This window comes from Oenanthe melanoleuca, chromosome 27 (assembly GCF_029582105.1).
Source record: "Oenanthe melanoleuca isolate GR-GAL-2019-014 chromosome 27, OMel1.0, whole genome shotgun sequence".
NCBI lineage: Eukaryota > Metazoa > Chordata > Aves > Passeriformes > Muscicapidae > Oenanthe > Oenanthe melanoleuca.
The window spans coordinates 2825616-2940051 of NC_079360.1; the positions used below are offsets into that span (position 1 = coordinate 2825616).

The 114436-nt window shown below is 45.2% G+C and overlaps 5 protein-coding genes across 12 annotated transcripts; 2 read left to right on the top strand and 3 right to left on the bottom strand.

The window, feature by feature from the left end:
• Nucleotides 1-7261: 7261 nt before the first annotated feature.
• Nucleotides 7262-19893, top strand: ETV4 (ETS variant transcription factor 4). 3 transcript variants are annotated; one of them, XM_056512193.1, is made up of 12 exons: nucleotides 7262-7677; nucleotides 7880-7964; nucleotides 8102-8149; nucleotides 10764-10817; nucleotides 11663-11783; nucleotides 12319-12465; nucleotides 13489-13730; nucleotides 15613-15687; nucleotides 15791-15859; nucleotides 16229-16401; nucleotides 17393-17494; nucleotides 18092-19893. In XM_056512193.1, the coding sequence occupies exons 1-12, from the start codon at nucleotides 7633-7635 to the stop codon at nucleotides 18308-18310; spliced, it is 1380 nt and encodes a 459-aa protein (XP_056368168.1). In that variant the 5' UTR covers nucleotides 7262-7632; the 3' UTR covers nucleotides 18311-19893. The 3 variants fall into 3 exon arrangements, with proteins under 3 accessions (XP_056368168.1, XP_056368169.1, XP_056368170.1); XM_056512194.1 differs by having other exon boundaries at nucleotides 16232-16401; XM_056512195.1 differs by lacking the exon at nucleotides 15613-15687 and having other exon boundaries at nucleotides 16232-16401.
• Nucleotides 19894-22717: 2824 nt separating this feature from the next.
• Nucleotides 22718-36869, bottom strand: DHX8 (DEAH-box helicase 8). Its single transcript, XM_056512196.1, has 23 exons — nucleotides 36716-36869; nucleotides 36273-36358; nucleotides 35624-35696; nucleotides 35213-35298; nucleotides 34515-34624; nucleotides 34112-34423; nucleotides 33694-33838; nucleotides 33003-33206; nucleotides 32599-32686; nucleotides 32191-32288; nucleotides 31534-31681; nucleotides 31036-31217; nucleotides 30447-30641; nucleotides 30067-30252; nucleotides 29380-29590; nucleotides 28878-29059; nucleotides 28047-28187; nucleotides 27628-27783; nucleotides 26675-26812; nucleotides 26129-26257; nucleotides 25116-25312; nucleotides 24831-25010; nucleotides 22718-23749 (listed from the first exon to the last, which is right to left on the bottom strand). Exons 1-23 carry the CDS (start codon nucleotides 36825-36827, stop codon nucleotides 23530-23532), a joined length of 3579 nt encoding a protein of 1192 aa, XP_056368171.1. The 5' UTR covers nucleotides 36828-36869; the 3' UTR covers nucleotides 22718-23529.
• Nucleotides 36870-38257: 1388 nt separating this feature from the next.
• Nucleotides 38258-56876, bottom strand: NBR1 (NBR1 autophagy cargo receptor). 6 transcript variants are annotated; one of them, XM_056512077.1, is made up of 21 exons: nucleotides 56533-56876; nucleotides 54299-54361; nucleotides 52986-53004; nucleotides 52594-52616; nucleotides 51617-51814; nucleotides 51030-51104; nucleotides 49735-49958; nucleotides 48580-48744; nucleotides 47924-48130; nucleotides 47119-47278; nucleotides 46327-46614; nucleotides 45758-45910; nucleotides 45228-45303; nucleotides 44802-44912; nucleotides 43834-44025; nucleotides 43582-43716; nucleotides 42624-42984; nucleotides 42275-42372; nucleotides 41654-41723; nucleotides 40846-40951; nucleotides 38258-40487 (listed from the first exon to the last, which is right to left on the bottom strand). In XM_056512077.1, the coding sequence occupies exons 1-21, from the start codon at nucleotides 56689-56691 to the stop codon at nucleotides 40314-40316; spliced, it is 3057 nt and encodes a 1018-aa protein (XP_056368052.1). In that variant the 5' UTR covers nucleotides 56692-56876; the 3' UTR covers nucleotides 38258-40313. The 6 variants fall into 6 exon arrangements, with proteins under 6 accessions (XP_056368052.1, XP_056368053.1, XP_056368056.1 ...); XM_056512078.1 differs by having other exon boundaries at nucleotides 38258-40484; nucleotides 56533-56719; XM_056512081.1 differs by lacking the exon at nucleotides 56533-56876 and adding an exon at nucleotides 54503-54575.
• A 183-nt stretch (nucleotides 56877-57059) lies between these two features.
• On the top strand, nucleotides 57060-77564 carry BRCA1 (BRCA1 DNA repair associated). Its single transcript, XM_056512213.1, is given in 23 exon segments — nucleotides 57060-58304; nucleotides 58467-58566; nucleotides 58993-59046; nucleotides 59381-59461; nucleotides 59949-60037; nucleotides 60895-61040; nucleotides 61718-61820; nucleotides 62734-62779; nucleotides 63229-63371; nucleotides 63857-67183; nucleotides 67854-67942; nucleotides 69472-69650; nucleotides 69829-69995; nucleotides 70460-70522; nucleotides 70525-70784; nucleotides 71424-71511; nucleotides 72084-72161; nucleotides 72653-72693; nucleotides 73317-73400; nucleotides 73791-73845; nucleotides 75049-75122; nucleotides 75533-75593; nucleotides 76597-77564. Coding segments are annotated over 22 exon segments (5412 nt in total). The 5' UTR covers nucleotides 57060-58304; nucleotides 58467-58486; the 3' UTR covers nucleotides 76701-77564.
• A 13752-nt stretch (nucleotides 77565-91316) lies between these two features.
• RND2 (Rho family GTPase 2) lies at nucleotides 91317-107461 on the bottom strand. Its single transcript, XM_056512294.1, has 5 exons — nucleotides 107297-107461; nucleotides 107122-107209; nucleotides 96619-96728; nucleotides 93475-93609; nucleotides 91317-92722 (listed from the first exon to the last, which is right to left on the bottom strand). Exons 1-5 carry the CDS (start codon nucleotides 107396-107398, stop codon nucleotides 92474-92476), a joined length of 684 nt encoding a protein of 227 aa, XP_056368269.1. The 5' UTR covers nucleotides 107399-107461; the 3' UTR covers nucleotides 91317-92473.
• Nucleotides 107462-114436: the final 6975 nt, after the last annotated feature.

Here is a 114436-nt window from a genome sequence, read left to right on the forward strand (position 1 = left end):
GACAGAATTTAAGGAGAAATTGCTGTGATTTCTGCCATTAGAGCACTGAAGGTACCAAACTATCATAAAGTAATTACTGCAATTTTAATCACTACAACCTCCATTGCAACAGAATTTAACACAATCCTTTCCCGTTTGTGGGGCACTCTGCAGGCCCTAATTCATTGTGTGTCTCCAGTGTCTATGATGTCCACAAACCACCTTGCTCCTCTGCAGGTGAGGAACTGAGGCACAGAAGTTTCCAGCTCACCCAGATCCAGCCAGGATTCCTGCCCCATCTCCTCTGTCAGCCTCACACACTGCAGAGCTGCACATGTCCTCATCTGCTCTCAGGGATGCTCTCTGGGACACCAGACTAGTGAAGTTTTTGGATTTGTTTCTGAGTTTCATGATGGTGCAGGGAAGTACCCCAGTGAAACTACAAGCCAGGCTAAAAAATTCAGCAGAAGAGGTGATACTACCTAGTGTAAAATCTATGAGTACCAGGAAGTGAAGACTTCTCTTCACAGATTTTAAGAAAAGAACTTTTCAGAGCAATAATGCAAGAATTTTGCATTATTATTAAGATTATTGCATTATGGGTACCAAGAAGGCTTATCTTCATAGATTTTAAGGAAATTATTCTTCAGAGCAATAATGCAAGTGATTTGTAACTTGCTACTTGTAGGTTCATTTCCTTTGCTCTAACATAGGTGCTGTCCTGGCTAGAAGCTTCTCTTTGTGTTAAACAAAGTGCAATGGTCTTATGAGAAAGGATATAATTTTCTTCCAGCTTCTTTAGAAAACCATCTGACCAACAGCCCAGAAGAGTGTACAGAATGTTGAGAACTTTCAGAAAGGAACAGGAGCAGTGGCCAGGCTGGTACAAAACTGCCTGGCTCCATTGCCAGTGCCAACCTCTCTGCTTCTCTTATTTCTGGAATCCAATCCTGAAGCCTTTCTGCTTCCTGCAGCCATGGGGAGCACTAAATGTGATCTTGCAGCTGTGGAAACTGAGGAACAGAGAAACTCCCTGTCATTCTCTTCTGTCCTTTCACAGCACACAGGGAGAAGGAGCTGAGGGTGACAGCCCACTCCCTTTTCCCTACAAGTCATGGCCCTTCCTCTGCTCTTCCTCTCCTGAGCAGAGATCTCTCTCTGCTCTCCCAGCTGTCCTGGTACATTATAGCCATGTGACAATCAATTAACTGCACACTCTATCAGAATAAAGAAGCCACCCAACCTTATATAACTCTTTTTAATTGTTTTCTTACATTATAGCATTTTGCTAAACTTATTCTGCCATAATTCACATAATTTAATTTCTCAAAGTGCTAATAAAATAATTGCTTCCTTCCTGTAGACAGAGTGCCTGAATTGTCTTCTCTCATTCAGAACATTATAAAAAGTGGCTGTCATGAATGCTTAAAAGGACTGTTTTATTCACAAGACTTGATACCAAATTGTTCTCTCAAACCCTGTGTTGTGCCTCAGCCACAAAGGTGCAAGAAACCTCCCCAGACACTTCCTTGAATACTGGGACTAAGTGCATTGGAGAAAGTCACCTGGAATCTCATGATTAAAGTTTTGTGGGCCTGTGGAAATCTCCTGTCCTCTTGCTCTTACACAACAACTTGAAAAGTAAACACACAATTCAAATCACAAGTAAATAACTCATACCATAAATAACTCATCAACACAGATCCTCTTGCAGAAAGAGGCTGAACAAAAGTAACCTTTGTGATTTACATATTTAGGCTTGAGAAAGAGAACTTCCTATCAGGAGGACATTCTGTGCATTTCAAACCCATGTCTGCAATTTAAACTTCCCTACATTTCTGCCAATCACATCCACCCTGTTTCTGGACTGAGTATGCCAGATCCAGTTCTGGGTCTCATTGGGCACAATCTTTCTTTTCTATGATTTTTGTCTGAAAATGAATTAGGATGGGGAAATCTCCAAATTGTGTGAAGGTTCCTGGGGGATGAGCAGCAAAATGAGTGACCAGAGTGCTGCTGCAGCAGAGAAATCACAGAATCCTGGGCTGCATCAGCCAGGGCATCACCAGCACTGCCAGAGCTGTGTTCCTCTCAACACTTCACAGGCCAGGCCTGGAACACAGTTTTGATCCCTGCTATACCACAAAAAAAAAAAAAAAAAAAAAAAAAAAAAAAAAAAAGTGGATAAGTTGGAAAGGGTCCAGAGAAGAGCCACAGAGATCAGAGATGATCCAAAGCCTGGAAAGCTGTTTGTCTTAGGTTGCAACACAGGATGTGGCCAGAAATGTGAATTCTGTCCCCAGCTGTTGCAGTGGGGTGGGGCAGTGACCCTGATCTCCTGGCACACATTATCTGCTCATGGGCCATCTTTAAACCAGCTGGGCAATCATCTTTATCTTCCCCACAGCCCATCCTCCCTCCAGGAGATATCTCCTGTTCATGGCCATTAGTCCCACTGTATGACTGATAAAATTCCATCATCCCACTGGGAGATGCTCCAGCCAGGGGAGGAGCCAAGCCTTTCCTACCCAGATAAAAACTGAGATTTTGGAACACCAGAGCAGCCTTTTCCCCCTGCATTCCAGAGGAAAACCAGACCCTTCCACATCATCTCTGGAGCTTCAGAGGAAACTGCACCTTCTCCAGGAGCACTGCTCCAGCTGAACCACATCTGCCACTGCAGGAGGATGCAGCCACCATTGAATGGGACTGTGCCAACACCCTGACTGACTGACGGGTGTCAGCTTGGATTCTGACTCTGGCAGGGTTTGGGATTGTTCTTTGTAATACTGCATTTCTATTTTAATTTTCCTAGTAAAGAACTGTTATTCCTAATTCCCATATCTTTGCCTGAGAGCCCCTTAATTTCAAAATTATAATAATTTGGAGGGAGGGGGTTTACATTCCCCATTTCAAAGAAAGTCTTCTGCCTTTCTTAGCAGACATCTGTCCTCCAAACCAGGACACTGCTGCATGAGGAAAGGCTGAGAACTGGATGTTTTAATTCTTGAGGGGGAAGAAAAGGGGAGAGCTTCTGACCACGTTCCATTGTTGTGGAAACAGCTCCAGCAGGCAGAATGCTCATGGATGGAGACCTGAGGAAGGGGATTGCAGAGCAGCCTGCATGTTACCCACTTAAAACTCACATTTCCTGCTTCTGCCCAGCACCCCTCTGCAGTCTGGTGGTTAATTACCAAGCTTCACACTCTTTCAGCCTTGATCACACTTTTTAGTCTTGATCAGGTTGATTTGGAAAATCCTCATTAGGATTCTGGCTGAAGTCAGACTGGATGGAAGATCACACAAACTTCAAAGGCAGAGCCTTTACTGACAACCTCATCAGCTGCTCAGGCTCAAAATTCCATAGCCTGAACAAGATTAACAAGAGGCTGCTGCATTGATGGGTCACAGTGTCACCAACACACATCCAATAAAAAACCAAATTCTGGGAACTGCCTGACTCAGGACCAATGAACATGGAACCAGTGAATTTCCCTGGGTTTTTACTGTGTAAGCATCTGAAAAATCTAATAAAATTCATGCCATGGAATGATTTTCTCTGCACAACCCAGGCTATCTGTGGATGAAATTATTTCTGTTGCACATCCTGGCCAGAATAAAGTAATGCCTTGATTCTCTAACACTAAAAATGTTATTGAAGAGTTTTTTTGTTTTTCCCACAAGGGCTTGACCCTCCCTCAGACTTTCCCTGTCAAAGTGCAGGCTGCTGTGGTGTGTGCTACTGGAAAGCAGCAGGAACACAGACAAGGTGATTTCCCCCAGTGAGAGCAGAGAGAGGATCTGCACACAACTCCAGCCCCTCCTTTGCACACAGCTGGGCTGAGCTGGAGCTGCTCCCCAGAGCCTGGCTGGTGTTTACAGTGTCAGGATTTCTGTCTTTCCTCAGGCACTGCTCCTCTCCCAGGAAAGATGCCTGGTAACAAAGGGCAATTCTAGAGCCAGCACCTTGCTCCTGAATTCCTGTTCAGGAGCAGCAGGGAACTGAGGAGCAGCTGGGCTGATTTCATGCCTGATATTAAGAAACCTGAGCTCTTAATCCAGCTGTTTATTATTATTTTTATAAAGCTGCAGGTCTGCTCATGCTCCATTCTGCAGTACAGAGAGGGTTTTTTCAACTTTGAGTGTGTCACTAAGACATTTGTAATTTGATCCTGTCTGTGTCAGCATCTCTGTCTGAGAGTTTTGCATTACACCAACCACAGCTGCTGTGGATGCAGGGGATGCATCTGAAATTTAGGGTTGGGTTTTCTGAAACCAGTCCAGTAAATGGAAACAGTTAAATCTTAGGGATGGCCACAGGAGTGGGAGAGGGATTAGGCACAAAATTCAGTTGGTGACTAAGAAAAATAAACTGTAAGTCCAGGGAAGGAACACCTCAGGCAATGTGTGTTACAATGATGGAATAAATCTGTTGTTAATACTTTATAAGCAAGAATCAGCTCCCTGGTTTATGTATCACATCTGAATTATTCACACACTAAACACCTCAAGAAAAAAATAATAGAAGGCAATTAATCATCCTGAACATTAATTGCTCATATTTGATTAGCCAGACTTTGAAAACAAACATGACATAGAAAGAGAAAAAGCCATTGATAGTATTGACAGGACATCTCTGTCAGAGGAAAAAAAAAAAATTTAAATGGCATTACTGCCTGGCTAGTACAAACAGCAACAAGGTGCAGAAAGGATCATCTGGCTTTTTAAACTCCTCCTCAGAGAGGACTCTGGGTGCTGCTGGGCAAGTAGTCCAAGACTTTGTCAGCAGTTTGTGTCTAAAGGACTGTAGAGGTGTAATTAAAACTTTATACAGCTTTGTCCCACAGGATTAAGGATGGCAAATCAAGTATATTAATATAAAAATAAATGATTTATTATGATAATGATTAGACTAAAAGATCTTAATCAGAATTTTTTGCTACATAGTATGGATAGCTGTAACTACTGGTACAGGGTATGCACTATTTTTGAAACAATATTGATTACATTAAAGCTAGCCAAAACAATTATAAAGTAGAGATTGATGTTACTCACCCAGACCAACAACTCTCACAGCCTCTGAGGAGAGAGCTTGGGAGCCAGCCCCCCTCCAGGGAGGAATTTCCACACACATTCTAAGGTGTTAGAGGAGCTGCTGTCTCTGGGGTTTTACAGTGTAAAGTGCCCAGGCCACCTGTCAGCTCAGCAGGTAAATAAATATCTGTGATGTCACCTGCTGGTTCCTTCAGCAGGTTCCTCACCAGCTCTGCCACATTTCCATCTCACTGTCAGGATGTTTGAGTTTGAACAGCCAGGCAGGTTTCAGCATTACCCAGCACCAAAAGCAGTGTGAATCCCTCCCTTCTCCATTCCACACTGGCAGTTTGAAATAGGGTGAAATTTGAGTTGTTTTACCCCCACTCCAGGCAGAGGCTCCACCACTGTCCTGGGCAGCCTGTTCCAATTCCTGACAACCCTTTCAGTGAAGAAAATTTCCCTAATATCCAATGGAAATCTCCCCTGCACAGATTGAGGCCATTTTCTTCTTTGTTCTATCACTTCTACCTGGGAGGGGAATGACCCCACCCCTCACTACAACCTCCCTTCAGGCACTTCAGGAGAGGGTGAGGAGGTTCCCTTGACCTTCATTTTCTCCAGGATGAGCCCACCCAACTCCCTCAGCTGCTCCTTATCAGATTTGAGTCTCAGTCCCTCTGCAGAGTGACAGAGGAGTGAAAACACAACTGCAATGAGACTCCTTCTGAGGCTCCTCAGAAATCAGCATTCCTGTTCCTGTTGTTGGGTGGGAAATTGGAACATCACAGAGTGAACAAATCTTACAGCAGAAAATCCCATCCTGTTTGGAGTTCAGAGCACAGCCAGGGACTGAAGTCAGATCTCTTCTATTCTATTATCTCTTAACTTGGAAATGTAGCACTAATAACTGAGTGTCAAACCCACCATTTCTGCTGAGATGTAGGCAAAGTGCAAAGCATGAGAGTGTGTTGACACTTGGGCTTTGTAAGGCATTTAAAGTAAAAATATTATAACAACAATCTAACCAGGAGAAATATTCTCTCACAGTTGTCAGATAAAACTGGATTAAGATTAAAAGCCTGAACAGACTGCTCCAAATCATATGGAGCAGAAAGAAATTGGGTAAAACTGAAAATTCAGATTAACAGATGCTTTGGTGATCTTCTCAAAGCAGAGTCAGTTGGAATTCCTGCATTTGACCACGTCTGCAATGTCTGGGGATGTGGGAGCAGGTGTTGGATGGAAACCTCCTGACAGTTCTGTGTGGTTCTGCTCCCACTGCTGTGGCAGCCAGCTTCCCTCACACACTGGGCAGTTGTAGCCTGTTAGCAGAAAGATCAAAATACACATTGACTAAATACTTAAACTTCACAAACACCCTCTCACAACAAGCAGAGCAGTACAGCAAACTAGCAGGGGTGAGATAGAGAGAAAACATGAAAATTGTTAAGTTCCATTTGGCCTTATGGATAACTTTCCCCTTTTCTTTATCTCCTGAGTACCTATTTCACTTGCAGGAGATAACATTCCATGAATGATTAACTTATTATCATCAGGTCCTGCCTGCCACTAATATTTTTTTGGAGCATAAAGAGGATTAATAAATATTAAATAGCATCTTGGAATTTTAAAGGAGAAATTTGGGAAAAAAAAAACAAGCACGATGCATGCACATGGCCCAGCATCTGACAGATGGAAAAGCAAATCCACTTTTTTTAGTGTGCAAATCCCAAGACTAGATTTTTTTTGTGTGTGTGTGTTCTTGTCCCTCAACATTTGCATGAGTAAAACTGATTTTGATAGCCAGGGCTTTAGTTATTTTTGCTCCAGTTGGATGTGTGAGATTTCTTCCAACTCCTGTTGAAACTTCCTCGGAATAGAACTGAATGTACTTGAAGAATGTTTGGGAATGACCCCAAGGAGTGTTTGGGATGGGTGCGATGTCCGGGCTGGGCAGGGCCGTCCCCGCCGGGCACACGGACACGGCGGGGCCCGGCGGCAGCAGCGCAGCCGCTCGTGAATGAACTCGGGCAGGATTTCGTTTCTTTTTTTATGAATGGGAGCTCGGGCTGAATGAACAGCGCAGCTCCGCGATGTGATTGGTCCGCCAGGGCTGAGGCCGCGCCCACTCCGCAATGGGCGAGCGCGGATTGGCGGGCGCGCCCCGGCACGGAGCTCCATTCACAAATTCCGTGAAACAAAGGAGTGGGCGAGCCGGGCCCGTGAGCCAGGGGCCAATGGGCGACCGGCCCCGGGCCCACGGCGGCCTCGGAGCGCGCACGGGGCGGCTCCGCCGCGGGCTCCGCGTGGGCCGGGGCCGCCGGCGCTGAGAGACCGGAGCGGACCGGACCGGAGCTGGGCTTTTGTCCCGGAGGTTCGGCTCGGCCGGGGCTGGCTGGCTCCGTCCCGCCGGGCTCGGTCCCGCCTCTCATCCCAAGTTTTGGCAGCTGCGACGCGATCGCCGCCTCCCCGGAAAGATCAGCGATCGCGGTCCTGCCGCTGCTGCGAATCTCCCGGCCCGGTACCCTCGATATTCCCGGTACCCTCGATATTCCCGGTACCCCCGGTATCCCCGGTACCCCCGATGCCCGAGGACAGCGGGTGCCCCCGAGCAGGATGACGCGGTACCTGGACCAGCAGGTGCCGTTCACTGTCCCGCAGGTGAGTGGCGGCTGCGGGCGGGCTCGGTGCTCGGGGCTCGGGGCTCGGGGCTCGGGGCTCGGGGCTCGGTGCTCGGTGCTCGGTGCTCGGTGCTCGGGGCTCGGGGCTCGGTGCTCGGTGCTCGGGGCTCGGGGCTCGGTGCTCGGGGCTCGGGGCTCGGGGCTCGGGCCGGGCTCTCGGCTCTGACCCGCTCCTCCCGCAGCATTCCCCGGGCCGGGCGCTGCCCGCTGCCGGAGCCGTGCTGGGAGCAGGGAGCATCCCCGGGGAGCCGCCGCAGGACTCGGAAGGTGAGAGGGGCTGGGCTGGAGTGGCCGGGGGTGGCGGGGCAGGGTCCGGCTCCGGCTCCCGATCCTCCCCCGGCGCCTCCTCCCGTCCCCGCTGCCGCATCCCCGGGCCCCGCTCACCCCCGGCGCTGTCCCCGCAGGGCTCTTCCGAGACCTCAGGCAGCTGCAGGAGACCTGGCTCACTGAAGGTAAGCTCCTTCCCTTCCCTTCCCTTCCCTTCCCTTCCCTTCCCTTCCCTTCCCTTCCCTTCCCTTCCCTTCCCTTCCCTTCCCTTCCCTTCCCTTCCCTTCCCTTCCCTTCCCTTCCCTTCCCTTTCTTTTGCTCCTCTGAGTTATTTTTGAGGTTTGTCCCGTTCCTTTGCTGTGTTTGCCTGGCTCCGAACAAAAGTGGTTTTTTCAGACTTGCCAGCCTCTGGCTTGTGTAAATGAAGAGGCTGAATGCCACCATTGTGCCGGGCATTTGCTTATGAATGGAGCTTGGCTGCTCGCCCGCTTTCCTGGGTACAATTCTCGCTTCAGGCTATTTGGAACTGCTTCGATTTTATGCTAATTTGTCACTTATCTTTGTGGGTTGCCAGAACCTTGGTATTTTCTTAAGCAATAAAGTAGTGTTTTAATTTGGGGAACAAAATGTTTCTATTCTTTTTTTTTTTTTTCCTTTATTTCTTTCTTTTTCCTCTTAATATAATACTTTGTGGGGACCTTCGTGGAATTTACATACTTTTCAGTTTGGTGTCTTAATTGTTTTGACTTTGAACTTCAAGGAAAACTTCGAATGCCAGGGAGTCACATTAATTCCAAGTGAAACTTGTTCTAAACATGCTGATTTTACTCTAATTCCAGTACTACAGATGATCCTTTTTACAGACTCAGGATAAATAGAGAAGCACTTATTGTGATCTGGGTACTTAAAAATATTTAACAATAATTATATAAAAAAAATGTGTGGCATTTTGAGTGGGATTATTTCCTTGAATATTACCACAAGTGAGGGACAATCTTGTCAAACAATTCCTTTTTTAAGCCTTCAAAAAGGTATTTGCCAACTAAGTTGGATTATTAAGGAAAATAATCAAAAGTTTTATGTTTATTTCAAACTGAACTGAGGTGATGTTGATCAGTGTTTCAGGAGTGTGAGGATTGTAAGGATGCAGCAGGAATTACCTGCAGGTGTTTCAATATTGAATCATCCATGTAACTTTTATCAGAGCAGGAAAATAAGAATTATTTGCTGGTCATGTAACTGACCTGCTGAATGTGCACAAGATTGATTTCTTTTAAATCTCAGAAGAAATGGAGCTGCCAATAAATTTGTCTCAGGACTGATTTTTGGTAGACTGTCAATTTAAGATTCTCCCAATTTTACCTCACCTATCTGAAGAATTTCCATGCAATTTCTTACAATATATTTGCCATAGCAGAGGGTTTGTATGATGAGTTTGTCAGTCCCCTGTGGTCACATTTGGCCTCATGAAAAGGAGATGCTCTGCTTCTAGCCAGGATCAGTAAATAATAATAATGCAAACCTTACTGCATCTTTCTGGAATATAGGCAGAGAATTTTTACTATTACTATTACTATTACTATTACTATTACTATTACTATTACTATTACTATTACTATTACTATTACTATTACTATTACTATTATTTTGCATAGCTCATAGCATCTATTCAGAGTCCAAGTGAAATCCCTGAGAAATTCAAGCTGAGTTTTAATATTCTAGTTTATTTTAGTCTGTATACTGGGGAACTGGTTTCTCCCATTGTTGTTCCCATTTCCAGGCTTGTAAACAGAAAAATGATCCTCTGAAGCAAACTACTGGTTTTTTTTCTATCCACCAATATGTCAAAATATTTTCCTGAATGGTGAAAATACTTTTTACTAATGTCCTATGTGTCTCCATGTCAATATTTGTTCATTAAATTAAGGCATCAGAACACTGAAGTGCACCTTCCTAAACAGTGCAAAGAAAAAGTGAAAACATTAAATATTTTACTTATTATTTTCCTTTATCACATTTAATTTTTGAAAAAGTTATTTATTTATTTACCATTTTTGGTGTTACTTTTTAAATAAAAGAGAAACAAACCCAGGAAGGCAGCAAAGTAAAAACAAGGCATCAGCCAAAAATGTAAATTTAAATTAAATTTAATCCACAGCTGTATGTATGTGTTTATGTGTCACATTTCAGTCATAAGTATATCTTTTTGTTATCTTCTGAAAATATTTTTAGTAGTGTCAATTTACACTTGGTTTCTCATTTTGAGAGTCAAAGAATTATTTTGCACATAGATGGCTCTTAAAAGAAACACATGCTGAAAAATCCTAGGCCTGCTTACTAAAAATCCAATTTTCCTCTGCACTGTTTTTACCAGGATCTGTTCACACTTGGGTGTGAACCTGGTATTGGTCCATTAATTTTGATGACATCACCTCTGTTTTAGAGCTGAGAAAGTGCAATCTGTTGTCCACTCTGCAATAACAAGAATTTGTCTGTTAGCAGCAGCAGCAACAGATTTTATGAAATAACAACAATCTGCTGAAGCTCTCCCTTCCCTGCAGTAAAAAGAATGTAAAAGTAATTGTTGGAAGTTATAAAATATGGGTAAGATTCTCCCCAAGGTTTCTCACATGTATTCATTAATCCCAAAGGAAACTATCCTCAGTCACTAAAACCATCCCAGCAGGAAGCTCAGATCTTTCCTGCAAGGATTTATTTCTGCTTTAGTGTTAATTATACTCTACAAAGTGCCAAAACTAACTCCTCCCTCCCTCTTTTTCTCCCTCTCTCTCCTGACAGCTCAGGTTCCAGACAATGATGAGCAATTTGTGCCTGACTTCCATTCAGAAAACTGTAAGTACCCTGGGGATGCTCCTGTCCCTTGGGGGAAGGACAAACCCAAATTCTGGTGCCTTTTCCCCCCACCTCAGGCTGTTCCCCCATGTAAATTGAATTGAAACACTTTTTCTGGTTGCTCTTGTTTCCCTCCTTTCCCCAGACCTGGCCCTGCAGCACAGCTTGAGCCATATATCTTATTTCTTATTTATTTCTGTTTTTGACCTAGAACTGAGCAGAGGGATGGTTCCACATTTCACTCTGAGTGAATGTCCTGGTTTGAAGGACAGGTGTCTGCTAATAAAGGCAGAAGCTTCTCTTTGAAATGGAGAATGTAAACCCCCTCCCTCCAAATTATTATAATTTTGAAATTAAGGGGCTCTCAGGCAAAGATATGGGAATTAGGAATAACAGTTCTTTACTAGGAAAATTAAAATAGAAATAACAGTATTACAAAGAACAAACCCAAAACACTGCCAGAGCCAGAATCCAGTTTTGTCCCCTGCTGGACTGAATAGAGCATGAGAAGTAAACACCCACATCCTCCTTCCTGCTGCTGTAAACTGAAACCCACATTTGTTATTCATGAGATTCTGACAGGCCCAGAAATATCCCTCCTTGTCTGCATCAGGCTCTTGCCACCACCAGTGAGCTGAAAATGGAAATAAACTTTTGTACTTTTATTCCCCTGGGCTGTCACTGGTGTTTTGGATGAGCAGAGAGGTTTTGAGATCCCCCAGTCCCCCACTCAGGGCTATTGGACTGTCAGCATAGCAGAGATTCAGCATTTGGAAATGCCTGATAACCATAGCTCCCCATAAAGAAGAAAAGTGTCAATTTGATCTTTCCTTTCTCTCCTGCAGTAGCTTTTCACAGCCCTCCTGCTAAGATTAAAAAGGAGCCCCAAAGCCCCTCGGAGCCCAGGCTGTCCTGCAGCCATGAGCAGCCCTTCCAGCACAAGAGTGAGCAGTGCCTTTATGCCAGGTAAGGTCACAGAGGGGCAGGACTGTGCTGGATTCAAGGGCTCTCTATTATCTGGGGCAGGAGCTGTGCTGGGATCAAGTGCTCTGCATTGTCTGGGGATGGAGTGTTGACAGCAGCCCTGTCTGTCTGCTGGGTACAGCCCAGCAGTGGGCAGCAGCTCTGGGCTGCCTCCTTTTATTCTCCCTTTTTATTCTCCCTGTCCCTCAGCCATCCTCATACTGATAATCTTGACATCTACCACGTGCCTCTCCCCACTGCTTTCCAAAATCTGATCACAGATTTTGATCTGTGCATCACATTTCTGACCCCACTGCCCACTCAGGCCCTTGCCTGAGCTGTGGCTTCTCCAGCACAGACACCTCCCCCAGTTTTCTGCTTGCAGGGTTGGTGCTGCCAGTGAAGAATGGAGCAGCAGGGATTTTGTGCTGGGGATTTCCTGGCCCAGGTGGCTGCACAGAGGGACAGCACATTTCATGTTCCAGATGAGTCCTGCTTGGAGAACTGAAGTGCTGCAATATCTGTTTGGCTCTTGCAGTGCCTATGACCAGCCCAGACAGTCTCCCAGCCCAGCAGTCCTGATTCAGCCACCACTGCAGCAGTTCCCCAGGCAGGACAGCAGCTTCCTGAGCCCTGCAGGGCCCCCCTGCCCCACATCCAGCTGTGGATTCCTCAGTGACAGCAGGTGAGCACTGCCAGGAGGAGGCAGCAAGGATTGCCCTCCTTGGTGGTTAAAGGAGGGAGGGCTGCAGCATCCAGGTGGGATTGCCCTGTTTACAGCACAGGATCCCTCCTGTGGGCCCCCCACTGCTGCCTGGGGTTTGGAGTCCATAACCTTAACCCTGCCAGCTCTGTGGGTGATGGGCTGGGTGGCTGCTGCCCTTGGGAACATCCTTCTCTGCTCTTGTCCCAGCATGAGTGAGCTCCCACAGCTCCAGCAAAGGCCTGAGGAAATTGCTGCCCTGTTACTAACCTCTGGTGCTCAGGGCACCAACTTCATCAGGCTATCTTCTAAAATGAGCAAAGCAGCTAATAGTTGCTTAAAAGGTTATTTATTACAAAGCACATCAGTCTCAAAAGCAGAAAGAAAAGCAGAAAAGGCAATGGCAAAAAACAATGGCAAAAGGCACTGACTCTCCCCAATATATACTCTTATATAAAAGCTCCTCAACAAGCTAAAACTCAAACTCAGACCACCACTCCTTAACCTATTGTAATTTTAATTTCTGAACACACCAGGTTATGTACAGATTATGCATACAGCCTGTCTTGTTCTATCTGAAAAATGTCAGCAATATTCTTACAATAGCTCTATTATGTCTATGCACTGTCTAAAAAAACTATGGTCCTGGAGCCTCTACTGAAAACATCAGGATGTTTTTAAACCTTCACTAGAACTCCCACTGCTACTCTGGCATCTAAACCTTTTACTTACTAAAAGCATTAGAGCTCAGACTGAAACTTACTGACTCACCCTAAAATTTACACTTACCCTAAAACTTAAACTTCTACTTTATGTGTGAGTGACTTAATATACTTCAATCCATCCCCAAGCTTTAATTCAAGCCCTACGCTCTGATTTCTTTCTGAAGAATTCAGAGACCTTTGACTCACTGACTCCAGCAGTGCCCCTCAAGCAGCCCTGTCTGTGCCAGGGCTGAAAGCAGAGGGCCAGGAAAGCAGCTTCTCACATGCTCTCCCTCCTCAGCCCTGTGTACCAGCCAGCTGTGGAGATGTGCCACTCCTTCCCACCCTCCCAGGGCATGGCCCAGGAAGACCCCACTGCCTTCCAGTGCCAGCTGCCCAAGCCCTGCCTCCAGTTCCCTCCCCAGGGCTTCAAGCAGGAGCATCAGGACCCCCAGTACGAGCAGCCCAGCCAGGCAGGCAGCAGGCAGCAGCAGCCAGCTGTGCTGGTGAAGCAGGAGCAGCTGGATTTCCTGTATGACTCAGGTAGGCAGAACTGGCTCTTCTGCATCAGCCAGGGGGGTGAGCAGCTCCTGTCCAGCATCCTGCTCTCTGAGCTTTGCAGCAGCACTGGCAGCAGCATGTGGTGCCTGGGAAGGATTCCTGGCTGTGTAGCAGGGAGCTAAAGCAGCTCTGTCTGCTCACTGCATCCCAGATGAGGCTGGGACACTCACCTTGTTCTGAGAAAAACTTTCTGGTAGAGGGTTGAAAGCTTTGGCAGGATAGGAGGTAGGAGGTGATGTTAAATCCACTAAAGTATGGGAGTTTCCCCCCATTTTGTATAAAAGTGATGTAGAGGTGATTGGCTGGTTATCCTGGCTACACTGAGGATGTGTGATAGTGCCACAAAAACTTACTGCTCTAACTCATGATTGGAATAATGCAAGTAAGTAAGTAGCCAATAAGGAGACTCAAAACTCATGATTAGCCCACTCACACTACCAGAAATGAAGAAAAGGCTGTTTCCAGTTTCACTGGGAGTTTTTTTGCTTCAGTGGTATTTCTGAGCTGCAGGGTTGCAGAAAATGAGAGGTCAGCTTTGAAGAAATCATTCTGAAAACAGGCTGGGAAAGGCAGCAGAAAGGGAGGAATCAGATATGCTGGAGCTGGTACAGAAAAACTCTCTTGGATCCTTGCAGCAGAAGCCCCTCTGAGCTCTGGCAGAGGAAAGGGGCTCTGGGTGGGCTCAGCTCAGTGCCAGGAGGAGCTGCTTGGAGTCCCTTGGAGGATCAGCTTCCAGCTGCTACTCCCCATGGAAACAAGGCTCAGAGAACAGAGATTTCAGGGGATGACAAGAGAAAATATCTATAATGCCAAAAATAGCTTTAGATGGCAGATCCACCAGGATCCTCTTATTTTTCCACAAGGGATAAATCTTATTTTTCTGGCAGATCTGTCCAAAGACTCACTACCCTGAGATCATAATACCCTCTTTCAGAGGGAATGATACTTCTGGTATTTTAATGGACATCTTTAATTGTTTCCTTTAGCAGAAATAAACACAAAAATAAAAAGCTCCTGTGAGGGTATCACTGTGGTGATATTGGTATTACAATTTCACTGAGTCCTTCTGTTCAGAAAATGTGCAACCCCAGAAGATGGGAATGTGCTTTTAGTGAGAGTAGTTTATGATTGTAATAACACCCAGGCTGTCAGCTCAGAGTTCTCTTCCCTTAGCATCAGCAAAATATCTGCTGGAAGCAATGACCAGACAATGTGTGAGAGGGAAGTGTAAGTTAAACCTTTCCAAAGCTCCCAGTTACAGCTTCTGTTTCAGCTGTGTTCAGTAAATAAATCTGTCAGAAAACACAAGATACACACAGTGCTGTACACTGCACACGGAGTCAGGAAAAGACTTCCTAGTTGTTTTTAATAAAGGCTGTTTTTCTTTTCTGTTTGTGGGAATGCCTCACCATGATGTGAAAAGGCCAGGGAGGCTGGAGACATCTGAAATGATATTTGTGAGACTCTGTCTGCAGAAACATTCAGATGCTACTGCTCTCCATTTACATCATAGTACCCTGGGAAAATGTAATGCCTTCTTACCTGGGAAAACAGCAGAAAATTGTGTAATTCAGCCAAGATGAGAGAGAGGTTCAAATTTAGAATATTGTCCATAATTTTGTATAAAAGTGATGTAGAGGTGATTGGCTGGTTATCCTGGCTACACTGAGGATGTGTGATAGTGCCACAAAACTTTACTGCTCTAACTCATGATTGGAATAATGCAAATGAAGTTGTAATTGCCTTGTGACACTGTCTAACCCTTTAGGAGGGCCTTGGTTAGACAGCTGCACTCAGCTTGCAGGGCAAGATAATTCTGCCACCTCTGTTTTTTAAAGAAATGAGTTTGTTAATTGTTCTGTAGATGTTCCTGACTGTCCTTCCATGTACATCAATGCTGAGAGTTACCCAATCCATTCAAATACAGAAGACACATTAGGTAAGAAAAGCAGGGACTGTCTTCTCTTCCCTGCACAGAACCACCCTCTGGTCCTACCCTGGCTGTCTGTGACTGCTGATGTTGCTTTCTCTTTCTCTTTTAGGCTGCAGCTATGACAAGCAGATGAGGTCCTTTCCTGATGATGTCTGTGTTGTTCCAGAAAAATTTGAAGGTTGGAGAAAGAATGGCTTGGAGATTTGGTGTAAGATAGGGTTATTCATAATCTTAGCCAGCCACTTGGCTAGTGCCTACACAGCTCATGACACTGTTCTTGCAGCTGTGCTCATACCCAGCTTTTGGTATCCCATTTTTTGAGCTTTCCTAGCAGCAGCCAGGCCTTCTAGTATAAGTAGCTTAATTGTGATTTATATCAGAGCTGCTCTTGGAAGAGTGGCTTGTGAATTGGCCACTGTTTTATGTGAACTGAAATACTCCAGGTAAACATTTGTGAAACTGTGACATGTGCTGGGCTTTTTCCTTTTTTTTCCCCTGGTGGTTTTTGCACTGTTCTTTTTGGAAATGTCTGGTTTGTTCTGCTCAGCAGGAGACATCAAGCAGGAAGGAGGAGGGTACAGGGAAGGACCCCCCTACCAGAGACGGGGATCACTCCAGCTCTGGCAGTTCCTGGTGGCTCTCTTGGACAATCCCACCAATTCCCACTTCATTGCCTGGACTGGCAGAGGGATGGAGTTCAAGCTCATCGAGCCAGAGGAGGTGAAGCCATTGAGGTTCTCTACAGGCTCAGGGGAATCACTCTCTGTTTCTGGGGCTCCAAATTCTCAAGTGGTTTTTCCTCTGCCCTGCCAGTGGTGCTCACCAGACCCTGCAGCAAGGCAAGGTTTTAGAGGAGGTCAAATCACTTGAGTGACTCAAGTGTCAGGTTTAAGAAAGGCTGCTTGTATGTAAGTTTAGAACCTCAGCTATGCAGTGAGTCTAATCATCCACTGCCTTCATTTCCCTGGATATTTCACTCAAGCTTGCAGTGACCTGTGCTCCATACTGGAGGCTGACATTGAGGTTTGGAGGTTTGAACCCTACTGGTTGCAGAAGTTTTCATAAGAATCTGGAATCTGATATGTCCTAGTCTATCTTTATTTTGAAATTACTTTCACTGAAGTATAATTTCAAATGCTGCCAAAACAAACAGTGATAGTTGACAGTATCTGGGAGAAGTGTCCATAATATCTGTTCATATCTTGTTCCAATTAGAGCTGCATTTAGCACTGTTCTTGCTACATATCAAAATTTATGGGCACTTTCAGTGCAGATGAAAGTCTTGGCAGGCTGACATTGGCTTACAACAGATTTCTGAGTCTCATGGATAAAGCTGAAGATCATGGAGGAGTAGGAAGGCACAGATCTCTTCCAGTGTGTTCACTCATGCTTGGTCTCCTAGTAAACCTGGGACTCTTGGAGATTAACTGTAACAGAGGATGAAGCAGCCCTATGGCATCCTCACACTTCCAGAGTACTGGAGAGTGGGGTGACAGCAAATGAACTCTGTAGTGGCCAGAATTTCTCTGTGGTACAGAGTGCTTGAGTTCTACTCATGTTTAAAAGCTGCTGAATTTTTGATGAAACAATTATTGAAATATTTGTGTGTGTCATGCATGTACCATCCATGAAAAGAGAACCATCTGGATCAGATTCTTTTCCCTTGGGCTGGGCTCACAGACTTCCCCACAGTTTGGTGCTCTGTTTGCAGGTGGCCAGGCTGTGGGGGATCCAGAAGAACCGTCCAGCCATGAACTACGACAAGCTGAGCCGATCCCTGCGCTACTATTACGAGAAAGGCATCATGCAGAAGGTCAGTTTGCAAAGCAGGACAAGACTTCATGCTTTTAGTGATTCCTCTCTTGGTTGAGGCAAGAATTCCTACAGACAGAATGTCCTTGAGGCAGCCAGCCATCCCAGGCTTGCTCTCCCCAAAACTTCTCTTTGCTGTAGTGAAATGGAGAAGCTGTGAAGGATAGCAGTGTAGGTAAAGCATGAGAAATAAGACAAAGGGGGAATTATGGGGGTTTTTTCTATATATTTCTGCAGTGAAGAGAGTTGGAATTTATGCGGCTTCAAGGAGATATAATCAGTCCTGCCCCTGGTGAGAGAAAGGCTGCCTGGAACTTGGTGCTGTGTGGTCTGTGGCACACCCAGGGCCCTGGGGAGATAACTGGGAGTGTGGCTGTCTCAGTACAGACTGTTCAGGGACTGCTGCTGTTACCTGGACAGAGAGTGTCAGCTGGCAGCAGCCCAGGAGCTGTTCCAGGGAAGCTCAGAGCAGCGAGAGGACAGCACAAGGAGAGATGCACAACTGACACATCCCAGGGCAGGCAGATGTTTGTGCAAGGCTTCCCTGGTGCTGCCCCTGGGCCTGCAGCTCTCACCTGCCCCTCTCTCATCCCTGCAGGTGGCTGGGGAGCGCTATGTGTACAAGTTTGTGTGTGAGCCCCAGGCTCTGTTCTCCATGGCCGTCCCCGAGCAGCGGCCGGCGCTGAGCGCGGAGCTGGAGCGGCAGCTCAGCGAGGAGGACACGCTGCCCCTGTCCCACCTGGAGGACCATGGCTGCTGCCTGCCAGACCTGGGGAGCTTCCCTCCACAGCTCTACAGCAAGGGCTACACCTACTAGCACTGCTGGCAGCCCTGCTGTGTGCAGAAGATGGCTGGGATCAGCTTTTGTTCAGGCCAGCACTAAACTCTGCACTCCTGCTTTGGTCAGGACAAGGGTTCAGGCACACGAGTGGATCATCACCTCACAGCAGACAGGGCTCTTGTGTGCCTGTGCTAGAACTCTCACTGTGTCAGGATGGGGCTGTGCAGACATCTCAGCACAGCTGCAGCTTCAGCAGCAGATCAGGTGATTGGTGCCTCCAGATGTATCAAACAGCTGTCACACTCCCCCCATTGCAGAGGGAGGGGATGCTGTCCCACCAGGGCTTTTTTCATGTATGAGAATGCTACAATGCTGCTGCTGACTCCATTCCTCCAGTACATGTCCTGAACCTCTGTGTGACCTGCTTTCACTCTGAAAGGCCAGCTAAGCCTTCTTCCCAGGATGGCTGCAGGAAAAGGTCACAGATTTGTGCCTTCCTTGAGGAACACTCACTGTCTGGTACATGCATGCTCCTGCCTTATCAGCTCCTTGCTCATGCCAGGAGCTCCTGGGTTCAGGCACTCTGAGCCTTGGCCAGGCTTAGACAGCCCTGGAGTCCCTGGCCCAAAGGAATTTAGGGGAACCACAGAGGAGCTCCATGGCAGTGGTCTGGGGCACAGGTCAAAGCCAAGGCCTCATTCAGGCACAGGGATTGTGGGAAGCAGCAAGGCCTGAGACACAGCTCAGTGTCCTGGTGGGGCTTCTGTAAACTGAAAAACTTCAACAAACATTCTCAGGATATTTAAAGAGCTGCCAGGCTCTTGAGTGTGCCCATCCTGGGCTTGGCTAGAGAATCCTCTGAGGCCAGAGAAGGACCTGGTGGAGGTGTGATTAAAAAATACTATACAAAGTTATCTAAACCATACATAGATCTTCATATAAGAATTCAGACTTAAACTCCACAAATATTTGCATGTTTGAGGGGAATTCAGATGTGGAAGAGGCAGCTCTCTCTGCAGTCCAGTGCACCACATGGAACTTAACTGAACTGGCAGGTTTTCCACAACAGTAAATGTTTACAATGGGTACCACATCCTGATTAACAGGTGTTTAATTTTTTAATTAGAGCTTCACCACACTCCCAGTTAGACAAGGAGCAGTACAGTGTACCCATACAGAAAAAGTCTGTTTCCACTGCTTCAGATTGACATTTCAGCTGCTGAATCCAGAGCATTGCCAATCCTGTCAGCATGGTAGCCAGTAGAGAAAATTCTGTGTATTGACTGAAAGCCTGATTCCCTCTGATGACTCAACCCTGCATGGCTCATGCCAACCCTCCCAGCCTCATCCCTGAGTGCAAGAGCCTTGAAAGGCAGCATTCCCTGCCTGAGGAGAGGCCAGAACTCAGAGCAGTCTGCTCTGCTGCTGCCTTTGCAGGCCTGTGCAGAGACTTGCTGTTCTGACAGTTCCTGACCCTCCTGCCTGGCCAGCACAGCTCCTGTGGTGTCCCAGAAATGAGGGTGAAGGGGAACCCTTCCATTGGTATAAGCTGCCTTTAACTATTTATGAGTGTAAAAATACTATCATTAATAAATTGGTCTTTGGCCAGTGCAATTTCACTGATTGGTCTCTTTTACCTTCTGAGCTTGTTTTGTACCTCCCTTGGCACCAGCTCACAGCTCTGGTGCCTCCATCTGCAGGATTCCCAAGGACTTTACATTTATCCAGCATCCTTTGGGCTATGCCTCTGCCCTTCCTTCCAGAGCAGGAATTCAGGGAGTAAGTTCACCCATTTCAATGCAATTTTAGCTGCACATTTCAGTCAGGTATCTCAAGTCAGGGCAATAGATCAACAGCCACAGAGCAGTTCCAGGAACAGCAAGGAGAGCTCCCCTCATTGAGGGGTGGTGACCTCCAAAGCTCAGAGATTCATAATAACCAGATCAGAGAGCTGGGAATCAATAAATGCACTCAGCATTTCCAGTTCAGCTAGACTGAGAGGCAGCTGGTATGGGAGTAATGAAGAGTCCTTAAGTTCTCCTGCTGGTCCTGAAAATGTCCAGAAGCTTCCAGGAGGGAGATAAACACTCCCACAGAAGCTTCCCTAAGTCAGAGACTAAAAAAGAACTATTCCTGAACACCACACCTACCTGCCTTTTCAATCCCCTGGGCTGCCCGAGCCAATGCCTGACAACCCTTTCAATGAAGAATTTTTCCTAATATCCAGTCAAAACCTCCTCTGGCACAGCTTGAGGCCATTTCCTTTTGGCCTATCACAGTTGCCTGGGAGAAGAGACTAACACTCACCTAGCTCAAACCTCTTGTCAGGGAGCTGTAGAGAGTGAGAAGGTCCCTCCTGACCCTCCAGCTGCTGCTCATCACACTTGTGCTCCTTCTGAGAGAGATTAAAATAGTTAATGGCTCAAACTTCCTTACAATCATCCCACGGCTTTGCCCATTGTAGCAAAGAAGTAACTGCACCAAAGCTCACCCCACTCCCCACAACAGGACTCCTGCTGGGAACTTGAGGTATGAAAAACATGATAAACTACTGTTCCATTATCTCAGGTCTAAGCAGAAGTTAACAAGGCTGGGGGAGAAGAATGCATGCACAAGGAAAGGCCAACCCAGCAGCTGTGCTGAAAATGAGCTGTGACTGGGATCAGCACAGCCCAGACTCATTTGCTGTGGCCAGGTTTGCACATCCTTCCCCCCAGGCAAAGGGCAGGAGGGTTTTTGAGAGTGATTTCCCACTGTCTGGTACAGAGAGGTGAACACCCCTCCCCTGGCTACAAGCCAGGTAAGAAGCAGACCCTGCAGAGTTCTCCCTTACACAAACTGGCTCTGTGTAAAACACACTGCCTGACCCAGGTCACATTCATGTGAGAGGCAGTTTGGAAAGGATCAAAAGCCATCAAACAACACCCTCTAAGCGTTTGATGCCCTGGACTCACTTCTGAAGACTCAGGATCAAAAAGTGTTTCAACAGCACCAGTCTGTTGCACCAGACAGTGCAGAGCTGCCCCAGCAGGAAGGTGCAGGGCATTCCCATCTGTGCCTGCATGTTTATTGATCCACTGAACCCCATGTTTCCTGGAACTCCCACCACCAAGACCAATGGGACACCACTGGATCCACAGGGTGAATAGCTTTCTACTTCATATGTCTCTGTCACTCTCATTCTCTCAGTCCCACTTCTCCTTTCCCTACAGTGGTGGCTAGCAGCAGGCTCACACTGAACTCTGACTTGATCTGACATAAGCTGTGAGAATGCTACAGCTCCTCATGAGAACAGAGTCCTGCCACAGTGCAAAACAACTTGTTCCCCTGCAAAAGAATACCAGACTGCTTCTTGCACCTGGTTTCAACAATCCCAACCATCTCCATAGAAGAATGAAAACAGGATTTCACAAACAACTCTTTCTTACATGTAGACACCTTCTCTGGACTGACCAATCATTACAGTGATAGTTTGTTACTGACCAACAGAGAACAGTTTATAAAACTCTATAAAAAGGGATCACAAAATAAACCTTTAGCCTTTTTCACTCCTTAGAAGTGTGTCATCTGTCTGAAACGAGGTCAACAGCACCACCTATTTATTTCTCCCTCTCTCATATTTGCAGTTAAATAAAAGCTGTACTGTTGACTTCAGCATGTGGTCTTGTTTGCATCTTAATTTGGGTAGAAGCACCTCTCTAACAATTAGATCCCCTCCCCAGCTCCACTGGCCAGCTCATGACACCTTCAGCACCTCCACATCCTTTTTGCAGGGAAGGAGCTGAACTGGATGCAGGATTTGAGCCGTGGCCTCACCAGTGCCCAGCATAGAGCCACACTGTTTCTGGTGGAGCTAGAAACAGCTGAAGGCTTTGCTGTGCCTGCCTCCTTCAGAAAGAGCAGCTGCACAAATTCCTGTGCATGCTAGGCTCTGCTCAGGATGTTAATAACCATTCCCCTGGTCCCTAGGAACTATGGAAAGTATCAGGTGAGAAAGCAAAGCAGGAGACAGGAAGGTGCCTCAGGGGAGTGTAAACCTGAGTTTGTGGCACCTCAGCTCTTGCTGAGCTTTGCCTTTATGGCACCTGTTTCCATTTCCTTAAATCAGCTTTAAGCATGTTTTGGAGTAGTCCATTTTTGTCCTTTTTGCTTTGACTCTGAGTTCAAACTTACAAACTTTGTAATTTCCTTTAATTTTATGATGATAAAACATGAGGGAAAGCTCAGGACATTTAACAACATCCCTGCTCACCCCTGTACAGATAGGTATTTCCAATATAGCTACTTTTTAGTGTGAAAAATTTTTCTAATTCACTTTGTAAAACAACCAGTCAATCTAATTTTCTTCATTTCAACAATAATTTTAGTAAATGTCCCAGCTTTGGAAAAAAAAATATTTTACAGATAGTTTGGGCATGACATAACACACACTGGGCAGTCAACTTCTTTTTAAAACAAGAAACTTTATACAATTTTTACATTTTAGCTGTATGAGCTCATGCTATTACAAAAACCCAACAGCTGTGATGTCACCAACCATTCTCAGTGAAAATAAAGAACATGGCACATTGTATAAAAGGTCTCAACACTTGTAACCACTTACATTTCCAGATGGAAGAGTGCTGCAGAGGAGATGTCACAATTACTGGTTGATAAACTCTCCAGCAACCAGGAGATGGGCATGAAGGGTAAGGCTTGCAGTCTCACCTGTGCCATTGTCTAAATATATTCTAGCTGGGTTGGAAGAATTTTTCCTGCCTTGTCCCAAAGCCAGAGATACTAAATATCACCACAGATGGCTTAAATAAAAGCCAAATAGTTACACTGAATGGGAAAATGCATAAACTTGGTAAAACAGAGAACAGGCTGCTCCCAAAAAGCAGTCACTGACCAAGAACGTTCAGTGGAAATAAATCCCTTTAAGCAGGGTAAAGACAAACTATTCCAGCTTCAATCTGTCAGGTCACTCAGAACCCAGTCAGTTGGTGAACAACCAGTTTTAAATCACCATTCTTTTGGTGTTGTTCAGCTGCTCAGTACCCAGACTTCTGACTCTTGGATTTTGCCTCTAAAAAGGGAGGCACTAAAGTGCTCCAAGACCCGCTTGTGAGAGGCTGCAGTGGCCTGTGCAGCTGCAGCACATCTGGAGTGTCCCCTGAGCTGCTGCTCTGCCAAGGCTGACTAGCAGAGCACTGCACAGGGAGCCTCAGGCAGTGTGTGTGTCCCAGGAGAGGGGCAGAGCCCCGGGGCCGAGCTCAGCGGCGGCGGAAGGCGCGCGAGATGCGCCAGGCGTTGGGCTCCTCGTAGCGGTTGTACAGCGGCTCCAGCCTCTGCTGCTTCTTCTGCTTGCTCAGCTTGGTCGGGTCAGACACCTTGAAGAAAGCTGGGGCAAACTCCACCAGCCAGCGGGGATCGATGGTGGTCACCTCCCGCATGTACTCCTTGGTGGTCAGCACCAGCTCGTGGTACACCACCCTGGGAAAAGGACAAGTCTCCAAATCAGATTTTATAACAAGAAGCAACAAAACAAGAGCTGCAGTAGCTAAGCTTGCTCCTTTTAAGCTGCAGTGCAGGCTCCAGAAGAACCATCCACAAGAGCAATCCCTATATTCCCCCTCCTACCTCACAACTGTTGGAACCCTGAAGCCTGGGAGTTTTGAACTTTCTGTGTTTTATGATACTAACCCCCCAAAAGAGCACTGCTTTTGACTTGAGGCCTTGGAGAAGGATTCCAAGTTTGAATGATGGAGTTGGAATCACTGGTGTGTAGTTTGGATAGAAGTGTGTAATATCACATGGTGAAGGGGTTTGGAATTTAGGGTTTTAGAATATAGTAATAGGTATAGAACAAGATGGAGGTTCTTGGGCATTGGCTCTTCCTCCTTGTTCCTTCTTCTTAGTTTTAGGTAGTAGTTTTTGGTTAGATAAAAAATTTCACTGTGCAGGTCACAGGTGTTTGGTCATTAGGTCAAAAGTATAAATAATATAAATGTTAGCTTTTAATTGGATAGTTTGGTCTTAAAAAATCTTGTAACTAGCTAGATCCATGGATATTTTCTCACTTTTAGCTTGTTAGTTAGAACTGAAGAATTTACTGAAATATAAATAAAAATCAATAAACAACTAAGTCCAAACACAAAAATCCTGTCTCTCTTGCTTTCAATCCTGACTCTAACTGAAGAAAAAAAAGATAAGCCACTAATATGTAGAGCCACTAATACACAACTACTCTTCAGCACAGAATTCCTTCAAGCTATTTTAAACAATGCTCTCTCCCTCTACAACACTCAATGTTTTAAACTCAGTTCCACAATAAACAAACACACAACTACTTCAGGCCTGGCCTTGGTTCCAAAACTCAGTCTTAACTCTGCACAGGCACTAAGTTTAGCAGCAGAAAGAGACAAAAGTAGACTTGAAACTTTTCTCAGTCTGCTCATTGCTAAGGAATCAGCAGCCTCTGCTCAGATCTGTAATCCACAAACAGCACACACCACAACTTTCTCTTATAAAGTCTGAAGAGAAACAGGAAATTCCATGCTACTGCCTTCCTTACCATTCAGGCTGCCTGTTGAAGAGAGCACTGGATGGGTGGATATAGACAACCTGCTGGTCTATGAGTGTCCTATACCCTTCCTGGGGATCCTTCTTCGCTGCGTTTCGGAAGAAGCCACTGCAAATGGCCTTCTGCACCCGGACTGTTGCCTTCCCACAGGACACCACATCCAGCTTGTGCCTGCCAGACAAGAGTTAGAAAAAGATTAGAGCTCTCAGGATTTGGATGCAGTTACTAAGAACAGTAAGTCACAGTGTCAGTACCTGTTCTCATTGACGTGCTCACCTGTCCATGATCCCCAACATCTGCTTGCGAATGTCCTGTGCCCGCCGTAAGGATCTGGCCTGGATAAAATTTTCATAGCACCAGGGATTTGAAAATTTATTATTCTTCCATGAATTGTACACAGCCAGCAGGGTGAGGTGGTCACCTTCTGTTTGATGGAACTTGGCTTTCTTTTGATCAGCAAGTGCTTGTTTATCCTAACACAAAAAACATACATCAATATATGGTATATTCATCATAGAGAAAATCCCTGGACAAAACAAATGACAGAAGCTCCTTGTTATTCATATTATGATGTCAAAGCTATCATGGAACAGGTGATACAAGATTAAGACAACACAATTTTTCAATTGCAGCCCCTATTTTTGAAAGGAGACATCAAAGTAAATGGCTCATTTATACTGCAAGAACCATATGCACACACTGCACTAACTGGTTTTCTTACTACTCTAGAAGTTTCTTCAGTTATTCATCAAGAAATGTGCTGAATCAGTAGGTTTGAGCCTGGTGGTCCACACACATAAAACATGAATCAAATACAGCAGTTACATAGATTAAAACTGAAGTTAACAGGCTACCCTGCAGAAGTAGTAATGGATCCAAGACAAAGCTGATCTCACCACAGCAGAGCCTGCTGCTTACTGACTTAAAAGAAAGCAGCACAGGATAGAGGTGCCATGAAGAAATTCTTTCTGTGTATCTGAAAATGCAAAGGCAGTCTGAACTCCAGAGCTGGGACTGACTTGGTTTAGGCTATATTAGGCTGTTTGTTGGGAACTGCAAGAGCAAATTTAAGACTTTTCACTTCTACCTTCCCATCTGCAAAGAAACTACCAACAGCACAGCTACAGGCCCTTAAATGAAATGGAACACCAGAGAGGTAATGCACAAACAAATGTTCTGACCAAATTACATTATTTCTTTTGGGCAATATGCTCACTCTTAACCCTTGAGGCTTTCCTACCAAACCCACCCAGACTGTAGCACTGCTGCCTCTTGGCTCAGCTCCTCACCTTTGGCCTGTAGAACACATTCTGCACAGACAGCATGGACACAATTGTCAACATCTCCTCACTGCATCCCAGATGCACAGACATGATCAACATCTTACACAGCATAGGCTCCAAGGGGAATTCTGCCATCTGCAGGAAACATGATTCAAGGCATTCACTGAAAAATCTTGAGTCTTCTCAGTGCAAAACAAAGCAATGCCCTTTCTGATATATTTACTTTGCAAAGAGGTGTGCTTGACCCAGAATAATTTTACTCAACATGAAGCAGATCATTTGTCTGTATTCACTATCACAAGAATATCCCAATACTTACAGGAAATTTTCAGACATTAATAAACGTAAATTTATGAATAAGGAAAAACACTAGCTGCTCCCTAAAAAGCAGAAGGTATGTAACTGTGGGAAATAAAAAGCTACCAAAAAATCACAAGAGAGTGACAGCAAAAGGAAACCAACAATGTTAAGAAGCCTGCCATGACTGCTCTCATGCCATTCCCTGAGTCATGGCAGCCCAGGGAGTGGGAAGAGGAATTGTGTTCTGCTTACCCTGCGTCCAAGTCGAGTGAGCAGCCCCTCATCATCCAGAGCTCCCAGGGTGTAGAGCTGCTCCATGGCAGTGATCAGAGTTTCCATGGGGGGAGCATCCATAAAGTCAAAGGACAGCAAATCATTGATGCCCATAGCCTGGGAGGGATTGGGGAAAAGCCAAGTTAGAACACTAAGAAGGAAAACAACAAACTCCAGCCAGAGATATGATGCCAAACAGTGAGGCACTACAAATCTTTATGCAACCCAAGCCTCATGTTCTTTTCCTGACTGCAGGGACAGCCATGAATACACAGCTGCCTTCCTGCCCTTGAAACAATGAGCACTGGCCCATGGCACTCCTGCACTACTCAGCTCTCTGGTCTGTTCCTCTGGTACTGCTCCACATCCCTCAAGCAAGATGATTCAGCTGAGGAGAAATATAAGGTAAATACTGCTTTTGGGACTTCTGTCTTGTAAAGCAGTGTTACCTGACAGCTCCACAGGACGTTAAGTATGCTCCCAATAAGGGGAATAGCAGCAGTTTTCTCAGCTGTGACTGGGTTCAGTCTTCCAGAGGGATGGTACACACTTTGATATGCCCAAGTTTGTAGCTCTAAACAAACTCTAAAACAATGGGTCTCATCTGTTACCAATATACATAACAATAAAAATATATAACAATATAAATGTACCTTACATATGAAATATTACTGCTCTTGAGATTTCTGTTTCTCCTAGCTCCTGCAACTAACTGTTCTGTGCAGCTGAAAGTCACAATTTAGCTGGATACCCAACAGAATAACAGAGGAGTAAGCCCAGTGCCTGACAACTGCTTTTGTTGAAGTCTCCCTTCCAAAATACCTCTGTTCACTAGAAGGATCTGAAATTACAGCACTACTTCCCAAGACTCAAAGGCAGAGACTCATTGAAAGACCTACCATAAGCTGGTTACAAGCTGGTGAAATACTCACCTTCAGGGAGAGCACTGTACTGGCCAGATTTGTTCTCTGGATTTCAGGCACATTGGTGGTTAGCATCTCATCCCTGTATGCACGTTCTGTGTATAACCTGTAGCATTTTCCTGGGCCTGTTCTCCCAGCCCTTCCTGCACGTTGCTTGGCCTGAGCCTAAAGATAATAAGGCAACTCAGGGAACAGGTACAAACTGGAACAGGTGAAGACAAGTAAAATAAAATATTCACAATTTTACTTGTATTGCTAAAAAGGCTTTTAATACAACACAAGGAAGAATGTATGCTGTAGGCACAAGGAGCCTCATGGAGCTATGAAAAATGGGATTTATCATTGCCTCATTTTGCTCTCATGTGCTTGGATGCCACATTGGCAAGATACACAACACCCATGGGGAGAGCAAAACACAGAATATTTACCTGAGAGATTGGTGTCACCACCAGTTGGTCAATTCCAGTCTTGGAATTATAAACTTTCTGCTTCACAAAGCCAGGATCAACCACGTAATATATGCCATCAATAGTCAAAGATGTCTCTGCAATGTTGGTGGCAATAACAACCTGCAAATCACAGTTTGAGTCAGCACCAGTTCTGTGTCAGGCTGCTAAGACAATCCCACCACTCAACTTCATCCTTTGCTGTAATATGAGCAGTTTGTTACAAACACAACCAGTGTCACTTAATGTTGAAAGGAGAAATGTGTTCACAGGGAACAGAAGATGTTATCTACAAAGATGGATAGATTTTAGAGTATCTATCTTTGTTTAAAGTTTGGGCAAAAAGGGAAAAGACTGTGATAAAATCCACAATTAAAAGCAAGAACGAGGTTGTAAGCAGACTGCACTGATTTCAGGGAGATTTTTTACCTATCACTCAGATACAGCCTGTATTTAGAGAAAAATCTTCCTGAGAATGTATTCCCTAGATATTCACTAGCTGCTGGGCAGGAAATTTACCTCCATCCTACAGCAACTGCATTTAGATTTTAGATTTTTAGATTAACTGAAGTTAATACCCTTTAAAGACAGCATTAAATAACACACCAAGAACATTCCACACAGAGGTTTGCTACACCAGATGTTTTTACACATGTGTGCAAAGGCTTATGTAACTTGGTATGTGTACAACCAAAAATATGCTCTAAGCTGTAAATTATCTTTTCTCCAAAACCTGTATCCTTTCAGCAGTGTAATACACCCCACTATTAAAATGTATCAGCAGAAGATGAAAGGGCACAAAGATGAAATTACCTTTCTGCTCCCTGGTGGGGCAGGGTCAAAGATCCTGGTCTGCATTTCACTGGGCAAAGCTGAATATACTGGCAGGATAATTAACTCTGGAACATCAGGTCCTAGAGATTTCATCCTCTCATAGAGGATTTCACAGGCAGTGTCAATCTCTTCCTGGCCAGTCAGAAAGACCAAAATGTCACCTACACAGGAAATAAATTAAAACATCCACAGGATCAATTATGTTTAGTACAACTCCTAAATTACCATATTTTCATTCCTCATGTTTTCCACTGATGAAGATCCCCAACTTTTACTAGCCCCTGAGCAGTAACTCTTAGCTAAAGGCAACAGACTTGTCTTTCACCCAACTTTTTCAGCATTTTAGTTACTGTGTTTGCAAACAAGAGAGAATAGTCCTGACAGCATTTTGCTCACATTACTGACATGGTCCATGACTTGTAGAAAAACCTTGCTCAGAGGTCTTTAAATCAACAATAACCCAAGACCATTCTCTACTCACCTGGTGGCTCTGTTAAATGGATTTGCATTACTGTAATCAGACTGGCATCCAAATAATCTGTCTCTGGCTCTTTTGTGTACAGAATTTCTACTGGGTATGTTCTGCCAGGAATTGTGAAGATTGGTGCTTCATAGAAATACTGAGAGAATTTCACAGCATCCAGCGTTGCTGATGTCACTATCAGCTTCATGTCCTGCCGTTTCTGCACTGTCTGCAGGAGGACAAAGTTCTCAGGTCATTCACTGCCTTTGGAACTGTTAAAATATGGCACTTGACTAAAGTCAGACAAATACAATCAGTAACATAAGGTGTTTAACATCTGAGTAGAGGGGCAGCTCGTCCCAGTACCCAGAATTCCAGAAAATTGACCACTGAGGTCCCATTTGAAGCCTCTCTTAGCAACATTATCAGAAGAAAGCTTTTGGCAGAGAAACATAAGCAAAGTAAGAAAACCCCCCTGTTCATCCACCATTATGAATATCCAGCAAATTCTCATTGTTTCTGCTGCATTTGCTTGCTCTGCCTTCACAATGAGGTTAATTTCACCAAGACTCAGACCACAAACCCTTAAGAGAATTTGCTCTTGAAGCACACATATGAGCCTGACTTGTGTGACTTCCCCTTTGCCTGTGCTCTCCCACCCACACAGAGCACACTGAAAGCTGTAAAAATCCAGTGCTACATCACCTTCTTCAGGAGCCCAAAGAGCACATCTGTGTGTATGGTCCTCTCATGGGCCTCATCCAGCATGATAATGGCATACTGGGTGAGATCTGGGTCTATCAGGCACTCTCTCAGTAACATCCCATCTGTCATGTATTTGATGACAGTCTCAGGGCTGGTGCAGTCCTCAAACCGAATGGTGTAGCCAACCTGGAAGAGTTGCACAGAAACAGAAGTTACACAATTATCAGCCTCATTAACTCCCAGTTTGATTACTCCACAAACTCACTTTACAGCCCACAAGGGAATAGACACATGGACACACAAGAAAACTAGCTCCAGTACTGATTTTTCCTACTTTTTCTCATGCTTATTTCGGCATGTTCTTCAACATGGAAATTCACCTCTTGCCCCAAGCAGCAACCAAATTCCTCTGACACCCTCTTTGCAACAGACATAGCAGCCACTCTGCGAGGCTGAGTACATCCAATCTTTCCTCTGGAGGTGTATCCTGCCTCAGCCAGGTACTGGGTAATCTGGGTTGTTTTCCCAGATCCTGTCTCTCCAATAACAATCAGAATCTGGTTGTCATGCACAGCCTAGAAAAGATCAGAAAACATACACTTGTCAAAATTTTTAGAAAATCAAAACAAACCAAACAAAACCAGCATGGGCTATCTGGGACTAGAGTGAGCAGCTCTTGCTTTTGCTTCAATTGACCCAGACCAAAAACCATGTAAGTATTCCTACTGATCAAGTCAGCAACCTGTTTAACTGCTCAGCTGACTTATCCTCTGCTCACATGATCTTAGTATCAACTTTGATTTACATCAATAAATATCTGGAACTTCATATGATACTTTAAAATAAATAACATGAACTAAAGTTCTGCACTTAAAATTATCAGCTGGCTATTCACCTGTCAAAAAACTAAACCAAAGACTACTTCAATTACTGCTTGCTCAAACCAGAATGCCTTTTCATGAGTCTTACTTGTATCAGCTGCTCCTTCAGTCTGAAGATTGGAAGACTCTCCCTCTGTTCAATGATGGAAAGCTGTGTCTTCTTACCATAAGAAGCTTTGTTGCCACCAAATGCATGTTTCTTCCACTCTGGGATATCATTTGGCATCATCCCAATACCTCGCATGTTTGCAGCTATTTGTCTTCCATCCACTACAAAAGAAACAATTCTATCATTACATCCAGGTTCACACAGCACAGACCATGATGATCCTGCTCCAACTGCTCCACCATCCAGGCCTTTTATTCTGTGTGTTTAAAAGTTTTTTAAGTTCCTATATATAGTATATCCCCACTACATGGCTATACATGTACACTTCCCTTGACATTCCTATTTCCATTTCAGTAGAAAAGCATTTCTTCTTTGACTCACTTCTAAAGTGTGGCAGACAAACACAGTATCAAGACATTTCTCCTGGGTTACTCAAGTAGCACACAAAAGGCACAGTTCACCTGTGCTCAGACATACCATCAGGGAGAGGATCCACCCAGTGTGTGTTGAGGCCCATGGGGATGGAATCCATCTCTGCTTCTCTCTGGGCTTGTTTAAGCTCTCTCCTCTCTTTGGCTAAAGCACTTTGCATCATTGCAGCCTGGGATAAGGAACCATCTGGATTCTGGAGAGCAAGAGGAAAAGACTTCAAGCACTACCATTCCTTTACCTTCAATTATCTTTCTGTTGTCACTGTCTTTCAGAAGAAATTTTAAAAATGCTTTTAAAATGTTAAATTTTATTAGATTTCCAGGATATTTCCATCAGGCTAGCCTCATGAACTTTCACATTCACAACTAATCTGGAGCATCCTTACTCTGCCCAGCCAGAAGGATTATGGGAACAACCAATAGAAAGTATTTCTTTACTACCTTCTACTTTCAAAAGACAAGAAAAAGCAGAACAGAGAAATTTTATTCTAACACACCTATGTAAAATAGCATTTCAGTTTCATTATTCCACTTCACATCACCAGTTAAGTTAGAACCCAGCTTTATTTGGAAGGAGCTTCAGTTCAGTGGTTATGTTTTTCAGGGCTCTCAGTAATGTGCAGCTGGGAAATTTCTTGTTAAATTCCCAAATATTTATTTCATTTAATCGAGTGCATTGCTTTTAGCCCTGGAAATCTCTTACCTTTACTATTTTAATGGGACTCATATCCATGCTCTGTTTAGTGTGACCTCGAAGAAATGGTGGCTCCTCTTCAACCAGCTCAATCTCAAGATCCTCATCTAAAATTCACAAGTGACAGAAAAGTTAAACATCTTTTCAGGTACATAAAAGTGCCTCTTCAAATAATGCTTTATGTGTATACTTCACTATGAGGTACTTAAGAGTTTTAAAACTGAAAACACTGCAAATAAAATGCACAGACAGGGCACATCTAAATGCCACTAATAATAAACTCTAGCTCCAATTGTACAAGATGACAGCAAATTGCGAGATTATTTATAGTTACTTTTATCATACTTTTATTATCTTTTCAAATTACATCCAGAAAGACAAGGAATTTACAACAATAAGACTACTGGGAAATACTACCTTCTTCATCATCAACTTTAGGAAGAATCCCAGTCTCCTCATCAAAATCAGGAAACTCTTCCTTGGAAAGAACATTAGCTGCAATCATCTGGGAACAGAATGAATACCACATGAGTATGTCCCCATGAACAAACACAACTCATGCCTGTGACTCAGTTCTAACCCCGTTCCTGTAAAACAGGAACAAAGGAATGTTCCTGTATCCTGGCACACCTCTCCCCAGCTCATCCAGCCTCTGACCAAACAGCACAAATAGCGCCAAAACAGTCCCAAATCAGCAGACAGCAATTCAGAGTTAAGGAGTAAGTTACACAATCAATTAATTCAGGAGTTGTATTCTAGTTCATGAAACTCCCTGGTAACTCCATAGCCTGACATGCAGTTTCCCTGAAGGCAGCACACACCTGTTTGATCTCCCACTTCTCTGGGTCTGAGATGCGGGTGAGGCGTTTCCGCTCCAGGCTGTCATCCTCCACCTCGGGGGCGTTCACCAGGGACAAGTGACTGGGCCTGTCTGGGTTCCTCATGGAGCTTTCCTCATTGGTTTCTCCAACCAGGTTCCTTCTACGGTTTGGGTTCAAGTCTTCCCCAGTGTCTTGATCAACATCCTACATTATATAGATCAATTAATCAATCAGCTCTACACTTCTCCTCATCTATGAACTGTGGTGCTTTCTAATGCCAGTAACAGCCCATCCACAGAAAATGCTTTGCAGGCTTTTTGTTTTTTTTCAGCTGGTACTGCTGGGTAAGAATATCCTCAGGTGTGGAACACTCTACTCTGTCTTGGCAATAGTAGTGATTTAGTTTAAAATGAAAAGTTTCTCCCCTACTCAAAAAGGAAGACAAACAGCAACAAATTGAGGTTTGCCTTGTCTTGCCTCTTTGATATCATGTCAAGCCAAGAAATTGTTAGGAACACTACAACAAAACTAAGAATCTAGAGAAAGTAAGTTAAAAATAATAGGCAACCTAAATACAGAACAGTAACTCAGTTTTTAACTCCCAATTGAATAGTTAGGTATTAGTTTCCACCAAAAAGAGTGAAAAATAGCCAAAAGAGGCAATATTTGAAGAAATTTAGCACCTCTGTACCTTCATGCTCAGGCTGGTTTTGGATCCAGTAAAAGATAACACTTTGACTTTCACTCTTTGTCCTTTGCTCACAACATCAGCAACATTAGCAACCCGTCCTTCCCTTCGCAGCTCTGAGATGTGCACCAAGCCTTCCCAACGTTTCCTGGGAGTGAAACAAGAGGAGCACACTATTACTCTGACAGCCCTTCATATCACTCAGAATCGATACTAAAATATTTTGCTGTCAACAGACTGTGTATGTTCACAAACTGTTTTTTGTAATGAGAACTTTATAATTCTCCGCTGTCAAATTTATTTTTCTGAAACAGTCCTTCAAAGTCCAGAATACCTGCTGGTAGCCTCATCACACCTTTAAGGTACTAGCAGAAAAAAGAGCTGAAATAATACCAGATCTATTATAAACATGAAAGGGTACCTCAGTCCTTCCAGCTGCACAAAGCATCCAAACTGCATTATGCTGGTGACTTTGCCATTGTAGATGTCTCCAATGGAAGGCTCCTCAGCAGGGGGACGGTCTATGTGCTTGTCTCTCCACCTCTCATGGCTCTTCTCAAGGTACTTCTCCCGATCCCTGCGGTCCTTACTGGGACTCCAGCTCCTGCTCCTTGACCTGTATCTGCATTTTCCCCTGTTCCTATCCCAAGTCCTGGAACGAGACCTGGAGCGAGATCTGTGCCTTCGCTTCCTGTCCCTGCTACGGCTTCGGCTCCTCTTCCTTTTCTTCACCCTGACAAACAAACATTTCATCTTTGCAGTGGATTTCCACCTCTGGCAGTGACAGCAGCCAGGACCTTCCCCCAGACACACAAGGCACCTACCGATGGTCGCTGCTCCTCTGCTTGCCCTGCCTGTCTGCACTGGGCATCAGAGCTTCCAGCTCTTTCAGGGCATCAGCTGCCACTTTCACATCATCTTCATCCAGCATATTCTACAAAAACAGAAAACTGTTGCCCCTTTCTGCAAAAGAGCTGATAAAAGCCTGTCACAAAGAATCAATCTACAGAATATCATATGTGTAACTATTTAGAAAGAACGCAAGATAAAAAGATTGGGTTCAACATGCATTAAAATAAAGTAATAAAGCTCTCTCCCTATTTGGGCACAATATTAAGACAGTTCTGCTTTTATACAATAGAAATTTCCATCTCAATGCCTCAAATTAATACAGAAATATAAAATGTAAGTCCCTCACAGCACCTGAATATACAACGTTTTTAATTAGCTTGTAACACATCGGTACTTTGAACATTATCTGAGGAAGGCCAGGCTACAAATTTCTTGTCACAATAGTCTCATCTTCCACATATTCTGCAAAATAGTATCAACATAGGAGCTGCTAACAGCAATTCTTTGCAACAGTGCGCAGTAACAACAAACTTCTACCTCTTGCACATTTAATTTCTCAAAGTTCACATTTATACATGCATTAGACAGAGAAAAGAGGTTGAAACTAACTGGGAAAAAAGACGAAAAGTTTTCACACAGTCACAAAAGAAATCTGAAATGACCACCTTACCCTGATGTTGGGATTGTCTGGCCTGCAAAGGGCTGGATACAATTCCCTCAACTTTTCTTTCTCTGATTTGGGTTTGACAACTGCCTCTGATTTTGAGATTAAAAAAGGAAAAAAAAAAAAAAGCACAATGAAACACAAAACCCAGAACTGCTACAACAATTCACTCTTAATTTTTCTATAACTGAATATAAAGTTTAATTTTTATCTGAATGCAAAGGTTGATACAGCTTTTACAGAGATTCATACAAGGAATAGTGTGTTACCTTCCTTCAAATAAAATTCTGATTAGTGAATATGTGAAAGACTGAATACTCTGAGCAGCACACTCAGAATAACAACAGCAATAAGATTTTGCCTTCCAAGACTAAAACAGCAACTGCACCAGTCCCAGCAAGCACTGGCTGCACGTACCTTTGCTCGTGGATGGCTTCGGTGGAGGCCGCATTGTCTGGATGAGACGGAGCAAGTTACTAATGAGGGAGTCCTGAAAAAAATCAATTCAATACTTCAAGAAATGACTGCAACACTTTCATTACTAGAATGCACAAGTGAGGGTTTATTTTCAGGGCAAAAAACCACTCAATTCTGAAGATGCAGGTTGATTTTTAAAAGCTATCACTGGACTTTGTATACATCCTAAAAAGGCATAAGTTGAACCCAGAAATAATTATGACTATCTCATCTAAGTGACTTTTCTGTTAATCATTTTAATCACCTATTTAATCCAATTACAGTTATTCCTAAGAAATCAATAAACATAGCATAAAAGCATCATCATTTGCCTTCACGAAAAATTGTTTTTTCCATATTTTATATGCTCGACATAACAATAAGCAGTTTGAGTCCTCAGGAAGATGCTTTTCAAAGACTACAAAAGTCTTAAAAAATATGAGGGAGGGGAAGGCAGGGGAGACAGGAAAACCAGGAGCTAATTAGTATGTAGTTTTCCAATTGAAGAAAACAAGTAAAAACTCCTCACAACTCTCTCTTTAAAACAGAAAACTCTAAAAAATATAGCATAACAGGAACAATATATAAATAAAATTCGGGCGTCACTTACAGTGAACTCAGCACCATTTTTCAGAAGAATTGCTTTAAATGTGTCAAACGTAGTATTTTTCTCGGCAAGACTTATCACAAACTCGGCTGTGAGGAAAAAAAAATAAAGTCAATTGTACATAAAGTAAATTGAAAAAAAGCAGTGTAAGGGCCGCAGGTGGGGACAGAAGCCGCTCTGGCGGTGCGGGACCAGCCGGGCCCCTGCGGCTGCTGCGGGCCCGGGGGACCTTCCCCTCAGCTCCCTCCCGGACAGCCCAGCCCAAAGCGTTCCCTCAGGCTCACAAAGCTTTTTTTTGAAGAAAAATAATGGGTGTTAATGCCTAAATTCGAAAAGCACCTTGACAAAACGCATCCGGCCCCACAGAAAGGGCTACTGCGGCTCCTCTGGCGGGAGGCGATGCTCACCGGCCCGAGGCGCCCGAAGGCCGCGCCCGCCCCGCTTACCCAGGTCCTTGTCGTTGATGCCCAGGTGATTGTCGAGCTCGGTGCAGACCTTGGAGACCAGCGACAGGTACTCGAGCTTGGCGAGCTCCTCGGCGGCCGCCAGCTCCGCCATGGCCGCCACGGCCGCATCCGGGGCACGGCGGAAACGGCGCCGTGACGGGAGCGGGGCGGGGCCGGGACACGGGAGCGGGGCGGGGCCGGGCCGGGCCGGGACACGGGAGCGGGAGCGGGGCCGGGACACGGGAGCGGGGCGGGGCCGGGCCGGGACACGGGAGCGGGGCGGGGTCTGCCGGGACACGGGAGCGGGGCCGGGCCGGGACACCGGGCGGGACACGGCGGCGGGAGGGGTGCGCTGGGCAGAGCCTTGGTCGGTGCAATCCTGGGCGAACCGACTTGGCCGGTGTAAGAGTCGGTCCGAAGTTTCTCTGATCTGCCTCACGACCATTATCAGACACTGAGACCCCGGGCTCGCACCGCTCACTCTGGACCCGAGTTCTGGCCGGGCCGAGGGGGATGCTTGCCCAGGACTGTCTGTGGCTGTGCCCGGTGCTTGCCCAGCACTGTCTGTGGCTGTGCCCGGGGCTTGCCCAGCACTGGCTGTGGCTGTGCCCGGGGCTTGCCCAGCACTGGCTGTGGCTGTGCCCGGTGCTGACATGGCACGCTGCTCTCGAGCAGTGCACTGGTTGTAGCGCCCTGTTCCACCTGTTTCTTAGAGCAATGATCTCCGCATTCAATAGTCCATAAATCTCCCCACCTTTTGGCCAGAGGCCACTCGCTTTGGAGAACGACTATAAAAAGTGACTTCCTAAAGAGACTTGGAGATCTTTCTCCCCAACGGATTGAAGATGCGTCTATGGTCCGACGACCACGAGGATGCATCCCAGCTGCTGGTAGCTACATCCCATCCTCTCTCTCTCTCCCCTTTTACTTTGTTTCCTTTATCTCTCTCTCTCTCCTATCGCAAAACTGAATTGTTGGCACGCAATAAACTTCTTTACTGCTTTCTGCTGAATAAAACCTGAGTCTCTTACTTTTTTGTCTTTTGCACCCTGGGGTCGAACGAACCATCACGACTCCCGCTGGGGGCGAGTGGATCATGACAGCTGTGTAAACACTTTCCTCAAAGTGGGAAGGTGCTTCTGTCTCCAGCAAAGGTAGAGAGGTGAGGGGACCCTGAGCATTGTGGGGGTCACACCACGGGCACAGAGCAGTAGGAGAAGTCTCAGAATTTCAAGAAAATTATCTGAGCTTCATTGAAAATCTCTTCTGAATTTCTAGTCTTGGGGTTTTGCTGAGTTATTATTACAGAAGTACTGCAGCAGCCTGCCATGTTCAAAGCATCTCATCCTGAGGAAGAACTTCAGAGAGAACAAGCTGCTGAGGGCATTGCAAATACTTAGAAGAAAATACTCAGAAGTCCCTGCTTACCCGTCCTGGGCTGAAGGAGCTGAGGCTGTGTGCTCCTGGCAGTGCCAAGGGAAGGATCAGGAACCCCCATCCCAACCCCTGTGCTCGCCCAAAATAAGATACAGAGGTCACATTTGCTCTATAGAATATATTATAAATTATATCATGCATCCATTAACAAAATATACAAAGCCAACAGAAATATATCTATCTTAAGCCTGAGCATCTAAATCTAGTAAAAAGTCATCTAAAGAGAACAGCATCTCACACTTGCTGTTTCAATCCATAATGAAGTGTTCCTCCTCAAATGTTTTAGTACTGTATTTTATAGAACACATCAGCATTCCAAGTACAAAGGTACACACGGCGAACATGGGTCCTGCTGGGCCTGAGAGACCCAAGCAAATAACCACACTGTGCTTCGAAAGTGTCATCAGCTTCTGCATTTCACCCCCATCCTTGTTCTAGAGTTGGCATTAGTCAAAAGATACTCAAAACAACACACCCGAGTAAAGGTGGAAAGTTACAGAAGGGTCTTTAACTGGTCCACAGCACACAGTTGTAGTGGTGTACAGAGAGATGGGAAACACTGCAAAATACTTCTACTGTATTTCAAAATAAACATTTAAGAGGATATCTTCCACAATCTATAAAAATAGGTTTAAAACAGAAGTGGTATGGTAAATTTCTTTTCTTCAACTATTTTAATGGTATTTTTTCTTTATGGGTACTAAGTCTTTTAAAAAGTTACTGATAACTGGTCAGCCACAATACTGACACTGCTTCAGCTATACTGTGACAAAACAGAACACTAGTTTGAAGCAGGAGTAATATAAAATATTTTAGAATCAATGGTCTCTTACTGCAGCAAGGAAAAAACATTTACTTGAAAATAAGAATGAAGCCAACACTGTCACCTGCTGAGGGACTGAACTCTGAGGAGTTCTCTATGGATACCCCACTGCATAGCAGTGTCTGGTGCTCATTTCTGTCATTCTTCAGAATCAAATCTCTCAGCACATTTAGAATGGAATTCTTAGATTTCCAAATTAAATATGGGCATCTAAAAATCTTATGAGAAAAATTAAATCTACAGACGTGGCTACAGAAACACAAACACAGGACCAGCTAAAACCATCAGAGGACACTGTACATTTGAAAGTGCTTAAGTTAATGCATTTTTCAAACTCTAATGTAAAGTTATGTGATCCCTGCTTCAAGCATTCTTTCCATTCCTAAACATTACCAAAATTTGTACTCCAGTTCAGGTCTGGGTTCCTATACATTCTTGCATTTTTTTATGTGGTATTAACAGAGTAAAATGTTTGCACTATAGTGAAAAAAGGTAACGGTCAAATTTTTAGTATTTTTACAAAGAGCCTGTAAAGATTTCTAGAAAAGTCTTTCCTACCCTTACAATGTTTTTAACAAAATATTTTATGTAGTTTATACTTCTACTGTTAAAGATCTGGTGTGCACTATCATTACTGGTTCAATTGCTGGTGGTTATTCTTCTGCTTCATTCTGCTACAATAAGCAACAGCTTTACTGGTATTCTTCAGTTTAACTGCAGTTACACTTTCAGTCTTTTCAAAAGTCCTTTGATTCAAGATGGCTTTCTTCTATGAGTAAGTTCTTTTTCTTAGAATAATTTGTAAGATATAGATTTGTCACTTTACTACCTCACATTGGAAAACCAATTACTAAAATCCTCAGAAAAAACAAATAAACTCCTAGTTTCAGGCATCTCCTGTAAATTAAGCAGGACTACATTTTACAGCAGCATTTTACATTGGTTTCTATTCCAAAGCTAATAAGCCAACAAAAAATTTCCAGCTGCCTAAAAAAAGTGTATAAACAATAAAATGGGAAGTTCTCATCTGGGTACAAAGTTTAGTTCTACATGATTCCCTGGTAAAAGGATTTGATCTGAAATTAGAGATCTAAAGACTACTCATTTAACTATGAGGTCCAAATAATAACTGAAATTCTGGTATCCATTTCAAGAGATGCCACAAGGGTTGTTTGACATTTCCATGAGGGTAAAAAAACCAAAAGAAGTCAAATGCTCAAAGAAAAGCTGAAGTTTTAAGCCAAACCTCCAAACAGCATTGAGGAGCAGCCTACTACTCTTACACTCTTTAATTAGAGTTTACTCAATGAAGACTATTCCTCTCTCCAGCAGGCAGGTTTAGCACCTACTGCACCAGTCTCTGTTACTGATCTGAAGCAGCTCAGTCACCACTTCAATCATGTTATTGTTGTGTTTCTTCAGCAGCCGCAGGTTTAACTGCCTGTCACAGAATCCCATCTCACACAGGCTGGACAGCAGAGCAGCAGTCTGCTCCTCTGGAGCTGCAGGCTGCTGAAAACAAAAAGACAGTAAGATAAGCTAAAAATGGTCATTTATTCTTTGCTATTTGAACTAGGGGCCCTGCATTACACTAGAATCAAGCTGAAGCACAGAGCCCTTCTGGCCCCATTCATAATCCCTTCACTGCTCACTTACAGGTGAGTTACTGCTCTTACATGATGCTACAAAAGACATGCTTTCATCCCTACAGCATGGATTTCCCAGTCTGCTGAGAGCAGCAAACCTCAAAGGGACACCAAACTCTTACATTAACTCCAATATGGAATATTGATACACTTAAACCCATACACCTATAAATTTAAGGTTGTCATTCAATGAAACACACACAGCACTCAGGTAAGACATTCACCTGTTCAATAATGGGTGGTCCAGCAAATAATGCTTTGTAAGCAGAAGCAGCAACTGACAAAGCTCCTTTCACAAGTTCTCCTGCAATGCTGCTTCCTTGAGGGTACCTGTGAAGAGACCAGGTCCTGCTTTAAGGTCAAAAAAGCCAAGGGTTTGTTTCAGTGAAATCCAAGTTGCTGCCTGCTGAGGCAAGGACTGCTGGAAACAACAGCCTGTGATCCAAAGGAATCAACAATGTTTGGGAACTGAGCTATACAAGAAGCTCATTCCTTTTTCTTGACACCTATTAAATTGCTGGTGCTTGCTTTCCATGAAGTGACCTTTTGTGAAGAGTTTAGTGCTCTCATCTAGAAGAGAACATACCTACATGAAAACTGTGCACTGACACATCCATTCAGAGTAGGGCAACTTCTATTTGTTTTCTATGAATTCTTAAGTTACTTAATATTCTACTCAACATTTTGACTTAATTCTCCAGTCTCAGTATTTTAAGACAATTTTATAGCTAACTTGCAAAATCCCCGTTCTAAGAATCCTGAGATTTTTCAGAAAAAAACCCCACAGAATTTTAGAAGCATTCAACTTGAGCTCTTCATTAATTTTGGCTTGCTAGTTCTGTGTCCTTTTGATTTGTGTCCAAGCAGAAACCAAGATCTTATGAAAACACAGAATGTTTGCCTTAAGAATGGGGGTCTCTCTCCAAATTAAGGACTACATGAAATCTAGGCCAGAGCTTTTTCCTAGGTGTCTAACTGAGCTGTTCTCAGTCTAAAATAGTGTTTGTGAAGTCACAGCTTCAGCTTCATTACCTCGGGTATTCTGAGAACTTAGTGAGAAATGCAGAAGATCCTGGTCCATGATTATCTTCACCACTGCGTTCTGGAAGAGGAAGACAAAATGTCAACATGTTCATTTAATGACAATTAAGCTGGAGAAATGCAACACATAAATAAAAAAGTGTGTCTTGGTACAACACTAATACTCCAAGTTTAGTCAGGCAGACAAGGTATCCAGGATTGTCACTGCAGTGAAAGCAGTCAGAGCATTTTCAGAACCATATCACTGATTCATCAGCGGTGTTTAACACAAGAGGAACCCTTGTGGGACTCTACAGTCCCAGTGACTGTAACAGCAGCTTAAATACATAGCTCATTAATTCCAGAGCAAGGTAATTTTCCAGATGCCTGTAAGTACTTTGGAGTATCCTCTTACCATTTCCCATAATAGATGCTCTTAACTGATCCACAAAGCCAATTATTTCTTTATTTGCAACATCCATATAGCAAAAGTTCAACACCCATAGAAAAAATAAAATCTTTACTTGGTAGATTTCTGCTCTCCTCAAGAGAAACAAGAAATCAAATGCAATGCTAGGCATAAGGAATAGGTGATAGCAATAGTGTGCAGCCGTTCTTAAATACTGTAAATACCTTCTTTTTGTATTTGATCATGAGGAGCAGAAGAGATATTCTCTGAAGCTGGTGTGTTTGGTTCTTGGAAGATGGAATTCTGAATAGATGAAAGATTCCTGAGAACATAAAGCAAAAACATCACTACTTTTATTCTACATGTACACACATAAATAAGCCACGATCAACAGAAAAAACTTCACATCCTCAGTGGGTACAGGGCTCTATAAAAAGTTCCAGGATTTAAGAACATTTACCTCAGTATATGACAAAACTTTTGTTGTAACAATAACTGTTTGAAAAATACTAGTCCTTGCAGACTCTACAGCAATACCAGCATGACCATTTTGTTCTTGTCCCCAAATCCTACCTTTGTGCCTGTGGTAAGCTGTCCACAGTCGCTGGGGTTAATGGTACTGCAGCCAGTGTTTGGGAAGTTGTCAGTGTATCACTGTCCCTCTGGATCTGTGGCTGGCTTCCCCCTTCTGGGTTCTCTGCTACTGTTTCAGGTTCCCCTGTCTTCTCTACACCAGGCTGAGAAAGAGCTGAACTATACATGGAGTCACCCAAGGGCCGACTGGTGTCAAAGCACTCAGGGAGAATGATGATGTAATCCTCTGAGGAAGCAGAGGAGCACTGACTCTGAACATCATCTTTATCATCCTCCTCTTCATCACCATTGCCAGCACCACTATGGGGGCTTGTGCTCTCATCAGACAGTGGAAGGTCCCCTAGCAGGAAAAAAGTGAGGTATTAACCACTGTCCATTTGTATGGACAACAGCAGAGGTAGAACTGTCCCACCTGTAAGAGACAAGTATTTAGAAACAACTGTAACCCTTAGCTGCTGCCATTACTGGTGTAATTTTCCCTGAGGGTGCAGTGTGAAAGAGTAGGAGATCATAATGTTAACCCTATGCAAATACACTGCTGGTATTAATGCTTACAGCAAAAACAGGAGTAAGAGCTACACAGAGAACTTAAACTGTAGTTTTCAGCTCCTAAATTCCACACATTAGAAACAGGTCAGAAACATTTCAAGCTATGTGTACAGAATATGGAGGCACCAGTCATGCATAACATATGAGCACTCATTTGAATACCCAACCGGAACCTTCTGGTCTCAATTTCACTTCTTTAAAAGCAGCTGTTAAACCAGCTGCTTGTTAAAGTACTGACACCAATTTTCTGATTTAATGATTCTCACAGCTAGGACCATCTAATGATTCTCTTCATCTAATTAAGATCAACTTCCTAGAACAGCATCACATCTTCTTACACATGATTTTTTTTACAGCTTTATCTTACTTTCAAACCCATTTTACTTACCACAGGAATTTTCTGTCACTGGTTCTGACTGATGAATCTTTGCTTCCTTTTTGGAAGTGGAATTACTATTTATCATAGGAGATTCTTCATTTATCATATTGCAACTGAAGGTGTCTTGCAATGTTTGTAAAGAGTCTAATAAAACAAATCAGGAAAAACAATTAAATGGTATCAACCACCTGAGCTGAGCAATTTGTGTCTCATATCTGCAAACAAGTCAAGCCAGAGGAGGCAGCTAGTAACAGAACTTACTCTGGAGGATTTTGGGGGTTTTTTGTGGGGGTTTGTGGTCAGGTGCAGCATCCAGGGTCAGAGATCGAATCACAGTTTCACAGACAAATTGAGTCCCACTCATATCTTCTTCCCCTTCCTCCTGGTTCAAGGCATGCTCAGCTTTCACTTTCACCACAGAGGAGTCCACAGAAAGGCAGGCTTCTGCCATTCCTTGGAAAGGGAAACAACAGATTTTACCACCACAAGGAAATGTAACTATAAGAAGAATTTTTTAGACTAGCCACAGCTATCATTGACTCTGTGTTAATTCTTTCTAAAAACTGAAAGATTTTTGAATTCAGCTCAAGTTGAAAGCAAACATGATTGAGAAGTATGAGGAGCACACCTGGAGTGTCTGGAGTATAATCTGGTCTATAAAGGGCAGATTGTTACTTCTCCCAACAATTCTAGTGGTCAGACAAAGCAAAAGAAGAATTTGAAAGGACTTTATACAAGGCCATGCAGTAATAGGACAGCAAAGGATGACTTTAACATGGAGGAGGGTGTATTAGATTAGGTCTTAGGCAGAAATTCTTCCTTTTGAGGGTGCTGAGAGCCTGGCACAGGGTGCCCAGAGAAGCTGTGGCTGCCCCATCCCTGGAAATGTCCAAGGCCAGGCTGGATGGAGCTTGGAGCAGCCTGGGATAGGGGAAGCTGTCCCTGCTCATGGCAGGGGGGATGGAACTAATGATCCTTAAGGTCCCTTCCAACCCAAACCATTCTGTGATCCTATGATTTCTATTTCCAAATCTATATATATATATATATCATGCTCCAATCTCTATAATTACTAGTGTAGTGTCAGACCCCAGGTTTATGAGCCAAACAACTTTTTCTTTTTTTTTTTTTTCCCCATAAGAAGGGGAAGACAGTAGTTAGAATTCCTGACCATAGAGAAGTGACAATATCCTCCCTTCACCCCCAAGCTCCTCAGGACTACTGCTTACCAGGCACTAGTTTAAATCCACTCCCCTCGTTCTCCTCCTCTATCTGACCTAAGCCAGGTTTCTCCAGCAAGGGGCTGTCACGTGGCAAAGGGGACATGCATGGAGTCATGTCTGGAAAACACAGGGAGCAAAGATAATTGGCACTAAAGGGAAGGAGCCTCCATGAGGTAACATTTTTTAAAGTTATTCTTTTTAAGGGACATTCTTTCAAGACTGAAGAAACAGTTATTTTGCAAGATAATTTGGTGGAATAAACAACTAGCTTTTCATTACTCTGCCACTGACTGTGCAGAGAAAATGGCAGTACTCCTCAACATATGGAATGTTATGTTCTTAGGGATGTGAAGGTGAATAGAAGCCAAGACTGAAAAACACAAAGGATAGCTGTCTGTGCTCAAGAGAGTACACAGAACACAAGAGCCTTACCAACAGGAGTATTGTGGGGCACTCGCTCCAATTCCTGCACAATATTAATGTCCAACAGCTCAAAGGACAGCAAATCCTACAAGAAAAAACACACACAGCTTCCATGAGCAAACTCTGAAACTGAATCAGATCTGTACTTGGCAGCACAGATCCCACTGATGCACAAATAACACCTTGTTCCTCACACAACCTCAGAGGGCAGTTTTCCCACAACATATATGACATCACTGAATATGGTGCACAAATCAGGGCAGCAAGGGACAAAGCTAAAAACTCCCTTGTTAGGGACAAAGACTCAATGCTGACTCTTTTTTTGAGATTCCTAATCTGTCCTACACATACCTTTCGCATAATGGCAGTGCCAAATACCAGTTTGAGAAAACAGCTCTGCTGTATAAAATGCAATATACTCTCTGAAAATAGAGTAGCCATTTTTAGAGCTAAGAAGCTCTAGTCTTACAGATGTCTGCCAACCTAGACATCAAACCTAAGGTGGTTTGCTTTATATTACCTGAATTTTAGCACTTTACCTGTGCAGTGAGGAGATCAACAGATGGGATATAAAATTCTCTCTCACTTGGCAGATTTTTGATCTTTAAAGGAACAGTTGGCAGAGGTATTTCAGCCTGCTCTGCAACTTCACCTATCAGCTGAGCACCTGTTTCAGTCTTTAAGGAAGCATCCTGCAAAAACAAAGAAACAGAAGCCCCTTAGCCACAGTAAATAAAACATCACATGAAATCTAAAGTCTGAATTTTGTGTAAACACACAAGTAATTTGAAAGACATTTAAATCAACTCATCACAAAGCCAAAAGGACAAGACCTAACAGAAATTCTGCAGTGCTTCAGTTCAAAGGAAAAGATAAATAGCTGCAACAGACTGATAGCTAATGCCATGCCTGTCATAAAGAACAACTACTTTAGAACTTATAAATGCAATATCTGTTGTATTTCTTTCCTATTAAAAACAAAATTTTAAAGCAAACAGCTAAAAGAATCCCCTTGAATAGTTAGTTAGGAACACCATGCCAAATAATACACAATGCTCCTTCTCCTAGGCAGTTCTGAACTGCCCCAAATACCAGGTGAGTGACTTGCCTGTTTGGTTCTGGAAGCTCTACTCTTCTGACAGGAGTCAGAATCCTTCCAATCACTTTCTACATAGTCAGCAGCTGGAGAGGGATCCACAACAATACTGCACCAGATCCTTGGCCCAAACTGTTCCCCTCTGTGTGACAGTCTCCAGTGAGAAGTGTAAGTTCCTTCTATGTTGGGAGCTACAAACTCAACTGAAACAGTTCCTACTTGTCCAGATGGAAGGGATGGCACTAACACATCTTTCTTCTCAGAAGATGCCAAGGTCAGATTGCCCCACATAAGTTTCAACTGAAATATACAACAGAAAAAGCCAAAAGTTAACTTCTCAAGCTTCTCTGCAAAGTGTGGGCAGCAGGAAGCAGAGTTCCTCTGCTGAAAGGCCTTGTAGATCCCAGGCATGGAGAGACAGGCTGCTATTACACATCCTCACATTAGTCACTACCAACACAAAGATACCCCCATCTTCCAACACAAGTGCAGCCACTTGCAGAACAAGGGGGTTTGGAGGTCACAAAAGCCAACAGAGGAGCTGTAAACAGGGTCAAACTGCACCATTACAACATGGGGGACACACTGTTAATGGGAAACATGTTCAGTGATGGTATTCTGAATTGCTTTCTTTCCTACAGTCTACACTTGTAAGGAGTACCTACATAGCTTATTGCCCCAGAATTCCCAGCTGTGAATCAACAGGCCAAAGGAAATCTCAAACAGGTCCTACCAGAGAATTCACATACAAATGTTACCATGCAGAATGATTTGAGTGTGGAAGGAAGAGCAAAGGCAAGATACCTTTGTGTCTGAGCTCCATTCCACGTTGCCAGTATTTTTCATTCGCCAGTGTTTGATAAACTTTGTTCCTGGTTTCAAGTGAGTACCATCAGGCAAATTCTCATCCACAAATACTGCACTTAGTGTTGGGACAATTGCCTGGAAGGGCTGATTAGGACTCCTGGGATTGGAGAGAGGAAACAAAAAAAACCAAAATACATCAAAACTGAAGAAACTCAGCTGCTGATTAATGTTAATTTGGCTTTTAGATGCCCTAAATGGAAGGAATAAATTAAAGAAACAAACTATTCAAGTTTTACACTGCACATTCATAAACTCAAAGGGAGAAGGAAATGCAGAGCAGTTGCCTGCAAAATCTGCTGTCTAATGAACCTCAGCTTAACAGCACATAAAAAAAAAAAAAAAATTGCACTAAACATAAATATACAGATTATATTGACTTCATGCAGACACACTTAATAAAGCAGGTAAAGACATTTTTAAAACTGGCAGCAATGTTAATTTATGTTGTATGAGCATGCATGTATATTTATAATTCTAGGCACTCCCTCCTGAATCTACATAAATCATTAAGTTTCTGGTAATAACCATCAGTCACTTTTTTTTCCCTCGTCTCCTACTCTCCTCTCAATTTAAAACACTCCACCTTGCAAAGCACATTTAGACAAAATTCTCACACAGTCAAATGACAAATCATACTTCAAATGAGCAATTCCATAACCTTCCTCCTGTTACTTTAACTTGGTCTCATAACAAAAGGTCAGACAGCACAACTACCAGATCCTCAGTTAACAACAAGCCTTACAGGAAGTTACTAGGCTGGAGACTCTCAGATTTCAGAGTAGCTGAGCCATTTGTTTCCAATACATGGATAGAGTTCCACAGATGAATTTTCCTGTGCAATTTCAGCTGCTTTTTGAGCTCTCGGACCTCTGCTTTCCGCTGTTTCTTTTCTGCTCGCAATCTTTGCTTCTCTGCCTTCAGGAATCTTTTGTCCATCTGTTTCTGGAGCCTGCAAAGCAGTTAACACACCTTATTACATTAAACTGATCAGAATTTTTAGCCAACACAGTCTTTGTCTCAAGGGAACCCTTTGGGAAATATCCCATGCTTCTAGACTGGATACCAAATGATTTTAAAAGCACATCCTCACTGTTGCTTTGAGGAAATACTTTGCACGGTCTCTGAAAGAACAAAAAAAGGCAAACACAGAATGCTCAAAGAAAAAGCAACCTCTCCAAGTTTACTACCCATCTATGACACAAAAGTCTGTCTTTTCTACTTTGCTATTAAACACACTGCAAGATTTATGACTTATGTTTTTAGCTACTCCAAATAAAGTTTGAGCACCATTTCCATTTCTTGTTATCTCCAAAATAAAAGCTGAATCTCAACTCTAACACAGATGTTTTTCCCTTTGCACTCAGGACCATCCTGCCAGGTATTGGTGCCACCATTTACCTGACTTGCTCCAGAGTAGCAGGCAGGCGTGGGGAGAGCTCTGCCAGGCTGTAACTGTCAGTGACACAGGGGGTGGGTCTGCGCAGCTTTAGCAACACGTGGTTTGGGTCATGTGCATATGTTCCTGCTTCACACTCCTCACAGATATTGTAGGCTGGACAAAGGCTGCAAAGCAGACAAGACAGAAGGTTACCAAGAAGAAAGTAATTTCTGCAGAGAAATAACTCTGTATCATGCTACCACTGTAAGCAGCTCCCAAGTGACAGCAGCTGGATGATCAATATTTGGAGCCATACCTACATTATTACCTCTCTTCTTGGCAAAACTGCAACACAGTTACCACTTCTTTGAACACACATTGAAAAAACTGATGCCTATTTTAGCACAAGTAACTAAAATTGTTGCTACAAAGGGAAGAACATTTTACCAAAATTCAGTGCCAGCAACTGCACCATACTTATGAAAATACAGAGGCTAAGTCAACAAGCATTCAGGGATGCAAAGCAGATTGTTCCCCCAGGAACAGGGCTGGTAAAAACCAGACTGTCATCTCCTGCCAGCGAGGAAAAAAAAAATCCAAAGAAAAACTCCTACTGGCATTTCAACCACTGCTTCTGCCTAGTCCCAAAATGCTGATCTTTACAGCAACTGATTCATTCAAATAAAATTTTCACTTTCAACACCTCACTTAAGACATTCATCAAAATCTATTTTATATTATTAGACAGACAACAGTGCAATCATTAAAAAATAATATGACCTGCCTTAGTCTCACTGACTCTCAGAACCAAACAAACAACTATTACAGATTAGTGGTTTTAATATAGACTAGCAGTTCTAAGTCTTGCTTTACTGTTAGTTAACCAAACAAAACGTTTTCTGTTACAATTATTTCATGTCCTATGCAGATAAGGAAAAGAGTCATTGAGAATACAGTGTTATAAACTTCTCTCACTTTAACAATCACCTTTTCTCAAAACAGTATTAACCTTGCTCTTATGCAGATAAGGTCTAGTGACCACAGGAGAGAACATCAGCTGTGGGTGAGACATTCTGAAATGCACAGCACTTGAAATGCAGATTAGGAACCAGAAGTATGTAAGCCAGGGCAGCTGCAGCCCCCTGCAGGCTGAGTGCCAGGCTCCCCACCCCTACCTGCACTGGTAGCGCACCCCCACGATGCGAGCCCGGCAGCTGCAGCAGCACATCAGCCAGTCCCAGTCCCCCTGGCTGCTGCTCCCCGAGGGGCTCTGTGTGCCTGCAGCTGCTGCTGGAACTGAGCTCTCACAGCAATCTGCAGGCTGACTGGGATGAACAAGCTTCTCATACAGCTTCTGCTCCAGCCTCTCAACAGTCTCCTTAACGACTTGTTCCCTGAACTGGAAAGACATGAAAGCAGTCATGAATGTGATCCACCCATTATGTTTGAAAAGCTGAGTTACATTGTCACAAGCCTCACAATGTGTCAGTCACAGACTACCTCAGAATCATTTCCCCTACTCCCAGCACACTCTACATAAAATTATACAAATACCATATCCCTCAGAGAGGACTTTTATTTTGGAAAATACCAACCCAAAGCTTTTAAGAAGGCAAGTCAAAAATCACATATTTGTTTTTCTTCCATAAGCTTGCATGAAGGGAAGGAAACTCATCTCCAAAACAACTACCACAACTCCCAAACCCCTCTGGACTCTCTACCATTAAGTTCTGATTTGCCCAGCAGTCATGTTTCACACATAACCATGAACTCCCCCTATTTTTAGTTTGTATAAATAGGTGGTAAAGGAAAGGAGACTCTAGAGAAAAAAGCTTAAAGATAAATGCACATAGTTTCAAGAACTTGCTAGCTGATGAATTCTTTGCAGTGGTATCAAACTGCTTTTCAGTGATGTTTATTAGCTGCTCAAAACAGGTTAACATCCACATCTTAATCTGTAGCTTATTGTCAATGGCTTCCTGAATGTATTTTCTCCAAGTGAACACTCAAGAGAAGTAAGGTCATCAAATGCTCTGTTTTCAATCACAGGAAAACAAAAGTATTGCCCTGCTGGAAGTACTGCCCTGCTGAAACTGGGCAACCAAGAGCTACAAGAGCAACACTGCCCTGTGCTCTCCCACAGTGAGTGCTCTGGAATTCTATGGCTGTCCGGAATGCCACAAGGATTCTGTTATGGGTTATGGGAGCTACTTAAAACTATACTCAGACTAACCAAATCCATAAACTAAACATTCCACTTTTCACAGGTGGTATGGATCAAGTTTATGGTTCTGAGGTTTTTTAACTACAATGTAGACATAGTTAGACTCTGCTTCTCATTAAGATCCTGGCCACAAGAGCTGATGGCAAGAGTGTTCAAATATCTGGAGTCAGGCATCACAAAGATCTCTTCCATGCAGAACTTCTTATATATTTAAGTACACCATAACTTGCAAGGCAATATACTTACTGTTTCCAAGTAGCTAGTAAACCATTCTGGAGGATTTTCATTTGTGCTTTCTGTTCTGGTCTGATTAAACTTTTGCTGGGGAAAAAAACCAAAACAAACAAAAAGTATTCAAAGTTAAAAAAAGAAACCTCAACACAGAAAGTTAACTGCTGAAACAGCTTTTAAGTGTCTTTATAGAAAAATATTTAAAGTTCTCAGAAAATAGTGAAGTGACAGAAAATAGCCACTGACATTTTCCTGACACATTTCTGCCTCATTAGCATTTGAGTGTAATTACACACCAAAGAAGCCAAGTCAACCAGAAGTTACCAGATGGCAATGAGTGTTTCAGGAGATGAATTGCTCAGTTTATCAAAATACTTAAGAATGATCAACATGAAAGCACCTGCTTTAGTATTTCTAAAGACAGCATCAAATTATCCTCTTGAAGACATTCAAACTATTTGGTGAGCTTTAACAGGTGCAGGTAACTGGAAACAGAGACCAACTTCTGAACCCAGTTTCTATATATGGCTAAAGAGGACAATCAGTCTACAAAGTGAATTACATTTATTAATTCTTTGTTTTAATGCAGCTCAGCTTCTTACCTGAATGGTCAGCTCCTCATCATTTTTTAATTCTTCCTCTAATCCCTGAGCTAGCGTGGAATAATGCAAAAGTGGTTTCTTCTCATCTTTAAGAAGCATCAGCTTTTCTGTAACAATTTTTTCATGTAGTTGCAAAGCATGAGAAGAGTTCTTTTCATAGACATTCATCTGAAGCTGATTTCCTTGTTTAACTGCAATCTAAATAAATAGTACATATATACACCATGTTTGCCACTTACAATCAGCATACAAAATCTATAGAAATACAGTATTACACTACAGAGTTTGAGAAAAGACTGACAGACACAAAAAGAAAAACAGAGAGATGCCAAGGTAGAGTCAGCTGATATTCTACTTCTGAAAGGTTACTAATATGCTTATTACAAAGGTTATTAAAAGCCCAAGGATGAGCATGCAAATATCCTACTGGAATTTTTCAGCCTACAATAAAGTGTTCATAGGAGCCAGTAAATAATAGATTGTGTCCACGAATTTATGATTATTTTGAAATTATCAAATTTGAAATTCAAGCCATGAGCAAAAAGTTCTGAAAGACTTAATGATGTAAAACAGAAACGTAAAAAATGCAATTCTTATTTTGTCTAACTGCTTATAAAGTCACTAAGTTACTTTAATAAGTAACTCTAGTAAGTTTTAATAATATACTCTGGCAGCAGAGTCTCTGTGGCAAGATTTTTGAAGGGTTTCACTGAAGCCAAATATTTCCAAATATGGGATTACTGTTGAAGGGTTTGAGAAAGCCAGTCTCTCTACCAACCCACTGCATATTCAACTACTTATAAAAACAAAACCAACCAGGATGGAAGAAAAATGTAGTAAGACACTTAAGCTACTGTCCAAAGTTAAAAAAACAGTTATTCTGTTCTGGGCCAGGGAATACCATTTTTTTTCTCAGCTACACAAATTTTAATTGGAGAAGGATGGATATATTAAAAAAAGTCAAAGAGCACATTTACCTTCAGAGCTTCTTCATATTCCTCTAAAGAAAAATAGAAAGAAATGTGAATGGCCCCTATCTCACACAGCAGATTTAAGTTTAGCACACTGTATTTAGAAACCCTTCCATGACAAGGGGCCTCCCCTACACTCTGTAAATTCTCTTCAAACAGTGCAAGAAATTGTATATACAGCAACAGGTACACATTTTCACAGCTAAGAATCACAACATTCCATTAATTTAGTCACTTCCAATTTGTTCCTATGGATCAAGAATTTTTTCCTTTGGGAAGAATTTGATACCAAATCATACATAAAATACAAGAATCAAATCCTCAACTGCATCTTCAAAAAACACATGCAACAGTTGTGCTCTGTTTCTTGATTTCACCTCAATAAAGCAGCAGCTCACCTTTGCTGTTCACAGAGACCTGCAAAGAGAAGGAACAGTGAGCAAGAGCCACAGATACATTTTTGCAATTCTCTTAAAATCAACGTGCTTCAGAAAAAACATAGTTTTATTCACAGTTTCTAAACACCAGCCCTTTAGGTATTTGTTATTGCTGCCATGTTTAATCATTACCCAAAGCTGTGGTGCTTTGAAGCAGCCTGTGTTTGTTACTGGCACAGGAGGCAGGTCTGGCACTGCTGGCACCCAGAACAAGCATGATCACCTCAGAAAGTCACTGCCTGTTCTCCTGAGCTCACTGCACAAGTCCAGAGCTTGGCCCCAGTTGTTTTAAAAGCCCAGCTGTGTGTTTCAAAAGACCAATTAAGTATTTCATAAGTGTTTCATTCTTCTATAGAAACTTATTTATCAATTCTGCACATAGAAGTCACTAATACAAGAAGCTATTTAATCCCCACAGAATTGCAGGATTCTGAACAATGTTTGCTCAGTATTTCAGGAAAAGCTTTCACTGATGCATTGTATTTATATATTATACAAGTTGGAAAATAAGGGGAGAATCATTCCCTAAAAGGTTTTTGGAAGCTTCTTGACATTTCCCCTTAGGGGAAAAAAGTAAGAACGAGAACTCCCATCTCATTGAGTAGAGCTATAATCCAAGCAATGGAACACTGTGTTTGCAAAAGGTCAATTCTGTGTGAGAGTTACATTCCCCTCTGAATCTTTAGATAAACAAAAATAATATGAGAGGGCGAGACTGTGCCAAGCAGGAAGTTACTCAACAAGGACAACTAGAAGTAACCAATTTGTTTTCTGAGTCAGTAATCTGCTTGGAGATTACAGCAATTGCATAAAGCAAGCAGAGGATTTGAGTACACCAGATCACTGAAGCAAACATATGCCAATGACAGGGGACCTACATTTTCCAGAGCAAGGAGTCTAGGTTGAGGAGACAGGGCTTTACCACAGCTATAAACACAAATAGTTACAACTACCTTGCTCTCGTTTAAAAAAAAAATTTAAAAAAATGTTACTCAACAGAAACATTTCTCCCTCAAAGCAGAGAGCCACTGGGTGTTTCAACAGGGTGGGGAAAAGAAAGGCAGTAGCTTCTAAAAAAAGTATTTTAAAATATGTATGCTGCATTAAGAGTAAAACCACAAACCTATCAGCTATTTTCTTATTAAAGGGGCAAATGTTCCCCCACCCCAAACAGCATTACAGGCTCTCCTGAAGGACCCACCACAAATCATCACAAAGTCATTTCTACCAGCAGCAGGTGACTTATTAGGAGGGTGGGGTGGCAGGTATTTTACCTCATCATTATCCTCATCAATGTATTTGATCTGAATGTTGTCCAGGCCAAATGAAACTTTAACCTGCAATGAAAAACAAAACACAAAACCATAGTGAGGTAGGACAACAGATGCCGTCAGGTAATAATCATTCTTAATTGAGAATAATATTAAAACACTTCTATCCCTCCCTTCAGTTTCACAGTTGAAGCAAGTACAATTTACCAAATCCATTCCTCTGGAGTTGAACTCTTCCCAGTGCCTTCCCACCAAGCTTTACTAGCTTTCCCTAATGAAAAGAATAAACACATTTCTTTCCTGTTGTACCTTGCTCAGTTAATGTTTACTCCAAAATAAATAATAACAATCCTCCCATTCTATGAGGACAAGCTCAGGGTTAACAAACTCAGTCATGGTAAACACTGCAAAATATGAAGGTGAAGGCAAACAATCCATAAACTCTGTATTTTACATTAAAAAGCACCCAGAAGACAACTCGCATAGGTGACCAGCCTTTTTCCAGCTTATCAAAATTCCAAGAATAAAGCTTGGCAGTTACTTTACATTTTACATTAACAAGGCAGAATGAGCAGCACCAAATGAGCCATTTAATGAAAGCAGTTGCTTCCCCATGCTGAGTCTGTGAGGCTCCTGTAAATTTTTGTAGCAGGTTCCTATAAAAGCTGTATTTTCCCAACAGAAACTCTCAGAAACAACTGACACAAGTGCTGCTAGCCCAGACCTAAGAGAACAACAGCAGCAGCCTCAGCCAAGGGTGGCTGCCTGGGAAGTTACAGCCCCACTGGGCACAGGGCACACACGGACACGTTTGCAGTGAACGTGCTCCAGGGGGTTTCTTCCAGCAACACATCCCAAATTTTGTGAGGGCAGTGACAGAACCAACTTGTTTTGTCAGGAAGAAACTGTGGTCTTTACTTACATGGTCTAGTACACAGATTGTTCCCCTAAACTCAAGGCAGAGCAAGAGCTCATGTTATCCCTAATAAACATCAAACATATTTAATAAAAGATCAAAACATAAGAAAGACAGAAGTTTAACTGATCCTCCTTTGAAACAATAATTCTCACAAGAGAGACAACCCGTGGTTCTGCCTTGGTTAGGGAAACACTGAAATAGAACACCACACCTTGAACAAACACACCCTGGCTCTCAGAATACCTAAGATTAAGGGCAGCACAGTGCTTACACAGTAATCTGCTTCCAGCTTTGATGCAAGCAGGATTCTGACCAGCTCAGACATTCCTGCAGGGTCTACTTGCACTAAGTATTTTAAGACTGAACCAGTCAGTGCCTCTTGCAGAGGACTTGAAATACAACAAGTGAAGATGATGCAGTTCAAACTTTGAACTTGAGCAATTCTAAAGCAAAAAACTCCTGCACATATACTGGAACAAACTAGTAATAAAAGAGCTGAAAGATAGAAAATAAAAAAGCAACAAGAGCTCTTCAAATGCGACTGTGAAAGCAAGCTAAAAAAACCAGAACAGATGCCACAAAGTTAAATAATAATAATAATAACAATAATGTTATTTTCATCAGAGCAAAGGGAATCCTTGCAACAGAATTTCACCCTAAGCCAATACAGGAACTGTCACTAATCAGCCCTGGAAACAAGCACCCAAACAAACCCTTAACTCCACCAAGTGCATGATACACAGACCTTCATAATCATCTGCCCACGCACGCACGGCCCAGCCAGACGCTGCTCTACCCAAACTAGAACACACAAAGCTCCGGGAACCAAGGGACCAAACAAAATTGTATTAGTGACCCAGTACCCAAAGAGCATAGAAAAATCTTCAGAAAAGCAACAGACGTGTGTTACTTCACCACACGTACTTCAATAAGAATAGGAAACAACAGGAATATAATGGACTTTACAGAGGGATACAGAGCCAAGCCAAGTGTCCATACCTGTGGAAAAGGGCAAAGAACGGTAAGACCACTTGATCACACAGAAAAAAAAAAAAAAGGCCCCTGAGAATCTTTTTCCAAACCAGGCCCTTCACGTCAATCTAAGCACACAGCAGAAGTAAACTATACCATTAAGGAAAAAATTAAAATCGAGATAGCAGCAACCGGTACGGTATGAACCAGCAGTTCTCTCAGCCCGTGAAATGGGGGACTCTGCTCTGGAAGCGCGGCCGGAGCCGCCGGGCCCTCGAAGCCTCTGCGGCCCGGCCAGCGCCGCACCGAGCCGGCTCGGCCACCCCGCTCCGCCTCCCGCGCTCACCATGGCCTCCACATCGGCCCACGCCGTGTGCGCCGGCTCGGACACGAGGAAGGTGCGGCTGTCGCCGCGGCAGGTGACGCGCAGGGCGACCCGCGGCTCCATGGCGCGCTCCCGCGGGGCCGGCGGCAGCGGCGCCAGCGCTCCTGACAGGCACAACATGGCGGCCCGAGGGCGGCCGGCCCCCCGCGCGCCGCGCGGGCCTATTGGTGGAGCCGCCTGTCACTCATCCCGCCCGCCGCTCCGGTTGGTCGGGAGGCGGAGCCAGGGAGCCGCAGAACCACAACAATAAACAGAGCCGGGCGCACGCGCGCACACCGCGGCCACGCACGTCCGGAGACTGCGCCGGGGCGGCGCCTGCGCACCCCGGGATCACGTGGTGGCTGCGGCCAATCAGCTGCCAATCAGCGCCAATTCCAGCCAATCAGGCTGGCGCGGCCCGGCCGAGGCGGAAGGAGCCCGTCAGAGGGCGCTGCAGGGGCCTGCCCCGCCCCGTGGGCCCGGATTGGCTGCGCGCGGCGGGGCGGGAAGGGCGCGAAAGGCGGCGCGGGCTGAGGCGGGACGGGCCCGGCCGTGGCCTGGCTCTGGAACTGACCCTACCAGCACTGCCCTGGCACTGCCCGCCCTGGCATTGACCCTACCGGCACTGCCCTGGCACTGCCCGCCCTGGAACTGACCCCACTGGCACTGCCCTGGGACTGACAGCACCGGCTCTACTGTGCAACTGACACTGTCCGCACCGTCATTGACCGCTCCGGCGCTGCCCTGGTACTGATCGCTCTGGTACTGCCCGTTCCGGCACTGACAGCACCGGCGCTGCCCTGGGACTGACACTGCCCGCACCGCCATTTACCGCTCCGGCGCTGCCCTGGCACTGACCGCGCCGACACTGCTCTGGTACTGCCCCGGTACTGCCCTGGTGCTGTCCCGGTACTGCCCTGGCGCTGCCCTGGTACTGCCCCGGCACTGCCCCGGTACTTCCCTGGCGCTGCCCCGGTACTTCCCTGGCGCTGCCCCGGCACTGCCCCGACACTGCCCCGGTACTTCCCTGGCACTGCCCTAGCGCTGCCCTGGCGCTGCCCCGGCACTGCCCCGGTACTGCCCCGCTATTTCCCTGGCACTGCCCCGGTACTGCCCCGGTACTGCCCCGGTACTGCCCCGCTATTTCCCTGGCGCTGCCCCGGTACTGCCCCGGCACTGCCCCGGTACTGCCCCGGTACTGCCCCGCTATTTCCCTGGCGCTGCCCTGGCACTGCCCCGGTACTGCCCCGCTATTTCCCTGGCGCTGCCCTGGCACTGCCCCGGCACTGCCCCGGTACTGCCCCGGTACTGCCCCGCTATTTCCCTGGCGCTGCCCTGGCACTGCCCCGGTACTGCCCCGCTATTTCCCTGGCGCTGCTCCGGTACTGCTCCGGTACTGCCCCGGTACTGCCCCGCTATTTCCCTGGCGCTGCCCCGGTACTGCTCCGGTACTGCCCCGCTATTTCCCTGGCGCTGCCCGCGCTCCCCCCGCCCGTCCGCGACGCTTCGCTCAGGCTGCGGCCGGGCCTCGCTGCAGGGCCGGCCCCGAGCTGCGCCACGGGAAGCTCGGCCGCTTTCTCTTTGTTTTCGTGTGGGTACGGCCAGGTTCCTTTCCATGAGCCTCTCTGCCCTCTGCTTTGCTGCTGTTCCCTCTTGCTCTCCCTGTTTTGTGCCCTTGCTGAGTTTCACCCGAACATTTCTCTGGCCTCTGCTTTGTCTACGAGACACTCGAGAGTTTTTAACTCGAGGTTCAGGTAAGAGCCCCTCTGTACTGCAAAGTGGTGCTTAAATAAAAACAGCGTTTTTTGTTTGGTACCATTCTACACTTAGAGCAGAACTGTGTGGGAGAGCATAGTCACGGGACACAACAGGAACTTTTGCAGGAGCAAAGCTGATAATAATTTGTTTTTCTCTAGGCTATTTTTGGATGTGAAGGATGGACTTCTCAGTGATTACTATTGGACAAGTACAAAATGTGCTTTCAGCTATGCAGAAGAACTTGGAGTGCCCTATATGGTATGTCAGGGAATAATACCAGTATAGGTAATTTTTGAAGGTTTGTTAGTTTTTTTTCCTCATTTCTTTGAAAATACTTTGTCAGTTCTATGGCTTACCAGAAAGCAAAGAGGCTTGTGCTTAGGACTAAATATATTGATGTTCTGTAAGGCTCATGAGAAAGTGCAAGAAAAAACTTATATTTTGCTCTTATGTTCTAGTAAGTTTTGCTTTTCTATTAAAACCTGAATATGTGAGTCCTCTACTCAGTGAGAGAAAAAAAATGTATGTAATTATAAAGCCTTGTGGGGTTTTGTCCCTTGTCTCTGAAAGGTAAATGTAGTTCTTTAATGCAAGCAAATGCTGAAATAGCAAAGGTTCTGGTTGAAGTCTGCCTCCTCAATGTCTAAAACCTCAGTGCTCTTGTTTTTGTTTCCCTCTTTGTAGCTTGGATGTGATACAAGAGCCTGTTTCAACAAAATGTGATCACATATTCTGCAGGTGGGTTTGAAAACTTGCAAGTGCAATGCAATTTTTAATTTCCAAATATAATGATTTTAGGTTTATAGTTTTGAATTCCATATATACAGGTTTTAATTGCCATATATGCTTCTTCAGTGCTAATCATGTTTGATAACTTCCCACATAGCTACTTGAGGGGAAAAAGTCAATTCTATAGAAGAGAGAACTGCAGCTTACAAATGTGTCAAAGGGGATCAGTTAACACCAGAACAAGAATGCATACTTGATTCTCTAAGTGTTCAATCTGCACACTCAGATTTAGGAAAAATAATATCCTTCTGTTGTTACCATCACAAGTGTTCTTTCTTTCTAGGTTCTGCATGTTCAAACTTATCAGCAAAAAGAAAAAAGGTGTGGTGGAGTGTCCTCTGTGTAAGACTGAAGTTACCAAGAGGTGAGGACTGTGTGTTTGTAAGGGGATGGAGGATGAGGTGTTTGAACTCTGAGCAAAGACTAACAATAGGCTTGAAATATATTAGCATAGGACTGAAATACAGAAGAAAATGTGGTTTTTTAAGTCTTTTTCTAAAGGAGTAAATGTAGTATCTTGCCTCAATGTGAGCTTTTTCCAGGTGATCACACCTCTCTTAACAAATATCTGTGCTATTGGTGTTTAATCCTTGCAACTGATTTCCCTCTACTAAACTTGTATGAGAAAATGATATGTTCACTTTTGTGATAGTTTCAATTCCCATAGTAAGGATTGTTTGGGGGAATTGTGTTGTTATTCCTTGACAACATTTTCTTATTGTCTCATTTTCCACTTTGGAGTTTTATCCCTTTTTTGGTACAGCCAAGATTCAAGAAATATTTATAGTTATCCTATAAATGAACAGGAGTTCATTTGTCTTAAAATAACTGAAGTTCTGATGTTATTTCAGAAGTCTGAAAGAAAATTCCAAATTTAAGCAACTAATTGAAGGACTGTTGGAAACTATCCATGCTTTTGAGCTTGACACTGGAGTGAAGTGTAAGTGTTGTGAATGTATGCCCCCAATTTATTTATTTTTTTTAATCAGGTTTTGACATATCATGATTATTTACAAGGTATCCCATTTACTGTGCAGTAATAAATATGGGAAGAATTATCAAAAGGTTTTTTTCTTGGATGTAGAAGCATAAGTTCCATTAAGTTTCCAATATTTTCTTAGAAAAACCTCTTGAACAATTTTACTGTGTGTGTTTGATGGTGTATCAAACAATGTTTAATCTGTAACTGTAAGGAAAAGTCCTGCTTTTGATTATGCCCAAATTATTGATTATTGCAGTTTTAATTTTTTAAACAGTCTCAGAGCCTGAATTAGCAGGTGCTGTAACAAACTCATGTTTGTTAAATCATCCCACTCAGATCCTCAGGGAATCCAAATTTCCCCTTTCTAGAACTCAGATAAAGGTGTTTTGTTAGAGTATTGGCAAGTCAGGCATGTGCCTGTTTATATTTTGGTAAATCAGACATTGTGGTTGGAGGCAGATGGTAGTGTTTTGTATATTCTGCTATAAAAAATAGACTTTATTTTTTAATTCTTTTCAACTTGCTCAGACATTCTAAAATAACTAGAATTAGATCCTACTCTTGCTAGATTATCTATATAACCAAAATTGGTTGAGAAAATTAATTGGCAGGATCAAGATTTTACTTATTACTTGATGAACACTTAGAATAATCAGATTAGTAATTCAACAAGATTTCTTTCTTGAATAAACATATTTTAGCTGTATGTGCACTAAGTGCACAGAGTCTACACAAGTCTGTTTCATTAATATGTAATACTTGAGTCATACTCAGTGTAAAAAAATTATTTTTTCTTACCTTATAACATGTTTTAGTTTTAAAGAGTCATCACTTTCCTCAAACATCCAAGGAAGCCACTGCTGCTGAGTCCCTGTGTAAAGAAAGTTCTGTCATCCAAAGTAAGGGCTTCAGAAACAGGAGAAAAAGTGCTAAAGGCAATGAACAAGAAAACATCACCTTGGTAACTGTTTTTTCCCATTTTATTTTTGTGGATTGTTTAAAAATGTATTTGGAATGTGTTTATGTGCATATACATAAAAGAATGAAGTAGGAGATTTTGGGTTGATCTCAGATTGTTGTTTGACCTGAGTGATATTCTGGACAAGGTCATCTATGTATTTTTGTCTTCCTAACCTACTTGAGAAAGATGCTTGCATAAAATGACCTGACCTTATACATAATATTGCCATAATACAGTCTGTTACTGAAACTAGGATTGAAAACTTGTTCCACCTGCTTGTTTCATGAGGCTGTCTATCTACTTGTAGGGTTTTTACATTTTTAAGGGTAAGATCATCACTTAGGATTCATAAGGCATTTCCCACCTTGGAGTAATTGCTGTGTGTGTGACTGTCCATGGCATGTTGTTTCTGTTTTCATCTGCTTGATGCTGAATAGAATGTTAGAATGTAAGATCAAACTGTTAATGATTTGATCTGTTAAATGCATGATAGGTTGTTTCTATTGACACATTTAATTACTGATGTCAATATGATAAATTACTTCTATTGTGCATAGAAGGTACCAATGTATATGAACTAAGCATTTAAATCAGCCCCCTGTTAAAGTTTAAATAGCTATGAATTTTTTTAATACCCCACTGTTGTAAATAACTATTCTTTTCTATTTTCCTGTCAGCAGGAAGCTAGTGTGAATATTCAGCTTACAGATGCCAAAATGTGTCACCCAAGAAACAAGCCCCAGAAATCTGATTCTCAAAAGGGTACTTATATAGAGTTTGGTAAGATCTGTTGTAAATCCACACTAACTGATCCAATGTACAATGCTTGCAAAGTAATGAAAGGTGATTATGTTCAAAGTCTTTATAAACACTAATTTCTCCTTAACACCCAAAATGACAACAAAGGGACAAATTATGGACAATTCTAAGTTGGTAAATCAAAAGCATTTTTAACATAGTTTGTTATATCATGGCTGCTGTAGTGAGCCCTTAACCCTTGGTACACAAGATCCAGAGAAGGTGTTTACAGATGTGCAGAAAATTATAGCTGTTACAGCTAAAGGTAGCCACTGTTTCCTGAAGAATACCAAGCCTGTCACCAGTGCTTAAGATGAGAATGAAATCTGTTTGAGATGTTATTATTTTTTTGCAACTGTCTGAGCTTTTCAGAATTTTATTGTATCTGATGTTGATTGTTATGAGAAACAAGACAGATGCCACACATAGCTTATTTTTTATGCTGTTCCTTCAAGGAAGGAATTGCTGATGTTAATGGGTAGGGTTTGTTTCCTCTCTTTTTTCCTTATTGCATCTGCCAGGATCAAAGGATCTGTGAGAGACATTTGAATATATTTCTCTGATTTCCAGCTCAAAATTCTAAATATTCGTAGCTGTTTTGTGTATAAATTTAGAAATTAGAAAGTAACTTTTAATGATTAACTCTTAGATACCAGTCTGTTACCAGTCTCTGTATTTAAACACAGTTTTATGCTGGAGACGTGTAGGTAGTTATACATAGAAATCATTGTAATTAGGTAAAATACTTCACAATTGAACTTGATTTCATCTGCTAAAAGTTGAATGCATCTAGCTCTAGAAAGGAGTAGGCATGTGTGTGATAATAACCACTGAATCAGGCAAGTCACCTTCCTCTGAATCATTCCAACCAGAGTAACAGATGATTTGTTTTCAGGCTCTGAATCATCTGAAGAGTTTTTTAAACAGGCAACCAAAACTGGGTAAGTAAAGGTGATTAAGGAATTCATGTTTTCTAAAGATAGTTCAGTATTCTCATTTCCTGTGTTCTGGTTTCTTAGCATGGGACTGATAGAATTCTCAAGCTGACAAATGGTTTCCAGCTTTGAGGACATTAGGGTAGAATGGGCAGTGGAATTCCAACAGTTTGCAATATTGCATGCCTTGAAACTGTTTTCTAAATGGTTTGTTGTGGACATAGATTTTCCATAGAAAAGTGCTTTAGAAAGTAAATGCTAAATTCAGGATTGCAAGAGAGAATCTTTTAAAGAAATGGCCTGATACTGAAGAGTTCTATTGTGGTGAATGTCAGTCATGCAGCTTGACTTCTCCAGAAACTATTTCAGAGAGCAAAAAGGGAAAAATAAGTATCATCTTCTATCTGTTTATTATGGTTTTATCTGCAGTGAAAGTAGATTTCCTTTCCCAACAGGTTTGAAGACAAAGGAGCAGTTCAGGTTTCTCCTCAAGTAAGTCTGGAAGAATTTGAGAGTGCTGAGAAAGGGAATGAAAATTCTTGCAATGCACAGCCTGACAAGCTGTGTGCCAAAGAAATAGCTCTCCCAAATGTCACAGGTGAGTTGATATTTTGGTGGCAAAGGTGATTAAGCTTGAAAGATACCACAAGTTAACATTTTAGTTAACATTTTATTTCACATGATTGTATATATATGCTTGCAGTCTTGTGTAATGTAGTTCTGTTGATGCCTACAGCTAATACGAGACTATTCCTGTAGCCTAAATACTTAAAATGTGGATGTTCTATGCACAGGAACAGAAAGGAAGAAAAGTAACTTGATCAAAGTACAAAACTTAATCTATTCTGCATGAGCCATATTACACATGAAAAAAGCACTGGCTGGTAGTTCATCTGAAAATTTAGAAGAATATGCAATATGATCTTTCTGCCTTTCTCTAGAGGGAGATTTGTGCAGTGTAATATTCTGGTTGGGAGGGAAATAAGAACAGTTCTTTTAAAACAAAGTAGCCATTAAGTTTGTTATTGTGCTTGTGTCTGTAAAATAGAGGTTAATAATTTATTGTACCTGTAAATCTAACAGGTGAAAGTGATTTCTCAAAGGAATGCTTGAGCAAGAAAAGCACTCAGAGCATCACTGAATGTGCCAAGCCTGACCAAGTGAATGTGACTGAATGCCAGAGTTCTCCTTTAAATCTTCTTGCTGTAGACCTGCTCCCAGAGCAGTGTGACAGAATAGGTGATGCCAGTCCCACACTTGATGGGGACACATCATTCTTCAAGAACACAGAAGAAATGGATGAACAGCAAACTCAGTACCACAGTGAAAACAGAGGGTTTGATTTAGAAGGTATCTCAGAGGGCAAGCTGGATAAAAGCAAGGGAATAGATACTGATGTACAAAATGTAGAAGCTGTAGAGGCATGTGAACCTGAGAATGACTCTTTCCATGACCAAGAGCTTCCTCTGGAGCAGATACCTCAGCCAGAGACACTTCACTCTGCCACCCCAAATAAAGTCTCCAAGAAGAGACTGAAACAGAGCATTCAGAAAGTCAATGAATGGTTTTCAAAAAGCAATGAGATTTTGTCTTCCAGTTCTTCCTTGGATGAATCTGCTGCATCAGCTGATGTTTCAGATGAAGGAGATCTGTGTTTATCAGATAAAGAGTCCTGTATTTCAGAAAAGACTGACCCTATGGCAGATTCCATGGAAATTGCAGCAGTGGAAGGGAAAAAGAGGCAATCAAAACAAACTGCAGAAAGCATCAAAGACAAAATATTTGGAAGAACATACAAAAGAGGGAGGAAATCAAATCCCCCTTCTACCTTGAGAGCCATTTTGCCTACTAGGAGAAAGGAAGATGTGGCTGCTGGTAAGTGCCTGAAGAATTTCAGCAAAGACAGACTCAAACAAAAGAGGAAGTCTGCCTGTGTCCTGCAACCTGAGGATTTCATCAAGAAAAAGGATACAGAAGTGGCAGATGGGGGCCCTCAAAGTGATGATAGGGGCCTTGGAGATGCTGGAAAGAAAAGATGTGATGGAAGTGTTGCTGTTAATGAGAGTCACCTCTCTCAGGATAGGGCAAATAATACACTAACAGAACTTGGGAAAGGAGGAGAGTCCACATTGAAGAAAGCTACTGAGAAGGTCCCTGCCAAGAGCTGTGATGAGGACCCAAAAATGCATAACTGTGATCAGAAAAACACCAAAAAAAGAGGTTCTGCAGCAAAAAGATGCAGGCATTCTAGCAGAACTATGTGTTCTCTACAGCTAGTAGTGGATAGAGACTCTGTTTTTCCTGATGCAGCTGAGCCACAGATTGACAGCTATCCAAGCAGTGGGGAGCCCAGGAAAGCTGACTCTGAGCAAAATCCAGTCAGACGCAGCAGAAGGCTTCAGTTACTTTCTGCAGAAATGAAAAAAGAAACAAAGAAAGAAGTAGAGGGGGCAAGAGAGAATAACAGTGAGCATGGAAGGTCTGTCTCTGGAGACCAAAGGAGTGGGGCAGCTCACTCTGCTAAATGCAAAGATCTGCATGAGCCTCAAGATGAGTCGAGTTACAGGCCAGTCACTAATTTGGAGGGAGGTGATCTGGAAGCAAATGAAATGCAGGTTGGTCTAAAGAATTTACCTGGCACTGCAGAAACTGGAAGAAGTCTGTTCAGTCCTTCACATCTGCCTTCAAACTGTGGTTCCACTGTGCCTGACACAAGTTCTCAAGGCAGTGAAATCCTAGGCAGCCCTCTCCTCCTTCCACTTCCTTCAGTGTCTGCTGGGCACACTGCTTCTCAAAAGACTGAAGAGGTGTCTGAATCACCTGCTGCTTGTCCCCAGGAATGTGGGCATGATCCACAAAGTGTTCCAGGGGACTTCAAAAGTGAAAAGTTGCCAATGGCTAAAAATGTTTTGGAGTTGACTAAGGAAGCTGAAGACGGTGACTTAGACACTCAGTATCTGCGAAACATATTCAGGCATTCCAAGCGTTCATCCTTCAGCCTTTTTCAGACTCCCAGGCAGGCACATGCAGTGAAAAATCCTCCTTCTGATACCTTAACTCTATCATGTGCTGCTCAGGTAGAAAATAAGGCTACCAAACAATTACAACCAGAAAGCTTGCAAGAGGAGAAAACAGCTGCTCAAAACTTGAGCAGGGTTTCTGAGAAAGAGAAGCTTAAGGCCTCTGAGTCTGCCCTTGTTGATCCTGTGCCTTGCTCTGCTGTCAGCACAGGAGAGCACAGGGATGACATTTCACAGGCTGCAGAGGAAGGGACTCTGACACCAGCAAGAACAGGCACTGCTCAGACTGAGCACAAGAATGGATTGCTACAAGAAGAGCAGGACAACGAAAAGCCAGAGATAGGGATAGAAAGTGAGTTGAGACAGAATCCCATCAAAAGTGGTGGAAGCCAGAGTGATCAGAGTAACACAGAGCATGATGATTCCAGACAAAATGATTTAAATTCAGGTCAGGAAATCAGCTTCAGTTCAGAAAGCAATCAGGCAGGAAAGACTGAACTTGTTGATTGCAAAGGACCAATTCTACATTTTCAATCCACATCAATGATTTGTCCTGCAACTTGTGAGCAAAACCCTGCTGAATTCAGCTGTGAAGTCACTGGGACAAAAAATAGCAAAAGAGAAAGAATACCTATAAAGGGGAATGAAGAACAAGCAGCCCAAACTGTTAGCACAGCAGTGCCCAAGTCTTCAGCTGCAGAGGCTCTGGAGGAACCACTTAGAGAGAATCATGATCTTAGAGGTTTGTCTGAAACCCCTGATGGTTTACTGTGCTCTGATACTGATATTGAGGACACCAGTTTATGTGAAACTGATAGGAAAGAACAATCTGCAGTGTTTGTAAAAAGTGACAGTGCCCTGGGAAAAGAGCTGCACAATAGAAATGGAAGTTCTGAGCCAAGATCTCAAGATATCCAAAAGTCTCGAAGACGAGTGCAGAAACTGCCATCTTCAGATGAGGGGTCCTGTGAGGATGAAGACTTGCCATGTTTTCAGGCATTAATCTTCAGCAAATCAGTAAGCACACCTTTGCAGACTGATAAACAAATGGCATCTTTGGTAGAGTGTGCAGTGAGTCCCAGCATGTCCCCTCACAGTGTGAGCAATGATGACAATATTGTGCAGAAAGTGCCTGAAGCTGCCCTAAGTAATGTGTGTGTTTCACCAAGCCAGGGGTCAGAATGCTCTGTCAACTTATTTTCTTCCCAGTCCAACATGTCTGAAGAATCACCTGATGGAGCACAAGAACTCAAGAAAGATTTACCAGAAGCTCATGAGTCCAAAAATATGAACAGTGTAAATGACAGTAAAGAAACTCAGAATTGTAATGAAGGGCTGAAGACAAGCAAAGATGAATGCCAAGAAGACCCAGACATGGGAGCAAACCTAGGTACAAACCAAGATTTTTCTCTCTGCAGCTGTGTCTGTAATGTCCTTGCACCAAGATTTTTGGTGTTTGTATGGAAACTTTGTTCTGTATTTAAGGGGTGCTTGCTCTTCTAGAATAATGCATCAACCTTAAACAATCAAACAAAAAGCCTTCAGTGGTTTATTTCCTGTAAATTATGTTCTTCCAGTTTTCTTTGTTCAGATCACAAGTGAACAGAGTGGGCACTAGACTGTCTGGTGGGAATTGCTGTTTGAGGGAAATGCTCATTCTTTTTCTGCAATGTGATACTTGCATTGTCAGCAAAATTTCACAGTCTATCCAGGCTTTCACCCCAGAGGAAATGTTTGTTGAAATTGGCTGTAGAATTTTATAGTGAATATTTTGCCCTTTTTATGGCCTTTGTAAATGTTGAGGATTCTTTCATCCCTGTTGAAACACTGAATTCTATTTACTTTGTCATGTATGTGACATGGTATTCTTTGAAAAGTTCACTTACAGGAGATCTGTCCTTGTAACTTAAACATTTTCAAAACTTGTTACTTTAGTGTTAAAGTTATTAGTTCTCTAAAACTTCTACATGTTAATAGATTATGGATAATGTTTGCTGGTTTGTTGTTGTTTGGTGGAGTTTTTTCTTTAACCCAGGGAGTTTTTTTCCACCTTCTTCAAGGTGAAGCTGAATCTGGATCTGACAGTGAAATAAGTATTGTAGAAGATTCCTGTGGACCATTCTCTCAGGGGGAAATCCTCACTACACAGGTGGGTGAGTTCATGCACTGAATGCTAGAAGCAACTTGCATTCCAGGAGATAAGAAAGCACATGCAAGCTGTGAAGTTAATACACTGGAAAACTTCTTTCATCATAATCCTTTGCCACTAAATTACTTCAAGAAGTATAATTAATAAAGAACTGTAGAGCTGCTTCTATGCCATTACTTGTGCAATTTTGCCACATCTGCTGACCTTACACTGCAATGGCCACAGCTGGTGATGTGCTCTTGGTTACAGGGCTTAATTGTGGGGGATGCTAATTAATGCATCTCCACACTTGTCCAATGCTGGAAATGTCAGCTCCCTTTATTTTAAAGTTTTACTGATAAGAATTTATAAGGATTTGGTGATAAGGATTAGATTTGTTACAATATGATATGAAGAAGCACTGAGACTTCTCTGTGTAAAGATTAAATCAAATAATTCCATATTAGAGTATTACAGACACAAGTCCCAGCAGGCAGTGTCTAATGAGAGGTGTGTCCAGCACTGTATTTTCTGTCTGCTGTTAAAATCCTGAACACTGCTCAGTGGCCTGACTTTATGTATTGGGTGATTTGGGGGTTCAGTTGAGGATTAGGGGCTTGGGTTTTTTTGTTTTTCTTTGGGGTTTTTCTTTGTCCTGTGTGACTTTAAGATAAATCTTATGCCAGCTCTCTCTTCAGCATTATCAGCCCTATGGGTTTTGTGTATGTCCAAAAAAAGTGAATTTGATTTTTGTGCTTTATGGGTGCTTCTTCTGTTTATAGCATCAGTGTAAAATGTAGTCACTGGCAGGACATTGCTTCTATTGGAGTTTCATGGAGAAAAGTTGAAAGGGTTAATGGCAGGATGGGTGGGGGGTTTTGGGCTGTGGTGTGGTGATGGTTTTCTGTTTGCTGGGGAATTTTTATGTGTTCAGTAACAAAGAGGCTCCACATGGTGCCAGTGCTGGAGCTACAAATGGAATATTCAGTTCTGTGGAAATTGCTTCATCATGTAAAGTGAAGGGTTTGGGTTTTTTAAAATGTCCTTTGGAACCCTGAGCTATTCTTATGAGGGCCTGCCTGTGGCATGTTTTTGATCATGTAATGTAATTTTTGAGGGGGAACATAAGGAAGAATATTATGAAATGTTTTAGTCCTTTAAATAATCTTTGGGGCTTTTAGTAATGGTTGAAAATGAAGACTCCATTTAAAATTTAATAATGAACATCATGGATTGAGCTACTAATAGAGTTTGGACTAAATTACTTTCAAATAAATTTGTGCAGGAATTGTTTTCTGATTGATTAAACTCTAAGACATCTAAACTGAAATAACCTGAGTGGCAAAATGAGTGTGTAAATATTTGGGTGTTCTTGCTTCTGGTGAGGGATGTGTGCACTATTTGTTACAATAAATGCACCATAGTCACTTTTTGAACACGTGGCAAAAAACTTAATTCAAAACTATTTTGCTATTTCTAATTTTCAAGTGTTTGTTGAAGAAATTAATCCTGAGTTTGCTTATGTTGGCATTCTTGTGCCTCCTTTGCAGCAGAAGAATGCTATGCAAAACAGCCTGAAAAAACTTCAGCAAGAAATGGCTGCACTTGAAGCAGTGCTAAAGCAGAATGGAAGTCAGAACTGTGAAGTTTTACCTGTCCATAGGGAGCTGCCACCTTCCAGTACTAAAGGAGCTTTTGAAAAGGAACAAACAAGGAAAGAAAAAAACAGGTCAGTGGTTTTGTTTGGAGTTTTGGGGGCTTTTATGTTTATTTCTAAATGTTTATTTTAAAAAAAAGAATCTTAAGTATCTCTGACCTTCTGGGAAATAACAGTAGTTTCACTGTTGCTATTTTTCTGATACTTAGAAGAGCAAAAAGGATATTAAAATCAATTTTTCTCTCTCAAGGTCTCCAGAATTGTTGCTTCCATCTTCTAAATTATCTTTAACAAAGAGATTGGATGTGGGGAGAGGCCCTGAGTGTGACAGTGTTCTGAAGAACAAAACTCCCTCTGAAAAGACAAAACCTGTGCAGGAGGCAGTGCAAGAGCACAGGCAGTGTCAGCTTGGAGCAGGTAACATATAAGAGAAACCCAGTACATTTTGATTTCTGGTGGTTTTCTCCTGTCCTTTTCATGTTTTTACATATCAGCAATATACAGCTTTTTCCTGTAAATCCATAATTTTAGTTCATATGCTCCTGGTTATTTTAAAAAGGTGTTACTGCTTTGTTTGGTAGCCCAGCTGTGTGGCTGCCCATCAAATGGTGTGTGACAGCATTTTGACAGTAGTAGGTGTTTCTCTGTCTCACTTCTAAATTCAGACACTTGGACAAATATGCTGCTGAAAGTTTCACAGGTGTTCTAGATGTCTTGCCTGTAGATCAGGAAAAAGTAATGATCAAGGCAAAGATGAAGCAATAAACACCAGGAGAGGAAGTAACTGCAGAATTTAAACCTAAAAGAGAGCAACAACCTTCTACCATGACTGCAAGAAGGAGATGAAGTTTTCTAAAGGAATAATTTCTCTTTTCTTTCAGAAGATGCAGAGGAGCAGAAATCTGGGACCATGCAAAACACTGCATCTGTCTCATCAGATCTTTTTGGAATGTGACCCAGAGTACAGATAACTCTTCCTCCTCTCTAGGACTTTTTATCCCTCAAACTGCAGAAGCCACAGGTGGGCCTGTTGTAGCTCAGAACACTGATCAAAGCTGTGGCCCAGGGCACAAATTAAAGAGAAGTGCATGTTTTCCTGTGCCTGTTCTACACAATGCAGCTGGGAAAGAAAATGCTGCAAGTCCAGTTGTGTCCAAGAGGAAAGAAATGTCAATTGTGGCATCAGGTCTAAATCACAGTGAGCATGTAAGTAAATTTCAGAATTTGGAGATCACTGCTTAATAATTCCTGATTGCCACTGTAGTCCTCCATCTCTAAGTACAGTAAAAAAAATCTGGTAGGAATTGCAGGTGAGTAATGCAGCAATTTCTGTCAAACTTTATCACTCCTAGAACTGTGAGAATGCTGCCTGTAATTTCACTAATTACAGTGAAATTTGAACTTCTTAAATGATCCCTAGTGTCTGGGGGGAAAACACATGGTTCCAAAGCCAGAGGACTTGTAGAAAGCCTTGGGGCTGGGGAGGGGCTGTGTGGGAGTTTGGTTCAGTATTCTGAGGTAATGCTGCTTTACCCAAATTCTGATCCTTAATGAGTATTTCTGTAAATAGTAATTCTGAGTTGCTAATAAAGCTGTTTCTGCACTCAGTGTCCAGAAGGATTTGCCTTTTGGGCTAAAAAACACACCAAGAGCTCTGCTTTACTTTAGCCTGTTGAGTGTTGAGCCTGTTAAGTCAGCCAGAAGTGACTTAAAGAAATGTACATTCTGTGTGCCAACACATAAAACTGTTAAAATAACTATCCTATTACATTACACTTCTACAAACTGAGGCTTTTGGGAGGTTTAAAACTGTTGCTAACTATTATTTTCTTGACTGCTTTTCAGTTGGTGGTCCAGAAGTTTGTGAAAAAAACTCAGAGCACTTTATCTAATCACATTACTGAAGGAACAACCCATGTCATAATGAAAACAGGTTTGTTGGGAGCTAGGGAACCAAATCCTCTATTGACAGACCATATAGAATTTTACCTTTGGCCTAACAACAAACAGACAGGTCAGCAATAAATTTAATAAGTTTGAGGAAAAGATATTGATTGCTTTCTCCATTGGAAGGTTTTTGTTTAAGCTTGTGAGTTTTCTCATTCTCTTTCACAGAATCAGTGTGAGGGCAGTTTTCTTGTGTTATTGTTACTTGATATTTGTTTCTCCAGCTGCTTGGTTAATTTTCAGGTGTTGACAGCACACTAGTGTGAAGTAGTTCAGAACCAACCAAAAGAAAACCAAGATAGTTCCCAAAGAAGTCATGCTTTTGGTTGCCTCTTAAAGATTAATTTAAAAAAAGGGCTCACAAGTGTTACATGTGATTAATTCTGCTCATTTCCTTCAGTTTAGTAGAATCATGATACTGGATTTTTGGAATCTTTGTATAGCTTTGATATTTTGCTGCTGCACTTAGCAAGGAATGTTTGCTTTTCCATACAAGTACTCTGACCTGTGGTTTTTTGCTAATGGCAAAACTAAAAGATTTCTTGCTGTTGTCTGCAGATAAGGAGATGGTGTGTGAAAGGACACTGAAATATTTCCTGGGCATTGCAGGAGGAAAATGGGTACTGAGTTACCAGTGTATGTAGAAGTGATTTTGTTGTTTCTTTGGGGCTTTTTTTTTGAGATAAATGATCTTTGGCCTTCTACCATGAATGCAGACTTCAATTGTTACAGTAAAGAAAAAGGATCTCTTCATGTCTTCCCATCTGACTTTCGCAGTGTTTCTTTTAAATACTTTAAAAGAAATTAAAATTAAGAAGCACAAACCAAGACCAATAGCAGGTTTCTTACTCTTGTGAATACTTTTTCTGCTTTGATAGCCACACTGAGTTGCTCCCCACCATGGCAAAAGCCTTTTGTCCCTCTTAATTTAAATATTTGCAATGCATGGCATCAATTAGTGTAGAATTAGTAATATTTATAAATGGTTAAAAATTATTTAAATGCTTGTAGTATTCTTTTAGTACAAATTCCTTCAATTTAATATAGCAATGAAGTCACAATACTGGTAGTGGAAAAACCATTTTGCTGGATAAAATTACTTTTTTTGTTCTGATCTTTTTATTTAGGGATAATCCAGTCTTTTAAAGAAGGAAGAATACTGGATGAGGTAAGTCTTTTACCTTGAATGAAATGTCAAATGCTTAAGTAATGCTGTTACATGATGGACTTATGAGTTTATTTGTATTGTATAGACAAATATTGCCTAAATACTTCATATGGAATTTTAGCTCTGAAACCTGGAGTTCTAGTTTTACCAAAAGCCACACTTAGGCCCTAGGCATTCATTGGTGTTGAAGAGAGTGAGTCCCTATTATTTTTTAACAGGTTATAGACATATTTTGAAAAGTGTTCCAGCTGATATTAATAGACTATAGCATAGAGCAAAAGATCTTTGCTTAAGGAAATAATGTTATGTACAGATAATTTCTATCAAATAAGACTTTACTGATAAGACAATTATAGTCTTGAAGTGTGCTGCTTCTTTTATTTAGTTTGCTAGACTACTGTACAGTTTGACTACAATTTGTTTCTTTAAAAATTTCCTGGTGCTGCAGGAGTTTCATTACTCCAGCATTTCTCTTGCAAAGCCTTTTAATTCATATTCTGAACACACTCATAGATTTTTCAGTTCTGAAATCTGACATCTCTTCCTGTTTTGAAGCAGAACTCTGACAGGAAAGTGTTCTCACAGTCTCTAACTTGTGATTTCTTGCTTTTGTTCTGTTCCAGGAGCCCTTTGAAGTTCGAGGAGATGTAGTCAATGGGAGAAACCATCAAGGTCCTAAGAGGGCCAGACAGGCCCTGACTGAAAAGGTACAAGCACATCAGGGATGCAAACTCTGTTCTGTTTCAGATATGTGGCTGTGCTGGCTGAGTATCTGGAATTTCTTCCAATTTCCTTGCTATTCTGGACACACAGAGCTGTACAAATTAAGCATTTTTATCCATGAAGGGTGACCTCTGTCAGCAGCAGAGCAGATATTCTGCAGGGGCTCACTAAGCTTGGAGTGAATGCTGTCCTTTTATAATGTAGTGTTGGTGGTCTTTAATACTCTGCTGGTTTGTAGGTTACAAAGAGCTTTGGTATGATTTGTGAAATGGTCACAACTTGGTAACAAGCCCTGGAAGTGCAGTGAAAACAGCATATAAAGCACTGGCCTTTAAAAACCCCATATGAACTCTAACATGTTCCTTGCTTTTCAGATCTTTAAAGACTTTGAGATCTGTTGCTGTGGGCCTTTCACTGATATGACTACAGGTGTGTCATTTTAGTGGGGTTGGATGAATGGTTAACATAAAATATGTTTGGAGGGGCACTCTGCATTCACCAGAATTTTACATTTGACCTCTTCTTGGGTAATTTTTTACCTCTTTTTTTCTGGAACTTATAAAATACTCACATGGGGTAAAGTGTAGGTAAATAATTTTATCCAGTTCTATCTCCAAATGGAGTAGAAATGGTGTTCTCTATGTTGGATGTCCTCAGACAACCCCCTGGCAATTTTGCTGCATTTCAAACTAAGCCTTTTATCCAGTTTATCTCTGATTCTCTAGCACTGAAGGAAAAGCATTAATGTCATGCTGTTTGGTAATTGCTATTGATGCTCTTGATCACTCATATTTGAACATTTTTTCTTCTTTTCCTCTGTCTTAGTAAACAGTTGCTAATTATCCTTTTTCTCACAGTTGACATCCTTATTGTAGCCTTCTGTCTGTAGAAGCAAGTGTTAAAAGTGAAACATGACAAAGCTAGAAGTTAATAGAAAACAAAAAGCTGTTCATTTTTTACTTTTAAAATTTAATAAAGTATGTTACAAGTTTTTGAAAATTTAATCTATAATTTTTCTATCTAAAATATTTGTACTTGACTTCCAATTTTTGTGGCTTATTCAGCAGATACTTTCTGATTTGTCCAATATAACTTTATTTTTGACTGGGTGAAATATACTCACATTTCTTGACATTTACAGTAATTGCTACAAAGAGTGCAGTGCCTTCACCTGCTACAGTGATCCTCAATTGGGGCTCTTATACTTGAGAGACTTAAACTTCTTCACTACCAATTCAACAAATTGGTGCAAATTAAGTACTTTGGCTACTTTTGTTAATGAGAGATAATCACAGTTCTAACTTCATTTTTAATTTTCATTTCATGTCTTGCATCCTTATGATAAGAGGAAATAGATTGTGACTTTTGGGTATGTGTTCCAGTGCTTTTTCAGGGTTTTGTTTTGTGCAGACCTGTCTAGTAGGTGAGGGGGGAGGGAGCTGAAGTTCCCTAGCAGGTTTGGAAGTGAAAGGACTCTTTTTTTTTTTTTTTTTTTTTTCCTACTGATGTTCACATCTCTTTCAAATGATGGTGGTTTGTGAACTGGAACAACCACACAAGGGCTTAGGAAATAGTGTCAGCTTGAATGAGATATAAAACACTGAGGTAACTGATTTCATCTGATTTCTTCAGAGCATCTGGAGTGGATGGTGGAGCTCTGTGGTGCCTCTGTGGTGAAGCAGCCTGACCTGTTCTCACACACAGCAGTAAGTGCTGAGTTTTTACCCTCTCCCAGTTTCCAGAGCTGTCTGCACAGCCTGGCAGTGCCCCTTGGCTCTAGGCCTGGCCAGCCTTCACTGGGAGACAGGCTCCCTTGTAGTGGAGAAATGATTAGTGTTGGCCAGGTCACTAATTTGTCTTGAAATTAGCACTGAGCCTCCCTTTTCCAGCTCCAAAAGCGTTTTAGTGACTGAGTGTAGTCACAGAATTTCTGGAGAGAAATCACAGCAGAATCTTAGGAACTGATGTCTTTCTCCCTCCAGTTAAATTCCTCTCTGAAGTGAAACTCTGAAGCAGAATTAGCCCAGTTATTGCTCTCTGTAGATAGATATGAAAATGAGAATTATGTAAGGACGGACAATAATAGCATTTTTATTTTTTTATCTTAAAATCCTAGAATTCCACTGCTGTTGTGGTTGTGCAGCCAGATGCTTGGAAGGAAAACCTGGATTACAGAGGTAAAGCAACAGTGTCCTGAGCTGCTTTCTGGTACACATGGAGTATCTATCACATCTCTGCTTTTAATAGCTAAATATCAGAGGGTTGTAGAGAAATCAGAACTACTGCATCTGGAGATGGAAGTATGTCTTGTAAGAAAAATCTAGAAGGACAAAGTACACTGTCTCAAAAACCAGCAACAGCCTTAAAAGCTTCTCTGGCAGACACAAACTATTGCCTCAGTTGTCCTCTGGGTATCATCAGCTTTACAGAAACTTTTCTAATGGAATAGTTTTTAAAAGGTGGGGAAGGGTGTCCTTGGAGGACCAGTAAAATCTAGGAGAAAGCCTCAGATGGAGCAAGATTCCCTTGGTCTGAAAAGGTCGTGTTAAAAAGCCTTAACAGATGTAGTTTTGTTTTTTTTTCTTTTAAGTAAAATGCTCAGGAGAAACCATGAGACTTTGAAAGTGCAGGTGTTCCAGACTGGCTCAGAGATAGGGATTGTGGGATTCTGGGTTAGGCTGCAGTGAAGTCCAGCAAAACAGTGGAGCAGGATGATGATGTAAAAAAACCCAGCTGTTTCCATGGCACTGGAAAAATGAGAAAATAAAAAGATCCTGGAATGAGGAAGAACAGTCTGAAAATACTTCAGTGATTTTCTCTTGCTTCTCTGTAATGAGACTCGTTGCTTGTCACATACTCAGTGTGTCTGGGCAGACAGGAACCAAAGCTCTGTCACTGAGACCCTAAATCAAAAGATGACAGCTGCATTTGTTGTTTTTAGTGTTTCTGTTGTGTTCACTGCTTCCTGCTTGGCCACAGAGCTTCTCTGGAGCAGCAGCACCTGCCTTGCTGCAGGGAGTGGCAGTGCCACATCTCTGCTTCAGACTTCTGCTCTTTATCATGTTAAAATGCCACAGATAAAGCAGACAGCTTATTCTGAAAGACATCAGTGGCCTCACCTTTAGCTTGTAGGAGTGCTTGATAAGAGCTGCATCATTTGTTTGTGTCTTTGCCTTGCAGCAATCCCCCAGCAGAGCAATGTTGCCGTGGTAACTCGGGAGTGGGTCCTGGACAGCGTGGCTTGCTACAAATGCCAGGAGATCAGTGCTTACCTCCTGTCCTAAGGGTGAACAGCAGCTGTCATTGACAATAAAATTACTTACACAGCCTGAAGGTGGAATTTCCCACTGTTCTTTAAAGCTTTATGTTAAAGAGCTCTGAGATTATAAGTGTTGATCAAATTTTAAAAGTTAGAAAATGTAGTGTTTGGCCTCCTCAGAGAAATGGTGATGTGTTATTTGCCACTGCAGACAGTTTCTGTTTAGGCACTTGGGGACATTTTGGGGGCAGGGTTTGAATTTAAACATTCCTGCACTCTGGAGTAACATCCATATTTTCATTTTGCTTAAATACAAACCCTGAATACTATTTTGTGGTTATTAATGCATCAGCCTTGATTGATGATGGTTGTGTTGAAAACTCTACAAGCAGCTTTCCTGTTGTGCAAAGTGCCAGGTCACCCTAACCAGAAACACTGGCCACAGGTATGGTCCCCAGCAGGGCAATGATTGAGAGCAAACAGGAGGCAAGGCTTAAAACCAGGAACCTGTTCCTGTGCTGTCAGCCTGATTCTGTGTGTGTGGCACTGTGGAAGGATAATGAACAGATGCATTTTAGTATCCTGGTGACCCATGATAAGCCCAATAAGAATCTGCTTCTAATAGTCCCTGCTTGCAAAGTGAGGCTGCAAAGACATTGGTTTTTTATGAAAGAAAACATCTTGCTTGTTTCTGTTGCCAAGCAATTCAATTTCATACCTAATTTTGTACTTTGAGAGCAGAACTGCTTCTTTAAAAAGAAAAAAAAAAATGTAGCTAAGTTCAGAAATTGTTTTCTGATAAGATGCTGCTGTCTTGGAAAGTTACAGAAAGTATGTTTATAAATATTTGAATGTGCAAATGAAATAAAATTATTTTGGCAAATATTTACCTAATTGTTTAGCTTTTATGTGAACCTCAGATTCTGCTTTGAGGCATATGTGAAAAAATACCTTAGTCCAACCTCCTGAAATGGGGAAGGAAGTGGAGACATACTAGAGAAAGTAAAAAATGTAAATGAGAACTTCAGAGATGCAATCAGAATTGCAGTTGCCATCAATCTGAGGAGTGAATGTGTTATCAACTTTCTTGCAGCTGCCAAGTGCAGGTAGGCTGATCAAGCATTGCTGCTGGCTGTGTGAGAGCTGGAAGCACTTGCTCAGCTGCCACACTCTGCTGTTTCCTTCTGTGTGACAATATTCCATAACAACCAGGCTGCTCAGCACAGCCTCACTCTCAGCCTGGTGCTCCTCTTATCTCTGCAGCCCATGCTGGCAGTGGGTATTTTATAATCTACATTTCAAAGAACAGCTGGAGGCAATGACTAAATACTGCCTGGTAGATGCAAGGAAAAGGCCAAGCAGGACTGTTTTGCTTTGGCCATTGTGAAATTGTCCCCCAGATACAGATGCAAAGATTCTTTCTATCAGGTCAGGTACCATCTCCAGCTGGATAATTGTACAGGAGTGACACCCATGGTGCTGCTATTCCCCCTTGGAGGTGACTTGATCTGTGGAAACTGTATCTATCAAGTGTTATCTGTGAACTTTTGTAGTGTTCATCTCTGTGTTCTTTGTAGTGTTCATCTCATGTAAGATTTGAATGAAGTGAAATGACTTCCAAGCCCAGCTGTGCTTCCAGAGGAGCAGGCAGTGCAAGGGGAGCTGATGAATCCACGTGCACTCCTCCATCAGATTTCCAGCTTTGGTAGTAAATCCCCAGCAGCTGGAGTTTCAGAGCACTCTGTGGGTGATTCTGTATGTCAGGCTCATATGCCAGAGCAGATTTGTGATGCTTTGCAGGGCAGGAAACCTGAGGTGAGTGCAGTTTTCAGCTGGGCTGGGCTGCACACTCAGCAGCAAGGGCTGTTGATCCCATTCACTGCAGGGAGGGAGGGAGCCCAGGAAGGGTTGGTGCCTGCTGTGTTTGCCTGAGGCTTTGTCAGCTAATAACTGATACCTGGAAAGGCTGATCAAGAACAGACTAGACAGAGCAAAAGGAATAAAATAGGAATTTATTGAAAGGATCCACCTTGGGCAGTGCAAGAGCCCGGCTGGGGCTACACCCAAATCAAATCCAAGGTGGATCCTGGTCACAAGTTATACACTTTTATAACTTTTGGTTCATCTTGGGGTCAACTATCCAACCACAGCCCCAAGCTATGAAATCTCAGCCCCCTGGCTTGCCCAGTTTCCCTCACTGTTGTTTACCAGTTGTCCTTGATTCTCCAGCTGGAAAGGAATTGTTTTGCCTAGCTCCCCTGTGAAGAGAAGTTATTAACATCATCTATGAACTTACAGAGTTACACACCAAGCAGCAGAGAATGCAATGGGGAAAGGAAGAGGGAATATGGAGCTGGGAATTGGGATTAAAGGGAGGCTGAGCCCTCTGACACCCCAAGAGAGAAAACCCCTCAGGCATGTGCCCTGCTGGCCTCTCTCCCTGCTCTCTCTCCTGTATGGACACTGGCTTTTCACAGCCTGAATTTTCTGCACAAAAGCACATCCTGAGCCAATGCCAATGACCCTTGCACAGGGCAAGGCTGCCTTTGTCAAGGAACCACTGCACTGGCATTGCTACAGCTGGGTCTCCTTCCCTGAGGTGTTCCCTGACCTCACCAGTACATCTTTGCTGCTGCCTGCTGGGCCATGGTCTCTTCTGCTGTCCTTCATTCACCAGCCTTCAGCTGTGCAGAGTACCAGTCACAGCTGTAGTACCAGGCAGGCTCTTCAGAAATACTTATCCTGGATCTTGTCTGGTATAGCACCTGAGTTCTGGAGCAGCCCAAAACTTTTGAGATGTTCTGGGGCTTTGTTTCTGCCTTTTCAGCAGCACAGGTGAGTTGGAGTATTGCTGTGGGGCTGTCTTACCCCACCAGACACTGTGGGGACAGGGAGGCAGAAGCTGTCCACAACTTTTTTCTAATGTGTGTTAATCAGGCATAACTTTATCTTGTATTCTTGTGAGCTGTGGTGATGTGGAGGTCAGCAGCCTGTTCCCAGTTCAGACTGTCCTTTACATTTTGCTGCTGAGCATTGACGGAGTTCACTTGGGTCCCAGTTGTGTTGTTGGGATAAATTTGTAATTGATTTTGCTTCATAACTGTTGTGAAGGCTGCAGAGTAAAGCAACAGGGAGAAGCTTGTGGACTGAGGGGGTAATTAAAGAGCAAAGTAAAAATAATTTGATAGTTAATAGCCCTTTGCCTTTGGCAATATTGAATTTTGTCACAAGATTCTAGGGCTTCTCAAGGGGAGTTTGTGACTTTTAAAAGGACAAACAGCAGGTTTTCTCCTGGAACAGGGGGGAGCACATCTGTGTCTGAAATGTTTGAGCAGTGCCTCTGCTGCCTTTCTCCCTGCTCTGCCTGCAACTGAACCACATTGCTGTTTCTCTTTTGCCCTCCCTGTTCCTTGCTCAAACTCTCAAACCTGCAGCCACAGCTGCTGCTGCTGCTGGAAACACCTGAAGACAGATGTGCTGGAAGAATCCACATGCTGGGTTTACCTGGCCTGAAGAAGGATAAAGCAGTAGGGGGTGGGGGAAAATTGAGAATCTTTAATACCTCTGCCAAATTATGTCCATTTTTAATACAACCTGAACATGCAGGATGGTGCCAGCACACTTTTCCCCACTCTGCATCCTGATTTATAGACTCAGCACCAAAGGTGAAGATGGTTGTGGTGGTTTGCCAGGAAACAACACCCTTTGCATCCCTAACAGGTTATGGAGAGCAGCTTCTGCTCTAAGGAGGTGGAGGGGGCTTGGTCTCTCTGCTGTAATGCAGAGATTTTAAACACATCTACTTGTCATTATGCATTGTCAATGAGCTGCTGTGAGGCTTGCTCTAAAAGAATATTAAAGTGGCAAATCCATTTGTCATGTAGGAGGCAAAGGAAGGAAACAGCAGCTGGGATTCCCACAGCAGAATCTCTTCCCTGCTTAGGGATTTGGTGGAGAAGCTCTCTATGCTCCACTCCCTGCTCTGACACTTCATAGGCCATTATGATTTGGAAAGGAAAATTAGTGAAAAATTGCATCTTTTATTTATTGAAACTCCAAATCTCCTACCTCCTTCTCTTAGAGTGAATGGGAGTTCCCCACTCATAGGATGGTTGCAGAATTTGGGGTGTGTGCTTAGTATGGCACAGAACCTCCAGAAGGGAGAGCTGGGTTCCAGCAGGGCTGCAGCATTTTGTGGTTGGGTCTTTCTCTACACAGCCCCACACAGATTTGGGAGCACAGATTTGTGAGACTTCCCTGATTTAAAGAGTGCCTGAACCATCTCTGCCCTGGCACTGGTGCAAGCTGACTGAAGGATCAGGATCAGGATGCTGGCACTGCCCAGATTGTGAGGGTCAGCAATCCCAGTAAATGCTGGGTATTAAAACATTTTGCAGGTGGGATTGATCATTTTCTCCTGATTGAGGTTGGGTGTTACTGTTCCTGCTTTATGAGTTCTGTTATTTCTTTGGGATTGTTTTCATCTTGGGTCTGGTGTCAGTTTTATTTGCTGATGTGATGAATAAAACACTTGTGCATAATCTGTAACAATCCCTCGTGGTAGGAAATGCCCATGACCTCACCTGGCTCACAGGACAGAGGATGTGATCTGAGGCCAAGTGGTGAAGCTGCCACCCAGCCCCTTCTAAGCCTCAGCTTAGACTGGAAAAGCATCAATTCTTGTTTGCTTGTAATGGGAAGAGCACTTCTGCAGGGCAGCTGCTTGTTCTGCTGCAAAGCAGAGGAATTGCAAACCCATCAGGCTCTGAGCCTTTAATGTTGAGAGTGCTGGTAAGATTTGGAAGGCAACAAGTGCTTATCTTCACAGGCACCTGAGGAAGGGCATGTTCCACAGCCTGTGGCTTATTCACATGTCAAGTGCTGCTGTAACATCTAATTTAAAAAAAAAAAAAAAGCTTTTGGGATGTGATTTACTGTAAAGTTCAGATTTTCAGCAGAACACAAAGTCTTTTTCCCTAAAGCAGGATGTGACACAATCACACCTTCAGATCAGCAGCCAGGCTGTCTCTTCCTCCTTGCTCACTACCATCCCTGCTAAATCCTGCAGCACTCAGCCTTTGGAGAGGTTGAAAGCCTGAGTAGAATTCAAGGGAGTCATCTGGATGTTAGGGTGACTCCTTATGCCTTAACCCAGCTGCAGATGAACAATTCCAGTACTGAAATTGTCAGGAGTCAAAAGGTTGCAGGAGAAACTCTTGATAGAATTTTTTTTTTTTAATGAGTTATAAGTTTGGTTATTGTTACCTTTGGTCTTACTGGATTTTTTTTCTCTTCCCCATGTCAGTACCTAATTCTTGGGTGAAAAGCCCAAAAGAAAGGCTGTGCTCAGCTGGATCAAGCTGTACAAAGAAACAATTCTTTCCTTCTGCTCTCCATGGGGATGGCACCCTACAGTGTGAGAGCTGGCTTCCCTGGAACAAAAAATTGTGTAGGTGCACAGGAAATTCTTCTGCCTCTCTGGAGAACCAGCTCTCCCAGCTCCCTGTGCTGTGCTTTCATCTGACAGGATGCACTCACTGCACCCACCTCATTTACAGCCTGTTCTGTCAGGTCAGGACCCAGCAGCCTGGACCAGCCAGTGAAACCTGAGAGGTGCCCGAGCCACCTCCAAATTCCCTTCCCTGTGAACCAGAAAGTCCAGAAATAGGAATGCTGCTTCATTACCACAGATTTCCATGCATTACCTTGCAGGTGTGGCCAGTGCACTCACCTGTGTCCACAGGTATGTGCCAGGGGTTTCCAAGCTGTGAACAAACATCTGCACAACATCTGCACAGCAGGCTCCCAACATCAGAGCAGTGCCTGCCATGGGGAGTCACTGAACCTACAGCAAAAGCTGTGGGGAGGCTGTGCCAGGCTGGAAAGTCAGATGTGTCTCACTGTGCCACAAAACCTTCACAAGCTGAAGGGCATTCCAGTGATAGAAAAGCCACCAGCATGTGGCTGTGTCCTGCTGGTGGATGCTGCCACAATGCCATGGGTAAGGCAGATCAGAGCATTGCAGCTGCAGCTCAATGCTTGGAGAAAGCTCTTGTGATGGTTTTGAAAGCAAAACCAGTGAGAGACTCCAAGTCAGAAATGCAATTTAACAGGAAAAAAGAAAAATAAAATCCATGCAATAGTACAAAAGAAAAACCACTGACAGACTCAGAATACAACCTGACACCCTGCTAGTCAGGGTGGTGGTAGCAGTCCAGATGAAGCAGTGATCCTGTAGAAATCCTGGCAGTGATCCTGGTAGCTCTTGTCCTCTGGAAACCAGTGGGTAAGGGCAGCTTTGGTGTTCCAAATATCAGTTTTTATCCAGGTAGGAAATGTTTGGCTCCTCCCCCTGGCTGGAGCATCTCCCAGTGGGATGATGTAATTTTATCAGTCATGCACTGGGACTCAATGGCCATTAACAGGAGATATCTCCTGGAGGAAGGATGGGTCATGGGAAAGATAAAGAACACTGCCCCACCTGGTTTAACAGCTGGTGATAGAATACAGATTTTGGGCACATCTTTACATTGTAACCCAGGACAGCTCTCCTGCTCAGGAGACAGCTCTGCTGCTGGCCCTTTTGCTGGAAAGGTGCAGAAAAGGAAGAAATCCTAAAGTTAAAAATGAGCCTCTCCTGAAGCTGGCAGAGCTGCTGCCAAGATCCTTTTCAAGCACTTACCAGGCAAGATTTGACAAAGGGCAGACTGGTCCAAAGGGAATGCAGAGAATCAGGGCAGCTATTTATACTCCTGTAGGGATGCTGGGTCAGCCATTTCCCATGAGCTTCTTCATTCCTTTGTTCATTTTCCCCAATTCATAAGAAACTCTCCAGAAATTTTCTTGGGAGGTGTGTGGAGTCTTTCCTCCCCTGCTTGCACTCACGTGTTTCTCATTCCTGGATTGAAAGACTTCAATTTACTGAGGCCTTATTTCAACTTAAAAAATCTCTTGCAGAAAAATCATCAGTACTGGTGAGAGAAACACCTCAAACCAGTTCAGGATTAGAGAAACACAGGTCAAAAGTTTATCCTTTAGAGGAAGAGGAAGCCTCACCAAGAGCCAAGCACTGACAGACTGTCATCATGGCTGGAACTGAATGTTGGTGAGGAAAAACATCAGAGAATTTTCTGTAACCTGTTTCTTACCTGGTGATTGTGGTTATTTGTCAAGGCAGGGAACCAGAGCCTTTCCTTGGCCTGGGGGGCTGTGACACACAGAGCTTCAGGGGTTTATTGTAGAAAAGCTTCCTGGTGCTGCTCTGGGGAATTATGTTTTTATAGCTCATGCACCTGATCCCATTACCCATTAGGATGCCCTTTTTCCTTGCCAGACGTTTTCTCTAGATTAGCAAATGAAGAAAATCTATTTTCTCTTGTTGCTGGGAAAAACGTCAGTGCATTCCCTACAAGGGGTGCAGGCTGCTCAGTGCAGAGTCCTGTACCCATTTCTTGAAAACAACCAAGCACAGAAATACTAATTTTAACTTTTAAATTATAAATTAAAGTTTCTGTGTGGTCAGTGAATTTAAGAGAGATTTGTGTGGTGTGCCTTGCAGCTAATGTTTCTCCTGAGAGTTGCAGGGAAGGGGGAAAGGAGACTGAATTGTCTCAACCCTTAGCCAAGCAACCAGCCGTGCATCTGTGCAAGTGTGTGCTGGCAATACTAATGAAAGCTCTGCTGGCAGAGCCTGCCCAGAGAACTCAGGGTTATGGGAGCAGCTCATTAATTTGCTGATCACCATGCAGTTTTCTGAAAAGCACTGACCCCTTCTTAATCCTAGTTTGACTCTAGCACCCAGACTGTGGGGGTTGTAGTTCCCCTGCCCTTGCCCATACCAGTAAAATGCTTTCTGCTGTTAGGAAGGAGAGCTGAGGAGCTGGGAATCTGAATGTGGGGAAAACACACACAGACTTACCCTGACCTGTAGGGCATCTCTTTAACTCTCCACAATTATGGAGGATTATAAAAAGCAGCCCAAGCCTGCATTGCTGCTCTCAGGCCAGTGTCACACCAGAGCCCAGGAGGACTCTGAACAAGGTGCTCCAAGCCAGTCCTGCTGACCTCCCTGGGTGAGACTGCTTGGAAAGGGTCCCCAGGGTGACCTGCAGAGGGCTGGAGGCTGCTCACAGCCAGGCCCTGTCCATGAGCACAACGACAGGCAGCAGGAACGATGCTTCAGGCTCAATTACCATTTCAAACCACAACCCTGGGCTTGTTCCACGACCTTGATATTAACAAGCACAGTCAAAAAGAAGGAGGAAATTTTATCTGTGTCTTGCACATGACTGTCTTTCCTAACAATGGCCTTTGTGCCTCTCCTTCCCACCTTTCTGTGGGGATAAATCAAGAGCCAAAAATATATTCATGCAACTCAGGGAGGAGGTTCTGTTCGTGGAGCCTCTCCAGGCCAAGGCTGGGCATGAAGTCATCTGCCAGAAAAAAACATGTTTAATTACCTGCATTAATATTCAGGTCCTGAAGTCCTCAGCATTTGTATTTATTCACTTTTATAAATGAAACAAGCTTCCAGAGCGTGGCTGCTGACAGCACGTTCCCCCGAGGCCCTTTCTGAGGGAAGCATTTGCCATTTTGCATACATACATACATTTCAATTGATTACAATGGGTTGATTGATTAAATGAAATAAGGTGATTATTTGACAGCTGTAGAAATCAGCTAGGGTCAGAGTAAACTCATGGAAAATGCAGCTTTTCTCTCTCAGTTCAGTTTCACCTTAGATCAATGGTTCTTTGTCATTTCTTACAGAGGGGGTCTGAGCACCTGATTGGAAGAGGGCACTTGTTCTTCTTCTATTCCTCATCACAGGCTGATGGACACTAATGGAAAATATTCATTGACCCACATGGGCTGCTCCTGATGGGCATGGCTCTCCATCCCATGGGGATCCACAGGGATGCAGAGATCCACTGACAGCCCCTGGGGATCCACAGGGATGCAGAGATCCCCCCACAGCCCCTGGGGATCCACAGGGATGCAGAGATCCACTGACAGCCCCTGGGGATCCACAGGGATGCAGAGATCCACTGACAGCACCTGGGGATCCACAGGGATGCAGAGATCCCCCCACAGCCCCTGGGGATCCACAGGGATGCAGAGATCCACTGACAGCACCTGGGGATCCACAGGGATGCAGAGATCCACTGACAGCACCTGGGGATCCACAGGGATGCAGAGATCCCCCCACAGCCCCTGGGGATCCACAGGGATGCAGAGATCCACTGACAGCACCTGGGGATCCACAGGGATGCAGAGATCCCCCCACAGCCCATGCAGGAGCCCCACAGCAGAGCAGGTGGGTAGCTGGGGGAGGCTGTGATCCTCTGGAGAGAGGGGCCCTGCTCCCAGGCCAGAGCAGCCCATCCTTTGAGAACTGCACCTGTGGAAGAGTGACCCACCCTGCAGCAGTCTGGGGAGGATTTTTGCCTGTGGGATGAACTCAGGTTGCAGCAGGTTGCAGAGAGCTGTTGTTTGGGAGATGAGCTTACATCAGAGAAGTTCCTAGAGAAGTGTTTCCCATGGGAGGAACCCCACGGTGCAGCAGGGGAATGACTCCTCTCCCTGAGAGCAGGAGAAGCCCCAGGTGAGGAATCATAACCCCCATTCCCTGTCTCCTTGTGCTGCTGGGGTAGAAGGGAGGGTGGGGGGAAGGTTTTTTTAAGGACTTGTTTTACTTCTCATTATCCTGGTCTGATTTAGTTAGCAATGAAGTCACTTCATACCTCTAAGTTGAGCCCGTTTTGCCCTTGATGGTATTTAGTGAGTAATCTCTCCCAATCCTTATCTCAACTCATGAACCCTTGGTTATATTTTCTCTCCTCTGTCCAGCTGCTGAGTGAGTGAGTGAGTGAGTGAGTGAGTGAGTGAGTGAGTGAGTGAGTGAGTGAGTGGCTTTCATGGGTCAACCATGACATGCTTGTATCCAGAGGTACCTGCAGGGGCACCTGCAATTACTAAAAAATACATAATTAAATAATAGAGTTTGGAAATTGCAAGGTCAAATCAGAACAAAAATTGTGAGGCTGATGGTTTTGGAGCAAGTGATCTCATTTAATTCCTGGAAGGGTAGAAGTCTAAACAGTCTGGAAGTGGATATAAACATCACAAAATATGCTGAAGAAAGATGCATTCTAATACCGAAAGAACAGCATGCTTAAAAACTTCAGATCTGCAATACAGAACTTCTTGGGTGAAGTCAGAAGGATGATTTACATTTGGTTACATGAGTATCAGTATATTTATCTGTGTATATATATATACATGTATCAAACATTCTGTTCTAGACTCCTCTTGGTTGCAGCTGTAGAAGAAATGAACCCTTAGCTGCTTTTGATTTCTTTCTATTTGCTCACTCATTCTTCTTCCTTTTCCCTTGGGTCCTCTGATTGTTAATCTTACAGGACATGGAGCTTTATTAAAATAACACACCGAGAAGACATTATTAATTATTAATAAAGGCTTTATATATTTCTTTTCAATAATTTAAACTCATTATGGTCAAAGCTATTACATTAAACACCAGATCAGTTAGTACAGATGGGATTGCTGACAGGGAATTGTCACTGCAATGTTATCCTGACTTGGAAGGTGTCCATTAATTAACACTTAAAGCCCAAGTTGGAGTCATAAGAGTTTTTTTCTTACCATCTCACATACAGTGATTATCTCTTATTAGCAACCTACTGAATGGACTGTTGAAGAGTTAGTGACCCAGTGCCATGGCCTTACAGACCTTCCATGAGCCCTGGTGCAGGGTCAGATCACTCAGCCCTGCCCTGCCCTTACCTTCCCCAGGGCATTCCCTTCCCTCCCAGGGCATCACCACAAACTGCTGCCTTCATCCTCAGCCCCTGCTGCCCTGATGTCTTGGGTTGCAATACAGGATGTGACAGAAATGTGTGTTCCATCACCATCTGTTGAAGCCAGGTGGGGCAGTCATCTTGATCTTTTCCATCCTCCCTCCAGGAGATATCTCCTGTTAATGGCCATTGAGTCCCAGTGCATGACTGATAAAATTCCATCATCCCACTGGGAGATGCTCCAGCCAGGGGAGGAGCCAAGCCTTTCCTACCCAGATAAAAAATGAGATTTTGGAACACCAGAGCAGCCTTTTCCCCCTGCATTCCAGAAGAAAACCAGACCTTTCCATATCATTCCTGGAGCTTCAGAGGAAACTGCACCTTCTCCAGGAGCACTGCTCCAGCTGAACCACATCTGCCCCTGCAGGAGGATGCAGCCACCATTGAATGGGACTGTGCCAACACCCTGACTGACTGACGGGTGTCAGCTTGGATTCTGACTCTGGCAGGGCTGGGATTGTTCTGTGTAATACTGCATTTCTATTTTAATTTTCCTAGTAAAGAACTGTTATTCCTAATTCCCATATCTTTGCCTGAGAGCCCCTTAATTTCAAAATTATAATTTGGAGGAAGGGGGTTTACATTCTCCATTTCAAAGAGAAGCTCCTGCCTTTATTGGCAGACACCTGTCCTCCAAACCAGGACACTGCCATGGGGCTGCAGAGACAGTGGGGCTGGGAGAGGACTAACAGGTGATCACTCTGGGGACAGAACAATTTCTGCTGTGACCCAAAGAGAAGGGCTGGCTGTCCCTGGCAGTGAGCTGCTCAGTGTTCCCCATGGCTGGGGAATGTTTTCTTTGGCAGGACACCTGCACTGGCAGTGTTGCACATTAATTTTTCTGCAGGCACTAATTAGGGGCCTCAAGTTCTCCTCACTTGCTGTGTCTTTCATGTGTCACTTCCATTTCTTCCATCTGCTTGTTTTTGTTTCTGTCTTTCCTGCTCTGACTCATCTGCCCAAGCCAGGCAGCTCGGCGGCTGTGCCTGTGCAGCAGCAGCTCCTCCATCCCCTGCTGTGGGTGCAAGGCTTGCCCCGTGCCAGGCACAGAGTGGGGCTGAGAAGGAGCAGGGATTGCACACCAGGTAAGCCACAGGCAGCTCCACCAGCTCCAGCACTGCCAGCTGACCATGGCTGGAACTGAGAGCAGCAGCTGGTTTTGGTATTTGGGTAATTCATGTAGGGTCATGTTGGGTCATTCACCTGGTTCCCTCCACTGGTGATGCAGGAGCTCAGGGTGCCCAGTCTCCCAGCTGGATCCATCCCCAACTGACCATGAAGTTGCCCACTTGCACCCAGGACAGTTCTGTCCTCTCTGGGTGGGCTGGATCCTCCTGCACACACAGCAGGCACTGGCTGGGCCCATGAGCCTTTTCCATGGCTGCAGAAGCCACAATCCCACACCCTGGGACCCAGTGGGAGCCCCAAATGACAGTGTTGGGTTACCTGGTGCTTTTGAGCAGGAACTCTGATGCTTGGGAGTGAGGGCCATGGCCACATCCCCCACACATCTACTGCTGCATTTTTTATCCCAAATTACCTGCCATTAACTTCAGCAGGTTCTTTGGAGCTGTTTCCATGCTGACAAGGGGAAAATCCCAAAACTCCCATTGACTACTTTTCTATCTGCTCCTATATATACATGTATACAAAAGACTCCCAAACTTCTCCCAGCAAGCTCTGGCTTGGTTTGGAGGAAAAGTGACCCAACAATGGGTTCATTTGGTCTGTTCTGTGATTGTGGCTCTCCTTTTCTGCTTCAGATTTTTTTCTTTTTTCTTTTTTCTTTTTTTTTCTGTTCTTCTTTTGATTTTGCTTCGTGATTTGTCTTGTTTATTCCTCTGTAGAGAAGGAGAGTGAGGGAGAAGAACTCCTTTGAAAAGTCTGGTTAAATGAGCTACTGTGGGAGTCCAAACACTCTTTATTAGACAAGAAAGCTGGTGGAGAAGCAAGTGCCAGAATATTAAGATGCTTGCTGCATCATGGCTGCAGAGTCCTCTGAGGAGGGGAGAAAAGGGGATGGGGACATTCATTTGCCCAGAATTCAATCCCTCTCTGAAGCCACAAGCCCAAGCCTTCTTCAAAGAAGGCTTCAAACAGTCTGGGATGTACACAAGTGTGACAGATGCATGCTTTGGGTCCAGCTCAGCTGTGGCAGCATTTGCATTTTGGCTTTCATTAGCTTCTCATGGGCTGCACGTTTCTGTGTCTAAATCTACTCTGGTCAGGTCTGCATCTGAGTCTGGTCCTGCTCATTCTGGCAGAATGCACATTTTTTGGTTGACACAAATTTTTTTTGTCCTTTTTTTTGGCTGTTCTAGAAGCAGCTGGGCACAAATTACTTTCACTCCAATATCATTATTTTCATACCACAGACCTCCAGCCAGAGCACTAGAGGGGGGTGTGAAGTGGGTAGAAATGACACTGCCCTCCAGTAGAGAAAAGAAATGAACAAGACCAGAACAAGAAGTTTCCAAGGAAGAGCCCATCCTTTTGTGTAACCCCAAACAGCAGCTGATTTTCTGGCACTGCAGCTTCACCTGGATGTGCATGAGACATCACATGGCTGAGGAAAGCAGAGAGAAGGCCATGGAGAATGCAGCTGCCTCTTCATAGAGGCAATTCAAAGTTCCATGTCCTACATCCCTTACTGGGGAGCATCTTGTGAGAGTGGGCACAGGAGATTCCCCTGACTGTGACTGACCTTGTTCATAAAGCCCTTACTGAGCTGCAGGTCTCCATCAGCTCTGATCTGTTCTGCTTTCCCCACACTGACAGCCTGAGCCTCCCCCAGCTCCCTGAGCTGAGCCTGGGGATGTTTGGCCTGATGTGCTGCACCAACACAGTGCATGTGGTAAAAACCCTCAGGGAGGGGGTGCTGCCCTGCACAGCCCCTCAGGATGGATCCTGGAGCTAAGGATTTGCTTATAGGGTGAGCTAACAAGTTAAGGCAGAGCCACAGCAAGTTTAAACTGATCAGTGACCCAGAAACTGCTTTTGTAGAGACTGCCACGTTAAATTCAAAAGCCTAAAAGATGCCAGAGCACAGTAAAAGGGAATGCACTTGCTGTGTGTGCAAGGAAAGAAGGAAGTCATGGTGACTGTGACATGAGGATGGTGAGAACACCTGCAAACAGGTTATGAGGAGCGGGCAATGACACTTGTGTGCCAGACCCAAGCAGGGATCTGCTTTTGTTCAATGTTTGCAAAGGCTCTGGGGAACCTGGAGAGTGCAAGAAAAGCATCAAGATGCTGAAGGTTGTTCTAGACACACTGCCTTGCTCAGTTCTTCCTTCTCCAGGCTGCAGATGGGTGTTTCATGCTCTTGCAACCTGCACACAGCACAGGTGTCCAGTCACTGATGGAGCTTTTCTTGTCCTGGTAAATCAGCAGCTCCAATTCCCCAAAATGCCTTCACCAGGCAGCTGAAATCTAAGACCTGGGTGTGAGAGCAGACACAAAATATTGAGTCAAAAGCTATTGCTGTAGTGAGGACAGGCAGCTCCTGTCAGCTCAGGCACAGACAGCCTGCAAATGCTCCACAATATTTATGGAGCCAGGACAGAGGGAGAGGTTATTCACAGCAGGTGTTTCAGCTCCAGAATGAATACATGCAGATAAATCCTCTGGGTTTTTCACTGAAGGGTGTGCATAAGCATATTTCAAGAGCTAGAGAGAGACATTTGGATACAAAGATAAGTTGGGCAGTAAGAGAATTTGAGAGCTTGGGTGGTTTGACTTAAAAATGAACACAGTCGAAATGAGCACCACGAAATTTCCAATGATGTTTATTTTTCCTGTAGCCCACAGACACAGGTGGATCTGGCAACAGAGCAGATTCTATTTTCCCATGAAGTGTCCATGTGACATCAAACCCAGGCTAATACTGTCATCAAAGGCATTCAGAGAGGGCAGCAGCAGAAGCAATGGGAGATGCTGGGAGGAGGCCAGACAGCAAGGCACAAGGGCAGGGAGCACCTCCTCTCCCACTGCCACAGCAGAGACAGGGTGCAGATATGCATAAAGTCATTTTTCTCATCTATACCAGACAAACACAGCACCATGCAACACAATCTGCAGCTGGAAGTGGGTGGGGAGCAGGATATGGATTGTTATTGCAGTTGTTGTTGGGAGCTGTGTGTGCAGGACAGCAGGGAGAGCCCAGGGAGTGCCCAGGTGTCAGCAGCTCACACAAAGCTCCCCAGGGGCATTTGCTTGCTGAAGGGAACCACGATTGATTCTCAGGATGTATCTACTGGGACACACCTCTCCCTTGGAGCCAGATCCACTCAGCTGCAACTAAAATACTGTGTAAAGAGACAACTGTCTATTTTCTTTGCAGGAGGTGGACTGCTGTGGTGTCTCTTAGGTTAAGGCTCCTTCCCAGGGTGCCCTCCTTCCCAGCTCTGGCCCAGACCTGCACCTTCCATGGCACTTGCTGTCCAACCTGCCCAAGGGCAGCATCACCTCAAACATCATTTCCCTTCTGATCACACTCTGCTGCTCACAATCCCCCTCCTCCCTCCAGCCCAGGTCCCACACAGCCCCCACCCCACACTGTGTGTGCTGTACAGCTGCACACAGCAGGGCCTGGGCTGTGGGTACAGCAGGGTGGCACACACAGCATCACTCCCTTTTACTTTGTTTCACCCAGTCACAAACCTTCCAGCACCCGATACTCCTCTGCCAAGTGGTTCCTTCATCCCAAGCAATCTGCACAGCAGCAGCCAGCCCAGAATTCTCCACAGTGCAGGGCGACTCGTGCAGCCCTGCTTGCAGCTGGGACCTTTGCTCAGCCCTAGAGACTGAGAAAAAGGCTTTGGAAAGGCAGGCTAGCTCCTGCAGCCAGCACCATGCCCTTGTCTCAGCAGTCACTGTACAAATGGACAACACACACACATTATTTACAGCCCACTTTTCACATGATGGAGCAGCTCTTGGCTCGGTCTTTCCTGATCTCTGTGTCACCCAGCAAGTCTGTCCTGGCAGGCATCTGTGACGCCCGCTTCAGTCCCCGCTTGGAGCTGCTGCGCTTCAGGTTCTTGTGCACCCTGTTGACGGAGGCCAGCGTGGTCACATGGAACACGTCCCTCACACTGTTCTCTGACACCTTGGAGGAGCACTCTGCGTAGGCCACTGCCCCAATCTGCCGTGCCAGAGCACTGCCCTGCAGCCAGAGAGAGAGGAGCAACAGGGAACAAGGTTAGGAGACCTTGCTCTGCGAGGAGCAGCCTGTCAGACAGCCAGCAGCCCTGCCAGGGCCAGTGACACCATGGGGACACAGCGGTTCCTCAGCACCTGAGAACACAGTGCAAGGCCCTGAGAGGGCTCCAGGGGTGAGGGCACCCTCCTGGTCAGTGCTGCTGACCACTGGGCCCTGGGTCAGTGGCACTTTGTGTCTCACACAGTGCTGAGACACCTGGGCACACACCCTGCCTGGGGGGTCACCTGCTCTGCACAACATGGAGCCAGGCACAGCAGCAGCTCAGAGTGCAGCTGCCCTGCACCAGAGTCTGGGTCTGTCACCAGCCTGGAGACATTGCTGGGTCCTCTGGAGGCCACTGGCAGCAGCCCCTCAGCCCCCCAGCTGTGGCTTCTTCCTCCCTGCAGTTTTGCCCCAGAATCCAAGCAGGAGAGTCACTGGGAGCACAAAAAGCTGCACTGAACTAGGAGATGCAGCAGGACAACACCCCCCTTCAGCCAGTGCAACTTGTCAAATGAGGCACTTCCACCTGCTTTGAGGAATGACTTTTTGGTTACTAACTGCTCAGCAGAGCATCAGGAGTAAGTCAGGGTCTTCCAGAGCGGGGGACAAGAGTGCTGTAAACATGAGCAGCTCTGAGCCCCTGAGCCACGATGAAACCAGCTGCAGACCAAGGCCAGAGCACAGCCCTGCTCCCTGAGCACTCCCAAACACACCTGCTCATGTGTCACGGGGATCAGGCGCTGCTTGGAGAGCTCCCGCAGCGTGTTGAGGTCTGTCCTCATGTCCAGCTTGCAGCCCACCAGCACAATCTTGGCGTTGGGGCAGAACTCCTGCGTCTCCCCTTGCCACTGCAGAGAAAAGGAGAGGCTCTGGTGTGTGTGGCTTTTCCAAACAGGGTGTCACAACTCTTCAAACACTGATCAGCATATCAGGGCTCTTTATTGACTGCCACAATGGAGGATGGGAATGGCCAGAGTACCCCTTGGACAACTTTATGCTCCTCTGTTCCAGATTCTGCCCTGCAAACCTGCCCCATCCAAGCAGTGGTCTCCTGTGTGAGGCCACAGGAGGACAGTCCTGGCTGTAGAAAAACAACAACCACACAGTCTGGTGCTCAGATCTGAGACCCCAAGGGTCAACATGGCCAGTGGAGAGCTCTTCCCACACTCACACACTATTTATTACTGGGAACCACCTGTTAAAGACATTATGATATTTAGAGCATAGCTACAGCTAGGGAAATTAAGAATTGTAGCAGTGGAAAGAGAAAGCCAGGCAAACATCCATGTCCTTCATATAAATGGCTCCTTTCAGAGCTCCCAAAGTGAATGCCTGATGTCAGCTGTGTCTGCAGCAGTAAATAAATCCATCACCTGTGACCTCCCCTGGGGGAGACCTGCACAGCTCCATCAGCATGTCAATGCCCCAGTTACTTATCTAGTGGTGCTGAAGTAGAAAGGAGATAATAAATAGAGATTACCCCCAGCTGAAGTGTCATTAGGAATTAGCAATTTCCTGCTACTATAACTGGTGATTAAGCATATACCCTGGGCAATTAGAAGCAGAAAGAAAACCAAGCCACCAAGCCCAGAGTCCACAACCTCCTGGGCAAGGGAGTACCAAAAACCACCCAAATGTCATTCAAACAGTATCACACCAAAGCAACTGCAAAACATGAAAAATCATATTTTCTATCAAGAGATTGTCTTGGGTATCTTCAGATATCTGCTCTGCAAGGACATTGGTTCCCCAGGACTCAGCACCCAGGCCCTGGGCAGCATGCTGCAGGTCATGGTGCTGCAGCCAGAGCACCAAAGGCTACACAACCTCTCAATGAACAGATCCAGCTTTTTTAGAGCTGGAATTCAAGCACTCTAATTTACATGAGGGATTTCAGCTACAAGGTCTGTTCTCACCTGGCAGAAGTCACAGATTCTGTAGTGACACAGTCTATGGAGAGAGCTGAGACCCTCTTCCTGCATGACTGACACCTCTGGGAGCCCAAACCCTGCTGTGCTATCAAGCCTTGTCAGAACCAAGGCACCACTCCACAAAAACTTGCTCTGCATGAAAGGCAGAGCTGCTTGCTTGCACTCCCTCAGATGGCTCTGCCCTTTCAACTCTACATGCTGCACTGCAGCCCAGGCATCAGAAGGAAGGCATTAATAAAGATTTCCTCTGCTGAAATTTTGCCTGAGGCTTGAACAGGAAATGTTATTTTCCTTATTTGTCTGATATCACAAGCTAAAACCCATTTCAACTTCATGGTGTCTTAGGAATTTTCCTCACCACCATAAAGCTGTGAGCCTGCACCAAAGGAAACAAGGCATCTTCTCAGAGACACTTAAGAAATCCCCTGGGATTTAGGGTTTATTTTAAGTTACCATATCAAAAAACATTGCCTAACAGCACTCTAAACATCTGTGAGGCTGCACAGGGAAAGCCACGCACTGAGCAGGGTGGACTCACAAGAAGAGTGTGCAGAGACAAATAACTCCCAGCCCCACCTAATTATTGAAGGGTTTGTATTTCATTAAGGTATGAGTGATTCACTTGCTTAATATTCTGCTGACTCCCAAGCTGAGCAGTGAATTCTTTGAGTCCACATGAAACACCCTCCCTCCACCCAGCCTGCTTGGTACCCGGGACCTGCTCTGGAAGCCAACACTGAGCCATTGACAATTTATCTGAAGGGTCTTTGTCCCCTCACCAGGACACTCCTGAGACAAAGACCCACTTCTCAGCCCTCCCAGCAGCTGAGTAAGAGGCACTTGCTTCAGCACAACATTTGGCAAAATGTGGAGAGGCCAAGAGGCCAGCCAGTACAATGTGACATGTTCAGGCTGTGGCCATTCCAGCCTGGGGCTCTCTGAGGAGAGCAGCCATGGGAGCCACTGCTCTGTGGAGCTTTTCATGCTTTGGTGTCTCAGGGAGTGTCACAAATGAGATGCCAGCCAAGGTTTCCCCCAGGACAGGATGCAGCTGCCAGATGCTTTCTGCACAGCAGAACCACAGCTCCCAAACTGCATGGAAGGCAGCAGGGTACAGCCAGGAGCAAGGGATGCAATCACCACTTACCCTCACTCCTCTGAGCAGCATTTGGAGCTGCTGGACTTCATCTCAGAGAAAAGCCTTGTATGGGACAAGTGACCCACTGGAGACCAGCCAGGGGTGCTGCACAGCAGATCCCCAGCCCTGTGAGGCTCTCTGGGACCTGCCAGCTAGAATATCAGCTTTGCTGAAAGGCACTAAAGTGCAGGTAGAAAACTCTCAGCTGCTCCCACAGAGCTGTGCTGGGGCAGGCTTAGGGCCTTGCCTGCTCTCCAGGCCAGTGGCATTGTGCCATCTCATCTTATTAATCCACAGGCTTGAAATTCAGCACCACAGCTCATTATTTTTGTTGATGAGCTATAGAGAACTGATTGCTGTCTTTTTCATCATGCAGATGCTGAGCTGAGGGGAGAGCCAAAAAACTGAGCACTCTGCTTGCTTGGAAACAGGCACCAGGGGCTGCAGGCAATCCACAGCCACTGGTGTTCTGCTAACAGAGATCCATAACACCTTCCAAGGCCTTACAGAAAGCGGAATAAATGCCCTATATTTGTATGTGTGAACACAGAGAGACCCCACACACATGCTGCAAGCTTCACCATTCACTGGGCTCCTCTCAGATAGAAATATCCTGAATTCTGCACACACCTGATCCTCCTCTGAGCACATGAACTCCACAGGGCCAGAGCTTTGAGCATTGCTGAGAACCTCAAGGCACAGGGACCCCGTGGTGGCCCAGAGGGACCCCGTGGTGGCCCAGAGGCGCAGCAGAGCTCCCCTCTGAGCGGCCAGGGCTGGGCACTCACCTTTTTGAGCACGCTGTCCAGGGTCTCGGGGCGGCTGATGTCGAAGCAGATGAGCACAGCGTCCGAGTCGGGGTAGGCCAAGGGCCGCACGTTGTCGTAGTAGGCGGAGCCTGAGGAGACAGCGGGAGCTCAGCAGGGCCCAGCCCGGCTGACGTGTGGCAATAAAACCCCCAGACGTAAGTCTTTCCCTACCAACCCAGCTGTTGGTGGTGTTTGTGTTGATGTGTGTCTCCCCACTTGACCATGATTGCTGTTTTATGTCTCTGTAAATTGTTAGTGCTGCTGCTGTTTGTCCCTTCCCACACCCCACACCCACTCTTGTACCCATGGCCACCTCCAGTGCCCCCTCCAAAAGTACTCAGTGGTAAAAACCCCTAAAAATAATGAGCCAGTATAACATCTAAGACTAAAAAATGGGACTCCCAGGTTGAGAAAACAGTGAAGAGGATGAAATCATCAACCAGAGTTTTTTCACCTTGTCACCATGACTTAACAGCACTCGGCCACACGACACCTCTAGACCAAGAACCAGCAAGTTTCTTCCGAGGGACTCTTGTGAGGATGGCAGCCCAGTTCTGTCATCTTTCAAAGCTGAATCCCTCCTCCTTTGTGTGGGACAGCAGTGGTGTGTGCAACCCTCGGGTTCCCCACCCAAATCTCCAATAAAGGCCTTAAAAAGGAGCTGTTCTCTGGCCCATCCATTTCATGCAGGACATCCCACAGACCAGATCTGCAGTTCCAGTAAGAATGGAGACACTGCCATGGGATGCAAACTGCTCTGCTAGAGACAAAGGATGTTAACCCAAGCTTTTGACCAGTCACACACCATAAGGTTCAGCAGAGATTGATTGGCAGAGGATTTTAGCTCCTTTGTTCAGGCATGGAAATCAGAGGTTTTGTCCTTGTTTTCTTGTATTTACCCCTTGACAGAGTGAAGAGGCAAGTTTTGCATCCCTCTCCCTCCCTAGTGAGCATCTGGCAAGTGGAGCTGTGCTGCTGGGGATGCTGCTCAGGCAGAGAGCCCAGCCCAGCACAGACCTGGCTCAGCACTCACACCTGGATTCCATCACTTGTCATGCCAGTGCTGCATCACTAACACTGGAAAGGTGTGGCTGAGAGAAGACAGGGAGTGCTGCTGCTGGTTTTTTATCCTCTCTTGCTATCTTTATACAGGAGAGCTTGCTCTCATAGGTTGTGAGAATTTGTGACAGGTAAAAATGAATTGCCTTCTTTCTAGATTTGTGCTGGTAAAAGTCAGGCAGATTCTTTTTGATATATAAAGTACTGACAGCATTTGGTGAACAAGCTATAAATGGAAGGGGATGATTCTGTATTCCACAGGAATTCTGTGAGCAGGCAAAGAGCCCAGCCTGAATCCTGCACAGCTTCTACTACACACATGTGCACAGACACACACCTCCAATGCAAATTTCAGGCAGTAAAGTCACTGTGCCATAGCGTTTTTATTTGCACTGCACTCTGTTGGAGAGTGCAGACACCTCAGTAAACAGTCATGGAGCAATCAGCTCACTGCTGCTTAAAAACACTGTTTTGGTTTTATACTGCAAAAACAAATGACTTAAACTTCCTGGAGGGATGAGCAGCAGAGGTTTATTTATGGAAAGAGGAAATGAAGACACCAGAGTCCTTGTTGAATCTGCCTCCTCCAAACACAGGATTGCCCACCCTAGGCTGAGGAAGGCAGACATGCTTCCTGCTGCAGCTCCTTGGGATGCCTGGACCCAGCATTTTCCCAGCCCAGAGAAGGGTGCAGCCCAGGTGTCAGGTGGCTCCTTGATGAAGTTCAGCACCTGATGAATTATGGATGGTGGTGGCTTATGTTTCTGGAAGGATGGAAATCTGCCTGGGCTAAGCACAAGAGGAGAATGGGCTGATTCTCTGCAGGAGCTCCAGTCCCAGGTCCTGTGTGCACACCCAGCTGAGGAGCAGCCCAGAGTGGGGCACAGTCCCCCAGCACAGCACTGCCCCACATCAGGCACTCCACAAACACCCCAAGACCCTCTGCAAGACTAAAACTGGGGAGCAGAGCCTGATACTCCTGCCTCTGCCTCATGCTTTGTGCAGCCTGCCCAGTGCCAGAATGTGGCCATCCAGCTCTGACCATGGTACCAACAACTGCAGAGCTCCAGGACTCCACCATGCCCAGCACTTGCCAATCCCATGCAGCCAGGGGAAGGTGCCCTGCATTTGATGATGTGCAATTAGATTCCCAACAAAACTGGCTACAGGTGTCTCCAGCTCTTACAGCCAGCCCACAAAGGCACCTGCACCCCCTGCTCCTGTGGGGAGGATGGGTCTCTGTCCCTGCAAAGTCACTGGGAAGGGAAGCAGTTGGGATCAGCACAGAAGAAACAGATCCTGGTCTCTGCAGAGCCCAGCCTCTTCCTAGAGGGAAAGTCCTGTTCCCTAATGGAAAGGAGCCAGTCCCTGTGGCATCTTGGACAGCTCTGGGACAGGGATGCCAGACAGGCAGGCACAGTGAGCCAGGGCAACCCAGTGTCCCGGGCACAGGGGTTTCTGACCCCACCTCAGGCTCACACTGCTGCAGTTCACAGCTGGCAGAGTCACACCTCTGCCATGGCACAGCCAGCTGACCCAGCCCTGCTTTCACAGCAGCACCAAGCACAGCAGTGCTGAGCTCCCCTCTGAACAGGCTTCTCAGTCTCGTGTTTGGTATAGGCTGTCAGGACAGGATGGGATGGGAGAGCCATGATCTGCATGCCTGAATGAGCCTGGTCCTTTATCTGAGCCCTGCCCTGTCCCCCATGCACACAGGGGTGTCTGCCTGCAGATAGGGGCCCTGCTGCTGGAGGAAACGTTCCCACGCACATCCTCTCCCAGCAGCTCCTCAGTTTTACATAAACACTTCAGATAAATCTACCCCCTCCCAGCCAAGGAATGCTCCTTTTGTAGGGGTAGTTTTGGCTCATTCAGCACAGACATTGCCACAGCAAACTGTATCATAGCAACCTGCTGCTCCTCAGCAGCCAGCCAGCCCTTCAGCAGAGCAGACAGCGCTGCTGCAGCCCCCCACTAGCCCACAAAACCCCCACTGGCTCACCCCAGTGCCAGGAATCATGACAGGAATCATGCTAGGAATCGTGCTCTCATCACCTGGGACCACAGGAGGAGAGACTCCTGTGCTGGCAGGAGGAGCTGAGGGAAGGGAAGCATGAGGTAAAGAACCTTATCTTTTTAACAAGATCAAAATTTGCTTCACATTCATTAACTTTCTGCTCCATCCCCAAAGAACAGGAGTCACCCCTGGCAGCTCAGCAGCAGTTCAGCTCACAGCCAGGAGCAGCAGCTTCTGCCCACCTCAGGAGCCTGCCAGAAACCCACAGCCAGTGCTGCCCTGTGGGGCAGGAGAGCTGCATTGCTCCCAGTCAGGGTAATCCCCAGTTTGCTCTGGAAACATCTCTACTGAATCTGGAAATTCTGTCTGGGTGATTAGTCTTCTAGGTGTTGCATCTATTACTTTTTCATTGCATATGACAATTAAAAAAAACAAAAACAAAACAACAAAACACCCCTGAAAATCCCACCTAAACAACCCAAAAAAGCCAGTGCCTTCAGCTCTAGCTCTTCAGTTTTGTGGGTTATGAGCACTTGACACCTTACAGACACTCCAGCAAGACACTCCAGAGAGCCAGTCTGGCAATTCCAAACACACACAGGAGCCCAAGGCTGGTGTGTCTGCAGATTCAGCCTTCCTTTAGTGCATGAGTCATTCTCCCACTTGGCATCCAGGCCTGCAAGAAACAGGACCTAAGTGCATCTGTTCATGATTAAAGAGAAAACTGGAGCAAGCCTACAACCAGCTTAAAAATAAAATTCACACAGTTGTCTGAAATTCAGGGGTGGATACAAGCATGAGTAGCTCCTGTTTCCCCTTGGCTGGTAGATCTGGAATGCCTGGCACAGCAGCTCAGAGATGCCACTCTTGGGCAGGGGACAGAAATATGCTGCTTCATCTGTACCAACATTGTCCTAATCTTCATTTGTTACTTATTAGCTGTTCTAGAGATAATGAGCCTCCTCACACAGGCACCCTCCATCCAACAATGGGGCATTACAAACCAGCAAAGCCATGTGCTTGCAGAGCCATAATCTGCTCTGCAAGGGGTGTCTGCAGCCCAGCTCTGGCTTAAAACAGAGATGAGCACTGCCAAGACCTCAATTTCTCAGCAGCACACTTGTCTTGGGGGGCTCACTTTAACTCTCCCCAAACAGCCAGCAATGCTGAGGCACATGCTGCTTTCTGCAGGGACTGCCAAAACAGCCCTTGTGGAATGAAACAAATTCATCCCAGCTCTCTGGAGGGCTACACTGACAAACTGAAGAGTTTTGGGTCACCTCCCCACACGAAGATGCCTTTAGAGATGACAGAGGATGCCCACTCTGCCAGACAGATCCCACCCACAGTCCAGCCAAGCTCTGGCTGAGAGGACAAAGCTGCTAAACCAGGACAAGCCCCAGGACTTCTACAACCTTCTGTCCTGACTGAACTTTGACATTTATCTTGCTTGTGCAACATTACTGCAAATCCCTTAAGTATAAGAAAGGAGGAAACTGCTCTGTGACATAGAATAAAATAAACACTCTTCTGGGATGTGCAAGACTGAAAAAAACTGCTCGTCAACTTGGACAATTAACCTCTGCTCCTAATTCTTCCAATGCACGTACAAAATTAGTGAATTACTAAAGAGCCCAGCTGGCATACCTTCAGGATGAAGGGAATAGTATTTGCATAGGCTGAGGTGGCATTTCTGGGCCCCTCTCCAGATCTTATTACTGGAAGCCTGCCCCTCAGGAGGAGGCTGTTCTGCTGGATTTACCAGTGGAGGAATCCCCAGCTCAGGCAGGCAGAGTGCTTCTGTCTCATCCCTGCTCACATCCAGCCACCAGTGGTCCAGAGAAGCTTGCTCAGATGCAAACCTCCCTCCAGCAACAGTGAGGAGTTGCTGAAAGCTCCTTCTACAAGTCCCTGCTGGCTCCTGGGGGAGCATCAGTGTCTGGCATGGGAGGACTGGATCTGCAGATGCAGCCCAGGAGCCCTCCCAGCCTTTTCACAATCATGCCTGCAGCAGCTGACCAGGGAGACAAATGGGGGTCACAAGAGCCTTCCTGGCACTCCTGCCATGTCACAAGGACAGCTGGCACTGCCACAGCCTGCCTGTCACCCTTTCTACAGGCTACAACAAGGACCAAGAGTGGCAAGAGCTCACACTCTGCCCTTAGGGAGCACGGTGAGGGTGAGTGAACACAAGTACCTTGGTGCAGTGCTGCACATTTCAGGTTTAGTGTTCACAAGTATTACATCCCTCCCCAGCCATTTGGCTGCCAGATAAGGTTTCTTCCCACAGGGAAGGCTGAGCCTGTACATTTGCAAAGTTTAATGGAGTGGAGATTTTATCTTTAGAATCTGGGACAAACGAAGCAGGGAGAGCAGAACCTAGAGAGCAGATCACCTCTGGGCTGTGGGAAAGGGGCCTGCACCTGAGCTGAGAACAAACCCACTGCACAGAACATCCTTCCTTGTCCACGAGGTCACAGCAGCCAGCAGGGCCAGCTAGTTGTCACTAAATGTTCCTTAGAACCCCCATAACTCCCAGGACATCCCATGGCCCCACAGAGGCCAAGCCCCAGGTCTGTAGGGGACAAAGGATGGATGATGATGCCACAGGGCATGCTGCCCTTGATGCAGCAAACCAACCTCCATCCCTGAGCCACACAGCACTGCAGCATGCCCCCCACACTGTGCACAGCCCAAGAGATGATCCTCCTGGGCACTGCCCTGCCCTGTCATGTCTTCTCTAGGTCCATCCTCCACCCACTTCAGTATCAGCATTTCTGCTGCAACTCTTTAAAGTTCTGTCTGACTGGTTACTGACCTGCGTGAGAATGTGACCCAGCTGCACGTATTTTTAGGATTAGCTACGTATTTGTGCTGAGGCACAACACAAGCATGCTGGTTTTAGGCTCTCAGTCTGAACAGGAAGAATGGGAGGAGCTCTTTTGGTATGGAAAGGGCAGCTCCACATTTTTTTCTCTGTCTCAGAGTGCAAGTAGAATTGAACTCTGAGACAGAACTTGTTCTTACACTTTGGAAGAGGAAGCCATGGCAATCCTGGAGCTGCACTCTGGGAATCCAGGCACAGACAGCCACAGCATCCATGGAGATGCCATTGCTAAACTCAGTCCCTTTCAGCTCTCTAATCTCATCAACATTCCTCAGTAGTTCCCTTAAAAAAGGATCTGTTATCACAGCCTGTGGGTTCCCACACAGGCCATTCCAAGGCAGACTGTTTGCTGAGTACAGGCAAAGAGGAAGGCGGAGGGGGATTTGCAATTCACAGTGTTATTCTTGTCTTGAAAGCACATCTGCTGAAGAGACAGTGGCTGTGGAGGGCTGGCAGGCACACAGCTCCTCTGCTGTGAGCTGAGCAGGGCACTGCTGACCCTGTGAGCACTGACCTTTGCAACACTGCAGGCTGCAGCAGACACTGCAACTCTCCACCACCCTGATGGTCCACAAAGGGAAGAGCCCTCCAGCAGCTTTCCAAGGCAACAGTGACCTTGTGCAAGGCACAAGGCCAGCCTCAGTCTCCCACTGAGCACTGGCCAAGATGTCCCTACCAGAACCAGGCAGCTCTACTCTGCAGCTGAAATCTGCATCAGCAAAAGATGCACAAAGCAGCTCAATGGCCTTGGGTCACTCACTGCTCTGCCTGCACTTTGAGGCCACAGGCACAGCAGGCAGAGCCTCCCAGCACAGGGGGGTGAACCAAAAGCAAAGAACTCAGTCCAGGCTGCAATGTCGAAAACAGAACAAAAAGTACCTAGATACAGGGTAAAGCCTCAGAGCTGCCAGCATCAGTGCTGTCACACCCAGGCCTTGCTGAGGCAAGGGCAGCAGCATGGCTTGACTCCTCTCTCCCCTCACTTGCACCCAGTGCCAGGCAAGCTCTGCAGAACAGGCAGGGCATTGTGCCAGTGCAGCGTGGGCAATGCCAGGTCACGGTGGGAAGCACTCCAAGAACAGTCCGTGGGCAGCAGGTCAGCCCTGGTGCCCATGCAGCAGGAGGAGGCTCTGGAGGCTCTCACTGCCAGAAACCAGCTGAGCACCTCAGTGGCTCCACTTCCAGACCTCCCAGAGCTGGGCAGAGCCAGGGACACTCCCTGATCCCAGGGGAAAGAAGGATTGCATCGCTGAGGAGAACATCCCAGCCCCTGCACGCCTGGGGGTAACAATGCTCTTCCCTCCCAGACCCGACGCGCTGGAACGAAACTCGCCCACTCCCTGCAGAGCTTGCACCCTCCTCCACCTGCCGCAGGGAACAAAGCTCTTCCTCCTGGGCACTGCGGCTCCGGGAGCACCCAGCCCTTGGGAACAGCACTCCCAAGCCACCAGACATCCGACTGAACAGGAGTTTCCCCCACCACAAGATACCAGCCCTGTGCAGAGGAGTTGTTTCTGTGCTCAGCCAGAAGAATTTGCCAGAACAGGAACAAGAAGAGCAGCAAAGCACCGTGTGCTCAGTGAGGCTCATGAGGTGCCAGGGCATGGGCACTGCCTGGAGCTGCAACCCATCCAGTCTGCAGGCGCTGCATCCCTTCCCTCACAGACAAGGATGTCAAACTGCTCTTTAATGGAGGCTTTAGCAAACTGTGTGCAGCACGGGCTTCATACAAGGGACAGGAGTAATGGGACATTCCTGACGTGCTGTGAAATGGCACCTGAAGCAGTTTTACTCCCATGGTTTATCCTGAGCTGGGACACAAATGGAAACAGAACATGAAATGCAACCAGCATTTGGACAAGGGGATTTTCTCTAAGGCACATTTGAGACAGTGCAGTCCCCGCATTTGCCCTGTCAGAGCACCACAGGTTTCACCCCCACAAAGCATTCTCAGTGCTGGAAACTCTCCAGCCCCAAAAAACCTTCTCCATGGACAAAGAGTTAAAAGACATTTAAAGAAAATCAGAGGTGCCAATACAATGTGGGAGCCATTCAGTTCTCCATGGCTTCTGTCCACTCTATGTCAATATTCCTCTAATGAGAGCTCCTGCCTGCCAGCTGCCAATGTCACAGCCTGGGTTTGCCATTTAGCAGGAGGGGTCAATTCAGCTCAAAAGGCTGCAGTTTCCAGCACACTGCTATCAGCCAGGATGACAGGACACAGGGAGCAGACAACACCCTGGGCTATACAGGGCTTACCAACGATCCCAATGATCCCATTGAGCAGCCAGGTAGACTGCAGCCACACTCATCATCATAAGGGAGTTTTCCAGGCCAGACTGCACTTTCCTCATCACCCACTGCTGGTGGTGCTCAGCTCTGTGCAGCTTCCAGAGTCTCCAGCTGCTTCCTCAACTAAGTATGGGGTGAGGGAAATCAATAAAAAAAGTAAAAAATAATATCCACCTCCTCTCTCCAGGTCTCTGCTGATTTCTTGGGGAATTTCAGTTCCAATCACTTATCTAAGAGATGGAGAGCATTGAAAATAGAAAGCATTCCCCTCCACCCTTCCTCAACACCTCCTTTTTCACTCTTGCTGGGATAGAATCTATCATGAACAATAAACCCCTATATGAAAAACAGCTTAAAATAAAGAGTAGGTAGCCCAGAGAGAAGGGGAAGTGCCCACTGATACCTGTCATTCTCCATGGGGAGGACAATGAGCTACTTTTGAGATTCCTTCAGCTCAGCTGGTTCAACTCACTGTTGTGCAGAACTTCTTTTGCCAAAGCTCCCATTTATAAGGGCCTCTGAAGGCCAGTGGAAACCTGACAATAGTTTGCAGTCTACAGCTAAAAAATTCAGTTTGATTACTAGGAAAAACTGCTCTATAGTGCTTTGCAGGATTGTTTATTAAGAACTAGGTCCTGTATATTTCAAATCAAAGGGATTTATCTGGAAAACTACCTGATGAACTCTATCTACAGCAAAGCTGTTAAAAAGGTCTGACATTTTTGATAGGAGAAAGAATTAAATCCCATTTTCTTTTGGTTGCAGAGACAAATATTGGAAAAACATCTTTTGTCACAAGGGAAAAATGAACGTGTGACAGCATCAGATGCAGGTGTCAGATGCACACTTTAAGGACTTTTTATCATGTCCTTTTCTTTAAACATTTGTAAGACCAAAGCAAATAATTCTGGAGAATTCCTAAAAAGCAAACAGTACTTCAAATGTACTTCCACAGCCTCCAAAGATGAAGTTTTTTGTATCAAATATACTTAAAAGCAAAGCCATTCAGTGCCTAGCAAAGATAACCCACCACAGCCCCTCTCAAGGCTGCAGAAGCCCAAGGTTTGGAACTCCCCCAGCTGTGGATGGACACTCATGGGCACCCCAGTGACACGTGAGATCAACCACCCCCGAGTCCTGGTGCCCCCTGAGCAGCTCCAAGGAGCCTCTGCAGCCTCAGATCAGCCAGGATGGTTTCACTGTGGCCACATCTGAGAGTCTCCAAACACTGAGAGCCAACACTTCATCCACAGCCCCAGCAGCTGCCCTAGAGCCAGTGTCCTCATGGCTCACATCAGCACACAGCTTGTGAACAAAGCTAAGTCTAATTCCCTTTTTGTCTCAGGGAATAAAAGTTAGCAAAGCAAGGTCTTCTGGGTCAGGAAGCTCCAGAAGAAGACTCAAACATATTTTACATGTTTGAGCTAGTCCAAGACTCAGTAAAGCCACCAGTCTAGGTAGAGCTATGCTAATCCTATAGCTGACATTTAATGAATGCAAAATTACAGCAAGGAATCTGAATGAACAACAGGAAAAGTAATTCCTAGGTTACATGTTAATTACTACTGCTCTTGGACACTAAGAGGACTTCATTTGTCATCAGGATTCCAGAAATTATGAGAATATGGGGAAAGAGCATCAGCAAGCACATTATGTATATTCATCAGCAGAGCACAGCATTCACCTGCACTACCCGTACAAAAGGATCCAAAGGTAAATTAGAAAGTGCATGTGAACTTTGTGGGATGCCAATATTTCTATTAGTTCTGCATCACGCACTCCACTTGCGGCTCATGCCTCCACTGAGGCACGAGCAGGCACAAAGTTTGGGACGGGTCTTGGAGGGTTGGAACAGCTGTGCCCGGCGCTTTGCACAGAACCACAACGGAGGACACAAAGATGAAAAACCAAACCAAGACAAGAAGACGCCAGAGAACCCCAGAGGCTCTGTGGCAGCGGGCAGTAACAGGTCAGGGCATCCCTCCCGAGGCGAGGGCTCCCTCCTCCAGCAGCACTGGAGCCGCTTCTCTCTCTGTTCGCTGCTCCCCGCAGCGCCGAGAGCCCGCAGAGCCGCGCGGCTGCGGGACAGGAGCGCCCGCCCGGCGGCACCGGCGCTGCCCGCGGCCCCGGGGTCTCGCAGGGCTCGGAGCCGCTGCCCCAGCCCAGCCCAGCCCGGCAGCTCTGGGAACCGGGAGCCATCGGCCGGAGCGCCCCCCGCGCAGCCCACCTGAGGTGTCCCACATGTTGAGCTCCGTGCGCTGCTTGTCGATCTCGAAGCTGGCCGTGTAGTTCTCGAAGACGGTGGGCACGTAGCTCTGGGGGACGGAGGGGAGAGCAGAGCAGAGGTGAGGTGAGGTGATGCGGGGCCGCAGCCCGCCCGCCCCCCCGCAGCCCTCCCGCACCTCGGGGTAGCAGTCCTTGGCGAAGACGTGCAGCAGCGCCGTCTTGCCGCACTGCGTGTCCCCCACCACCACGATCTTGCAGCGCGCCAGGTGTCCCTCCATGGTGCGGGGCCGCCGCGCCCGCGCCGCCGCTTTACCGGGCCGGCCCCGGGCTGGCCGCGCCCCCGGCCCCGGCGGCACCAACCAGGGCCCGGGAGCCGCCCCCCGCCGGCCCCGCCGCCCCGGGCCGGCCCCTCGGCGCGGCCGCCGCTCGTCGCCGGCCCCGGGACGCGGCGGGAGCGGAGGGCGGGGGATCCGCGGTGCTCGGTGCGCTGTGGGTCCCAGCCCCGTTCCCCGCCCGGGGTCTGCCCTTTTCCTCCCGCCCCGGCGCTGCCCGGGGAACGGGAGCTGTTCCCTGGGGAGTTCGGCAGCCACGGGGACAGAACCACGTATCGCCGGTGTCCGCGGCCAGGTGACATCAGCGGCGATAGGGGACCAGTGTCTGCAGCAGCTGTGTGACCCCAGAGCTCTGTGCAGAGAGGGCAGCGATTCCTGCTCTCCGTTCCTCCTTGAGCACAGGCAGCACGTCTATAAATTACAGGCTGGGATTTTAATTAGCAGCCTTTGCTGCTGCTATTTTGCTGGCCACACTGCAGAAAGATTCACCTGAATGAATTGCGAACTGACAGGCTGCCTGTCACAAAATGAAGTAAAAATAGACACAAGGAAGACAAAGAAGGCTGGAGAAGTGGAAATGAAAATGTTTTGGCAGGGAAACAAGATTATTAATGGACTGAGGGGGCAGATTGTTTTTGCTGAAATCACAGTCGTTTTTTGTATATAAATATTGGTGCTGTGCATGGTGTTGGGACAAGTAAAGAGCAAAGACAGGGTGCAAGGCATGGGGGGGTTGCCATGCAGGTACCCAGTGGTTTCAGCTGGTTTTTGGCTTTCTGACACCCTGCCAGCCGAGCCCCTGGCACACACCAGCCTCAGTCAGCACTTTGGAGAGCCAGATGCCTCCACGTGGCCACAAGCCACGCAGGAACCATGTCCCAGGATGCACCCCTAGGACAGGAGCCAAGTGCAAGCAGGGCTAAAGGTGTGTGTAGCACATTCAGCTGGCCAAATGGGAATTCAGGTCCCACCTCAGAAGACCTGAAAGCTGAAGGAATGAGGAGGTCCAAGGAGACAAGGTAGTCCTGGAATCCCTGTAGCTCCTGTCCTCAACTGATCTGACTCCTACATTTTGTGGGCCAGCAGCTGGCTCACTCAGTTCTTTGTTCTGCAGCTTTGCTGTGGGTTTTGCTGCAGCATCCCTGGGCTTCCCAGCCTTGTCTTAAGCAGAATAATGAGTGAATGTCTCATGCTTGTTTCCTCCAACCCTCCCTGGGGAAAGGAGCTTGTGCAGCACTGTGACAGGTTTCATAAGGCCTGTAGTGATTTCTTGCCTCCTTATATGTGCACGCGTCACTCCATTTTTATGCAGAAGAATGGAAAGAAAAGTTCACTGTCTTGTGACTGCAGGTAAAGGAGTGCAGAGTATTCATCAGTATCACCTGGAGCAAGGTTTTCCCCTGGCCAGTGCCCTTTCTGACAGTGCTTCATCACATTTCTCAGTAGGAATTAGATTTTTGCTCCCAGCCATGAGGTTGCAGAAACCCTGCTTCAGTGGAGGCACAATGCTCTCTGCAGGGAGTGCTCAGACCTCTGCAAACACATTTTCCTTCAGGAGAGGGAGAGGCAGCAAGCTGCCCCTCTTGCTCAGAGCTGCTGGGCACCATCATTGCTGAGCCTCACATCCCCTTCAGTGCAGAGCACCCTTGGCAGGCAACATTGCAGAATATATTCAACAACCCTTCATCATGGTGTGAATTTTCTGAGTAGGCTACAGAGCCATGCTGTGACTGTCACTGCGTGTGGAGAGGCGACAGATGGCTCTCACACATTTGCTCCTGGAAGTGCTTCCCCAGTGGCTGGATCCTCCCTTGCTGATCCACCCTCTTGGGGGCTTAATTGCTATTATGAATTAACTTTATTGTGTTATATTTATGCCATGTTCTGTACAAAGAAACTGGAAGTCATCCTGCACTGGGAAAATAAACTGTGAGAAGCCAATTTTCACTGAAGGACCTGCAGCCTGAAACCTGGAACCTGTGACATCTTATTCTGGAACACAGAGCCCCAAAGTTTGGTCCTGTACAGCCAATCACAGGCTCTGGACTGAACTTCAAATGTGGTGAGCAAGTGAATTACTGAGTGAGCAATGTCCTGTAGTCTGTCACATGGCCATGGTCCCTGCAAGCAGCACAGATACACCTGGTGAGAAGTGCACTGGTGTCACTCTGGGATCACAGACAGAGCTCCTGCTCATCACACCATGCAATGACAGTTTCCTGGATTTTTATGATGATTGTTCACCTTTTACCCATCTTCTCTTTGATATTTGTCTCAGTGTGCAATGTCTTATTTCCCGGCCTGGGACAGAAATAAGGGACACACTTTAGTGTCTCACCAGATCTAGTCTTAAATATCTTTTTGGACTTGTCAAATATGGGAAAGAGATAGAGACTGTCCAGATCAAGCTGTAGAGTGTTGCTAACTATGAGCACTTGGAGTTAAATCATTCAGCCCAGAGCGATGTGTTATTTGATGCTTTCCCCTAGGAGATGAAGAGGTAGAAAAGCAGTAGAGATGCAGCAAAAGAATACAAATCAGCAGCAATTAGGAAGGTTAAAAAAAGAAAGACAAAAAAAAAATCCCAGCCAAATCCCCTTTCATGTGTCCAGCCTGTTTACATTCTGGGCTAGAATAGCACTGATCTGACTCACTGTTGGCATTAATGAAGTTTGCACCTCTGGGTGAGCAATTTAATTTATCTCAGCAAGCCAAAGCTCATTATAACAGTCCATAAATGCTATCAGATGAAAGCAGCATCCTTCAGCAATCTCAGGGATTAAAGCAAGGAGGAATTCAACTGCCAAGGCTTCTGCTGGAAAGACTGCAGTCAGAGCATGTGTGCTAGAGGCTGAGGAAGCACAATGCCTCAATTACTGCTGCGGATTTCTCTGTATCCAGACAGTGATCTGGGGCCTCTGAGGCACTCCTCTGGAGGTGAGCAGCTCCCTTTTCTCCCCCTCTCTCTCTCCAGATATCTCTCCTCAGGGTTCATCAGGCCCAGCTGGAGAGAAATGGGGGGATCTTGGGGACTCCATAGGTTGGCCACAGCTGGTTCTCTCCTCCAGGGAACAGGAGGCTCCTTGGAGGGGCACTGCAGCATAAAAAGAGACTTAGGGTGGGAGGAGGAAAATGGCTGATTCTTCCTCTTGGATGTTGAAACCTCCTTGCCACACATGTCCTGTCCTGGGCTGGATCCAGTTACTTGAACTGCAGCTCCCAGAGCTGCACTGGCTTTGCCCTTGACCCTGCCCCTGCCCCTGTCCTTGCCCTTGCCCTTGCCCTGCTCTCACCCTCACCTCACTCTGGGTGGAGGCTGCAGCTCCCACACATCATTCCCATCACTCTCTCTCTGCCAGGGCTGCCTGTGTGGCTCCAGCTCCAGCACACAGCCCTGGCACATCACCTGTCAGGGTGATGGAGCAAGCCCAGCTGAGCATTCCGTGGCACAGGTGTTCAGTGGAAACAGCTTCTTCAGCAATAGGAGTGATCTCACTCTTTTCACATTTCAAATCATACATTCAGTTTTGCAATTCTTTTTCATGTGGAGAGTGGTGGAGGTGGGGTGGACAAGGGATAAACAGAAGCCCACAGATCTTCAGTTTCTTTACCATTTAATTTAAAAAATGAATTGCATATCCCAAACACAAACTGGAGGAAAAGCAGTTTTTAAAGTCTTTCTTTCTGGAGGCCCAACGCAGTGAGGCAGCATCCTCTAGGCTGTGTATGGGAAGGTTCCTGGTAGAAAGGTCCCTGCTGAGGGATTTGGCTTCTCTGTGGGGCTGCTCCAGCCAGGCTGGGCTCAGGTGAGGTCTTGCCTCTGCAGCCCCACCACTGTGCCCTGATGTGTTTCAGTCCCACCCTTGCTTTTCTCTGCAGAACTGCTCATCTTCCTGGGGTGAGCCTGGGGAACACTGAGCAGCTGGCACTGCCAAAGCACAGCAGTGCCAGAACCTGCCAGGATCCAGGCAGCTGGGGACAGCAGCAGGGATGGTGGTGGTGCAGAGAAACCCAGATCTTGATCCAGGGCATAGCCACACTGCCCAGTCCTGCCTGCTGTACCCCAGAAAGCCTCAGCACACACAGGCAAGGCTGTTTCAGACAAGCTGAGCAGATAATGGGGTTCTTATGGATGCACAGCATGTGGATGTGCTAAGCCTGTAATTTTGGGACTATAATTGTCAGGAAATTATTGATGCTGTGACATAAGATTGAAGCTAAGGAGACTGATTCTCATTTCACATTATTTCTCCAAGGACTGCAGTGGAGAAAGTGCCTCCTTCCAGAGGAGGACACAGTGGGATGCTGTTCTGTGCACACCTGGAACTGGCCTCATGCCAGCCATGGCACTCACTCATGCTGCACATCCACAGCCTCTGCTGCTGGGAAAGAGGCTGGAGAATTCCCACAGTCCATGCAGTGAGGGAAGGATGCTCTGTGCTGGGAGATTTCTTCAGTCTGCTGCCAGTGCAAGGAGTGAGCCCCCATCCACTGAGCTTCAGTTAGCATTTGACAACTGCCTCAGTTTGTCTCTGTGATCAAAACAGCAGCGCAGGGAGCTGCAGCTGTGAGTGGCAGGTATGTCTGAGGGGTTGTGTCAGATCTCTTCCACCTGCTGCTCTACCTGTCAAATCTAAATGTAATTTACTGTGGTACAGGCACAGTGTCACCCAGGAGGCACAGCATTCCTGATGTGTGTGATGCAGGTGGGACATCTTGTCTGTGTCTTCCTCACTGTGCATCCCAACACGCTGCAGACACGGGTGAGGAAAACAGAGGCAGAAAGAATCTTTTCTTGAGTTCCCAACAAATCCAGGTAGATGGATTGAGGTCAACACTTGCTCTAGAGCCAGGATACCCAGGTGTAGAGCCCTGAAAGTGTGTGTGGGTCCTGGCACCCCATGGGGGCTGACTGCAGCCCCACAGCTGCTTGCCCTGGTCTGTAGCTGGGGAACAGGGATCAGGGGGCTCGAGGAGCAAGAGCATCACCAGCAGAACAGAAGAGGGGGATGGTGGCACCAGGTCTGGGCCACAGCTGGAATAGGAGCTCCAGGTGTGAGCACCTCACCTGTGGTGTGGAGCCACCCCATGTCCAGCAGCCAGCCCCTGGCCACCAGAGGGGTCTCAGGAAGCCCTGCCCTGCAAGGTGAGGCTGTTGTGGGCCTGAATCTCTGGGGTTCTGTCCTGAGAGAGCCCTGGGAGCTGGCACAGGCAGCTGCCTGCTGACAAGAAAACTGCTGCCAGGCTGTTGTTTTGGTTTTTTTTAATCTTCTGCCTGGTCATTGTTAAAATGCCCTTGAGAGCAGAAGAGAGGGAGTGTTAGAACCCTTTGTAGAAATAAAAGGACAAGGAACAAAGGGCCAGGCAGGGCAGCTGGCAATGTTCCTACTGTGGCACATCCTCCTCAACCCCTTTCAGGGGATCAGGAGGGACTGCAGGAGGTTGGAAAAAGCAGGAGAGCAGCTTGCAGGGAGGTGCAGAGCTGCTGGAAAGCTGAGTGTCTGGCAGAGAGAGAATGAGAACAGTCACCTCGGTGGCCTGTGCCCACCTCTGGCTGAAAATCACAAGTCAGCACCATTCAGAAGGGCCCTTGGCCATGTGCTTCTGGGCAGCAAAAGCTCACATTTGGAGTGCTTGCTGGAAAATGGGCTAGAGCAGTGAGCACCAATTCCACTGGGAAAAATAGTTTTCTCTAATGCTAAGGGAGCTAATGCTCCCTTGCTGTTCTGCACCTGTCCCCATGGGCAGCTGCTGTGATGTGCTGGGGATCCCAGGTCTGCAAATCTCAGTGTGCCAGCTGCAGATACCCAGCCCATGCCCACACACCAGCTCCTCCCTGGCTGCTCCCCAAAACCCCTTCACTCACAGCAATTCCAGAGCAGGAACTGACCTTAACCCTGCTGCTTCACTACAGTGAGAAAACTACCCCAGCAGTGATGCCTGGAAAAGGCATCAGCAGGACACAAAGTGAAGTGGGTAAGGATTTACAGGGAAAATGTTACTGACTGAGCTGATAAGAAAAATCTGACTCAGAAACATGAAAGAGGCCAAGGCAGAAAGAGTGTCCTGCCCAGCCACAGAGACCTGCCACTGTGCAGAAATGTCCCTGTCCTGTCCAATCTGCTCCAGAGCTTCACAAAGCTGGAGCAGTCTCACAGAAGAGGAATCTGACTCCCCAAATCCACTGCCTTCACTGAGGATCATCCCCTGAACTGTCCCTTTGGACCAGCATGTTTCAACCACCACAAGAGCCTGACAGCTGTGAATATAAATCACAGAAGGAAGGAAGGCTAGGAAAGCTCCCAGGAAGAGCCACAGAGATAGAGGATTGTTTTGACTTCATCTTTCTAATCTGGGGTGTGGGAAATGCCCACACATCAGGAAGGCACATCTGTATTTATTTCTCAGAGCTCACCAACGGCAAACAAAGGGTAAAGCTAGACTGTGCTCCTGTTGTGCAACTCGACTTGAGTCTCCTCCTTGTTCCCACTGCAGCCACCCCAGCACCCATAAATCTGCCACACAGCAGAGCCTGATGTGCAGCCTGCCCCACCTCTGTCCTCCTGCCTCCTTTCCTGTCTTTGTGCTCCTCTTCCTGAGCAGTCCCAGAGCTGTCAGTCTCAGGGCAGCCCAGCCACGGTCATGCAGAGCTGCTGCAGCCCAGCTTAGCAATGGAAATGCCGGGGTTTGCTGATCCATGGGCCAGCCAGAGCTGTCACAGTGCTGGGAGCATCCTGCCCTGCACAGGCACTGTTCGGGTTTTGCTTGGCTTGGGAATGACACAAAATTTCCCAGCACACTGATTATCCTCCAGTGGTTTGTGTTTTCTTTTTGGGCATGGATATTTTTCTAGTTCGAGGGTTCTTTGATTTGCTTGCTTGAGCAGTCACCCTGCAGTGGCAGCCGAGGTGTGGATTCTGCTGTGCTCTGCACACACGAAATGGCACCGAATGGGCATTGCCGATGGTCAGTGTGCTACTCGGA

What these genes read in the sequence shown, in the direction of transcription:
- NBR1 (XM_056512077.1), bottom strand. Translation starts at nt 56,691, where the DNA reads ATGTTGTGCCTGTCAGGAGCGCTGGCGCCGCTGCCGCCGGCCCCGCGG. An exon ending in TTGATCTCCTCACTGCACAG is followed by an intron (nt 45,304 to 45,757) that starts GTAAAGTGCTAA and finishes TTTTTCTTGTAG; the next exon opens with GATTTGCTGTCCTTTGAGCT. An exon ending in AGCTTACCACAGGCACAAAG is followed by an intron (nt 42,373 to 42,623) that starts GTAGGATTTGGG and finishes TTATGTTCTCAG; the next exon opens with GAATCTTTCATCTATTCAGA.
- ETV4 (XM_056512193.1), top strand. Translation starts at nt 7,633, where the DNA reads ATGACGCGGTACCTGGACCAGCAGGTGCCGTTCACTGTCCCGCAG. An exon ending in GGAGACCTGGCTCACTGAAG is followed by an intron (nt 8,150 to 10,763) that starts GTAAGCTCCTTC and finishes CTCTCCTGACAG; the next exon opens with CTCAGGTTCCAGACAATGAT. An exon ending in AGCTCATCGAGCCAGAGGAG is followed by an intron (nt 16,402 to 17,392) that starts GTGAAGCCATTG and finishes CTCTGTTTGCAG; the next exon opens with GTGGCCAGGCTGTGGGGGAT.
- DHX8 (XM_056512196.1), bottom strand. Translation starts at nt 36,827, where the DNA reads ATGGCGGAGCTGGCGGCCGCCGAGGAGCTCGCCAAGCTCGAGTACCTG. An exon ending in AGAAGTGGGAGATCAAACAG is followed by an intron (nt 32,687 to 33,002) that starts GTGTGTGCTGCC and finishes TTCTGTTCCCAG; the next exon opens with ATGATTGCAGCTAATGTTCT. An exon ending in GGTGGATCCTCTCCCTGATG is followed by an intron (nt 31,218 to 31,533) that starts GTATGTCTGAGC and finishes TTTCTTTTGTAG; the next exon opens with TGGATGGAAGACAAATAGCT.
- RND2 (XM_056512294.1), bottom strand. Translation starts at nt 107,398, where the DNA reads ATGGAGGGACACCTGGCGCGCTGCAAGATCGTGGTGGTGGGGGACACG. An exon ending in CAACATGTGGGACACCTCAG is followed by an intron (nt 96,729 to 107,121) that starts GTGGGCTGCGCG and finishes CTGTCTCCTCAG; the next exon opens with GCTCCGCCTACTACGACAAC. An exon ending in TGGACAGCGTGCTCAAAAAG is followed by an intron (nt 93,610 to 96,618) that starts GTGAGTGCCCAG and finishes TTTTCTCTGCAG; the next exon opens with TGGCAAGGGGAGACGCAGGA.